The following is a 144,179-nucleotide window of genomic DNA, read 5'->3' on the forward strand; positions in this document are numbered from 1 at the left end:
TAGAAAGCTTGAAAATAGCAGAAATTTTGGTGCAAATGAAAGCAGAACATTTCGGTTTGTCGAGTTTTGGCTTTTTTTTTTTTTAATTGGGTTAGTGGCATTTTTTTTTTAAACGTAGCATGCTATGAAAACTGTATTTTTTGTGTGTTTTCCCATAGGCCTATGGGACTTGTAAAACAGCAAGAACCCCCTTGTTGGGACCAGTTCATAAACTGGAGGAACTCAGAGATCTCTCCATGGTCAGTCAGTGAATATTAGTCAGCCACACCTGTCATGGATTAGAAAGCAGCGAGGACGATTTGGGGTTGGGGTTGGACCAGCTATGAGAAGTAATGCTCCTGAGATCTGGCAGAGCAGGGCTTGGACCTGCTCTTCAAATACTGATTGGGCCTGTTGAAGCAAACACTCACTTCGTGAGTAGGGGATGGCCTACACACATATAGTTCCTGACCACTTCCAGCATGGCACTGTTTAGGGGGGATCTATGGATGGCACTGTTATGGGGAGGGGGATCTGTGGATGACACTGTCATGGGGTGGATCTGTGGATGACACATATAGCATAAGATGCTATATAGTGTCATCCATAGATCCCCCCCATAGCAGTGTCATCCACTGATCCCCCTCCCCATAGCAGTGTTATCCACATATTCCCCTCCCCATAACTATGCCATCCACAGATCCCCTCCCCATAACAGTGCCATTCACAGATCCCCCTCCTCATAACAGTGCCATCCACAGATCCCAGTTAGTTCCCTGGACTGGAGAAGATTGTCTTGAAGACAGGGAGGGCTGGGCATTCAGGGGTAGTCTTATACAGTGAGTATAGCCCAAAACCTTTATTTTAAATGGAAAAGTTGGGGGTCGGCTTATACGCCCGGTCGTCTTATACGCCTGAAAATATGGTACTTCCTTCTCCTCCTGACTTCCTCCCGACCTCCCCTGCCTTTTGCGTCCGCGCATTGCCGTTGTGATGTCACACGGAGGTGGAGTCATGGGCCGGCAACGCTAGGATGAGCCTTATCTTCTTCAAGTGCAGAATGGATCCTGCACACGGTCACCATAAATAAGTCGTGATTCCAGGCCCCGGCCACCAATGCACTGATCCCTGAGCTGGCTGTCTTCAAAAACTGTAAGTACTTAAATTACAGTAATTCATAAAAAACCATTACTTAGTTGTTCTATGGGGTAAGGGGGTTGGGACCCGTTGGGTGGTTAGAGGGAGAATTAGGGAGGGGTTAACCACTTCAACCCTGCTAGCTGAAACCCCCTTAATGACCAGGACACTTTTTACACTTCTGCACTACACTACTTTCACCGTTTATTGCTCGGTCATGCAACTTACCACCCAAATGAATTTTACTTCCTTTTCTTCTCACTAATAGAGCTTTCATTTGGTGGTATTTCATTGCTGCTGACATTTTAACTTTTTTTGTTATTAATCGAAATTTAAAAAAAATTTGCCAAAAAATAACAGTTGTAAAATTTTTCAAAAAAAACACGACATCCATATATACATTTTTCACTAAATTTATTGTTCTACATGTCTTTGATAAAAAAAAAATGTTTGGGTAAAAAAAAATGGTTTGGGTAAAAGTTATAGCATTTACAAACTATGGTACAAAAATGTGAATTTCCGCTTTTTGAAGCAGCTCTGACTTTCAGAGCACCTGTCATGTTTCCTGAGGTTCTACAATGCCCAGACAGTACAAACACCCCACAAATGACCCCATTTCGGAGAGTAGACACCCTAAGGTATTCACTGATGGGCATAGTGAGTTCATAGAACTTTTTATTTTTTGTCACAAGTTAGCGGAAAATGATGATTTTCTTTTTTCTTTTCTTACAAAGTCTCATATTCCACTAACTTGTGACAAAAAATAAAAACTTCCATGAACTCACTATGCCCATCACAAAATACCTTGGGATGTCTTCTTTCCAAAATGGGGTCACTTGTGGGGTAGTTATACTGCCCTGGCATTCTAGGGGCCCAGATGTGTGAGAAGAAGTTTGCAATCAAAATGTGTAAAAAATGACCTGTGAAATCCGAAAGGTGCACTTTGGAATGTGTGCCCCTTTGCCCACCAAGGCTGCAAAAAAGTGTCACACATCTGGTATCGCCGTACTCAGGAGAAGTTGGGGAATGTTTTTTGGGGTGTCTTTTTACATATACCCATGCTGGGTGAGAGAAATATCTTGGCAAAAGATAACTTTTCCAATTTTTTTAGACAAAGTTGGCATTTGACCAAGATATTTATCTCACCCAGCATGGGTATATGTAAAATGACACCCCAAAACACATTGCCCAACTTCTCCTGAGTACGGCGATACCAGATGTGTGACACTTTTCTGCAGCCTAGGTGGGCAAAGGGGCCCAAATTCCTTTTAGGAGGGCATTTTAGACATTTGGATCCCAGACTGCTTCTCACGCTTTCGGGCCCCTAAAATGCCAGGGCAGTATAAATACCCCACATGTGACCCCATTTTGGAAAGAAGACACCCCAAGGTATTCCGTGAGGGGCATGGCGAGTTCCTAGAATTTTTTTTTTTTTGGCACAAGTTAGCGGAAATTGATTTTTTTTGTATTTTCTCACAAAGTCTCCCGTTTCCGCTAACTTGGGACAAAAATTTCAATCTTTCATGGACTCAATATGCCCCTCACGGAATACCTTGGGGTGTCTTCTTTCCGAAATGGGGTCACATGTGGGGTATTTATACTGCCCTGGCATTTTAGGGGCCCTAAAGCGTGAGAAGAAGTCTGGAATATAAATGTCTAAAACATTTTACGCATTTGGATTCCGTGAGGGGTATGGTGAGTTCATGTGAGATTTTATTTTTTGACACAAGTTAATGGAATATGAGACTTAGTAAGAAAAAACAAAAACAAAAAAAAAACAATTTCCGCTAACTTGGGCCAAAAAAATGTCTGAATGAAGCCTTACAGGGGGTGATCAATGACAGGGGGGTGATCAGGGAGTCTATATGGGGTGATCAGCCCCCTGTCATTGATCACCCCCCTGTCATTGATCACCCCCCTGTAAGGCTCCATTCAGATATCTGTATGATTTTTACAGATCCACGGATACATGGATCGGATCCGTAAAACGCATACGGACGTCTGAATGGAGCCTTACAGGGGGGTGATCAATGACAGGGGGGTGATCAGGGAGTCTATATGGGTGATCACCCCCCTGTCATTGATCACCCCCCTGTAAGGCTCCATTCAGACGTCCGTATGATTTTTACGGATCCACGGATACATGGATCGGATCCGCAAAACGCATACGGACGTCTGAATGGAGCCTTACAGGGGGGTGATCAAATGGGAAAAGTTGTCTTTTGCCAAGATATTTCTCTCACCCAGCATGGGTATATGTAAAAAGACACCCCAAAATACATTCCCCAACTTCTCCTGAGTACGGCGATACCACATGTGTGACACTTTTTTGCCGCCTAGGTGGGCAAAGGGGCACACATTCCAAAGAGCACCTTTAGGATTTCACAGGTCATTTTTTACACATTTTGATTTCAAACTACTTTGGACACATTAGGGCCCCTAGAATGCCAGGGCAGTATAACTACCCCACAAGTGACCCCATTTTGGAAAGAAGACACCCCAAGGTATTTTGTGAGGGGCATGGCGAGTTCCTAGAATTTTTTTTTTTTTTTTGGCACAAGTTAGCGGAAATTGATTTTTTTTGTATTTTCTCACAAATACAAGTCTCCCTTTCCGCTAACTTGGGACAAAAATTTCAATCTTTCATGGACTCAATATGCCGCTCACGGAAAACCTTGGGGTGTCTTCTTTCCGAAATGGGGTCACATGTGGGGTATTTATACTGCCCTGGCATTTTAGGGGCCCTAAAGCGTGAGAAGAAGTCTGGAATATAAATGTCTAAAAAAATTTACGCATTTGGATTCCGTGAGGGGTATGGTGAGTTCACGTGAGATTTTATTTTTTGACACAAGTTAGTGGAATATGAGACTTAGTAAGAAAAAACAAAAACAAAAAAAAAAACAATTTCCGCTAACTTGGGCCCAAAAAATGTCTGAATGGAGCCTTACAGGGGGTGATCAATGACAGGGGGGTGATCAGGGAGTCTATATGGGGTGATCACCCCCCTGTCATTGATCACCCCCCTGTCATTGATCACCCCCCTGTAAGGCTCCATTCAGACGTCTGTATGATTTTTACGGATCTACGGATACATGGATCGGATCCGCAAAACGCATACGGACGTCTGAATGGAGCCTTACAGGGGGGTGATCAGGGAGTCTATATGGGTGATCACCCCCCTGTCATTGATCAATCCCCTGTAAGGCTCCATTCAGACGTCCGTATGTATTTTGCGGATCCGATCTATGTATCCGTGGATCCGTAAAAAATCATATGGACGTCTGAATGGAGCCTTACAGGGGGGTGATCAATGACAGGGGGGGGGATCAATGACAGGGGGGTGATCAGGAAGTCTATATGGGTGATCACCCCCTTGTCATTGATCACCCACCTGTAAGGCTCCATTCAGACGTCCGTATGTGTTTTGCGGATCTGATCCATGTATCCGTAAAAATCATACGGACGTCTGAATGGAGCCTTACAAGGGGGTGATCAATGACAGGGGGGTGATCAGGGAATCTATATGGGTGATCACCCCCCTGTCATTGATCACCCCCCTGTAAGGCTCCATTCAGACGTCCGTATGTGTTTTGCGGATCCGATCCATGTATCCGTGGAGCCCGTAAAATTCATACGGACGTCTGAATGGAGCCTTACAGGGGGGTGATCAATGACAGGGCGGTGATCAATGACAGGGAAGTGATCAGGAAGTCTATATGCGTGATCACCCCCTTGTCATTGATCACCCCCCTGTAATGCTCCATTTAGACGTCCGTATGTGTTTTGCGGATCCGATCAATGCATCCGTGGATCCGTAAAAATCATACCGACGTTTGAATGGAGCCTTACAGGGGGGTGATTAATGACAGGGGTGTGATCAATGACAGGGGGGTGATCAGGGAGTCTATATGGGGTGTTCATGGGTGATCAGGGGTTCATAAGGGGTTAATAAGTGACGGGGGGGGGGGGGTGTAGTGCAGTGTAGTGGTGTTTTGTGGTACTTTACTGAGCTGCCTGTGTCCTCTGGTGGTCGATCCAAACAAAAGGGACCACCAGAGGACCAGGTAGCAGATATATTAGACGCTGTTATCAAAACAGCGTCTTATATACCTGTTAGGGGTTAAAAAAAATCACATCTCCAGCCTGCCAGCGAACGATCGCCGCTGGCAGGCTGGAGATCCACTCGCTTACCTTCCGTTCCTGTGAACGCGTGCACCTGTGTGCGCGCGTTCACAGGAAATCACGGCTCTCGCGAGATGACGCATATATGCGTGACTCTGCGCAGAGCTGCCACCTCCGGACCGCAGATCTGCGTTAGGCGGTTCGGAGGTTGTTAATATTGTACTATCTCTAGCTGCACATTGTTTTTGAAAAAAATAAAAAGTAATCTGTAAAATACATTTGTGTTCGAAGTTGTGCTTTTTTAATTTTTAGAATAATGATACAGCCATTTTATTTAATGTATTTGTGCTAATTTCTGTGCTGTTGGAGGGGGGGGGGGTGAGGGGCAGTATTACACAATCTTTATATATTTTTTTATACATATACAGATTGTGTAATACTGCCCCTCACCCACCTCCAAGCAACACAGAAATTAGCACAAATGTATTTGACACACATACTTTGTATTTTACAGATTTTAATATATTTTTTATACATCTGCAAAATACAAAATATTTGTGTCAAACTAGGAATGTGCATAGTTTATTTTTTTTAAATAACTTTTAGATGATAGACATTTTATTTTATTTCATACATACATACATTTGTGATGATTCTTTTACAGAAAGGAAGATGTGAAGCTCTAACAGGAAAGGGTGGAGCCTAAAGAGGAACGTGTGGGGTTTACATATGAAGGGTTTGGCCTTGACAGGATAGGGTTGGTCAAATTTATATTAGGGGGGTGCCCGAGTTTAGTCTCGCCTAGGGCAGCACAAAACCAAGATACACCACTGGATGTAGCTGATCGCACTTGGGGTAAATTATGGCTTCATTATCATAGGGAGAAGAGGGTGGCAGCTTGCCCATGAGGCAGCGGTGGAGCCAGCAAGTCGCTAATGTAGCCAGGAGTCAGCAGGATGGCAGCAGTTCGAGATCAGGATCCAAAGGTGCCCAGGGTAGACCCCCTGCTTTGCAAGAGCCTACCTGCCTGACCTGAAAAGTAGTGGTTTAGGGGTTCATGGAAGCAGCGGCGGTAGCTCCGTATCATTCATCAAGAAATCGAATACTGGCTTTCTCTGCTACAACTCAAAATAGGAACCATGGTGACCGATGGCGCTGCGTCAAGAAGGCTGAGCCATGCACACTGCATGGCACACGTGTTCAATCTGGTTGTCAAGCAGTTCCTGAAGTCTTCCACCCATCTGCAAGACATCCTAAAAATGGCCACGAAACTTTGTATGCACTTCAGCCACTCGTACACCACAAAGCACACCCTCCTTGAGCTGCAGTGGCAGAACGGCATCCCCCAACAGAGGCTCATATGCGACGTTTCCACCCGTTAGAATTCCACCCTCCTTATGTTGGACCGACTATACGAACAGAGAAAGGCCATAAACTATTTCTTCATGATCCAAGCAGACAGGAGTACTCCCCTGTGTAACTTCGATGTAAGCCAGTGGCAACTCATGCGTGCCACTGCCGTTTGCTCAGGCCCTTTGAGGAGGCCACATTATTTGTCAATCACCAGGAAAACAGGATGAACATTGTCATTCTGGTAAATCTGGCTGGTCAGGGGACTGGAGACGTGGCGCCTAGATCTCATGGCAACATGAGCACTGTGGGGGCTGAACTGGAGGAGAAGGAGGAGGAAATTGGAGCACAAGCAATGTGGTTTTTCTACTCAGGTGACAGGAGAGGAGGAGCAGGAGCAGCCAGAGGAGCTACAAGGCAATGAGGAAGATGAGGCAGAGGACCCAGACACACCGTAGCAGTATGCAGTGGAGGTGGAGGCAGAGAGTCCCTCCATGTCGCTTGCACAAATTGCCCGATGCATGCTCACTTGCTTGCCTACTGGCAGCCGAAATGTCAGCATTCGGCAGAGGGATGACTTCTGGCTCTCCAACTTGTGGGACCCTCGCTACCGACCCAAAATGGGGGCCTTTTTTATACTTGCTGAGAGGGAGGATAAACTGAACTACTATAAAGACTATCTATGCCATCGTCCATCCTCTCGCAGGTCTGACCAGGGGGCCCTCTGCGCTCACATTCCTCTGCCATGGCTGCTGTGGCAGAGTGGGGGAATAGGAGCAGTTCCACCTCCATCAGCAGCAACTTGAGTCAAGAGTCGCTGATGAGCAGCTTTCTTTACCCACCTACTGAAGAAACTACTCACAAGCAGCAGCAGCAGCTCGACCTGGAGCAGGACCTGAACCAGCATGTGGTGGCACACTTGGAGATAACCCTGCCACCCCACATTGAAGAATCACTGGACTACTGGGCAGCCAAACTGAATTTGTGGCCGCAGCTGGCAAAGTTTGCCCTGGAAAAGCTGTCCTGCCAGGCCAGTAATGTGGCATCAGAGTGGGTGTTTAGTGCGGCGGGGGCTATAGTTAACCCAAGAAGAACTCGCCTATCCACCCAAAATGTGGAGAAACTGACCTTTGTCAAGATGAATCAAGCGTGGATCAGCCAGCATTTCCACACACCAATGCCTGATGCATCAGACTAGATCATCCATGGTGCCACACCAACACTTTGACAAAAGAGACTGGTTTCTTCTGGCTACCTGCCTCAGCTACTATTCTGATGTGGCCACACTTCTGATGCCAAGTGCTCCTTCTTTCACCCACCATCTTCAGCTGGTACTGTTATTGCCACCCACCTCCACACTCTGTCACCGGGTCACTCTGTGGTCTCCTGATGCTCCTGCCACCTCCACACTATATCAACTTGCCACTCTGTGGTCTCCTGATGCTGCTGCTACCTCCACACTATGTCCCCTTGCCAATCTGTGGTCTCCTGATGCTACTTCTACCTCAACACTATGTCACCTTGCCACTATGTGGCCTCCTGATGCTGCTGCTGCCACCTCCACACTCTGTCATTGTGCCACCCTGTGGCCTCCTCCTGTTGCTGCTGCCACCTCCACACTCTGTCATTGTGCCACCCTGTGGCCTCCTCCTGTTGCTGCTGCCACCTCCACACTGTCATTTTTCCACCCTGTGGCCTCCTCCTGATGCTGCTGCTGCCCCCACCTCCACACTGTCATTGTGCCACCTTGTGGCCTCCTCCTGATGCTGCTGCTGCCACCTCAACACTCTGTCATTGTGCCACTCTGTGGCCTCCTGATGCTGCTGCCACCTCCACACAGTCATTGTGCCACCCTGTGGCCTCTTCCTGATGCTGCCGCCACCTCCACACTGTCATTTTGCCACCCTGTGGCCTCCTCCTGATGCTGCTGCTGCCCCCACCTCCACACTGTCATTGTGCCACCTTGTGGCTTCCTCCTGATGCTGCTGCTGCCACCTCAACACTCTGTCATTGTGCCACTCTGTGGCCTCCTGATGCTGCTGCCACCTCCACACAGTCATTGTGCCACCCTGTGGCCTCTTCCTGATGCTGCCGCCACCTCCACACTATGTCATTGTGCCACTGTGTGGCCTCCTGATGCTGCTGCCACCACCACACTGTTATTGTGCCACCTTGTGGCCTCCTCCTGACGCTGCTGCCGCCACCTCCACGCTTTGTCATTGTGCCACTCTGTGGCCTCCTGATGCTGCTGCCACCTCCACACTGTCATTGTGCCACCCTGTGGCCTCCTAATGATGCTGCTGTGATTTTAAGAGCGACGCCTGTCATCTAGATGTCATACTGACTCACAGTATTGTTTCATTACCACAGCAGACTCCCTATGCGTGTTACTGCAAGGCACAGTGTTTTACACCACTATAAAGGCTCTCTGCAGCCAGGAAATAGCAGTTTTTTAACGCAATTCGCCACAAATAAACTTGGATCAAACCAAATCTTTTCGGAAATTCACTCATCTCTAGTCACTTCCTGTGATTTATGGGTTATCTCAAGTGACCATGCTGACCAATACTGGCCTTCCTGCTGCTACATTAGTTGTTAAGCCCAGGTGCCTGAGTGTCATGGTCCTTGTGTCCTGCAAAGGATGCTGATATCTCTGCTTGTGTTCCTGTTTACCTGACCCGCGCTTGTGTTTCTGGACACTGCTACTTGTTTGATCCCTGCCTGCTTGCCTCGACTCTCCTGTTTCCGATCCAAATTGCCTGACTTGTAGTTGCGCCGCTTGCCCTGACGCATTGCTTGTATTACTTCTCCTCTACACTGTCGCTCCTGGTTACAACTTGGCCTGCTGACTACACCCATCACACAATCCATCACAGGTGTAGAACTGTTTGGTGAATTAATTAATTCGTACGAATCAAATTGCTCGTCCATAGTTGCTATTGTTATGAAAACATGGTGCATTCAAATTTAGACCTCATTCCTCCCACCCATGATGGAAATTGGTTCATGCAATATGTTTTCTGGCATAGAAAAAGTCCCATTTTATGCCAAGATTTGTGACTTTCTGTTGTTTTAAGCTGCTCTTGCCATTTTTGAAGTGGGTTGGAATATGTGAATGGTTTTCTATCGTAATTAGTTCCACTCCAGGTTTATTACTGTAACGTTTAAAAAAAATTGTCCAAAGCTCACTTAAGTTAGGGGGTTGGCATAGAGTAGAATCTAGATAATAGTGTAAGGCTCAAATTTAAGAAGCAAAATGTGGAGTTTGATACGTCCAGGGGCGGACTGGAAACTAAAAGTGGCCCTGGAATTAAAAGGTAAAAGTGGCCCCATGTTGCAAGCGGGTCCAAATTGACAGAAGGTAGGGCAACATAATTAGGCATGGCCAGCAATACCATAGTGTTGAGCAATATGCCACCGCAGCTGAACCAAATACCACAGTGCAGCACAAAATTACCCCATAAGAGTCGACACTTTGTAGCCAAAATAATGTTTCAGAACAGAAGGTGGAAAGAGATTTTATTACGGTAAATCACATGGACATTGAGGACATTTATTTCTTTGTTTCTGTACATTATAACATTTATTGGTTGTTTGATGGGACTAATGGAATTTTTTGGAGACCTACTAGAAGGACATTAGAGTGGTCTCCTAATAAACTTATACTAACATCGGCAATTACTAAAGCAGAGGCTTAAAGGGAACCTGTCACCTCCAAAACACATATAAAACCAACATCATTACCTTACAGTAGCCCCCAGTGTGTTCATAATCATGTGTTTCATTCCTCCATCGGTTGCTGCATACTTTATAAAAACTCTGTTTGAAGCTTGAAGTCAAGAGGGCACCGGCCTCCTTGCTTCAAGTCAAGCTAAGCCCAACCCTTACTCCTGGTTACTGCGTGATCCCATCTCCGGCTCCCGCAGTCAGCTGGCTGCTATCGTCTCACTGCGCATGCGCCAGCCATTTCCATCATGCGCGCGTGCCTGAAGCCAGTGATCATGCTGACACTGCCGGTGCCAGTGTGCACGATGGAAATGGCCGGCGCATGCGCAGTGAGAAGATCGCAGCCTGCTGACTGCCGCAGCCGGAGACGGGATCGCGCGGTAACAAGTAGCGCACGGCAGGATGTCACTCAAAGTGAAGAGAGGACGGGTAATGGGCGGGCTTAGCTTGACTTGAAGCAAGGAAGCCGCTGCCCCCTTGACTTCAAGCTTCAAACAGAGTTTTTATAAAGTATGCAGCAACTGATGGAGGAATGAAACACATGATTATGAACACACTGGGGGCTACTGTAAGGTAATGATGTCGGTTTTATATGTTTTGGAGGTGACAGGTTCCATTAAACTTCTGGGCCCTGGTTATAATAAATCTCCCATCTACCATGTGCCATTTATAATACTGGTGCCATTTTTGGCAGAATGGCCTTTGGGCCCCCATACGAACTGAGGCCTGAGTGCAATTGCTTCCTCTGTAACCCCATAGCTACATTCTTGCACTTAACAGACCCCCCAGAATTTCCCAAAAACACAAGCCCTTCCTGTTTCTGGGCAGTTATAACCTAGTGGAGATGGAGGCCGAGGCTGCTAAAGGACCTGTGGTCTCTTGACCGGACACAGCAGGTATCACTTGATCTCTGCCTAGCGCCACTAATTGGCTGAACAGGATCATGTGGTACTGTCTATGGAGTTAAAGATGGAGTCCTAGAGATAAAAGGCACCAGGTCCTATCATATATAATAGTAGTGAATCCAGATAGAACAAAGCCTTTGTAATAAGCCGGTAAGCAAAATATTAACATCAGCCAGGATTTACCAGGATATACAGAGGTCTGGCAAAGTCCCGTTAAATGTGCATTGCAAAAGTTATGGCCCAAGAAGAGGTTTTCAGCCCTTGCCCCGTGTCAGCATTTCCTGTCCCTCTATAAAACATTATGAGAGTTCTGAAAATAGCCTCGCGAACACACTTAGCAGTGCAACAAGAGTGCAAGCGTGGCCATCGTTCCATTCGCCGCTATGGGACCGGAAGTCCAGAACTCTAATAGTGGTGAAAGGGAGGGTGGCTGCTCATGCGCAGATGCTCTCTGTTCACTTCTGGAGCCTCATTGTGGAGATAGGAGCTTGTCCCAGAGGTGGCGATATGCCATCATTGTCCCACAAAGGGCAATCCTACAGAACGGAGCCCTCGAAATGAAGAGAACGTTACGCATTACTATGGGAGTTCTGAAAATAGCCGAGCAAGCAATATTGGTTATTTTTGGAAGTCTCATAGCAGTGACTGGAGAGCAATGCCCTGCACAAGAGTGGCCATCATTCCATTCACCATTATGGGACCAGCGTTGGGCTTTTTTTCAGAACTCCCATAGCGGTGAACGGGGGGTCTCTCCCCATGCGCAGCTACTCTATGTTCACTTCTGGGGAATCGTTCTGGAGATAGTGTAGGTGCAGATCCTACCTCTGGTATCCATTTCTATATGTCATTGATGGCCTATCCTGGCGATCAATGCCCCACATAGGCCAACCCCTTTAATGTATTTATTTTGATTATCGCAAATAAATGTTTTATTTTTTGAAAAATTATACAGTTTACTACTTTGCAGTTTCCTGTCCTGTTCATGTGATGGGCACATAGGTGCCGGGCTCGGTACAGTTATCAGAGCTGTATCTTTTAATGTCTTTGAATGAGTTGTACAGCTGAGTGTGTGACGAACAGGACAAATTTTACGTTTAAATTCACTGGAATTAAGTGTCCAGTCAAGCGGGGGGGGGGGGGGGGGGATTTGGCATAGTATAAAAAATAAAAATACTCACCTCACTGATCCCACAGTACTACACTTGCCCAGTCCATGCTGGTCTTTCCTTCCTGTTCCCAGCACAACACGTAGGAAATGCCCGCATAGCCAATCAGTGGCTGAAGGGGGTCGCTGCTGAGCTCAGGGGTTGGCTCAGGGAGTGTCTCCTGGCATTTCCTTAGTGTGTTGTGCCAGGATCAGGAAGTAGAGACTAGTGGGGATCAGCAAGGTGAGTAATGCTCAAACTGTAAAAAAAATTTTTAAATGACTCCTGAATCCTTTGCCAAAAAATATCACAAAAAATTGTAGAATTGTAGAAGACAACAATTGTAAATGAAACAGGAGTTTTGGTACACATCTGCAGCTCTAAGAAATTATTTTCATGATAAAGAGAGCAGCTAGCAGCATGAGGGGCAGGCCTGGAAGTCGGGCTTCACTCCCCCCGGCTGCAGGGTCGACATCATTTCCCCCGCACTGTAGGGTTGACGACATTCCCCGTGGAGCAGGTATAAGACTTTCCTGGATATGAAAAGAATGGTTCCTCAAGTTTGCACCATCCTGGCGTACCGCAGCCGCCTACATAGTTAGTAAACGAATTTCCTCCTGTAAAAAAAAAAAAGTTAACATCAAATCACATTGAAGTCAAGTCAGGTACTTAAAGGGGTGTTCCATTTTGTATAGATAAAGCTTAACCTCTTAGTGACCAATGATCATAATGATCATGTACATAATTATTTGGTTAGGAATGTACGGAGCAGGTTCACAAGCTAAGCCCTCTACATTACATGATAGGTATCAGATGTCCCAGGCCAGGATCGGATATAACTACCATCCCAGCTGTTTAACTCCTAAGATTCCATGGTTAATAACGATCAGTTCCCTCAATCTTCCGATTTGGCTCCCCTAGGACTAATCTCCCCACACTCCCATGTAATTGCTCTGGCAGGGTGTAAGACAACGCCTGTAAGATTACAATTACGGTAATCACAATCCTTGAGCATGGCTGTGAGTAGTACAAGTGATCGAAAGACCGCAAGTTCAAGTCTCCTAAGTCACTTCTCCTTTTCACATATAAAAAAAATAAGATATAAGAAATTTATAAAAACATAAAGAGAATTGGTATCACCACAACATAAAATGTCTGAAATATTGCAGTGTTATTGCTTGTTATGTTATTTAGGAAATGTGATGGACAAGGTGAATCAACTCCAAACCGAATAAAAAATGGCCAAAAGGTCATATGTAAGCAAAACTGGTATCATAAAAACGACAGCTCGCCCTGAAAATAATGTTATTAGTGCCAGAATATGGGACACAAAGGAGGGTTTACATTTTTTAACCCCTTAAGGACCCCACCGTACATGTACGGCGCTGGTGGACGTGACTTAAAGACCAGCGCCGTACATGTACGGTGGGCTGATGGGGCAGTTGCAGGAGCTGCATCGCTGGCCACTGCTGCATACGCCGGCATTGGTGAAAACACCAATGCTGGAGTATTAACCCCTTGAAGGCCGCGGTCAAAGCGCATCTCCATCGGGTCCCCGCGCTGCACTGCCATTGGGGCTTGCCTTCTATAGAAGCCTGTGAGATCCATCCCCTTAGGCTGGGTCTCACAGGCAGGCTGTCAGTGTAAAGGCTGACAGGCAATGCATTACAATACAGGTTGTATTGTAATACATTGTAGAGGGGATCAGACCCCAGAAGTTCCAGAGTGGGACAAAAAAAAAAAGGAAAAAAAAAAAAAGTATTTTTCATAATACAAAAAATAAAGTTTCAAGTACAAAAAAGCCCCTTTCCCAAAATAAAACACGCAAAATGGTCAAAGAAAAAAAAAAAAAAAGAAAAACTGACTTTTGTGTATTGCAGCGTCCATAATGACCGGCTCTATATAAATATAACATGATCCAACCCTTCACCTAAATGCCGTAGAAAAAATATCGCAAAAAATGACCCTCTACATAAAACCATCGGGCAAAAAACTAAAAAAACTATGGCTCTCAGAATATGGAGACAGTAAAACATGCTTTGTCTTTGTTTCAAAAATGCCTTTATTGTGATGGGGGGGGCCTCTGGCTACTGGCACATGGGGCTCTGGCTACTGGCACATGATATGGGGGGCTTTGGCTACTGGCACATGATATGGGGGGCTCTGGCTACTGGCACATGATATGGGGGAGCTCTCTAAAAAAAAGTTGAGATGTTAGGTATCGCCGCATCCGTAACAGCCTGCTGTATAAAAATATAACATGAACTAACCAATCAGCTGAACACCGTAAAAAAATAAAAATAACAGTGTAAAAAAAGCCATTTTTTGTCACCTTACATTACAAAAAGTGTAATACTGTAGCAAGCAATCAAAAAGTCATACACACCTCAAAATAGTACCAATCAAACCATGGCTTTCAGAATATGGAGACACAAAAAAATTTTTTTTTTCAAAAATGCTTTATTATGTAAAACTGAAACAAACAACCAAAAAAGTAGTCATATTTTGCATCCGTAACAACCCTGATCTGACATGATCTAACCTGTCAGATAAACATTGTAAATAATAAAAAATAAAAACAGAGGCCGGCGCAGGCGGCGTGATGACATCATCGCGCCGCCTAAGCCGTACAGCGCGGGACACAGGCCGGAAGAGGCCTGCATCGCATCGCTGACATGGAGGTAAGTATAAGTGTTTTTTTATTTTTCATTTTTGTGTACAATACTGGCGGCTACTGATATGAGGGGGGGGCTCTGGCTACTGGCACATGATGGGGGGCCTCTGGCTACTGACACATCATGGGGGGGCTCTGGCTACTGGCACATGATAAGGGGGGCTCTGGCTACTGGCACATGATAAGGGGGGCTCTGGCTACTGGCACATGATATGGGGGGCTCTGGCTACTGGCACATGATATGGGGGGGGGCTCTCTAAAAAAAAGTAGAGATGTTAGGTATCGCCGCATCCGTAACAGCCTGCTGTATAAAAATATCACATGAACTAACCAATCAGCTGAACACTGTAAAAAAATAAAAATAACAGTGTAAAAAAGCCTTTTTTTGTCACCTTACATTACAAAAAGTGTAATACTGTAGAAAGCAATCAAAAAGTCATACACACCTCAAAATAGTACCAATCAAACCGTGGCTTTCAGAATATGGAGACACAAAAAAATTTTTTTTTTCAAAAGTGCTTTATTATGTAAAACTGAAACAAACAACCAAAAAAGTAGTCATATTTTGCATCCGTAACAACCCTGATCTGACATGATCTAACCTGTCAGATAAACATTGTAAATAATAAAAAATAAAAACAGAGGCCGGCGCAGGCGGCGTGATGACATCATCGCGCCGCCTAAGCCGTACAGCGCGGGACACAGGCCGGAAGAGGCCTGCATCGCATCGCTGACATGGAGGTAAGTATAAGTGTTTTTTTATTTTTCATTTTTGTGTACAATACTGGCGGCTACTGATATGAGGGGGGGGCTCTGGCTACTGGCACATGATGGGGGGCCTCTGGCTACTGACACATCATGGGGGGGCTCTGGCTACTGGCACATGATAAGGGGGGCTCTGGCTACTGGCACATGATAAGGGGGGCTCTGGCTACTGGCACATGATATGGGGGGCTCTGGCTACTGGCACATGATATGGGGGGGGGGCTCTCTAAAAAAAAGTAGAGATGTTAGGTATCGCCGCATCCGTAACAGCCTGCTGTATAAAAATATCACATGAACTAACCAATCAGCTGAACACTGTAAAAAAATAAAAATAACAGTGTAAAAAAGCCATTTTTTGTCACCTTACATTACAAAAAGTGTAATACTGTAGAAAGCAATCAAAAAGTCATACACACCTCAAAATAGTACCAATCAAACCGTGGCTTTCAGAATATAGAGACACTAAAAAATATTTTTTTTCAAAAATGCTTTATTATGTAAAACTGAAACAAACAACCAAAAAAGTAGTCATATTTGGCATCCGTAACAACCCTGATCTGACATGATCTAACCTGTCAGATAAACATTGTAAATAATAAAAAATAAAAACAGAGGCCGGCGCAGGCGGCGTGATGACATCATCGCGCCGCCTAAGCCGTACAGCGTGGGACACAGGCCGGAAGAGGCCTGCATCGCATCGCTGACATGGAGGTAAGTATAAGTGTTTTTTTATTTTTGTGTACAATACTGGCGGCTACTGATATGAGGGGGGGCTCTGGCTACTGGCAAATGATGGGGGGCCTCTGGCTACTGACACTTCATGGGGGGGCTCTGGCTACTGGCACATAATAAGGGGGGCTCTGGCTACTGGCACATGATATGAGGAGGGCTCTGGCTACTGACACATGATATGGGGGGGCTCTGGCTACTGGCACATGATATGGGGGGCTCTGGCTACTGGCACATGATGGGGGGCCTCTGGCTACTGGCACATGTTATGGGGGGGCTCTGGCTACTTGCACATGATGGGGGGCTCTGGCTACTGCCACATTATATGGGGGCCTCTGGCTACTGGCACATGATATAGGGGAGGCTCTAGCTAGTGACACATGATAGGTGGGCTCTGGGTACTGGCAAATGATGAGCGGGGCCTCTGGCTACTGGCACATGGGGCTCTGGCTACTGGAACATGATATAGGGGGGCTCTAGCTACTGGCACATGATATGGGGGGACTATGGCTGCTGTCACATGATATGGGGGGCTCTGGCTATTGGCACATGATATGGGGGGCTCTGGCTACTTGCACATGATGGGGGGCTCTGGCTACTTGCACATGATGGGGGGCTCTGGCTACTGCCACATGATAGGGGGGCCTCTGGCTACTGGCACATGATATAGGGGGGGGGGGCTCTAGCTAGTGGCACATGATAGGGGGGCTCTGGCTACTGGCAAATGATGGGGGGCCTCTGGCTACTGGCACATGGGGCTCTGGCTACTAGCACATGATATAGGGGGGCTCTGGCTACTGGCACATGATATGGGGGAGCTCTGGCTACTGCACATGATATGGGGGGGCTCTGGCTACTGTCACATGGGGCTCTGGCTACTGGCACATGATAAAGGGGGGCTCTGGCTACTGGCACATGATATGGGGGGGCTCTGGCTACTGGCACATTATATAGGGAGGGGCTCTGGTTACTGGCACATGATGGGGGGCCTCTGGATATTGGCACATGATATGGGGGGGCTCTGGCTACTTGCACATGATGGGGGGCTCTGGCTACTGCCACATGATAGAGGGGCCTCTGGCTACTGGCACATTATATAGGGGGGCTCTAGCTAGTGGCACATGATAAGGGGGCTCTGGCTACTGGCACATGATATAGGGGGCTCTGGCTACTGGCACATGATATGGGGGGCTCTGGCTACTGGCACATGATATGGGGGAGCTCTGGCTACTGCACATGATATGGGGGGTCTCTGGCTACTGGCACATGATATAGGGGGGGCTCTAGCTAGTGGCACATGATAGGGGGGCTCTGGCTACTGGCAAATGATATAAGGGTGCTCTGGCTACTAGCACATGATATGGGGGGATCTGGCTACTGGCACATGATATGGGGGGGCTTTGGCTACTGGCAAATGATGGGGGGGACTCTGGCTACTGGCACATGGGGCTCTGGCTACTGGCACATGATATGGGGGCTCTGGCTACTGGCACATGATATGGGGGGCTCTGGCAACTGGCAAATGAGATGGGGGGCTCTGGCTACTGGCACATGGGGCTCTGGCTACTGGCACATGATATAGGGGGCTCTGGCTACTGGCACATGATATAGGGGGGCTCTGACTACTGGCACATGATATAGGGGGGCTCTGGCTACTGGCACATGATATAGGGGGGCTCTGGCTACTGGCACATGATATAGGGAGGGGCTCTGGCTACTGGCACATGATGGGGGCCTCTGGCTATTGGCACATGATATGGGGGGGCTCTAGCTACTTGCACATGATGGGGGCTCTGGCTACTGCCACATGATAGGGGGGCCTCTGGCTACTGGCACATGATATAGGGGGGGCTCTAGCTAGTGGCACATGATAGGGGGGCTCTGGCTACTGGCAAATGATGGGGGGCCTATGGCTACTGGCATATGGGGCTCTGGCTACTGGCACATGATATAGGGGAGCTCTGGCTACTGGCACATGATATGGGGGGCTCTGGCTACTGGCAGATGATATGGGGGGGCTCTGGCTACTGGCACATGATATGGGGAGCTCTGGCTACTAGCACATGATATGGGGGTCTCTGGCTACTGGCACATGATGAGGGGGCCTCTGGCTACTGGCACATGATATGGGGGCTCTGGCTACTGGCACATAATATGGGGTGGTCTCTGGCTACTGGCACATGATATGGGGGCATCTATGGGGGCACAGTTTACTGGCACATTATTGGGGGACATTTATGGGGGTACTTATTACTGGCACATTATTGGGTGGCACTATCGGGGCACTTCTTACTGGCACATTATTGGTGGGCACTATAGGGGCATCTACTGTGGCCACAAAGAAGGGTATTTTATATGGGGGCTCTGTACAGTAGCATTTTATACTGTGACACATTATGATGGTACTATGGGGAAGAGGAGTACTATGGGGTCATCTACGGGGGGCACTAAGAAGGGGTATTTTATACTTACAAATTATGGGAGACACTGAGGGCATCTACTGGGGCACTATATATGGGGCATTTTATACTGGTACATTATGGGGGGCACTAGGAGGGAGGCGGGAGAGGAGCACTATGGGGGCATTTACTGGGGGCACTTGATAGGGGTATTTTATACTGGCACATTATGGGGACACTATGGGGACATTAGCTCACCTGGGGGCATTACAAGGGGGTATTTTTTGCACTGTTACATTATAAGGATAATTATTTCTACTGGGAGGGGCATTATGGTGGGCTTTATTGCTCCCCCAAGGTATGACCCCCTAGTAGCAGCACCAAGCACCAGCCTCTCCTTGCTCTGCTCTCCCTCTGCCCCTTCTCCAAATCCTTATTTATGGTCAGGGCTAGGACAACGTCGGCGCACGCAGAGAAACCTGCCCTGAACATAGTGGCTGAATTGTGCCGGGAGCCACGGGCGCGGGTACACCAGTGAAAAAAAGGGGGCATACCTGAAAGGGAGCTTTGAGAAAAAGGGCGGGAGGGAGGGGCGTGAGGCTCGGGCGCCTGGCTGAGCGGCAGGTAGGGGGATAAATAGCCAGACGCCCCTCCCACAAATGCAGGCTGCCAACAGCCTTACTATTTATGGTCAGGGCTAGGACAACGTCGGCGCACGCAGAGAAACCTGCCCTGAACATAGTGGCTGAATTGTGCCGGGAGCCACGGGCGCGGGTACACCAGTGAAAAAAAGGGGGCAAAAAGCATCAGTTAGGTACAACACTTTTGCAAACTACAAAGCCAGTGATCGAAAGGCACGAGATATCTCTACTCGGGGATTGGGTATATCCCTAGTGAAGCAGGAGGACCGTCACCGCCACATGGACCGGATGACATCAGCTGGCACCTGATGCCGAGAAGCAGCGGAGGCTGCCCCTAGCGACATGAGTGGCCCGAAATTACCTTGGGGTCATAGCCTAGACCCTGGGCGAGGGCACGGATGAAAGATATAAACTAAGGGGGGCTGAGAGGTTTGCCTGCGTGTGGCAGGAGCTGGCTATCTGGTGATGAACCTTGGATGAGGGCTAGCAGTTGATGCAGCACCTGAACCGGGCACCAATCGTTCAACGTGGGATAGAATTGACCTCGGAAGGGGGTCCCGTCTGAATGGTTTTGGTGGAAGGTAGCAGGGGAGTGTAATGGCCCTGGCACCATAACAGATGCTGCTTCAGAGGATGGTTATGGCGATTTGGACCCGCCAGAACCTCACCGGGCCGGAGGAATCCATAAAGGTGAGATACATGGCCGCTTTCAAAATCAGGACAATATCAAACAATTTACCGGACACAGGTTGCCTATGGCTCACGGACCCTTCCCCTCCTTTTGAATACCCTGAAGGGTGGCTTTAGAAAACGAAGACAGAACCTGGGCGATCCAGGAACGCTGACCACCTGGGCGATCCAGGAACGCTGACCACCTGGGCGATCCAGGAACGCTGACCACCTGGGCGATCCAGGAACGCTGACCACCTGGGCGATCCAGGAACGCTGACCACCTGGGCGATCCAGGAACGCTGACCACCTGGGCGATCCAGGGACGCTGACCACCTGGGCGATCCAGGGACGCTGACAACCTGGGCGATCCAGGGACGCTGACAACCTGGGCGATCCAGGGACGCTGACAACCTGGGCGATCCAGGGACGCTGACAACCTGGGCGATCCAGGGACGCTGACAACCTGGGCGATCCAGGGACGCTGACAACCTGGGCGATCCAGGGACGCTGACAACCCGGGCGATCCAGGGACCCTGACAACCTGGGCGATACAGGGACCCTGACAACCTGGGCGTTCCAGGGACATTGACAACCTGGGCGATCCAGGGACACAGACATTTAAACGAAGACAGAACCTGGGCGATCCAGGGACACAGACATTTAAACGAAGACAGAACCTGGGCGATCCAGGGACGCTGGCCACCTGGTCGATCCAGGGACGCTGACCACCTGGGCGATCCAGGGACGCTGACCACCTGGGCGATCCAGGGACGCTGACCACCTGGGCGATCCAGGGACGCTGACCACCTGGGCGATCCAGGGACGCTGACCACCTGGGCGATCCAGGGACGCTGACCACCTGGGCGATCCAGGGACGCTGACAACCTGGGCGATACAGGGACCCTGACAACCTGGGCGATCCAGGGACACTGACAACCTGAGTGATCCAAGGACCCTGACAACCTGGGTGATCCAGGAAAAACTGACAACCTGGGCGATCCAGAAAAAAACATTGACAACCTGGGAGATCCGGGAGGCACTGAGATCCCGGGAGGGCCAGGGGACCCCGGCCATACGTAAAGACCAGGAGAGAGAAGCAGATTTGAACCAGAAAACGAAAAACCAGTTTTCTGAGACCGTAAAGTGAAAACACGTAAATCGCTAATTCTGGTATTGTGAAGCAAGGCAGATAAACTTAAAATTAAACGTACAGAGCCCCAAATAATTTGGCAGGGGACCCAAAACTGCGCCCCCCCCTGAAAGCGGGAGGGCAACCTGCATCCCAAAACCAGAATTAATAGATATGCAAGATAGCATGGATATATGTGAAAACAACCTATGACACCATTTTTTAACATGATAGGCTCTCATGCTGAGCCGGCATGTGACCGGCAGTTCCCTGACTAGAACGCCGCTCCCCCAACCCTGCCGCCCGCACTCGTGCGAGCGCAACATGCTGGGGGGAGCGGCAATCAAGCGTGCACCAGCAGGGGGCAGGAAACCAGGTCGGGTGCGAGACGCAGCTAGAACGGAGCCAGCTGAGCCTCGATCACCCTGGCAGGCTGGCGTGCTGCGATCCGGATGTCGGCGGAGCGTGAGGGCAGGATACCGGAAGCGATTCGGGTCGGAAGAGGAGGAGATCGAAACCGCAAATGGTGCGTGAGGCTCGGGCGCCCCAGGAGACAGGAGCCGAGTGAGACAGAAAACAAAGCAACACTGTAATGCGCTGTGAAGCACATGAAGCACATGTGCTGACAGAGGGAGACGGCTGAAACCCACAGTGAGGGAACCTTGCAGCCGGTGAACCTAAAACCGCATGAGCATATGACCCTAGCAATCTGGCAGAGGGAATAACTGAAAAACTGTGCCCCCCCCCTAAATCAAACAAGACCCCCACTTGCATCGCAGCCACAGGGCAGAGTGCTTGTATGGCTCTGCTTATCCCCTTACCAGCCTGCTAAAAGTGAAGACCAGAAAGCCTGTCACCACGTCCCATGTTAAAAGAAATTGCATACTGACCCAGCATGTGACAGAGGCAGACAACTTAACTGTGATGCCGCTCCCCAGACCCCGCCGCCTGTACCTTAGGGTAGATGCGCGAGCGGTTTATGCTAGGGGAGAGCGGCGTCTGCACCCTATAGCACCGGGTGCCAGAATCCAGGCCGGGCGTGAGGCTCAGTAGAGCGGAGCCAGCTGAGCCCCGATTACCTGGTAGGCTGACGTGCGGCAATCCGGACACCCGTAGCGCGCGTGCGCAGAAAAAACAGGAAGCCAAAAACGACATGAAGAGGAAGGAGCGCGATACCGCCAAGTAATGCGTGAGGCTCGGGCGCCTGGCTGAGCGGCAGGTAGGGGGATAAATAGCCAGACGCCCCTCCCACAAATGCAGGCTGCCAACAGCCTTACTATTATGAAATATTTCTCAATAGGATAAAACACAACATCAGCTCCGCCGAGCCCCCGGCCAAAGTGTTGAAGTGGTGCCCAAGATCCCCAAGGGCCAAGCCAAGTAATTGTAAGTGTTCATGTGAAATATGTTAGTTATACACATATAGCCTACACTGTGCCCCACAATATACAGTTTCTTCTGTATGAAAGTCCACAAATTAAATCTCCAGAGTCAATACGGGACATTAAAGTCAGCAAGTGTCATGGGGGGGGGGCCCTTATTGTTTTTCGCCCCAGGGCCCAATTTCACCTAGAACTGGCCCTGCTTGGGTATTTCACTTAATCTCCTCCAATACTGAAAGTCTCTAGTTGGAACACACTCATCCATTATCATCCATGCAAGGTCTTTCAAATTATTGGACATAAAAGACATATTACACATTTTCCAGCAATCAAGGGATTTATTTGGAGGATAATTTGCCACCGTTTCTGCTTGCAGTTCATTGTCAAGAATAGCTCTTACTTATTACGGATATTGCTTTCATATTTCTCAAGTGGGTATAGTCTTATTATTTTTATAATATTATTACATATTGTTTTGTTGGCACTAATAACACTGGGGTTGTCAATGGTAACTGAATCCATTTCCTTTTCCGAAAGAGGTGACCAGCTGCGTATGTCAGAAAGAAAGACCACGTAGACTCCATATGTATCAATGTCTAACACAGAGAAAAAAACTGTCAATGCAGGAATCGTTTGAGGTTCAGTATTTCTTTACCTCCATATTTGTTTAACTTGTACATAACTTCCCTCTCTAATTTTTCATTCTTTGAACTCCAGATGAAACGAAAGCAGCTTCTCTGCAGTTGTTTTGCACAGTTCTCATCCGGTGGGAATACTTGTGACAGGTACAGCAATTGGTATTAGTAGTGCTTTTATTATTAGATTTTTCCCTTCAATTGTCAGTTGTCTTAGTCTCCAAAACTAAAATTTTTCCTGTATTTTCTTTTTTATACCAACCCAGCTTTTCCTCCCTTTATTTTCTATATCAAAGTATTTTTATCTCTTCTGACTGGATCCTAATATCGTGTAAGTGTCGTCTGACCAATCTCCAATCACAAAACAGTCCTTGTACTAATTAATTTGAAACCCAAAGCTTGACAAAAAAAAAATCTGTAACTTGGACGGCTCTTCTGAGTGATGGTGAATTAGTACAGGAATATTGATACATCATCCATATATGCGTTGGTTTTAACAGACAGACCACTACCTCCAGGGATTGGTACCCTTCTGATGACTTTGTCTCTTCTCAGTGATGCTAATAGTGGCTCCAGGATGCAGATAAACAGTATTGGCGACAGGGGGCACCTGGTTTCACTCCGGATTTAAGGTACACTTTTTCTGACATAAACCCATTAATAGATACTTGACTGTATGCCTCATTGTACAGTGCTGAAATCTGTTTCATCATATGTGTCGGGAAATTCATATGTTCTAAGACTTTCCACAAGAACTCATGAGATATACGGTCATATGCTTTAAGGAAGTCCAGTGATAAGATCGCCAGCTCTTCATTTCTTTCATTCTGATACCATATGCAGTCTTTAATAATATTGAGATTTTCACTTAAACTCCTTTCTGGAATTCCACGTGTTTGATCTTTGTGAATTACTTTCCCGATAACTTTATTCATTCTGTTAACCATGATTTTGGCTAAGATTTTATACTCAACATTTAGAAAAGTTATTGGTCTCCAGTTTTCTAGATTTTCTCTGTTTCCTTTTTTATACAGCAAAGTGACTATGCCTCTCCTCCAAGATTCAGGTAAGGTATCACAGAGTAGAGCTTCTTTAAACACTTGCAAAAAATCTACTTTCACGATAGTCCAGAAAATACTGTAGAACTCAATAGGTAGGCCATCCGAACCTGGTGCCTTGCCTTTGCCAAAACTCTTAATTGTTTCTTGTAGCTCCTCTATCGATAGCTGTCTTTTTGTCCGAATTTGCCTTCCAGGTCCTTTAAAGCATCCATTACAAAGGAATTTTTTATTTTTTTCTTATCAAACAGTCTTTGGTAGAACATTTGAGCCTCTTTAAGCATATCTTCTTTTCCAGTTTTGTCAGCTATTTTTGCAAACACACTTTTCTGTTTTGAAACTTTTTTATAGAAGAAGCGTGGACACTTTTCATTCTCCACTAATTGTTTGATTTTGCTGTTAAAATGATCTCTCTTCCCTTTATAATAAATTGCCTTTTTGATGTTTTCTTTTAGTTTTTTTGATTAATACAGATACTTCCACACCGGCTTCTCCCAACTTCAGGTAAGTCTGTAAATTTGTGTTTAAGACCTTAAAACATTGCTTCTTTTCCTTGACCTTTTTTATTCCACCTTTGAAGAAGAAATCTTAGATTTTTGTTTTCACGTACTCCCAACATTATAACATTGTTGAAAAAATTTTTTTTGTAGCTGACCCACTTTTAATAATTGTAAACAAAATTATCCTTTATTTTTTTGTCTTCCAGCGAGTCCACATTTAATCTTCATGTGCCTTTGCCTTTTTCGCCACCGGACACTTCTATTTGTGCTTGAATCATCTTATGATCAGAAAATATGTTTTCCTCCAAACACATATTTCTTGGCTTGAAGACTTTAGAAATAAAAAAAGAATCCAGCCTGGATTGTACAACAGAATTGCTCCATGTATACCCTGGGTCTTTGTCATTGATATTTGACCAGACATCTATTAGGATCAATAGCATAATTATATTATTCAACTGCTCTACTGTTTTATCAAACCGGTTCTATCTTTCTCTTTCAGTGCACAATTGAAGTCTCTGCCTATGATCATAGGTGTCTGACCTGTTAGGCTGAGTTCACACGAGCGTGTCCGGATTAGGTCCGGATGCGTCCCGGTGTATTGCGGCAAACCCACGCGAGTAGGTACGCAATTGAAGTCAGTTTTGACTGCAATTGCGTTCCGATGTTTAGTTTTTATCACGTGGGTGCAATGTGTTGTGCATGCGCGTGATAAAAAACCGACTGTGGTACCCAGACCCGAACTTCTTCACAGAAGTTCAGGTTTGGGTTCGATGCTGTGTATATGGTATTATTTTCCCTTATAACATGGTTATAAGGGAAAATAATAGCATTCTGAATATAGAATGCTTAGTAGGTGGTCAATTGAGGGTTAAAAAAATGGATCATGGATCATGTGATTGGACCATGTGATCTGACGTCACCACAGGTCATTTAGCCGTCAGCTCATCATTAAAGAAGTAAGAAGAGACCGGCAACTACGCGATCAAGAGGAGAAGGTGAGTTAATTTTATTTATTTTTTTTTACCCTCAATTGACCACCTACTAAGCATTCTGTATTCAGAATGCTATTATTTTCCCTTATAACCATGTTATAAGGTAAAATAATACAGTGAATAGACTGTCACCTAGCAACCATGCTTGAAAATCTCACTGCATCCGCACTTGATTTTCACTCAGCCCCATTCATTTCTATGGGGCCTGCGTTGCGTGATAAACGCACAGTATAGAGCATGCTGCGATTTTCACGCAACGCATAAGTGATGCGTGAAAATCACAGCTCATGTGCACAGCCCCATAGAAATGAATGGGTCCAGATTCAGTGCGGGTGCAATGCGTTCACCTCCCGCATTGCACCCGCGCGGAAATCTCGCCAGTGTGAACTCAGCCTTAAGAAAGGTTGCACATCCTCCAGCAATTCGGCTCTCTCGTGGATCTCAGGGGAGACGTATGCATTCAGTAACTTTTTCTTTGTTGTTATATTTTATGTTAGCCAGTAAGGCCCTTCCCGGAATTAGTTGCATGTATGACATAATTTGGGAAGTTGTTTTCTTTAAATAATATCCGGACCCCAGAGGCTTTATTGCTGTTGTCGCCGGACCACAGTGAGGGTCCTTGCGTTCAATCTCTTCTTAATTCTGTATAATTCTGAGAATATTATATGCCACATTCTTGTAAGAAAATAATGTCACTGTCAAATGTCTCTAAATATGAAAACAGGGCTGCTCTTCTAGTTGCTCCCTTAATGCTCCTGACATTAAGAGAGGAGACCTTTAATATTCCCGACATCATTTATTTATTTATTTAAAAGAAACCTGTCATCTGGAATTTGGCAAGGGTTGCAATACCCAGTCCCCATAGCTCTGTGTGCTTTTATTGTGTAAAAAAAAAATGTTTGTTACATATGCGAATTAACTTGAGATGAGTCCTGTCCTTGAGATGAGTCCAACGTGAAGGAGCCCAGCATCGCCCCGCATCCTCAGAATCTCCTCCTTGCTCCCTGATGTCACAAAGCTAGAGCGCTGTAATCTCGTGAAGCGTGAGCTAGCGCATGCGCAGTTCGTTCCCTGAGGCTGATGCCAGCACAGGGAACGAACACTATGCTTACACTGTGCATGCGCTAGCTCGCACATCGCAAGATTACGGTGCTCAAGCTTTGTGACGTCGGGGAGCAAGGAGGCGATTCGGAGGATGCGGGGTGGTGCTAGGCTCCTTCACGCTGGACTCATCTTAGGGACAGGACTCATCTAAGGTTAATTTGCATATCTATCAAATCGTTTTTTGGGGACTGGGTATTGCGGATGTGCTAGTGGTGATCTAGCTGGCCATGTCCTCAGCTATATTGCCAAACTCCAGTTGACAGCTTTAAGAAAAAACTGAAAGCAGCTTTGTCCAAGATCTCTTTGCATATTTTCTCTTTAGAGGTGACATTCTGATTCAGGTCATTTCATCACTGGATACACTTGATTACATAAATCCTATCGGAGTAGTAGGACTCTCAAACTGTTTAATCCGGGCTGGATTTAACCAAGAGAAACTAGGTTTCAGCCCACTATAAGATAGGGCCAGGGGCTATCCATAGTATTTAGTATATTGGGCAGACTAGATGGGCCAAATGGTTCTTATCTGCCGACACATTCTATGCTTCTATTGCTCTCATCCATACTTATGCAAAAAGGTCTTTTTACTCTAAGAATCTCTTCTTCCTGTTTGTCTACTTTCCTTTTTGTATCTTTTGCTTCCAGGTCCATGGCTTCTTCCCCCGCAGACTTCTCCTTCACCCCTGCTCCGGTGATAGGTTTCCCTCTTGCAGGGGCCGCTGTTCTAGGAGGAATCTTCCCAGGGTCTACCTCTTTCGGTCTTCTGGCATGTACCAGCTTCAGATACGATTGCAGGTAGGCTTGCGGTCACAGGTTCTTTCCTTCCAGGCTTCCCCGAAATAGGTTCACCCACAGCAGACACTCCCGAAACAGAATCAGCTGAAGTCCCCCTTTCATCCAGTTTCTTTGTTCCCTCCGACTTCCTTGCAGGACCCGCGGCAGCCTCCGCATACGATCTATTTGACCGCCTAGGGCACTCTTTGTAGGCATGACCTTCTGCTCTACATAGATTGCAAACAATCACATTTGGACAGTCCACACTGTTCTGGCCTGTTTTCTGACATCTTCCACTGAATATTTCCTCCTCTTTGCATTCTGTTTGTATATGTACGAAGCTTTTGCACTTTTAGCAATACTGTGGCATCCCTGAATAATATAGATATCCCCTATCTCTTCCAATGACAAATTTAGATGGGGGGCGACTCAATCCCGCAATCCCTCCTGGATCCTCATCTAAAGATCACATGAAATTGATATTTCCCTTTCCAGAAATCTGCCTCATTCATTAGCTTGCGACAAGGACTTCATGGTCAGACAATACATTGATAAGGCAACAAAAGGGTTAAACATGTGTATTACTAACGGTATTTCCCCCGTTGAATAAAGTAAAATGAATTGAAGTCCTTTTAGAATTTGGTCAGCATGATGGTCCAAAACTGATCAATTTGGCCCTAATGCATTCTGAATGGAAAAAGATCCGCACAGAATGCATCAGTTTGCCTCCGTTCCGTCTCCATTCCGCTTGCAGCGTTTTGTTGTCCGTCTGACATAACTGAGCCAAACGGATCTGTTCTGGCACACAATGTAAGTCAATGGGGACGGATCCGTTTTCTATGACACAATCTGGCACAGCAGAAAATCTGGCTATATTAAAGATAATACAAACGGATGCATGCGGTTGTATTATCTGAACAAATCCGTCTGTGCAGATCCATGATGGATCCGCACCAAACGTGAGTGTGAAAGTAGCCTAAGAAAGGAAAACATCTTGCCGTTAAATGACTAAAAAATTTAAAATTCATCATGCTGACCCAATTCTAAAAGGACTTAAATTCATTAGACTTTATTCAAAGTTGCAATTATCGTTAGTAATACGCATTTATAACCCTTTTGTTGCCTTGGGAGACATTGAATTTTTCTTATCAATGTATTGTCTGACCATGAAGTCTTGTCGCAAGCTAATGAATGAGGCAGATTTCTGGAAAGGGAAATATCAATTTCATGTGATCTTTAGAGAGGATCCAGGAGGGATTGCGGGATTGAGTCGCCCCCCATCTAAATTTGTCATTGGAAGAGATAGGGGATATCTATATTATCCAGGGATGCCACAGTATTGCCAAAAGTGCAAAAGCTTCGTACATATACAAACAGAATGCAAAGAGGTGATATTGTGTGTGGACTGTCCAAATGTGATTGTTTGCAATCTATGCAGAGCAGAAGGTCATGCCTACAAAGAGTGCCCTAAGCGGTCAAATAGATCATATGCGGAGGCTGCCGCGGGTCCTGCAACGAAGTCGGAGGGAACAAAGAAACTGGATGAAAGGGGGACTTCAGCTGATTCTGTTTCAGGAGTGTCTGCTGTGGTTGAACCTAATTCGGGGAAGCCTGGAGGGAAAGAACCTGTGACCGCAAGCCTACCTGCAATCGTATCTGAAGCTGGTACATCCAGAAGACCGAAAGAGGTAGACCCTGGGAAGATTCATCCTAGAACAGCGGCCCCTGCAAGAGGGAAACCTATCACCGGAGCAGGGGTGAAGGAGAAGTCTGCGGGGGAAGAAGCCATTGACCTGGAAGCAAAAGATACAAAAAGGAAAGTAGACAAACAGGAAGAAGAGATTCTTAGAGTAAAAAGACCTTCTCACATAAGTACGGATGAGAGCGATAGTGGGCTGAGACCTAGTGTCTGTTGGTCAAATCCAGCCCGGATTAAACAGTTCGAGAGTCCTACTACTCCGGTAGGATTTATGTCAAGTGTATCCAGTGATGAAATGACCTGAATCAGAATGTCACCTCTAAAGAGAAAATATGCAAAGAGCTCTTAGAGAGAGCAGCTTTTTCAGTTTTTTCTTAAATAAATAAATGATGTTGGGAATATTAAAGGTCTCTTCTCTAAATGTCAAAAGCATTAAGGGAGCAACTAGAAGAGCAGCCCTGTTTTCATATTTAGAGACATTTGACAGTGACATTATTTTCTTACAAGAATGTGACTAATAATGGACTTGAACCTAATAGATGTCTGGTCAAATATCAATGACATAGACCCAGGGTATACATGGAGCAATTCGGTTGTACAATCCAGGCTGGATTCTTTTTTTATTTCTAAAGTCTTCAAGCCAAGAAATATGTGTTTGGAGGAAAACATCTTTTCTGATCATAAGATGATTCAAGCACAAATAGAAGTGTCCGGTGGCGAAAAATGCAAAGGCACATGGAGATTAAATGTGGACTCGCTGGAAGACAAAAAAATAAAGGATGATTTTGTTTACAATTATAAAAAGTGAGTCAGGTACAAAAAAAATTTGCAACGTTAAAATGGTGGGAGTACGTAAAAACTTAAATCTAAGATTTCTTCTTTAAAGCTGGAATAAAAAAGGCTAAGAAAAAGAAGCAATGGTTTAAGGATTTAAAAACAAAATTACCGATTTACCTGAAGTTGGGAGAAGCCGGTGTGGATGTATCTGTATTAATAAAAAATAAAAAGCAAACATCAAAACATCAAAAAGGCAATTTATAATAAAGGGAAAGAGATCATTTTAACAGCAAAATCAAACAATTAGTGGAGAATGAAAAGTGTCCACGCTTCTTCTTTAAAAAAGTAATTAAACAGGAAAATGTGATCGCAAAAATAGCTGACAAAACTGGAAAAGAAGATATGCTTAAAGAGGCTCAAATGTTCTACCAAAGACTTTTCGATGAGAAAAAACTAATAAAATTCCTTTGTAATGGATGCTTTAAAGGCCCTGGAAGGCAAATTCGGACAAAAAGACCAAGAACACCTCAATATACAGCTATCGATAGAGGAGCTACAAGAAACAATTAAGAGTTTTGGCAAAGGCAAGGCACCAGGTTCAGATGGCCTACCTATTGAGTTCTACAGCATCTTCTGGAATATCGTGAAAGTAGATTTTTTGCAAGTGTGTAAAGAAGCTCTACTCTGTGATACCTTACCTGAGTCTTGGAGGAGAGGCATAGTCACTTTGCTGTATAAAAAAGGAGACAGAGAAAATCTAGAAAACTGGAGACCCATAACTTTGCTAAATGTTGAGTATAAAATCTTAGCCAAAACGATGGTTAACAGAATCAATAAAGTTATCGGGAAAGTAATTCACAAAGATCAAACATGTGGAATTCCAGAAAGGAGTTTAAGTGAAAATCTTAATATTATTAAAGACTGCATATGGTATCAGAATGAAAGAAAAGAAGAGCTGGCGATCTTATCACTGGACTTCCTTAAAGCATATGACCGTATATCTCATGAGTTCTTGTGGAAAGTCTTAGATCATATTTGTCGGGAAATTCATATGTTCTAACAGATTTCAGCACTGTACAATGAGGCATACAGTCAAGTATCTATTAATGGGTTTCTGTCAGAAAAAGTGTACCTTAAATCCGGAGTGAAACAGTGTTGCCCACTGTCGCCAATACTGTTTATCTGCGTCCTGGAGCCACTATTAGCATCACTGAGAAGAGACAAAGTCAGTGAGTGAAGGCCGCTCTCCTGATGCCGGCTTCCTCACTGTGACGTAGTCTGCGCAGGCGCAGTGAGGAATCCGGCACCAGGAGCGCATCATTCACTCACTGCGCCTACGCCGAAGACAGAAGTGAACGGTGCAGGCGCGAGAATTCGTCCGATGGCTGAGATGGAGGCAGGCATTCAAGTCGAGATGGGCGGGCTTGACGGACGAGTGGGGCGGCATACAGTGTGAGTAGACCGAGCCTATAGGTGCTGAAAAGACGCCCCCATAGCACCTAGAGGCTCATTTGCATATGAATAAAAGTTAGTTTTTTAATGAAATGGCTCCACACAAAGGTCTGAGAATTGCATGGTTATGGAGATCAGACACTAGCAGATCGCTAGTGTCTGAAAGCTAATTCGGTCAAAATGAGGTGATAGAAACCCTTTAAAGAAATACCGAACCTCAAACGGTTCCTGCATTGACAGTTTTTTTCTCTATGTTCTAAAGTGATTCATATGGAGTCTACGTGGTGTTATTTATGACATTGGCAGCTGGTCACCTGTTTAGGAAAAGGAAATGGATTCAGTTACCATTGACAACCCCAGTGTTATTAGTGCCACCAAAACAATATGCAATAATAGAGAAAATAATAAGACTATACTCAATTGAAAAATATGAAAGCAATATCCGTAATAATCCAAAGAAAGTAAGAGCTATTCTGGACAATGAACAGCAAGCGGAAACGGTGGCAAATTATCCTCCAAATAAATCCCTTGATTGCTGGAAAATGTGTAATATGTCTTATATGTCCAATAATTTGCAAAGAAAAAAAGGGGTCAGTCAGCACATCCCAAAGTGCAGGAGCACGTTGCTACGGCTGAGAACAACACTGTAACACAAAACATGCAATGCAACAGCTCTCTGCAAACCAAATAAAGTACAAAATTGCATCATAATTGCAAATGCTATACTAATAAGTTAGAGATGCTTGGCAAATCATTTTGTACAAAATTAATTGAGCCCGTCTGCCGCACATCAAGGCGATCTCTAGTTAGACGGGTTCCTAACACTAAATTCTTCCTGTTATGTGCCATGATGGCTACTATATAATTCAGCGAGTGTAGGTTCCACATGCATGCTAGGCCCGCTTTAATTCCTGTCATTTTTGGTGCCAAAATGGCCTCCATTATATCCAAGGAATGCAGGTACCAACATTCATGCCGGGCCCACTCCACACCACTCCTGGTGCCAAATGGCCACCAAAGACTGCAATGAGAGTCCACAAACTATCTCTCTCCTGGTGCCAAATGGCTTCCAGTGAGTGAGGGGGAGCAGGCCAAGCTATATACTAACACTAATTAAAATCAGCCTATGGGGCAGACGAGCTGGTCAGGAGTGCACGACTAAGGAGGCAGCCACACCTCCAGCACAAGCTGCAAAGAAAAAAGGGGGTCAGTCAGCACATCCCAAAGCGCAGGGGCACGTTGCTACGGCTGAGAACAATACTGTAAAACAAAACATGCAATGCAACAGCTCACTGCAAACCAAATAGTGGTACAAAAGTACAAAATTGCGTCACAGTTGCAAATGCTTTACTAATAAGTTAGAGATGCTTGGCAAATCATTTTGTACAAAATTATTTGAGCCCGTCTGCCGCACGTCAAGGCGATCTCTAGTTAGACGGGTTCCTAACAGTAAATTCTACCTGTTATGTGCCATGACGGCTACCATATAATTCAGCGAGTGTAGGTTCCACATGCATGCTAGGCCTGCTTTAATTTCTGTCATTTCTGGTGCCAAAATGATTTGCCAAGCATTTGCAATTATGATGCAATTTTGTACTTTATTTGGTTTGCAGAGAGCTGTTGCATTGAATGTTTTGTTTTACATGCCAATAATTTGAAAGACCTTGTATGGATGATAATGCATGAGTGTGTTCGAACTAGAGACTTTCAGTATCGGAGGAGATTAAGTGAAACTCCCAAGTGTCCCAGAAGGAACTGTTTAAGTGATGCATGTGTTTTGGAACTTTACTTTCGCTCAAAATGTATGGAGAAGAGTTGGGCTAATCCTGAAACATGCATGCGACCTTCATAGACTAGATCACGAACTAGTACTGTAGGGCTTAGAAAATACAGTAAGGCCAGAAAAAAAGAGAATAATGTGGATTATGCTTAATTGTGTTAAAAATGCAATCTGGAAGGTGCGCAACATCTTGCTCTTCAGAAGAGATCTTATTGAGGAAAAGGACTGCGGGAATCTGGCCTTGAGCGAAATGTACGTATATTATTTGCAGGACCGGAAGAAGATGGGAAGAACGGCTGCCACACTATGGAACATATATATGTGTGGAACAATTTAGTTTAGTTATAGTATAGAAAGTTTCCTTTTGATAAAATAGATTGTATTTTTGATATCGAATAGATAGGATATATATTTTGAGCCAAGTATGCTTATTGGTTTCTCTAATTTGCTGATTGTAATGTAAGTTTTTCTAGTTTTATAATAAAAAATGAAGGGAGCTGGTCTTGTATGTCTTATTATGCACCAGGCTGCCATAGTAAGGTATGCTGATTCTCCCTGCTAGCTATTGGTGAATAGCTTTGTGTTGTTGTCTGTTTGTTCTGTGTTATGGTCAGTGATTTATGATTATTAAAGAGGACCTTTCATGTTTGTTTTTTTATTCTAGATAAATACCTGTACCTATTCTTGCGGGGTACCCGCTGATGCTGCCACCTTGCTTGTTTTTTTAAATATCGCTCCGACGCCCCACTGTGCCCCCCTGTAGTTTCCCCGCTCAGTATCAGTGGCCTACTGCTAATACAGGCAGACCACGCTGTTGCTATGGGGACAGTGGCACAGGGGGGCCCGAAGCGCAAGGAAGGCCCCACCCCTCTGCACAAGACACAGTTTACTGGCTGAGGTATGAGGCGGCCCGTGGCCCACCCACTTGTTTTCTCCCAGCGGGCCCCCCCTCTCCCTCCCTGGCGATAATGGGATTGCGGTCCCTCCCCATGTCTGACCTCCATATGATCCAGGCTGCGGGCTCCCAGGCAGAGCGTCTGCTCTCTGCTGCATTTCACACTGGCCAATCAGCATTTAGCAGCGCAAAGATCCTGCTGCTGATTGGATAGAGCCGCATACCCAGCGTGGCAGTAGTTATCCTCTCTCTGCCCTCAGTGTGTGCTGCTCGCCATCTGCCTTGGGCCCTCAGCCCTCAAGTCATCACTCAGCTGGTGATAGTGAGTGAGCGCAGACCCCCCCCCTCCCCGGCCCAGACTGAAGGACCGCTCCGAACTGGGACAGAATAAACACACTTACTCAGGTAGTGTGCCACAGTAGAGCGTCAGCAGTAGAGGGCAGCAGCTGAGCAAACAGTGGGGTTTTGGGGGGGTAGGCTCATAGAGGACTCAGAATGACAGTGTGCTTTCCTCCTGCTCCCCCCCTCCAGGGGGAGGGGAGAAAGAACACTGTACTCCTGAGTCCTCTATTAGCCTACAGGGCACCCCCCCCCAGCACATCAGTCACCTTGCGGGGTGGGTGGGGGAGCTATGTGCACACTCAGCATCAGCAGCAATAAGGAGTTAAAGGGGTTATCCAACCAACCCCTATAATGCCCCCCAAAATGTCTGGGCACTATATGCGGTGCCTGAGCATTTTGGTGGGCATAATAGGGGTTAGATAGCCCCTTTAACCCTTAGGATACCGGAGGTTTTTTAGTATTTGCATTTTCTTTTTTCTTCCCTATCTTACTTCAGCCATAACTTTTTGTTTTGTACTTTAATATGGCATACAATGTAAAAAATTCCAAATGGGGTGGAGTTTTAAAAAAATGTTTCCACCGTTTTACGGGTTTTGTTCCTACGGCATTTCCTTTGCGGCAAAACTGACCCATGCCCTTTATTCTCTGGGTCAGTACGATTACAATGATACCCCATATGTATAGGTTTTTTATGCCCAAATAGTTTTTTAGTTACTGCAACAAAGTTGGTTAATAAAAAAAAAAAGATTTATCCCTAACGGTTTCAGTAGGTCATGTATACATTTCTTTATTGGCAAATGGGGGTGGGGTAGAGGAGGAGCCAGGACAGGAGGTGGGATGGCCAGGGGTGGGTAGTGGGCGGGGTCAGGGGGCCCAATTCAGATTCTTGCTATGGGGCCCATTGATTTCTATGCACGCCCCTGCTCAGTATGTTAATACTGAGCATCGGTTACAGGGAGGAGCAGATACCAGGGTTTCTCAATGGGCGTCTCCTTCTCCCTGGCTGTGCCGCAATCCAATCACAGAGGAGAGCGTCAAAGCCAGGGAGAAAAAAAAAGCTCACCTACTCCCCGGCTGTGGCGTTCTTCTCTGTGATTGGATCCCGGCACAGCCAGGGAGAAGGAGACGCCCATTGAGAAACCCTGGTGTCTGTTCCTCCCTGTAACCGATGCTCAGTATTAACATACTGAGCGGGAAAACTATACGGGGGCACAGCGGAGCGTAGGAGCAATAATAGGCAGGGTGGCAGCATCAGTACTCCTCAAGTAAAGGTATTTATCTAGAATAAATAAAAAACATGAAAGGTCCTCTTTAACCTTTTTGCTACGAGCATCATACATGTACAGTGCTAGAGTAATGTGTGGACATAGTGCCCCCCTGCTCGCACATGCAGTGGGTGCCATGGCCAGCAGGTCTCTGTTTCAGACAGCAGACACTCGGTAATTAAAGGCTTTAGATTCCATCTAAATGCACAAAAACTCGGAAGCTCGCGTTTCCGGGCTTCCTACTAATGCCCTGTGCGGCCAATGGGGGCATTGGTAGTTGCGCTGAACACTATCAGCCTCACTGACGAGGCTGTTATTGTTCATGCTGCAGTTTTCATTTTGGCCACCAGATGGCAGGCCAGGATAAGAAATGAGCAAATTTCAATCCAAACCCCATTTTAATAATCCCTGATAGTATGTGATGAAAAATTAAGAAACATAATTTATAGGCTCATATACAAGCTTCAAAATCATCACAAAAAAAGTTAAATAAATACCTAAACAACGACAAATATAAACATCATATGTATCACTGCGACCGAAAACGCCCATACTATTAAAATATTTTTTAAAAATTACAATGCGGAAAAGGGCGTAACGGAAAAATGGGTCAAAATGGCTGATTTGCCATTTTTTCATTGTTTTTCTTACCCGAAAAAAGTAATAAAATGTGATCAAAAAGTCATGCACACTCCAAAATGGTTTCAATAAAAACTACAGATTGTCCCGCAAAAATTAGCCCCTAAATAGGGCTGATCTTCAGTACCAAGCACACTACAGAGCTGGGGTTCATAAGCACCTGGGAGACTGCCCCACTAACCAGAGCTTCGGTGAGCGCTGCAACTTCTCAAAACAGCTGATCGGCTGGGGTGCAAGGCATCGGACCCCCCCTTCCCCGATGTGATATTGATATTATTATTATAGGTGATCAATATTATTTCCCAGATAACTAGTTTAGTACATTGTATACATTTTTGAATGGGTTCCATCTCTGGGTGTTTAATCCTGAAGACCTATCCACAGGAACCAGGATAGGTGATCAGTATGTGATCGTTGGGGGTCCGACGCCTGGCGCTACTGCCGATTACCTGTTTGAACAGGCTCCGGTGCACAGCACTGTGCTTTTCTTACCAGTTGTGCATTGTATTGCAGCTCAGTCCCCTTCATCTGACTGATAACTGAGACAACAGCGTCCTGTGAAGAGGTCGCGGTGCTTAGAGATTGCAGGGGTGTCGAGAGTCGGACCCTCAACGATCAGCACTTTATGATCATCATCATCATCAGTACTAAACACTTGGAAAACCCCTTTAAGTTAAAAAAAACACAACTTGTCCTACACGGCGGTGTACATGGAAAAATAACCAAGTTGTTAGTCTTTGAATGTGGAGAAAGAAAGAAAAACTAAATTCTTGCCCCCACAATTTTCTAATAGACTTTATGTTCCTCATCAGAATGTTTATGTGTATTATGATGTCCTTCAGCAGCTGAAGTGTGTATAATGAGGTTCTGCAGCAGCTGAGGTGTGCATTATGAGGTTCTGCAGCAGCTGAAGTGTGTATTATGAGGCACTGCAGCAGCTGAGGTGTGTATTATGAGGTGCTGCAGCAGGTGAGGTGTGTATTATGAGGTTCTGCAGCAGCTGAGGTGTGTATTATGATGTTCTGCAGCAGCTGAGGTGTGTATTATGAGGCGCTGCAGCAGCTGAGGTGTGTATTATGAGGTGCTGCAGCAGGTGAGGTGTGTATTATAAGGTGCTGCAGCAGCTGAGGTGTGTATTATGATGTTCTGCAGCAGCTGAGGTGTGTATTATGAGGTTCTGCAGCAGCTGAGGTGTGTATTATGATATTCTGCAGCAGCTGTGGTGTGTATTATGAGGTTCTGCAGCAGCTGAGGTCTGTATTATGAGGTGCTGCAGCAGCTGAGGTGTGTATTATGATATTCTGCAGCAGCTGTGGTGTGTATTATGAGGTTCTGCAGCAGCTGAGGTGTGTATTATGAGGTTCTGCAGCAGCTGAGGTGTGTATTATGAGGTGCTGCAGCAGCTGAGGTGTGTATTATGAGGTGCTGCAGCAGCTGAGGTGTGTATTATGAGGTGCTTCAGCAGCTGAGGTGTGTATTATGAGGTGCTTCAGCAGCTCAGGTGTGTATTATGATGTTCTGTAGCAGCTGAAGTGTGTATTATGAGGTTCTGCAGCAGCTGATGTGTGTATTATGAGGTTCTGCAGCAGCTGAGGTGTGTATTATGAGGTTCTGCAGCAGCTGAGGTGTGTATTATGAGGTTCTACAGTGGCTGAGGTGTGTATTATGAGGTTCTGCAGCAGCTGAGGTGTGTATTATGAGGTGCTGCAGCAGCTGAGGTGTGTATTATGAGGTGCTGCAGCAGCTGAGGTGTGTATTATGAGGTGCTGCAGCAGCTGAGGTGTGTATTATGATGTTCTGTAGCAGCTGAAGTGTGTATTATGAGGTTCTGCAGCAGCTGAGGTGTGTATTATGAGGTTCTGCAGCAGCTGAGGTGTGTATTATGAGGTTCTGCAGCAGCTGAGGTGTGTATTATGAGGTTCTACAGTGGCTGAGGTGTGTATTATGAGGTTCTGCAGCAGCTGAGGTGTGTATTATGAGGTGCTGCAGCAGCTGAGGTGTGTATTATGAGGTGCTGCAGCAGCTGAGGTGTGTATTATGAGGTGCTGCAGCAGCTGAGGTGTGTATTATGAGGTGCTGCAGCAGCTGAGGTGTGTATTATTTTGTAATAAGGTTTATGGAATTAGTTTTGTTTGATACAAAGTGCTGAGAATTTGTACCTTCTGTCATCACGTTGGTCATTAGGACACACTTGTTCTCGTTCCCGGTGCATTCCATGGTGGAGCTTGATTCACAAGACAATCTCCTCTCAGTGTCACAGGATTTACAGAAAACTCCATTTTTGTCAGTTTTTCCTGCTGGGACTTAAAGAAGAATATGGGGGTCATTTATAAAAACTGGTGTAAAGGAGAACTGTCTTAGTTGTCCATAGCAGCCAATCAGATTCCTCCTTTAATTTTGAAAAAGATCTCTGAAAAATGAAAGGTGGAATCTGATTGGCTGCTATGGGCAACTAAGCCAGTTTTCCTTTACACCAGTTTGATTAATCTCCCCCAATAAGATTTATAATTAAGTCATTAACTGTCCTGCACTTCATGCTGACGCGCCCTACCGATAAAATCAAGAAGCTCCTCATCACGTTAAGCGTTTCCCTAGTCCCAACCCTGCGGCCATTGTCCTCTGTTAACCCTCATTGGCTTAATTACCCCAAAATGGTAGAAAAGAACACCAAAAACCTGAAAAATCTAAAAAATGTAGACCGTGTATGACATTAGCGCCCTGTTATTATAGCACATTGCTGAGAACTGGAAACAAACCAGCAGAGTTTATGCAACGTTGTCCCCAAGAGGGGCAGTTCTGTGTTTTTGGGTTTTTTAATAGGAAGGGGACAGGGTTTAAAATGCTCAATTTGCTTTGTAAATATTGGTAAGTCCAGTGCATTCGGAAAGTCTTCAGACCCTTTCGCTTTTTGACATTTTGTTATGTTACAGCCTTATGATAAAATAATAGGTTTCCCCATTAACCCCTTAGTGACCAGCCTGTTTTGGGCTTTACTGTCGAAGCGTTTTTCTTCCTTTTTTCATCTTCGCCTTCCAAGAGCTATAACTTTATTTTTATTTTTCCGTCTATATAGCTGTATGAGGGCTTGTTTTTCGCGGGACAAGTTGTAGTTTTTATTGGTGCCATTTTGAGGTACAAATAACTTTCTGATTTTGTTTTTTAATTATTTTTTTGGAGGGAGATGGGAAAAACAGCAATAATGTCACTGAGTTTTTACCTTATAAACTTTACGTTGTTCATTTTTCAGTATAAATAACATAATATCTTTATGCTATGGGTTAGTAAGATTACAGCGATACCAAATACATACAGTTATTTTACGTTTTACTACTCTTGTGCAATAAAACCCCTTTTTTCGAAAGGAACAAAAATCTTTTTGCATTGCCGCTTCCCAAAAACCATAACCTTTCTATTTTTCTTCCTATGGAATTGTGTGAGGGCTTGATTTTTGCGGGACGACTTGTCGTTTTCATTGGTATCATTTTGGAGTAAATTATTTTTTTAATGGTTTGTTATTAAGTTTTTTTGGTAGCAACTAACAATTAATTATCAATTCTGTATTTATTTATTTTTTTTACAGCATTCACCGTAGGGGATAATTTACATTATATTTATGTAGTCCGGGTCGTTATGGACGCAACAATACCAAACATATGGGGGAGATTTTTTTAAAAAAAATCATTGAAAATTGTATTTTCAATGGAAAAAAAGCGTATTTTTTAATGGATTTTACCAGTGGGCTGCGTCTACACGTCGCAAACTTGTAATGTGATCATTTCGTCCCACCCCCAATATAACGATGCAGAAAAGGAGGTAAGATTTGGTTCACGGTGTAATTTGCGTTTAATTTCTCTGGTATAAAAATGGTGTTTCTTTCGTAAAATGATTTTGTTACAATGCAACCCATTTACAAAAATAAAATGGGTTTTAAAAAAAATTTGCAATTGCTGAGTAGCAGAATGCTATTGGGATGGTGTGCCAGTAATAAGTCTAAGTAGAAACTAGAGAAGGTTTTGAAGAAGAAATATCGGTCTCTCTGTTTTAAAAAAAAAAAGCAAAAACATTTTTTACAGGTCGCTGGTTTTGTAATGGAGAACTGCAGGGGCGGACAGGGAACTAACAGTGGTCCTGGAAAAAATACTAAAAGTTGCCCTGTTTTCTAGTCAGGTCCAAATTGATGGAAGGCAGGTAGGCGGTGCCAGCAGTACAATATTGTGGCACATTATACCACCCCAAAAGAGCCAAATACCACAGTCCATAAATCTTCCACCGTCTGGCCGTGAGGAGGATTCAGGGGGCCCCCTGGGCTTCAGCCCACCAGGATATTTCCCTGTAAGGTCTGTGGCCAATCTGCCTCTAGAGAACTGCTTGAATGAGGTTCTGCAGCTGTAATATTAAAGGGCTTCTGTCACTCCACTAAAGTGATTTTTTTTTTTTGGGCTAGTGAAATTAGTTATATTGCGATATATGACAATATAATTGTGTTACTTACTTTGATCCAGCAGTTTCTGCAAAAAACGAAGTTTTATAATATGTAAATTCGGTCTCTACCAGCAAGTAGGGTGGCTACTTGCTGGTAGCTGCTGCAGAAATCCGCCCCCTCGTCGTGTTGATTGACAGGGCCAGCCGGGATCTCCTCCTCCGGCCAGCCCTGTCGGCATTTCAAAAATCGCGCGCCTGTGTTGATTCGGCGCAGGCGCTCTGAGATGAGGAGGCTCGTCTCCTCAGCACTCCCTCAGTGCGCCTGCGCCGATGACGTCTTCTATTTCGGTGATGTCATCGGCGCAGGCGCACTGAGGGAGTGCTGAGGAGACGAGCCTCCTCATCTCAGAGCGCCTGCGCCGAATCAACACAGGCGCGCGATTTTTGAAATGCCGACAGGGCTGGCCGGAGGAGGAGATCCCGGCTGGCCCTGTCAATCAACACGACGAGGGGGCGGATTTCTGCAGCAGCTACCAGCAAGTAGCCACCCTACTTGCTGGTAGAGACCGAATTTACATATTATAAAACTTTGTTTTTTGCAGAAACTGCTGGATCAAAGTAAGTAACACAATTATATTGTCATAGATCGCAATATAACTAATTTCACTAGCCCAAAAAAAAAATATCACCTTAGTGGGGTGACAGAAGCCCTTTAAGTACTCAGCCTCAGCCTCTCACTCCCTCAAGCTTTCTCCGATCAAAGTCACTAGTATCCTACAGAGTTGTTGTTGTTTTTTTTAATTCTTTACCAAGACCCCCTCCCCCCTCCCCCCCCAGAGAAATTTGAACGTCTTTTTTTTTATTTTAGCACCAGGCCACAACATAACAAAATATGAAAAGAGTGAAACAATCTGAATGCTTTCTGAATGCATTGTACATTGGCAGGAGCCTTGAATGCTACTACTTCTCAATGACACCCACACTTGGAGGTTGGTTCATGGGACAATCCTACAAAAACAGGAACATTTGGGAGATATGATTATTTGCCCACCCATTCCTTTCAAAGGCAATAATATATAGCCATGGAGTGATGGAGGTGCATATACACTCAACAAAAATATAAACGCAACACTTTCGGTTTTGTTCCCATTTTGTATGAGCTGTACTCAAAGTTCTGAAGCATTTTCTACAGACACAAAAGACCCATTACTCTCAAATATTGTTTACAAATTTGTCTAAATCTGTGTTAGTGAGAACTTCTCATTTGCCGAGATAATCCATCCCACCTCACAGGTGTGGCATATCAAGGTGCTGATTATACAGCATGAATATTGCACAGGTGTGCCTTAGACTGCCTACAATAAAAGGCCACTCTGAAATGTGCACAGTTTTGCCCTACTGAGGTGGGGGGGGGGGGGGGGCAGAAAACCAGTCAGTATCTGGTGTGGTCACCATTTGTCTCACGCAGTGCAACACATCTCTCAGGTTGTTGTGGCCTGTGGGATGTTGGTCCACTCCTCTTCAATAGCTGTGCAAAGTTACAGAATATTGGCAGGAACTGGAACACGCTGTCGTATACGCCGATCCAGAGCATCCCGAAAATGCTCAATGGGTGACATGTCCGGCGAGTATGCTGGCCGTGCAAGAACTGGGATGTTTTCAGCTTCCAGGATTTGTGTACAGATCCTTGCTATATGGGGCTGTGCATTATCATGCTGCAACATGAGGTGATGGTCGTGGATGAATGCCACAACAATTGGCCTCCGGATCTCGTCACGGTATCTCTGTGCATTCAAAATGTCATCAATAAAATGCACCTGTGTTTATTGTCCATAACACACGCCTGCCCATACCATAACCCCACCGCCACCATGGGCCGCTCGATCCACAACGTTGACGTCAGGAAACCGCTCACCCACACACGCTGTCTGCCATCTGCCCTGAACAGTGAAAACCGGGACTCATCCGTGAACAGAACGCCAGACGCCATCGAATGTGAGCATTTGTCCACTCAAGTCGGTTACGACGACGAACTGCAGTCAGGTCCAGACCCCGATGAGGAGGACGAGCAGATGAGCTTCCCTGAGACGTTTCTGACAGTTTGTGCAGAAATTCTTTGGTTATGCATACCAATTGTTGCTGCAGCTGTCCGGGTGGCTGGTCCCAGACGATCATGGAGGTGAACATGCTGGATGTGGAGGCCCTGGGCTGGTGTGGTTACACGTGGTCTGCGGTTGTGAGGCCGGTTGTACGTACTTCCAAATTCTCTAAAACGCCTTTGGAAACGGCTTATAGTAGAGAAATGAACATTCATTGCACGGACAACAGCTCTGGTAGACATTCCTGCAGTCAGCATTCCAATTGCACGCTCCCTAAAACGTTGCGACATCTGTGGCATTGTGCTGTGTGATCAAATGGCACATTTCAGAGTGGCCTTTTATTGTGGGCAGTCTAAGGCTACTTTCACACTTGCGTTCGGGGCTCCGCTTGTGAGTTCCGTTTGAAGGCTCTCACAAGCGGCCCCGAGCGCATCCGTCCAGCCCCAATGCATTCTGAGTGGATGCGGATCCGCTCAGAATGCATCAGTATGGCTCCGTTTCGCCTCCGTTCCGCTCATCAAGCGGACACCCGAACGCAGCTTGCAGCGTTTTTGTGTCCGCCTGGCCGTGCGGAGCCAAACGGATCCGTCCTGAATTACAATGTAAGTCAATGGGGACGGATCCGTTTGAAGTTGACACAATATGGTGCAATTTCAAACTGATCCGTCCCCTATTGACTTTCAATGTAAAGTCTGGACGGATCCGTCTGACTACAAATTGGACTTAGACTTTTTTCAGAAATATAATGCAGACGGATCCGTTCTGAACTGATACCATCGTTTTCATTATAGGAGCGGATCCGTCTGTGCAAATACCAGACGGATTCGCTCCGAACGCAAGTGTGAAAGTAGCCTAAGGCACATCTGTGCAGTATTCATGCTGTCTAATCAGCCCCTTGATATGTCACACCTGAGAGGTGGGATGGATTATCTCGGCAAAGGAGAAGCGCTCACTAACACAGATCTAGACAGATTTGTGAACAATATTTGAGAGTAATGGGTCTTTTGTGTATGTAGAAAATGTTTCAGATCTTTGAGTTCAGCTAATGCAAAATCGGAGCAAAACCAAAAGTGTTGCGTTTATATTTTTGTTCAGTGTAGATATAAGGCTACTTTCACATCTGCGTTTTTTGCAGATCCGTCATGGATTAGCAAAAATGCTTCCGTCATAATAATACAACCGCTTGCATCCTTAATGAATGGATCCGGTTGTATTATCTCTAAAATAGTCATGACGGATCCAAAACTAAAACCATTGCAAGTCAATGGGAGATCGATCTGCTTTCTTTTGTGTCTGCGAAAACGGATCCGGCACCAGTGACTTTAATTGTGTGTCATGCCCCTTGCATCTGTCCGTGATGTGAACGCAACCAATTGGAATGGAATGCATTCTGAAGCATTCCGTTCCATTCAGTTCAGTTTTGTCCCCATTGATGATGAATGAGGACATAACTGAAGCGTTTTCCTCCGGTATTGAGATCCTATGAGGGCTCTTAATACCAGAAAGTGAAAACGCAGATGTGAAAGTGAGCCAAAACCAGTAGTAAGGCCTACTCCGAGATCAGGTGTAATGTAATCTGCACCCTTCCTGTGTTTTTGACCTGCACCTGGTTTTGGCTCACAATAACTGATGGAAATAACTGACGAAATAACTGAAGTGTGAACTCAACCTAATTGAAACTCCACCATGAGCCCTCTAAAATTAACCCATTTCAAGATTCAAAAAAGATTTCCTTTCAGGATTTCTCGATGTATTGTTCCTTTCAGAGGTACTTACATGTTGGCGATGGAGGAGAACAGTCACTGGTGAAGCAACAAGTACTACTGAGCTTCTTTTTACCGAAGGCTGTGGTCAGGCTGTCAGAGTAACCACACATTCTCCTTTGCCCACAATGCCGTCTGAACGTCACCATTTCTTTTCCATCTACAAATAGAAGAACATGTAACCTAGAAGAAAAAACACTTCAACCATGCTGCAGAGGTACAGAAATTGCAGAGGTGTAACCTGATGCCTCTGGGCCCCAATATGAAATCTTTACCAGATACCCCATCTTCTATGTAACATTTAAAGTAGTAGTGTAGCAAAAGAAGCTTATATGACTCTGCCCCGCCTATAGCCAAGCCCTTGAGGAGCTGCGAGGTTACTACCACCTCTATGCCAAGGTGCCTGAGACAGCCCGGTAGCTAGGTGCTACATAATATCTCACCAACACTATAATATGGCCATAAGGCTCTGATCAGATTGTGCTAGAGCCCTATATGTCTAAGTAAAAGGCTTGTCTTTAATGTTCAAGGTGTTGTCCAGCTTTTTGGAATTTTGAACTACAATTAGAAGTGTGTTGTAACTGCTTAGTCTCCGTACTGTAAAGTTTGGGACGGACAGGCCCAAACAGTATGTGCCGCTGCAGCCAAGGACTGGCCTTAGCTGTGCCCAAGCAGCACGTCACTGCTAGGTCACAAATTTCTTGGGGATACTTCCCCAACTGAGCCCATACAGAAGTTTACAGAATAAGAACTGGTAAACTTCTAGGTAGGCATAACACTCTCCTAGTGAAAGCTACAGAAAGTCCAAAAGGTTGGACAATTCCTTTAAGCCATACTAGGGTGTATACAGTACATTAGACTATATATTTGGTGGTTGACCACAGCCATTGGCCAAATTAGCCTATAACCCTGGATTTGAGCTGCTCTCTTGGCTACGATCCCTGTCTAAATTATTATTGCTGGAGGAACTTTGGTCAGGTCTCATATTTTCCTTGTAGCTGTATGAGAAACACAACACAATAAAATTGAAAGGGAAACCTTGTAAATTGAACCCTCAAGTGTGGGAGCTTATGTAAATTAGTATGCATGATAGAGGACATCCCAAGTGGAAGACCCCTTTAATACCTTCCCTATTCTAAATTAAGCTATTTGGCAGCTAGCAGTAGACTCGAGAATCGGTTCGGTTCAGGTTCACTGAATTTAAAAAAAGTTTGGTTCGGACCTGAAACAATTCAGGCCAAACCGAAGTTGCTCCGGTTGCCTTGAAAATTGGTATATAATAGGGCTGCACGATATATCGAAAAAATAATCAAGTCGCGATAATCGCCAAATGCGATATGGCGATTTGGCCGACACGAAAATGCTGCGATTATATATGAAGGGGCTCCGCGCACATAACTGGCTTTGTGTGTAAAGTATTTTACTACTGTGTGAAACAAGCTCTCTCCTATTGATAACAGGTCCGGCCTCTGTACTCACTGTCACTATGAGTGCACTGCAGCGAGCGGCAGCGAGCTGGCCGGCCGGCGCAGACTGACGTCACTTAGTAACGCTCCTGCTTCTTGAAGTGGGAGGAATGTTACTAAGTGACGTCAGTCACCGCCGGACGCCAGCTCGCTGCCGCTCGCTGCAGTGCATTCATAGTACTGTGACAGCGAGTACAGAGGCTGGCCATGTTATCAATAGGAGAGAGATTGTTTCACACAGTAGTAAAATACTTTACACACAAATCCAGTTATGTGCGCAGTTTAGGACACATAGGGCTGAGGGGGACCAGCATAAGATGCTATATGTGTATCTTATGCTGGCCCCCCTCATGGCCCTATGTGTCATATCACACATCCCCTATAACAGTGCCATCCACCGGTCCCCCATAAGTGTCCTCCACAGATCCCCCATAACACTGTCCTCCACAGATCCCCCACATAACAGCGTCCTCCACAGATCCCCCATAACAGTGTCCTTCACAGATCCCCATAACAGCGTCCTCCACAGATCCCCCATAACAGTATCCTCCACAGATCCCCATAACAGCGTCCTCCACAGATCCCTCATAACAGCGTCCTCCACAGATCCCCCATAACAGTGTCCTCCACAGATCCCCCATAACAGCGTCCTCCACAGATCCCTCATAACAGCGTCCTTCACAGATCCCTCATAACAGAGTCCTCCACAGATCCCCCATAACGGTGTCCTCCACAGATACCTCATAACAGCGTCCTTCACAGATCCCTCATAACAGCGTCCTTCACAGATCCCTCATAACGGCGTCCTCCACAGATCCCCCACATAACAGCGTCATCCACAGATCCCCCACATAACAGCGTCCTCCAAAGATCCCCCACAAAACAGCGTCCTCCACAGATCCCCCACATAACAGCGTAGTCTCTGCTGCTGGTGGTGGTGGTGGGTGACTCTACAGTGCAGCACAAATACTACCAGCTCCACAGTATGAAATTGTATCATCAACCCTCTCCTTAAGGCAAACGCTGACTGCTTCCACACAAGTTGTAAACAGGGAGACTCTCTTGCCTATTTGCCGTAGGGCTTGGTTGGGTTTTCTTGCCACTTCTAGGAACGGGCAGTGAAGACTGAGAGGACTCCACTGAGGCTGCAAGGTGGTGAAGCAGCAGGAACGCTGTGACAACTGGCTCCAAGGTACAGTGACTCCAAAGTCAATTCCACGCCATCCTGCTGCAACGGAGAGGAGGAGTGAGCCATCCAATCCACAATCTCATCCTCTTTCTCCTCATCGATAATGTTGCGCTCTTTCTGAAGTTAGCAGGGACAACTGTGGCCTACTACTTCTACTACTACTACTTCTGGCTGGATAGTTGGTGCTGCTACTACTCACATTCTAGCTCTGGGTCTTTTGTATGGAACCCTTCTGTAGTCCAGACATATTTGGGCCTCTCGGATAATATTGTGCAATACCCCATGTATTGGTGTAGTAACCACGTATAAGGCTACTTTCACACTGGCGTTTTGGCTTTCTGTTGTGAGATCCGTTCAGGGATCTCAGAAGCGGTCCAAAACGGATCCATTTTGCCCTAATGCATTCTGAATGGAAAAGGATCCGCTCAGAATGCATCAGTTTGCCTCCGTTCCATCTCCATTCCGCTTTGAAGGCGGACACCAAAACGCTGCTTGATTTATACAAATGTGCAGCACTCCATGTTTTTGTATCCTGCAGAGTCCAGTAAAAAATGCATACGTTAACGTATATGTTTTTTCTACCATGGAACTGTATGGTGAACGGAGGCCCCTGTACGGCATCAGTCTGAGGCATCTGTTAACACATACATTTTTGGTATGCATTAAATGTATGGCACAATAGGATGTGAACCCAGCCCTAGTGTCAGAATAAGCACCAGTACACAGCGGAGCAGCGTGGCAGAGAGGGGAGGCCGCCATGTACTGACAGAGCGCTACCTGGTACTTGTGGTCAGGGATGAAGACTGTGTTTCCCAAGGATCATTTTCTACTGGGAAATACAGGGCACAGTATAATACACTAGAATCTATATAATATAATGATATTAGCCCTACCCCCGAATAATAATACAATTAGGGGGTCATTTATTATATAGAAATACGTCTATATTAGAAGTATTTCTGACACAGATTGTGGCACAAAGGTCCTTAGCACCGCAATCTGTATCTTTTCCCGCTCATGCCAGGTCTAAAAAAAGTGGCGTGGGCAGGGAAGGGGATACAGTTATGGCCACCCAGATATTGGATACCACCACTATACAGTGATAAAACCACCATACAGTGACCGGATAAAAGGGTATAAGAGGACACAGTATAGGGAATGACTAGGGGCACTGTACAGGGTGTGGTAAGAGGGTACAATGCAGGGTATAAAGGGGCACAGTACGGGGTGAGGGGCACAGTACTTGGTGGGGGACACAGTACAGGGTGGGGGTCACAGTCACATGACCCTGTGACGTTAGAAGGTCCTTATGGTGAATGCGGTTCAGATGCCACCATAATGAGAGGCAGAGGAGTGGGACAGGGGCCCTGGATGGACAGGAGGGGTTGACACAGCAATAGGGTCGCCACCTTTCCCAACAAAAAATACCGGGCAATTTAAGCCACAACCAAAGGGGGTGCGGTTGTGGGCGCGTGGCTTAACACGGGTGTGAAGTCGCTGTCATACTGTGGCTCCCCAGAAATATTAAAGCCCCCTTCAGCGCCCCCAGTAATAGTAATGCACCCAGTAATAGCAATGCCCCATTAGTGTCCCCTCAGTAATAGCAATGCCCCCATTAGTGTGCCCCAGTAAGAGTAATGGCCCTATTAGTGCGCCCCAGAATGTATAGTGCCCCCCCAGTAAGAATAATGCCCCCAGTAAGAGTAATGCCCCTATTAGTGACCCCCAATTAGCGTAATGTTGCCCTCCTCCCCCGGGAACTGTCACTCGGGGCCAGCACACTGACTGTAGAGTGTTGTGTGAGAGTCCGGCAGCTTTCCTGGGCCCGGTAACGGAGACCGGGGGAGAGGGGAGGTGATAGGAAAGGAGCTCAGCAGAAGAGCCGGGGATGGGAGGAGTGCAGGCCTGCGGCTGGTCTCATTGTTATCCGGCCTTATCTGGAAGTGAGAGCGGCTCAGTCCCGGCGCGGCCGGGGGAGGGTTTGCTGCTCTCCTTCAGCAGCGTCTTCGTGCTCCTGTTCCTGACCACCCGCAGCTCCCAGATCTCCGGCTTCCAATCCATCCTGACCGGCGGCCTCGTCCTCTTCAGGTTCGAGCCGGCCCCGGAGTGTCGGCCGCTCACAGCTCACCGCCGCTCACTCACAGCCAGCAGTCTGGACCGTGAGCGAGCAAGTCAGACAGTCTGCACTGCAGTTTGAAATTAATCCTGTGCCCGGGTCTGAGAAAGGCTTGTACCCGGGGAACAGGATTACAAACCCGGACTGTCCGGGTCATTCCCGTACGGGTGGCAACCCTACACAGAAAGTAGGTGGAAGGGGGATTCATACAACAAGTAGTGGCAGTAGGTCTGTGCAGGGCAGCAATAGAAGATAGGAGGGTGGAACAGGAGCTCTGGATAAATGAGGAAGGAAAGGAGACAGCAGGGGCTCCATGAGGATGAGATAGGACAGGATATTGGGGGGGACAGGTGTCATGGAGGCAAACTGCTTAATGAAACAGTGAAACAAGTAAATAGAATGAAGCAGCATACAGCAGCAGATTGAAGAGTCGTCGTACCCCTCCTGTCCCACAGAGAAGAGACAGTCACAGTGCAGACTCACTGACAACCTGTGTTCACACTTCTGCTCCAGGCCTGCCGGTCTCTCTCCTCAGGCAGCATGTCCTGTGTAGAAGGGGCATGTCTGAGTCTCTGCAGCTGCCGGCCTCATGTGACTCAGAAGGCCCACCAAAGGGGTACTGCGTAAGTGAAATGACAGCAATGAGAGCTTCCATCTATATTGATGGAAGTGCTCATAGCAGCTCAGTGGGCCTCCCAGGAACATTGGGCCCCGGCACTTGCCCGGGTTTGCCGGGTTATGACGCCGGCCCTGTGCGCTACCCTGTGTAGTTGTGTAGTAATCATGTATATGCTGGTTTGAATATATTTAACAACCCCCAAAAAATTTACACCGTGTAAGGATAGAAATTAAGGGAAACGGATTTCAACCCACATTCGTTATCACTCAACGAAAATTTGGTGCAGTGCCCTGTGTATTGGTGAACTGATTAGCTATATGCTGGTTTCCAACCCTGCGGAAATACAATAAATGGAAACAGACGATTGAGGCCTGATGCGTAATATCACATTATCATTCACAGGCAAATTGGTGCACTATCCTGTGTATTGGTGTACTGATTACTTATGTTGGTTTAATTAAATTCAATACCCTCCCCCCCCAAAAAAATAAAAAAAATATCGGGAACTGTGTAGAGAACGGATTTAGCCCTAATATTATGTTATCAATTACTAATTTATAGGGCTTTTCAAACTTAAAACTAAAACAATTAAGTATGTGAGATTACTTGATCAGGTATTCTATATGCTATGCTAGACTGATGGTAGGACACATTGTACAGTTTTTGTACAGTTTTCGCTTCCTTTCATGTATTTTATTTTTTTATCCCACTCATTGTCATTGCTAGAGACTTCTCAACTTTTCCCACCCAACTGGACAACCCCTTTACTTTCATGGGCCGATATCAATATCGTTTTTTAAGCTGCTGAATATCATATCTTGCCAATTTATGTTTCATGGCTCACCTTTGGTGTCACTTTCTAAGGTTGTAACACAAACATCGTCTTCAGGAGGACAAGTGACTTTGTTTCCTTGGCAATATTTCTCACCTTCCACATTACATTCCACACACGTTAGAGAAGAGGCTGAAAGGTATAAATGAAGACAATTACCACAATAGAAATTCAGAGATCAAAGCTGGTTTAAATGTCCAAGACTTGGCGCTCTCAAACTGCAGCCCCTGAACTGGCAAGGGGGTTTGTGATCTACAAGTGAAGGTAATTGTGAAAGTAATTGGTAATGATTACACCCTGTCCTATATACCATCATGCATTAATATACTAGACTGAATACTGAAGTCCCCTATTAAATATGAACTCATTATCAAACATGATGAAAAAAAAGCAAAAATGTCTTATTTTTGTTCATTCCTCCCTTAAAAAAAATGAATAACAAGTCATCAACAAGTCCTATGAATCCCAAATGATCAATGAAAACTTAAAGTCATCCCTCAAAAAAAAAGTCCTCCGACAACATACAGTAAAAAGAAAAATGTTATGGGCCTTGGAAAGAGTGGCACAAAAAATAAACTGTGAGGGTCAATTACTAAACAGAAATACTCATAAATTTGGCATGGCTCTGGCGCAGATTGTAACGCAAAGGATCTGACTTCTCCCCTCTTACACCAGGTCTACAAAAGTGGGCATGTCGTGGGCGGGGAAAGGGGCGGGCCGGCAGGGTCGTTTCATTTACCATTTTCTAAGCTTGTTTTAGGCATAGAAAATGGTCTAAATGTAAGACAGCTAGGAAGCTGTCTTACATTTAGAAGCGGCGGTGGATACGCCAAAGCTATGAAGAGGCTGGCGCCTCTATATAACTCCGGCGCATCCACCTGTCATGAAACCATGAACCAGACGTACAACAAGAGATAAGTGGAAAATAAGAAGGCTTTATTGAAAATCAAGCCGTAAGCAAAAGTCCAAACGGAAGGCTAAACCGAAGCAGGGTCTTGCGTAGACAGAGGTCAGGAACCAGAAGGGTAGTCAGACGAAGCCAGGATCAGGAACCAACGGGGTAGTCAGACGAAGCCAGGATCAGGAACCAACGGGGTAGTCAGACGAGGCCAGGATCAGGAACCAGAAGCAGCAGCAGTCTTAGAAGCATGTGAACACAGGAGGACCAAGCAAGGAACTGAAGCCACAGACCTCCTATATATATGAGCTGGGCATCCAGCTCCTCCCAGTGGGAAGGAGAAGCCGCAGGGTGGGAGGCTACAAGAAACCCAGAAACCAAGATGGCCGCCAGCACATGTCAAACGAAGGAGAACAGTAAGAAGGTAAGACCATGACAGTACCTCCCCCTCAAGGGCCCCTCCTCCGCGGAGTAAGGAACGGTTTCTGAGGGAAGCGTGCGTGGAAGGCTCGGAGCAAAGCAGGAGCATGGACATCTGCGGAGGGAACCCAGGAACGCTCCTCTGGACCATAACCACGCCAATGGACCAAAAACTGCAACCGACCGCGGACCAGGCGTGAGTCCAGGATATTGCTCACCTCATATTCCTCACGATTGCCCACTTGGACCGGACGGGGCCGAGGAACCGAGGAAGTGAAACGATTACACACCAATGGCTTCAACAGGGAGACATGAAACACGTTGGAGATCCGCATGCCAGGAGGAAGCGCAAGGGCATAGGCTACCGGGTTTACCCTGCGAAGCACTCGGAAGGGACCAACAAAGCGAGGCGCCAGCTTGGGAGTGGGCACTCGAAGGTTGAGGTTGCGGGTGGACAACCATACACGGTCTCCGACCTGGTAGGAAGGAGCGGGCGCTCGTCTGCGATCAGCCTGGAGTCTCTGGCGCTGCGCAGAGACCTCAAGGGACCTCTGGATCTGTACCCAAGAAGCACGTAGGACGGAAAGGTGATCCTCCACAGCCGGAATATCCTGGGGAGAGAATACCTCCGGTAACACGGCAGGTTGGAACCCATAATTGGCCATGAAGGGAGACGTCCCAGAGGAAGAGTTCACTGCCGTGTTCCTGGCAAACTCAGCCCAAGGCAGGAGGTCAACCCAATTGTCTTGGTGATCGGAGACATAGCAACGAAGGAATTGCTCCAAGGCCTGATTGGATCGTTCTGCGGCCCCATTGGACTGAGGGTGGTAGGCCGAGGAGAAAGAGAGATGAATCCCCAACTGGGAGCAAAAGGCGCGCCAGAACCTGGACACAAACTGACTCCCCCGATCCGACACAATCTCCTTGGGCAAACCGTGCAACCGGAAGACCTCCCTGGCGAAAATCGTGGCCAACTCTTGTGCAGAGGGTAACTTCTTGAGAGGAACACAGTGGCACATTTTGGAAAACCGATCCACAATCATGAGAATGACCGTATGGCCTCGGGATGCAGGGAGGTCCACAATGAAATCCATCCCCAGGTGTGACCATGGGCGCTCCCCGGTGGCTATGGGTTGCAACAGGCCCAACGGAAGGTGCCGAGGGGACTTACTCTGGGCACAAACGGAGCATGCCGCTACATATGCGGCGATGTCGGAACGTAGAGAAGGCCACCAGAACAGACGTGAAACAGCCCAGGACAGCTGATTCTTTCCAGGATGCCCCGCGGCCTTGGAGTTATGGTAGGTTCGCAACAACCGAGTGCGCAACTCCTCAGGCACAAAACACCTGCCGTTGGGTCTCCCAGAGGGAGCACCAGATTGAGCCGCCAAAATCTGCTCACCCAGGGGAGAGGTCAGGCTGGTGCGAATGGCGGCCAGGATCTGATTCGGAGGTATGACCGAAGTCGGAATCGACTCCTCCCCGGACAGCTCGGAGTACTGCCGTGATAAGGCATCCGCTCTGATGTTCTTGGAACCGGGTAGGTAGGAGACCACGTAATTAAAACGTGACAAGAACAGAGCCCATCTGGCCTGACGTGGTGTCAATCTCTTGGCCTCAGAAAGGTAGGTCAGATTCTTGTGGTCCGTCAGGATGAGAACCGGAACCACCGAACCCTCGAGCAAGTGCCTCCATTCTTTAAGGGCCTGCACGATGGCCAATAACTCCCTGTCACCAATCTGATAGTTGCACTCCGCGGAAGACAGTTTCCGGGAGTAAAACCCACAAGGAAGCAGAGGACCCTCTGGTGTTCTACGCTGAGACAGGAGGGCGCCTACTCCCGTCTCAGACGCGTCCACCTCGAGGACAAAGGGCAACCCAGGGTTGGGATGCGACAGAATCGGAGCCGACACAAAGGCGGACTTTAGAGCCTCAAACGCTCGGATGGCCTCGAGCGGCCAGACCTGGAAATTACTGCCCTTCCTGGTCAGATCCGTGAGCGGCTTGGCTAGCATAGAAAAGTCCCTGATGAACTTCCGATAATAATTGGCGAAGCCCAAAAAGCGCTGCAGGGCACGGAGACCACTGGGCTGGGGCCACTGTAAGACAGCCGAAACCTTCTCAGGATCCATGGAGAACCCCTCAGCGGAAATGATGTAACCTAAGAAGGTTACCTGGGATCGGTGAAATTCGCATTTCTCAAGCTTACCGAACAGCCTGTTCTCTCGTAACCGTTGCAACACTCGTCTGACATCCATAATGTGGGCCTCCATGGATTCAGAATATACCAAGATGTCATCCAAATAGACCACCACACACTGCTGCAACAGGTCACGGAAAACATCGTTGATGAATTCCTGGAAGACTGCGGGCGCATTGCACAACCCAAAGGGCATAACCAAGGATTCATAATGACCGGTCCTGGTGTTAAACGCGGTCTTCCACTCATCGCCCGCCTTGATCCTTACCAGGTTATATGCCGCCCTCAGGTCGAGTTTGGTAAAGACCGTGGCCCCTTTGAGGCGATCGAACAGCTCGGAAATCAAGGGTATCGGGTAAGCGTTCTTGATCGTGATGCGATTGAGACCCCTGTAATCGATGCAAGGCCTCAACTCACCGCCCTTCTTTTTCACAAAGAAAAATCCAGCCCCTGCCGGGGACGAGGATTTGCGAATGTGTCCGCGTGAAAGCGCCTCCCTCACGTACTCCTCCATGGCCTCATTCTCCGCTACCGACAGTGGATAGACTTTGCCACGAGGAGGAACGGCACCAGATTGTAACTCTATGGCACAATCGTATGGGCGGTGCGGAGGTAGGGCAACCGCGCGCACCTTATCGAATACATCCCGGTACTCTTCGTATTCAGGAGGCAACAGAGAGTCCGAGGAAGTACACAGCAACTTGACAGGCCCATGGATGCAACTAGCCCCACACTGCGGTGACCACGAGAGGATCTCGGCCGATCTCCAATCGAAAGTCGGATTATGCTTCTGGAGCCAGGGGTACCCCAAGACCACCGAGTAGTGTGGAGACGAAATCACCTGGAAACAGACCGACTCTCTGTGAACGGCACCAATGGCTATCCCCACTGGAAGGGTCTCATGAGTCACGTGTGGCGGCAGAAGGGGTCTGCCGTCTATCGCCTCAAGAGCCAGTGGGGAACCTCGAGGCTGCAGAGGAATGGAATTGGCGGCAGCGAACACACTATCAATGAACAAACCACCAGCACCAGAGTCCACCAACGCCTGGGTCGTCACCGAGCCCCCGACCCAGGAGAGGACAACAGTGATCAGTGGTTTGTCAACACGGGAAACCGGGGACGAGGAGACTCCACCCAAGATCTGCCCCCGACAGGATCTCAGGTGCGAGCGTTTCCCGGACGGTTCGGACATGCCAACCGAAAATGCCCACCGAGACCACAGTACATGCATCGGCCCTCGCGTCTCCGGAGTACCCTCTCCCCCTCGGACAGGCGAGCAAACCCCAGCTGCATGGGTTCACCCCCAGACAAGTCATCCCCAGGAGGCGTGGGAGGAGAGGGAGGCACGGGTGGGACAGCAAACGTAGGCGCCAATCTGTTAGAAGACCTCCGCAGGCTCTCCTTAAAGGAAGGTCTCTCCCTGAGTCTGGTGTCAATCAAAATCAGGAAAGAAATAAGAGACTCGAGCTCCACTGGTAGGTCCTTAGCTGCAACCTCATCCTTCAAGGCATCCGAGAGACCATGAGAGAAAGCAGCGACCAGAGCCTCATTATTCCAGCCCACCTCTGCTGCCAGGGTACGAAACTCAATGGCGTATTCAGCTACGGATCGTGAACCCTGTCTGATGGACATAAGGAGCTTCGCAGCAGAGGCAGCACGAGCCGGCACATCGAATACCTTCCGAAGAGAAGCAACAAAACCGGAAAACTCGGCAACCACCGGATTGTTGTTCTCCCATAAAGGGCTGGCCCAGGCCAAGGCCTTGTCCGAGAGCAGCGAGATCAAGAAGCCCACCTTTGATCTCTCAGTAGGAAAGGCATGTGGCAGCAACTCGAAATAAATGCCCACCTGGTTAAGGAAACCTCGGCACTGAGTTGGCTCTCCCCCAAAGCGCTGTGGAAGGGGGGCAGAACCGGTCATACCCCGAGACACCGCAGGCGCAGCAACAGGTGTCGGGGTAGACTCTGGCGCAACAACCGGAGCGGCAGTAGGAGCGGGCCCAGGAGCGACAACCGACCCATCGGCAACGGAAGCGAAATGAGCCGTGCGTTCAAGCAGGGTTTGCAACGCCACAGCGAACCGACCCAACAGGTGATCCTGCTGATCAAGTCTGGCAACCAGCGTAGGTAGCGAGGATGGCCCTGTACCGTCAGAATTCATGGCTTGGTCCTAATGTCATGGAACCATGAACCAGACGTACAACAAGAGATAAGTGGAAAATAAGAAGGCTTTATTGAAAATCAAGCCGTAAGCAAAAGTCCAAACGGATGGCTAAACCGAAGCAGGGTCTTGCGTAGACAGAGGTCAGGAACCAGAAGGGTAGTCAGACGAAGCCTGGATCAGGAACCAGCAGGGTAGTCAGACGAAGCCAGGATCAGGAACCAACGGGGTAGTCAGACGAAGCCAGGATCAGGAACCAACGGGGTAGTCAGACGAGGCCAGGATCAGGAACCAGAAGCAGCAGCAGTCTTAGAAGCATGTGAACACAGGAGGACCAAGCAAGGAACTGAAGCCACAGACCTCCTATATATATGAGCTGGGCATCCAGCTCCTCCCAGTGGGAAGGAGAAGCCGCAGGGTGGGAGGCTACAAGAAACCCAGAAACCAAGATGGCCGCCAGCACATGTCAAACGAAGGAGAACAGTAAGAAGGTAAGACCATGACACCACCGCCAGGTATAGGTCTTAATAAATGACCCCCTGTATTACTAGAAATGTCTAAAGTTGAAAAAAACAAAAAAGCAAAAACTATAATTTGGTACCAGATGTAGCAGGGTTAACACACAAACTCAACTTAAATTTCTTAACTTATCGCGTTATCTTGAAACAAAAGCCATTGAAAAGCAATTGAAGGTGTTTACTTAACGCATTTAGTTTATATAACACATCTCATAAATCATGAGTGTTAACTCTACTACATCTGTAAGTCTGCAATTGTAATGATAGCAACGGAATGAGGCGTAGCCATAATGGAGTGCGGATTGACTTAGGGGGAAGACCACAGGATAGTAAAGGGTTAATGTCAGGAAGTATGGCTAGGGGTTGGTTTAAGGGAGGAAGGGGAGGTTTTAGTAGATTGGCGGGCAGTATATATTGTTAGAAGGAGGGGCTTCGGTCAGTGATAGTGTAGCGCAAGTGCGTTTCCCACCCTCCCACCCTGGCAGCTTTGTTTATTGGATTGCTGTTGGAAGGGGCTGATTGATATGGGATCCTGGGGAGCAATACAATGGTTAAGAGATCCGGGACATGTTGGAGCCTGCATCTCATGTGGTTTGTGAATGCCGAGGATGGGGCTCCTGTTTGGGCTAAAAGGCGTACAGGAGGAGATACTTGTATACTTCAAGGATTTGGTGCCCTTGGGTCGGTGAGTGCGGCCAAGGGTAAGCTTGAAGTATAAGGTGAGACGGTTAAGGAAGATACCGCTTGTTTGGGTTGCCCTCCAGGATCCTTGTTATGGTGCAGTGGGTCATAACGTTGAAGGTTGTGTTAAAGTGCCTGTTGTTATTATTATTATTATTATATGTGAATAATAAAGTTCGGCCGTCATGGTAATTTTCACCAAAGCAAGATGGTGTCGGTGTGGTTTTGAAGGATACAGGTTAGTGTGAGTAGCCGGAGGAAATTCTTCCATCCTATTAAGTCATGACCATCAGAATAATGTTAACATCATTTATACCACATGGTGAAGGCTGTAAATAAAAAGAAACCCTAACAGCATTTCTGTTCCAAAACAGCTCATCCCACAAAAACAAGCTCTCAAATGGTCTCACTGTCAATTGGTGGATCTACTCCATTTTTCAGCTTTTACGACTTGGGGACATTTTCTAGTGGGCTCACATTTCTTCTGCAGTGGCCACTAGAAGAAAAATATGGTATGACATGGTGCTCATTTAACTAATTTGCTGACAGTGCAATATAGCAGGCTTGCCTTCCAGGAGCTGATGGAGCACCTGTTTGGTCTCACATCTCCAGTGAGACTCCCCACCCATCAACAATGCTGCTTAAGCATTCTCCCACAGCCTTTTACCCTGGTGGCCAGGCCCTCCTTTGCTCGCCCAGTTTGCCCTGTCCTATTCAATTACTGCCCAAAGGTATTAGTAACATGAGGGGGCAGCAGCAGTACAAAAGATACACCCAACAGCTGGTCTTCTGTATAACTGCATTTTGTATAAACCGGTCAGCTCTATTAACCACTTCAGCCCCGCTAGCTGAAACCCCCTTCATGACCAGAGCACTTTTTACACTTCGGCACTACACTCCTTTCACCGTTTATCGCTCGGTCATGCAACTTACCACCCAAATGAATTTTACCTCCTTTTCTTCTCACTAATAGAGCTTTCATTTGGTGGTATTTTATTGCTGCTGACATTTTTACTTTTTTTGTTATTAATCAAAATGTAACGATTTTTTGCAAAAAAATGACATTTTTCACTTTCAGTTGTAAAATTTTGCAAAAAAAAACGACATCCATATATAAATTTTTCGCCAAATTTATTGTTCTACATGTCTTTGATTAAAAAAAAAATGTTTGGGCAAAAAAAAAAATGGTTTGGGTAAAAGTTATAGCGTTTACACACTATGGTACAAAAATGTGAATTTCCGCTTTTTGAAACAGCTCTGATTTTCTGAGCACCTGTCATGTTTCCTGAGGTTCTACAATGCCCAAACAGTAGAAAAAACCCCACAAATGACCCCATTTCGGAAAGTAGACACCCTAAGGTATTCGCTGATGGGCATAGTGAGTTCATAGAACTTTTTATTTTTTGTCACAAGTTAGCGGAAAATGATGATGATTTTTTTTTTTTTTCTTACAAAGTCTCATATTCCACTAACTTGCGACAAAAAATAAAAAATTCTAGGAACTCACCATGCCCCTCACAGAATACCTTGGGGTGTCTTCTTTCCAAAATGGGGTCACTTGTGGCGTAGTTATACTGCCCTGGCAATTTAGGGGCCCAAATGTGTGAGAAGAACTTTGCAATCAAAATGTGTAAAAAATGACCGGTGAAATCCGAAAGGTGCACTTTGGAATATGTGCCCCTTTGCCCACCTTTGCAGCAAAAAAGTGTCACACATCTGGTATCGCCGTACTCAGGAGAAGTTGGGGAATGTGTTTTGGGGTGTTATTTTACATATACCCATGCTGGGTGAGAGAAATATCTTGGCAAAAGACAACTTTTCCCATTTTTTTTTTATACAAAGTTGGCATTTGACCAAGATATTTTTCTCACCCAGCATGGGTATATGTAAAATGACACCCCAAAACACATTCCCCAACTTCTCCTGAGTACGGCGATACCAGATGTGTCACACTTTTTTGCTGCCAAGGTGGGCAAAGGGGCACATATTCCAAAGTGCACCTTTCGGATTTTGCAGGCCATTTTTTACACATTTTGATTGCAAGGTACTTCTCACACATTTGGGCCCCTAAATTGCCAGGGCAGTATAACTACGCCAGAAGTGACCCCATTTTGGAAAGAAGGCACCCCAAGGTATTCCGTGAGGGGCACTGCGAGTTCCTAGAATTTTTTTTTTTTGTCACAAGTTAGCGGAAAATTATGATTTTTTTTTTCTCTTTTTTCCTTACAAAGTCTCATATTCCACTAACTTGCGACAAAAAATAAAAAATTCTAGGAACTCGCCATGCCCCTCACGGAATACCTTGGGGTGTCTTCTTTCCAAAATGGGGTCACTTGTGGGGTAGTTATACTGCCCTGGCAATTTAGGGGCCCAAATGTGTGAGAAGTACTTTGCAATCAAAATGTGTAAAAAATGGCCTGCGAAATCCGAAAGGTGCACTTTGGAATATGTGCCCCTTTGCCCACCTTGGCAGCAAAGAAGTGTCACACATCTGGTATCGCCGTACTCAGGAGAAGTTGGGGAATGTGTTTTGGGGTGTCATTTTACATATACCCATGCTGGGTGAGAGAAATATCCTGGCAAAAGACAACTTTTCCAATTTTTTATACAAAGTTGGCATTTGATCAAGATGTTTATCTCACCCAGCATGGGTATATGTAAAATGACACCCCAAAACACATTCCCCAACTTCTCCTGAGTATGGCGATACCAGATGTGTGACACTTTTTTGCAGCCTAGATGCGCAAAGGTGCCCAAATTCCTTTTAGGAAGGCATTTTTAGACATTTGGATCCCAGACTTCTTCTCACGCTTTAGGGCCCCTAAAAAGCCAGGGCAGTATAAATACCCCACATGTGACCCCACTTTGGAAAGCAGACACCCCAAGGTATCCAATGAGAGGCCTGGCGAGTTCATAGAATTTTATTTATTTTTTTGGCATAAGTTAGCGGAAATTTTATTTTTATTTTTCTCACAAAGTCTCAATTTCCGCTAACTTAGGACAAAAATTTCAATCTTTCATGGACTCAATATGCCCCTCAGCAAATACCTTGGGGTGTCTTCTTTCCAAAATGGGGTCAGTTGTGGGGTGTTTGTACTGCCCTGGCATTTGAGGGTCTCCGCAATCATTACATGTATGGTCAGCATTAGGAGTTTCTGCTATTCTCCTTGTATTGAGCATACAGGTAATGAGATTTTTTTTTCCGTTCAGCCTCTGGGCTGAAAGAAAAAAATGAAAGGCACAGATTTCTTCATTCGCATCGATCAATGTGGATGAAAAAATCTCTGCCAAAAAAAAAAAATGGAGGGGAAAGGCGTCTGCCAGGACATAGGAGCTCCGCCCTACATCCATACCCACTTAGCTCGTATGCCCTGGCAAACCAGATTTCTCCATTCACATAAATCGATGTGGATGAATAAATCATTGCCGGGATTTTTTTTTTTTTATATATATACAAAGTGTTTGCCAAAGCATAGGAACGCCACCTCCTCCTCAGCTCGTATGCCTCGGCAAACGTATCTGTCACTGCAGAGGAGAAATCTCGTCTTGCAGCGCCGCATACACCGACTGGCGTGTAATCTGACAGCAGCGCAATGCTTCTGTCAGAATGCACATCAGTGCTGCAGCTAATCGATCGGTTGGTCCACCTGGAAGGTAAAAAAACGAAAAAAAATAAAAATGAAAAAACCAGGCCGCAGAGCAATAATTTTATTAACTTTGCAACAGAACATATAAACTTTAACTTTTTTAACTGAACATTAACCTTTTTGCTTACTGGTGTTTTTTTTTTTTTTTTTTTTTTTTTTACCTTTATAGAACAAACCTCTCCTTCCCCATGGGTCAATGTGCAAAGCGCAAATCGCCCAAAGATGTGGCGAAGTGCGTTATGCACTTTGTCCCATGTGAAAGGAGACGTTTGCAGCAGCAGTGAGTGAATGGGCCCTAATAGCCCTGTGTGCCTGTACTGTGAGATGCAATCCCTATGCTAAGTGTACCTGTGTGTGGTACTTCCGGAAACACTCTCCAAAGCATAGGGCAGGGTGGTCAGGACAGTCAGGACAGAAATAGCGGGTGTCACGCCTTATTCCACTCCTGCTACAGACACGACATCTTTTTCGGGGTGACGGTTGGGTTGAGGTACCAGGAACGACATTGGAGAAATGTCGCTCGTGTAGACGGCTAACTACACTGGTGGATGGGGCCACGGAACCTCCTGGGTACAGGAGGTTCTCGATGATCTCTTCCTGAAATTTGAGGAAGGATCCAGTTCTCCCAGCCTTACTGTAGAGAACAAAACTATTGTACAGAGCCAATTGAATTAAATATACAGACACCTTCTTATACCAGCGTCTGGTTCTGCGGGAAACTAAATACGGAGACAACATCTGGTCATTGAAGTCCACCCCTCCCATGTGTAGGTTATAGTCGTGGACTGAGAGGAGCTTTTCAATGACACGGGTTGCTCGCTCAATTTGTATTGTCGTGTCTGCGTGAATGGAGGAGAGCATGTAAACGTCACGCTTGTCTCTCCATTTCACCGCGAGCAGTTCTTCGTTACACAGTGCGGCCCTCTGCCCCCTTGCAATACGGGTGGTAACGAGCCGTTGGGGGAAGCCCGCGCGACTAGTTCGCGCGGTACCACAGGCGCCAATCCGTTCTAGAAACAAATGCCTAAAGAGGGCCACACTTGTGTAAAAATTGTCCACATAAAGATGGTACCCCTTGCCGAATAAGGGTGACACCAAGTCCCAAACTGTCTTCCCACTGCTCCCCAGGTAGTCAGGGCAACCGACCGGCTCCAGGGTCTGATCTTTTCCCTCATAGATCCGAAATTTGTGGGTATAGCCTGTGGCCCTTTCACAGAGCTTATACAATTTGACCCCATACCAGGCGCGCTTGCTTGGGATGTATTGTTTGAAGCCAAGGCGCCCGGTAAAATGTATCAGGGACTCGTCTAAGCAGATGTTTTGCTCTGGGGTATACAAATCTGCAAATTTCTGGTTGAAATGGTCTATGAGGGGCCGAATTTTGTGGAGCCGGTCAAAAGCAGGGTGGCCTCTGGGACGGGAGGCGGTGTTGTCACTAAAGTGCAGGAAACGCAGGATGGCCTCAAAACGTGCCCTGGACATAGCAGCAGAGAACATGGGCATGTGATGAATCGGGTTCGTGGACCAATATGACCGCAATTCATGCTTTTTTGTCAGGCCCATGTTGAGGAGGAGGCCCAGAAAAGTTTTAATTTCGGAAACTTGGACTGGTTTCCACCGGAAAGGCTGGGCATAAAAGCTTCCCGGGTTAGCGGTGATAAATTGTGTGGCATACCTGTTTGTTTCGGCCACAACTATTTGTAAGAGCTCCGCAGTCAAGAACAGCTCAAAAAATCCCAGGGCCGAACCGATCTGAGCTGTCTCAACCCGAACTCCAGACTGGGCAGTGAAAGGGAAAACTACAGGTGCGGCTGAAGTTGGGGACTGCCAATCAGGGTTTGCCAGCACCTCTGGGATTCTAGGGGCTCTACGGGCACGTCTTTGCGGTGGCTGCGACGGGTGGTGCGCCGGTAAGCCAGTCCGATGCTGATTATTATCAGAGGAAGCTGATGAGAATGTGGATTAGATGGCTCACTCCTCTTCTCAGTGACATCAGGGTGACGTGGAGGTCACCTCTGAGTCTGACACCATGCTTTCAAGCCAGAGGTCAGGGCATGGCTCTTTCTCCTCCTCCCTGCAGCCCCAGAGAAGTCTTTCACTTGAATAATCTCTGTGTTTACTGCCCCTCCTAGTGGAGTGACTTCTTTTCTAATAAAGATAACACCCTTTGTGTTATAAAAGATATTGAAGGTAATATTCCTGATGATGAGTTGTATGAGAACAGTCAGCATTTGGTAAGTCAAGAGAAAGAGTTTCAGGCAGAAGTGGAGGACGTGATGACTGAAATGCGTAGATACAATGGTGGTGGTGGTAGTGTCACTTGTAGAGGTGGTGATAGGAACATATGTAGCCTTGGTGGTAGCAAATACAGAGGTGACATAACATATCACGGTCTGAGAAAGTGCTGAGGATGATGACGATGATGACTAGTGATGACGTTGCTGCCATTCCTCTCTCTCCTTTCATATGTGTAAACTGAAGTGTTGTCGTTCTGTCTTAAAACTGATGAGAGAAGCCAGACGGCAGATCAGTTGGTAATATGCATCAAATTTACCACTGAGTGTCTCCCCGCCATGTGCATCTGGGCAGCTTAGTCACTGACAATGGCAGGAACATCATGGCTGTGCTGCATTTGGAATATCTAACACATATTCTCTGCATGGTGCACGCTTTAAATTTGGTGGCATAACTCTTTTTAAAAACATATTGGGGCTTGCAGAAGTTGCTGGCCATGTCCAGGACAGTGCCTCCGCATTTCAGACATATTTATGTGGCTACAAATGTCCTCCTGGACTTGCAGCTATAGAAAAACAGTCTGCCTTTATGCCGCTTGATCCGCAAAGTTACAACTCACTCGAATTCCCCCTTGCAGTGCCCTCTCTCCTTCTGTACCAATCTCGTCTTGTTCATGCTTAGTGCAATTGTCTGTATTATGTGTGTGCACCCGTTTTTGTATGTACAGCGCTATGAAATGAATGGCGCTTTAATAATAAATGAATAAATAAATAAGTAAATAAATAAGCAGGAGCATCTGTACGAGGCACAGCTAGGGGATGAGGCTGAAACTCATTAAGTGACTTTTGGGGCCTCTGTGTGGAGGCCACAGAGGTCATGACTAGCCCTAGCATCCAGCAAGTCAGGGGTCATGTCTGGGTCACATATTCCAGTCAAAAGATAGTTTTGATTTCACACTCCTTATTGGTGAGCCCCCCTTTGGAAGGAGGGGTTAGATTCTACCTTCAGTGTTTTTTCTTCAGCACAACATGCATTGCAGCTTGAGCCTTTCAAGGTGACAAGAACTATGAAGACATGGCACATGACACCCTCGGCACTCCCTGCATCATCCCCAGCACCTTTGTCACCAACAAGGCGCTCCCGTGCTCCTCAACGCCTGAGCTTCAGCCCAGTACATAGGGCTCAGAGTTCAACAGGCAAGAAGCCTGCTAGAAGAGATAAATGGCCAAGCACTTCTCCTCCTCTCTTCCACATCAGGTCTACCCCCCCCTCCACTAGTCCCCAAGGGATGGTGAGAGTTTTTGACTAGTTGCAGACATTCTTCACACTTATAGAGCCTGCTCCTCACAGCAGACATCCTCCATCACAGGTCCCTCCTAACTCCCCTCCTGTGCCCAGCGTTCACATGTGCAGGGTTGCACGCCAGCCAGTCCACAGCTGCATCCAGATGCTTCCCCACCTCCTGCACCATGTGCCCTCGTGCACAGTCCTGTCCTCATTAACCGAAGCACTGCCAGCAATAGACCTGGCAGCAGCAGCCTCTTCTATTGAAGTCCTGCCCCAAGGGACAGAAGTGGGGCTGACAGATGTCGCACATGTCACCAGTCCACTCTGTATGCTGATCCCCATGTTAGCCCATCACATGTGCATCTCAGCACTGTTAACAGTATGTCCCCTGAGTCTGTGAGCCTTGAGGCGACACCTTCAAATCCACCATCCATCCACCTGTATCATCAGCAAGAGGATCAACCACAGATGGCTCCTGCTGTCGCACCTCTGCTCCCCACCGCTCCCCTAGACATCAACCTCTTCTTTACTCACCCGTGTCCAGCCTCCGCATCAACACTCATTTGCTCACCATTCCGCTTAAAGGGAACCTGTCACCGGGATTTTGGGTATAGAGCTGAGGACATGGGTTGCTAGATGGCCGCTAGCACATCCGCAATATCCAGTCCCCATAGCTCTGTGTGCTTTTATTGTGTAAAAAAATCCTTTGATACATATGCAAAGCAACCTGAGATGAGTCCTGTCCCTGAGATGAGTCCAGCGTGAAGGAGCCCAGCATCGCCCCGCATCCTCAGAATCTCCTCCTTGCTCCCCGACGTCAGAAATCTAGAGCACCGTAACCTTGCAATGCGTGAGCTAGCGCATGAGCAGTTCGTTCCCTGAGGCTGATGCCAGCACAAGGAAGGAACACTATGATGACACTGCGCATGCGCTAGCTCACGCATTGCGATATTACGGCGCTCTACATTTCTGACGTCGGGGAGCAAGGAGGAGATTCGGAGGATGCGGGGCGGTGCTGGGCTCCTTCACGCTGGACTCATCTCAGGGACAGGACTCATCTCAGGTTAATTTGCATATGTATCAAATCAGTTTTTTTACACAATAAAAGCACACAGAGCTATGGGGACTGGGTATTGCGGATGTGCTAGCGGCCATCTAGCAGTCCATGTCCTCAGCTCTATACCCCAAATCCCAGTGACAGGTTCCATTTAACAGCGGCTATCAGCTCATTTGCCGGAACCTTCCCCAGAATCTTGCTGCCATGGCGAGGAACATCACAGACATCCAGACTGCAGTTCAGCAGGTATTCCTCCAGCAGGTTATGGTCCAGACTACAGAGCGTCCACTAGGTGACTGCAACTGGGACTCGGCGTGGAGGGGACTGCTACCAATAGTACACCGAACATTAGACACGTTCTCACACACATAATTCATAACTACCACCCCTTCTGGTAATTCCAACTCTTCATTTGCTACCCAGGTGCAAGAGCAGTTGGCAGACAGAGAGAGCCAGTCTTCCACTACTTTGGGGAGCCCCTGCTAATTCGGTGTCACCCCTGAGCTGGCACCTGACTGACAAAGTAAAACATAAAAATCTGGGCCCAACAGTATGTAGATGTTTCTTCCTTAGTCCCGCCGGATAGAGAATCTGTGGATAAAGCATTTAAACATTCAGGTGACTCAGAGGTAGACACACCGCGCCGACCGATCTTTTGCTGACAATGTGAATTTAGCCAAAGATCACCCAGAGGTGGTCGCTAAAAAAACCTTGCAATTGGAAATTGACCAGGGCAGAATGGCGGGAACTTTTTGGGATCCCCCCTTCCATAACCTCAGAGTACCCCAATTGGTCATTGTCCTGAAAAAAGAACTAAAAAGGTTCTGTCTTATACACCACTTATCTTTCCCAAAAGTGACATCAGTTAATGATGGCATAGATAAAGATGAGTCAACAGTTCATTACGCTTCCTTCACTACGGCGCTACTCCTATTAAGGCAAGGTAGTCAAGGAGCATTGATGGCAAAATCGGTCATTGAAGCGGCTTTCCATCTCGTGCTGGTTCACCATGAATGCTTTCACCTCCTAGGTTGCTTTTTCTAGGGACACTACTTCTATGATATGAGCCTACCAATGGGGTGATCCATATCCTCTTGCTACTTTTTTATATTTAGCTCTTTCTTACAGTGGGTGGTATCTGAGGAGTCAGGATGCCCATATTTACATCATTATTTAGATGATTTTCATTTCATAGGCCCAGCAGGTACGGATGTAACGTTGCATTTGTAAAACACCTTCCTTCGCATGCTCAGTAATTTCGGGGTCCCCATTGCTGATGAAAAAACAGAGGGTCCACTATCTGTCCTACATTTTTAGGCATCAAAATTTACTGCAGATAGGATGGTATTCCGTTACCCCAGCAAAAATTGGCCAACTTAAAAGGCCTCCTGTCCCAAGTCCTGTCTTCCAAAAAGGCTACCCTTAGACGGGTTCAGCCTCAACTAGGACATCTCACATTTGCCAGCAGGGTGCTTCTCATGGGCAGAGCATTTTGCTGCTGGCTGTCTCTCGCTACTAAGGGAGTAAGACAGCCGCACCATTTTATAAGGATTAAAAAATCTATCAAGCAGGACTTTTCAGTTTGGCACTCCTTTCTGTCAGAATTTAATGGTGCCTCTTGCTGGCAGGAGCCTGAGATTCTAAACACCCAGTAAGAACTCTTTACAGATGCAGCGGGCATCACAGGCATGGGGGGCTATTTTTAGGGTAAATGGTTTGCTACAGCATGGCCACAGTCATGGAAAGGGTTGCTCCATAATCTGACATGTCTGGAGCTCTACCCAATAGTTGCAGCGGTCGAGGTTTGTGGAGAGGAGATGAGAAATAGACGCATAGTATTCTGGACAGATAATATTAGCGTGGTATACGTCCTGAATAGGTCTATCTCATCCTCTCTCCCGGTCCTCGCCCTACTGCGCCATTTTATCCTTCGTTGCCTAAAGCTAAAAATTGGTTTAAGGCACAACATGTTCCTGGGGTACGCAATGATTTAGCAGACTCTCCGTCCCGCTTCCAGATGACCAAGTTTTGCAGTCTGGCTCCACAAACGGAGCAGTCAGTAACTGCAGTGCCACCCTGCTTATGGGACATCGTTTCAGAGAATCGTTGAACCTGGTTAAGCAATCCATAGCTCTACCTTCTGATCCTATTACAGCACCTTGCTCCAATGGGTCGATGTCACAAGCAAGGGATGGGGGATACGGGATCATCATAGCAGAGTCTTCGCCACTCTACCTCTATTGGAGGCCATGTGGTCCCAAGGATCCTCTAGCGTGGCAGCCGCTAAGACTCTATCTGCACTAGCTTACCAGTATCAGTTATTGGAATGGGAGGGAGTGCATTTCCATTTCCTGGTTAAGAAAATTCCCCCTGCAATTTTGAAACAGCTACTACTGGCTCTTCCAGGTGTGTGTCCTGATTCTTTCAAAACACTCCTTTTCCGTTCAGTATTTATCTTTTATTTTTTGGCGCTTTTCGCATTAGCAAATTAATATCACAACAGAACGACTTACAAGGTGGTCTACAAAAAGATGATGTCCTTCTATTTCCAGATTCCATTCTTGCTTGGCTGCCAAAATCCAAAACAGATCAGCAGGGAAATGACCGTATTGTCCTGTTGTACAATGTGCACTCAACTCTTTTGTTATATCGATTCCGCCACATTCTATCAGCCTGTTGTAGTCGGGCAGGGCTGTCAAAATGCCTTTTCACTACACATTCTTTTCGGATAGGAGCTGCCACCACGGCTTTTCTATACACTTTGTCTGAAGTAGAGCTAAAAAAAATATATATAGGTGGTGGGAAACCTAACCGATACAAATCCTATGTTCATCCTAATCTTTTGTAATTTCAGTAACACATTCTTTCGTGTATTGGCCAGTAAGCGAGCAGCTGTGAGTCCTTCTGACCACTATTTAGGATTTTCTCTGTCGTAGGTACAGTTCAGATAGAGGGTCACCAGGGGTCCTCATTGGTCCCAGATTTACTTAGAAGTAGCTCACCTATGGAATCTCTGCCATTATCCCTTCATTCTCATTATACATGCCTGGGGAATGACCTCGGCTCTCAAAAGAATGTCCAAATAATACACACTCAAAAAATAAGATTTAGCCAGATGTTGTGCCCTAGTCAATGGCGTTTCACTGGTATGGTCAGAAATAGTTTCCAGATCTTCCTGGTCTGTGACTAATAACTATTCCACCATTGAGAGGTGCTGTAAAAAACGAATTATGACAGTCTCAGCGTTTGTCCGCCGCATAGGCATTTTTTTCCATTAGACATAGGGAGATTGAGAGTGGTGCTAATTCCCTAAAAAGACAGGATGGTGTCCATTTAAATCCAATAGGCCTAGATATATGGAATATGGATTTTCAGAATGGGATTGACTGGGTTCTAGCCTCGTGGGGCTGTCTCTCAGGTTAGGTTTAACCTTCAAGACGTTGGTGGGGTTGTGAGGCCAGAACTTGTAGAGTTTAGGGAGTTAATACTGAAACGTGGTACCCCACGGGTTCATCTCTCGGTTGGAGACTCTTGGAAGTTGGGTTATAATATTGTGTTATGTGTTGTTATTGTTCAATAAAGCTGTGGCCAGTTTAAATCCCACATGGCGTATCCGCTTGTTTTTTCAGTTGCGCCACAGCTTTAGTAAAACCTAGTAAGTTTAATAAGTATTGCGTGTGCTATTGCCTATATGTGATGCACCCAATTTGGCGGTCATGGCAGGCACACTGATGATGATGATCATAATGACAGCAGAGTGGGATGGAGACTAAAACAATTGGATTCTCAGCAATCATGCTACATGCTTCATTGCTTACATGCTTCACCAAGAACATACTGCAGACATCTACCCAAGTAGCAGTGTCCAAAAGTCGATGTGTCAGTGTGTACTGCTGCGATTTGGTGATTTATCAATGCCTCCAGTGATAGTTTTTTTACCAGAAAATCTTTACAGTTACACACAGTGATAAAGTAAAGTTTAGAGATGTTTGATTATATAAATTAGCATGTCTGTGTTCTGTCCGAGGAGCTCTGATGTTGCTATGCTGTGTATGTTTCCTTTGTGAAGGAGAATTTAAGTACTTAAAGTTTTCTAATGAATGCAACATGTTGGTAATGATATCCTTTGAATAGGGTTAAAGAAAATCCACATGGTAAAAGATGGGGTCATTGTTACAGTTGGTATTGCGTGCACATTATTTTTCATTGTTGCAAAACTAAAGGTTTTATGGGTTTTATTTCATAGCTCTACTTAAAAGACTTCAAGAAAGCCTGGATGTTTTTGTTAATTTACTTTTCCCCAAATGTTTAACTTGGTGGGGACTGGGACTTATCTGTTTTTCACGAGTGAAGAAAGACATAAGGCAGCATACAATTTTGTTTCTGTGCTGGAAACGTTTCCGTTAAATTTAGAGAATGTTTTTAAGGGAAAAATGATGACGCATATATATATATATTTTTTTTAGTTTTTATTGGAGCTGCAGTGCATATTTGTTACACCTTGTATGCTAAGACATCTAGTTGAAACTGATCAGAAAGGAGAAGTTACTTTGAGTCTGCAGAGGATTTTCAGCATTTTGATAAGAGGTTGGGTTACCAGACTATTTGAAGGTCCATGATTGTTTAGTCATACAAACTGTGGAGCAAGTACATTTAGATTCAATTGATAACTTTATCAAATATAGTTTTTTCTTCTTCTTATAGACGGTTTAGATGTTTCCAGATATCACCAGCTCAGAGCACACAAGACAGGATATGCTGTCAGTACCTAAACTGATGTTGTCAAGTAAGCACCACTTCCTCCAGCAATATCAGTGCACATTATGGAGGTTTTGTTGGATCCATGTGAAACCCATTTGGAATGCTGAGTGTGTGTGAGAGTTGTTCAATACCCTGATGCTACCCTGAGGAAAGAGGCAGCAGGTTGGTAGATTAAGCTGCTCGAACTGCAGACCTCTTGACGTTACCTGAAGCCAACTTAAGGTTTATGTGATTCAACCAGCCCAGAGCCAGAAGACCTCCAAAGTAAAAGCAATGAGTGAAGACAAGCTCTGGAGGGTAGGTAAAATGGTGCCTTTTCAAGGGCACTCTGCCCATGGGTTGATCAATGAGTCTAGAGAAAATGTCATTGCTTCTGCCCCTAGAGGATCACCTCTTGACACGCCCCGCTAAAGTTGATAGACAGGACCAGGCATCGTTGGTCTCCTCCAGCCCTGTAAATCCCGCGCCTGCGCAGTCCCGTTTAGTATTCAGCTCGCCTGCTGTTGGCTGTCTTCACTTCCGGGGAGCACTGTGATGTATTCGGCACAGGCGCAGTCAGCGTCCTTCACTCATTGCGCCTGTGCCGAATGCTAAACGGGACAGAGCAGCCGCAGGATTTACAGGGCTGGAGGAGACCAACAATGCCTGGCCCTGTCAATCAATAGCAAATTTTTATAGCCAATTACAAATTTTTGTCGCGAATATCGCCACTTTGAGAATTTGTGAATATTTAGAATATAGTGCTATGTATTCGTTGTATTGACTATTCTGCATTTTTTTTCCATCTGAACACATGATTCCTCTCTGCTTCTTGCTTGTGGACCAATGAGAAGGAAGCAATGTCAAGTCCACAACAATACTTAGTGCACCAATCAGTAATCTGTAGTCAGACCTGCTAAAATGTGAAGTTGCACGTAGTGCGATTAAAATATTCTAATCACTGCCGATTAGCGCAATCGCGAATATATTGGAGAAATATATCCAGGGACTCTTCTTTTTTTTTTTTCAGTATTCCGAGTGATGTCTGTATGTGCACAGTTATTTTTCCATACCATTATGCTTCTGATCGGTTGCTTTAATAACTACTTGACAGATTAAAATTGATGGCTAATGGGGGGTGGTTAGACCCACAGTGTACAACTAATAAAATTGGCTCTACGGGTATTGCCCGGCAGAGAATCCTTTAACCAGCAAAGTGTCTTGGTCTTTGATTCTTAGGTCGACCACATGGCCCTGGCACATGAGGAAAACTTATTAACCAATTTGAATCCCACAGACAAGCGAGGTGTAGTCCCATAGTTTGGGACTTGTCCTACATTGCAGTGACAGTTACTATCAAGTGATGACTACTGGATAGTCATGCTTGTAGACCCTGCCTATAAAACCAAAATAGGGGAGTGTTTTCCTGTTTCTGAATGTAAGACGAAGCTCGTATATTACCAGGATACGGCCTGTACTCAGCCTGCTGCAGCTGTCGTTGAGCAGGTGCCTGCCGGCTGCCTGTGCGGCTATTCATTGCAATAACAAGTTGGCTGTTTGTGTAGACACTGGAGACATCTAAAAAAGGAATATATTTTGGAACATTTTTTTTTTTTTTTAAACATAAAAAAACAGACAGCACAGTGTTATTACACAGGCTGTCTGTTACTCTCACTCTGACATTACTAATGCTGAGTTGGTGTTAAAGAGCTTAGGCAGTGTGCTAGGTCTCCTAAAAGAGTCCAGCTGTATGTAAAGATTTATATTCAATGTTCAATGGAAAAATAATACGCAAAGAGGTATCTCCCAAGGAAACAGAACCATCTCACTAGCGCCACCTTGTGGAAGCAGCTCCCATTAAGCCTTGGGACACGATAATTAAAAATAGCCAAACCAATTATGCATCCATAGATGTTTTGGGGTGTTATCTCTCATCAGTGCTGAGTAGGATTCTGGCGGGCTGAGTTTGATGCCTTGGATGCAGCTTAGACAATGTGCTAGGTCTCCATAACATGAACAGCTGTCTATGGAGACTTATAGGCAATGCTCCACGGGTCCTCTTTCCTTAGGAGATACCATCTCGCTACCAATACTTGATTAAAAAAGGACCACTATGTCCGGCTAATAAAAATCAATTAACCAAATTTGGAGTGCTGTCTAAATTGTTGAATATTTACATGATCCCAGAGGTGGAGCCAGGAACATACCGAGACGTGCACCCGAACCAGTCAGTAAAAGATAGAGTGCAGTGATCATCACGAGATTCTAATACTTTGTGGAAGTGGCTCCCAGTGCCTATGAGTCAAAATACAACTTTTTAACAAGTATGACAAGGGAAAAAGGGATGGTTCTCTGTCCTTAAGGGGTTTGACAGGGGTTGGATACAGTCCTAGGAGACCCCAGTGTGTCATACATGACTTTTCAGTGGGATACTTTTGATTCAGTCAAATTTATTCAGACCACAAATGAATCTGATGTTCGCTATTTTCAAATTAGACGTGAAACAAATTTTGGGAAATTCATTCATGACCAATGTATTTGTATTTGTGTGTGTATTGTTTTTTAAGCACTTGGTTTGGTGCTTCTAGGGGGAAATTTAGTCCAATACATAAAAAAATAAATAGAAAACATAGAGCGCACATCCAATGCTCTGCATTTGCAGTACCCCAGAATAAGGGAGTATCTGGAAATTGTTTCTTTATGTGTTGTAATGTTATGTTCTGTAGAGCTCTGCCTCCAACGCCACCAGATGTAAGGTATGTAGCTGTCCTATAAGTCACTTAAACAGGCCTTCAGACATGTCCTGGAAAAATAAATAAGCCAGCAGCCAGTTAAGTCAGTACTATTTGCTCTGCACTGATGAGGGGCAATGACTCCGAAACAGCTGTCTGCAGATGAGGTGCTGGCTTATTTAATATCTGAGTCATGTCTCAGGGCTTATGTAAAGGGTTGAACATTGACTTATATGATAGCTACCTTACATCTGGTGACATTGGAGGGAGAGCATGCTAAGAGGTCATTTGCATCCCTTTCTTCCCAGAATTCCAGATGAGCCTGTGTGTCCTATGAGTCTCCTCATGCCGCTCAGGGTGCTCTCTCTGTAAAAAGAGATAGTATTCCCCAAGTTAAGCTATGTTTGCACCCATCATGGCTATGTATGGATGGAACAGCCAAAGTTAACAATCCTGGCTTAACCCTTGTAGGTGGGATGCTAACAAGGAGTCTAGTTTTAGCAGTGAAGGCGAGAAGAAGCAAAGTCCTTGTGCTCCACTCCTTAGTACGAGACCTCACTCTACAGAGGCTCACAGATCTCTGCATCATCTTCAGAAAGAGATAGAAAGACAAAGTGGAGAAAGTAAGGTAACCTGCTACTTCAACCATTCAGACTTTGCTGCTGTGAGGGATACTGTTAAGACACCTTTCACACCTGGATCTGGCCAGTCATATCATAAAAAGCCCTATATGCCTCAGTAGACATTACAGCTACCATTATAAAAGTAGTATTGCCCACCATAAATTTAGCAGGAAGAGACTTGGGAAAGAGAGGGAAGAGGGCCAGAACTCCCATCCCTACCTAAATCCATGCATCGCTATCAGGGAGGAATTGCACTATGTATAGTTGAAGCAGTGTTTTGCTATCATTGGTAGTGTTGATCACGAATATTCAAATTGCGAATTTTTATCGCGAATATCGGCACTTCGAGAATTTGCGAATATTTAGAATATAGTGATATATATTCGTAATTTAGAATATTTGAATTTATTTTTTTCATCAGTACACATGATCCCTCCCTGCTTCTAGCTTGTGGGCCAATGAGAAGTCTGCAATATCTTGATTGAGTGTTGATTGCGATTTTTCGTAATGCGAATTTTCGTCGCAAATTTTTCAATTGCCGATTTCCGCAATTAAGAAAATAATGACTGAAGATAATGAATTCTCGAATTTGCAAAAATATGGCGAATATTCGCAAAATATCACAAATTTGAATATTGCCCCTATTTTTTATTTCAGTAAAGAGAGATGTTTATTCTACTATGTCTGGCCTGGTTACCGACTCCTACACCATGTGTTGGCCATTTCACTCTACACACCCTACTGTACTTTGCTCCCATACAAGGACCTAACATCAAGGGCATCCCGACTACTATCAGGCAGGAGACCCAATGTCAGGGTGTGCCCGAGGGAACAAAGGGTGAAGCCTTCTTTCACTGCACCAGGCCTAGGGAGCATACTTACACGACACATATTTACACACATACATACACATTACACGTACATACGTACGTACACCACACACAGAAGTACACACACTAAACACACTGTAACGACATGTACTAATGGATTGCTCTGCACTGTAAATAGGGTCCTGGCAGTGGCGGAGAAAGCATTCCTTACTAAAATTACTTTCCAGGGTTTCTAAATTCATTCCACTCTCCACTTAACATGAACAAGGGGGAGCAGCTCTAAGAGTTAACTAGTAAGAAACTCTGCAGAACCGAGAGCATCCTAATGTGTCAGATTTTCCTAAACTTTCTGCCAACACATAGACAAAAATGGAACGGAGATCTTTCTTTTTTTCTTAGGTAGCAGAACTTTATAGCTGCAAGGATCCAAGAACAGTTACATTTCAGAAATGTGCCTAAAACTAGCATAGAAGTTAATGAAATCGGGGGTCTTTAGAATAAATACAGATCATTTTTGTTGTTGTTAGTATTTTATGACGTAAAGTAAAACATATTGCTTTGTTTTTTTCCATATAGCTTTTCTTCAAAGCTGTTAATTAGAAACAAACTTTTCCTCAAAAGCAACTTCATCGCTACAGCATGTGCAGGAAGCTAAAAGCAAATGGATTCATATGAAATCGGTAATAAAATGTAATTTATATTTAGATTGCACATTTAATTTTTACTACCATGTTTCTTTTTTAAATTAGGTATAAACTAATATAAAAATTTCAAACGGTAACTTGTATAAAGAAGAACTTACTTGTAGCTACCAGGCTGGACAGGATGAGGGAAAGCAGGAGCACAGTGTTGTCCATGATTCCAGAAGGATTATATGAGAACAACTGCAAGACCTACAGCAGAAGACTGTTTTTTTTTTTTTTTTTTCTAAAGCCAGGGCGTTGGTTTTCCAAAATGACTCTGTGCATGCGTGTAAGTCTTCTTACAATCAAAAGAGGAAATCAAAGAAATACAAGTAGTTTAATGTTTTTCATGCACAGAGATAACTAGATCCTTTTCCAGGTCAGTGTTATTCAGTGTTTTACCATTTAGTATGTACGGGTGACTTGCATTATTACTTCCCATGTGCATAACTTTACATTTGTCAGTGTTAAATCTCATCTTCTACTTCTCTTCCAAAGCCTCCAATCTATCCAAATCACTCTGTAGCAGTATACTGTCCTCTGTAGTATATATATATATATATATTATTTTTTTTTCTTTCTATATATATATATATATATATATATATATATATATATATATGTATTGTGGCGATGTGAACTATAAAATGCATGGGAAAGTCCCGGAAGGGGGGTATATCTCTCCCAAGTTCCTCAACTGGCTGAGGTGGGTGAAATCCAGAATGACGCTGGCTTCACTAAATATAGTTGGTGGAGCAATTTTCTTTATTTATTCAGGGCTGGATTTTACTTGGATTGGGATGGTAGGTTTTGGTAGTGGAACCTCCCTATCCACCCCCTACTCCGGGGCAGGTTTTTCCCTAGCAGGAAGGTGATCGCAGGTGAGACCTGCTGTAATTAGCATAAAGCACCTCCCAGGGTGTCAGTCTGAGAAGGGAGAAGTGTCTGTGAACCTAGAGCAGAGGCTCTGTGTGTGGTCTCAGTCAGGACGACTGAGGGGCCACAAGGCTATGCGAAGCCTGATCTCTTCCCTGTGTGGACTGACGCTTGATGAGTGGAACCTGCTAAGGCTTGAAGCCTGAGACCCTGACCCTAAGCGGTGCTTAGAGGTGAGTCAGGGAAACCTATGTGTTTAGGTAGAGCCCAGATGGGCGAGGTGTTTTATTTTGGCTTTGTATGTTTTTCTTTATGCCGTGTGCCACAATAAAGCACAGTTGGGCCCCTAAATCCTGGTGTCCGTGAAGAAGTGTGCGGTTGTGACCCCAGTGAAAGAGAGCTACCCCTTACAGTGTATATATATATATATATATATATATATATATTTACTGTATATATTTATATATATATATATATATATGTATATATTGTGGGGTTTCGCTCTGGTAGATAGGGTGAGCAGTACAGAGGCAAAATACAAGTTCTTAACTCAAACTTCAGTGTTTATTCACACTTGCAGCAGTTGCACAAAACAACACGTCACTTTGAAGTCTTTGGTGTTAATTCACCCACAAATGGAAAGTTCAATTTGCACAGAACAACATTTCACTTTGCAGTCTTTGGCGTTAATTAACACTCATTGGAAAGTTCATATTGCACAAGACAACTTGTTGGCGGTTCTGCCCCCAGTATTCCACAGGAGGCTTTAGGGGGCCTGTAACCCCTTCCCATGGGTCTCAGCCCTCTAGTCTGGCACAAAACCTCAGATCCCAACACAGAAACTCAGCTGCTGAGTCCAGCTGCCTATTTAAGGACAGCCAGGTGCTGCCAAAACTTAAACTCTGGTCCGGTATTTGACCGCACCTGGCTGGAAGCCAGCCCAGCCGCACATGTTGGGAGGAAAATACCTGCCTTCCCAGACAAAACCCCTCGCTGTGTCACTCTATATATATATATATATATATATATATACTGTCCTCTGTAGTATATATACAGTATACTGTCCTCTTAATTGTAAATGACTTTACACAGTTTAGTGTCATCTGCAAAAAATTATATTTTACTGTGCAAGCCTTCTACAAGATCATTAATAAATATATTGAAGAGAATAGGGCCCAATACTGACCCCTGAGGTACCCCACTAGTGACAGTGACCCAATCTGAGTGTGTACCTCTAATAACCACCCTCTGTTTTCTATCACTGAGCCAGTTACTTACCCACATAAAGACATTTTCCCCCAGTCCGAGTATCCTAATTTTATATACTAACCTTTTATGTGGTACAGTGTCAAATGCTTTGGATAAGTCGAGATAAATTGATTGAGTCTAGAACTTACCTCCTCATAGAAACTGATTAAATTAGTTTGACATGACCGATCCCTCATGAAGCCATGCTGATATGGCGTTATTCACTTATTTTCATTGAGGTACTCCGAGATAGCATCTCTTAGAAAACCTTCAAACAGTTTACCCATGACAGATGTTAAACTTACAGGCCAATAGTTTCCAGGCTCAATTTTTGAACCTTTTTAGCATATTGACACCACATTTGCTATGCGCTAATCCTGTAGAACACTCCCTGTCAGTATAGAGTCCTTAAATATCAGAAATAAGGGCAGCACCACCCCTGCACACATATGTAGAACAGAAGGCGGGCCAGTCCTTGAGCCTGTCGGCATCTGCCAAAGTGCACTGCAGCGCCGACTTGTGGAGCTATAACTACGGTCAAGGACAATATATGTTCTTTATGGCCCACTGAGCAAATATGGTTCCTGCCAGCCACACCAGCAACTTGGCCAGATGATGCCGCCTCCGCCTCCACGTTTTCACGCCATTGGTCCTGCGACAATCTTCGCCTCTGCCTCCTCATCCTCCACCATGTCCTCAGCCTTCACGGCAGGGACAATTCACAGTGCTCCTCCAGCATACCACATGTGCACCTAGTTTGCCCTGGTGAACAGAGTCAGACAGAGGAGGTACTGCTCCATGTCCTGCATCAAAGAATCGAATCCTGGCTTTCTCCTCGACAACCATGGTGACCGATAACAGAAAGAACATGGTGTTGCCCCTGCGTCAAGCAGGGCTGAGCCATGCGCCCTGCATTGCACACGTGTTCAATCTGGTTGTAAAGCAGTACCTAAAGTCTTCCCCCCATCTGCAAGACATCCTGAAAATGACCAGGAAACTTTGCATGCACTTCAGCGACTCGTACACCGCAAAGCACAGCCTTTTTGAGCTGCAGCGGCAGAACGGTGTCCCCCAATTATAGGCTGATATGCAACGTTTTCACCTGTTTGAATTCCACCTTCCATATGTTGGACTGATTATATGAACAGAGAAAGGCCATAAACCATTTCTTGATGATACAGGCGGACAGAGGTACTCCCCTATATAACTTCCACTTATGCGTGACACCTGCCGTTTGCTCAGGCCCTTTGAGGAGGCCACTGTATTTGTCAGTCGCCAGGAATATGGGATGAACAACGTTATTCCACTGATTCATATCCTGGAGCACATGCTTCTAAATCTGGCTGGCTAGGGGACAGGAGACGGGGCGACTACATCTCACGGCCACATGAGCCCTGTGGGGACTGAACTAGAGGAGGAAGAGGACATTCGAGTACAAGCAATGCGTAGAGAAATAGGTGTTTTTTCTACACAGGAGAGGAGGAGCAGGAGCCCCCGGAGGAGCTACAGGGTGATGAGAAATACAAGGCATATGACCCAAACACACTGTGGCAGTATGCAGTGGAGATGGAGGCAGGAAGTCCCTCCCAGTCACTTGCACAAATGGCCGCCCAATGCATGCTCAGTTGCTTGCGTAGTGACAGCCGAATTGTTACCATTTGGCAGATGAATGACTACTGGCTCTCCACCATGTTACACCTTCGCTATCTGTCCAAAATGGGGGCCTTGTTTTACACCCACTGAGATGGAGGACAAACTGAACTACTATAGAGACATCCTATGTAGTCAGTTGGCCGCTGCTTATGTGTGCCATCGCCCATGCTCACGCAGGTCTGACCGGGTGGGCCATCTGCTCTCATGCTCCACTGCCATGGCTGCTGGAGGGGGCTGGGGGGGCAGGGGCAGGAGCAGGGGCAGGAGCAGGAGCAGGGGCAGGAGCAGGAGCAGGAGCAGGAGCAGTACCAGTACCAGCTCCATCAGCAGCAACTTATGCCCAGAGTCGCTAATGAGCAGTTTTCTTCACCTGCCTAGTGAAGAAACTACTCACTAGCAGCAGCAGGTAGACATCCTGAACCAGCAGGTTGTGGCATACTTGGAGTACACCCTCCCACACCACATCAAAGATTCCCTGGACTACTGGGCAGCCAAACTCAATTTGTGGCCGCAATCGGCTGAGTTTGCCCTGGACAAGCTTTCCTGCCCGGCCAACAGTGTGGCATCAGAGTGGGTGTTTAGTGCTGCGGGGGCCATAGTTACCTCAAGGAAAACTCGCCTGTCCACCCAAAATGTGGAGAAACTGACCTTTATGAAGATGAATCAGGCGTTGATCAGCCAGGATTTCATAGAAATAGAGGGGACAGCACTACTCACAAATCTTCACCAAAATGAATCCCAATAGTGGCGGTGCTAGTGGTGTTGAGCCCAAGCCCGACAGGCCCCTGACGAACTGAAGAGTAGATAGATAACCACAGCACTCACTGTCTTCAAAAAATGTGGCGTTTTATTCATCAACTGTGTGATGTTTCAACTACACAGAGTTTTTCTCAAGTGCTGCGGTTATGTATCTACTCTTCAGCCAGGATTTCCACACACCAGTGCCTGATGCATCAAACTAGATCATCCATGGTGCCACACTTAAACTTTGTCAAAAGAGACCTGTTTCTTCTGGCTACCTGCTTCAGCTACTATTCTGATGCTGCCACCCGCCTGCTGCCAAAAACCTGCTGTCAGGTGCTCCTACTGCCATCTTTAGCTGGTACTAGTATTGCCCCCCCACCTCACTGTGTCACTGTGCCACTCTGTGGTCTCCTCATGCTGCTGCCAACTCACTACTATGTCACTGGGCTTCTCTGTTGTCTCCTTATGCTGCTGCCACCTCACCACTCTGTGGTCTCCCCATGCTGCTGCCAACTCACCACTCTGTCACTGTGCCACTCTGTGGTCCCCTCATGCTGCTGCCACCTCACAAATATGTCACTGGGCTACTCTGTGGTCTCCTCATGCTGCTTCCACCTCACCGCTCTGTCACTGGGCCACTCTGTGGTCTCCTCATGCTGCTGCCACCTTACCACTCTGTGGTTTCCTCATGCTGCTGCCAGATCACCATTATGTCAGTGGGCCACTCTGTGGTCTCCTCTTGCTGCTGCCAGCTCACCACTATGTTACTGGGCCACTCTGTGGTCACCTCATGCTGCTGCCACCTCACCACTCTGTGGTCTACTCATGCTGCTGCCACCTCACCATTCTGTGGTCCCCTCATGCTTCTGCAACCTCACCACTCTGTCACTGGGCCACTCTGTGGTCTCCTCATGCTGCTGCCACCTCACCACTCTGTAGTCTCCTCATGCTGCTGCCAGCTCACAACTATGTCACTTGGCCACTCCGTGGTCTCCTCATGCTGCTGCCAGCTCACCACTATGTCACTGGGCCACTCTGTGGTCTCCTCATGCTGATGCCACCTCACCAATATGTCACTGGGCCACTCTGTGGTCTCCTCATGCTGCTGCCACCTCACCACTCTGTGGTCTATTCATGCTGCTGCCAGCTCACCACTATGTCACTGGGCCACTCTGTGGTCTCCTCATGCTGCTGCCACCTCACCAATCTGTGATCTCCCCATGCTGCAGCCACCTCAACACTGTGTCAGTCTGCTGCTACATCACCACTCCATGACTGGACCACTATTTTGTCTTTTTGGCCTTGATGACATCACCATTTATTTGACCCTTCTACTGATCTGTCAAGGAAGGAAAAATGAGACACACAACGGATCCTGTCTATGTAGCAGCTGTAAGGCCTGTATGACCTGGTCCCTATTTTGCATCAGAATTGGCTTATGATTTGGTAGCCAAAAGCAGGAGTGGGTACAAAACACAGAAGACATGCAAATACTCTATTCCGTTGTCTCTGTTTCGGATCCACTCCTGTTTATTTTTATTTTTTTTGCTTCAGCAATACTGATGGATTACTGACTAACTGCTGACCGAGTGAAGGCAGATGCTCAACAGACTAGATCTGTTTTTTAAGGGGTTATTGTTCTGACAGATCAGAGGAAGGGCAAAATAATCAGTGACGTCAACACAAACGTACTGCTGACACCCTCTCCACTCTGTCGGGGGGCTCTACTTGTATAAGCGTTTAATAGAACAGGTTCTGTAGACATCTATGTGGAATCAGCTGACGATGGTGTAAAAGGAATGCACTCTTTCACGCTGTAGTAGTATCTTGGGTCTCTGCATGATTCTTTATACCTGGCACTAAAATTGACTTGTAAGGCTGAGTTCACACTTGAGTATTTTGGCCCCATGAAGTGTGCAGTGATTCTAAGAGTGACGCCTGTCATCTGTGTGTCATACTGACTCACAGTATTGTTTCACTACCGCAGCAGACTCCCTATGCCTGTTACTGCAAGGCACAGTGTTCTACACCACTATGCAGTCTCTCTGCAGCCAGGAAATAGCAGTTTTTTTTAATGAAATTTGGAATCAAATCTTTTTGGAAAATTCGGCAAACCGACCTAATCAAATTTTTGAGAAATTCGCTCATCTCTCATATATGGTCAATAGGGTCCGTAAAGATGACAGATTATTTATATTTTCAAAGAAAGTCATGAGATGTTGAATCAAACTCGCGCACCTTGCCCAGTGCCATCCAGCAAGTTGTTCTACGATGCCTTTGTTTGGTTGCCTGCAATTTTAGGTTGTCATTTTCTTTAAGTGCATGGATATTTCCTTATGCTTTTGAACCTCTCTATAGCACATCTCAATGGCTATTTAACCACTAGTTCAATGTCTTTGTCTTTACTGAAGTAGTCTTACAAGTTTTTGAGAATTTGGAACGTGCCTGGTGTAAACCATTTCTTCTACATTATTAGATCCATTACGGTTAGGTGACGACTATACTTCCTATAAATGTTTGCATATGGATGTTTTTGCACAGTCCTGATCAAAAGTTTAAGACCACTTGAAAAATGGCAAAAAATCATATTTAGCATGGCTGGATCTTAACAAGGTTCCAAGTAGAGCTTCAACATGCAACAAGAAGAAATGGGAGTGAGACAAAACATTTGTTGAGCATTCAATTTAATGAAAACAACGAATAAACTGAAACAGGCTGTTTTTCAGCTGATTAAAAGTTTAGGACCACATGCCTTTAAAAGGCCAAATCTGTGCAAAGATGTGGATTCATTGTCATTTTCTGTCAGGTAGTCACACGTTGTGATGGCAAAGGCAAAAAAACTCTCCCTTTTTGAACGTGGTCGAGTTCTTGAACTGCATAAGCAGGGTCTCTCGCAGCGCGCCATCGCTGCTGAGGTGGGACGCAGTAAGACAGTAATTTTGAATTTATTAAATTCTTAAATGATCCTGAGGGTTATGGAACAAAAAAGTCAAGTGGAAGACCCCAAAAAATTTAATCAGCACTGAGCCGGAGGATCCAATTGGCTGTCCGTCAAGACACTGGACGATCCTCAACCCAACTTAAGGCCCTTACTGGTGCTGACTGCAGCCCCATAACCATCAGACGGCATCTGAGACTGAAGGGCTTAAAAAAAAAAAAGCGTCTTCAAAGGCCTCGTCTCCTTGAACGCCACTGAACTGCTCGTTTGGACTTTGCAAGAGAGCACCAAACATGGGACATTCAAAGGTGGAAGAAAGTTTTATTTTCTGATGAGAAAAAATTTAACCTTGATGGTCCTGATGGTCTCCAACGTTACTGGCATGACAAGCAGATCCCACCTGAGATGTTTTCTACGCACCACAGTGGAGGGGGTGCCATAATGGTCTGGGGTGCTTTTTCCTTCAGTGGAACAATGGAGCTTTAGGAAGTGCAGGGGCGTCAAACGGCCGCTGGCTATGTCCAGATGTTGCAGAGAGCATTCCTCATGACTGAGGGCCCTCGTTTGTGTGGTAACGACTGGGATTTTCAACAGGACAACGCTAAAGTACACAATGCCCGCAGGACAAGAGACTTCTTCCAGGAGAATAACATCACTCTTTTGGCCCATCCTGCATGTTCCCCTGATCTAAATCCAATTGAGAACCTTTGGGGATGGATGGCAAGGGAAGTTTACAAAAAGGAACAACAGTTCCAGACAGTAGATGGCCTTTGTGCGGCCGTCTTCACCACTTGGAGAAATGTTCCCACTCACCTCATGGAAACACTTGCATCAAGCATGCCGAAACAAATTTTTGAAGTGATAAACAATAACGGGAGAGCTACTCATTACTGAGTTCATGTTTGGAAGTTGGATTTCTGTTTTGGGGGGGTTTCGTTTTTTTGGAGGTGTGGTCCTAAACTTTTGATCAGCTGAAAAACAGCCTGTTTCAGTTTATTTGTTGTTTTCATTAAATTGATAACTCAAAAAATGTTTTGTCTCACTCCCATTTCTTCTTGTTGCATGTTGAAGCTCTACTTGGAGCCTTGTTAAGATCCAGCCATGCTAAATATGATTTTTTTTGCCATTTTTCAAGTGGTCTTAAACTTTTGATCAGGACTGTATGTCATTATAAAGCAGTTTAATTACAGGTTCACCATCTCCACTTTTTTGCAAAATGTCCTAGGCAAAGATGAGCAAATAAATTTAAAGAAATCAGATTCATTACGAATTTCACAAAAAATCGTCTGCCAAACATATCTGAAACTTTTTTTATTTGTTTTGGATGAATTGGCAGGGAATATAGGAAGGAGGAGGAAGATGAAGGATTACATGACACTGGGATAATGTGTATGTATGTGTGTGTGTGTGTGTGGGGGGGGGGGGGGGGGGCGGGCTTGCCCTGAATGACTCAGAGGCTGACAGCGGGCATCTCCCTTTTGTAGAATCTGCCAGTGTGCCATGACATCATGCAACTGGCCATTTGCGCAAGTGAGTTGGAGGGCCTCCCCGCCTCCATCTCCACTGCATACCTCCACGGTCTGTCAGGGATATCTGAGTTGTCTCCGTCGTTGCCCTCCAGCTCCTCATGCTCCCCCTGTTCCTTTCATGTTGTATGGGGAGATAAACCACCTAGTTGTGTATAAAATTCCTGGGTGTTTATGTTCTCCTCCTCTACCAATTCATCCTCCTCAGGGCTCAGGTGGCTGTCAAATGGAGGTGCTACCTCTTCTGTTCCCTCGCCATTATGATTTGTCAGCATCCTGTCCAGGACCTGAAGGAGTGGAATGACATAATTCATCCTGGGGAGTAGACATGTCTTCTACAACAAGAAATTGTTGACGCCTTCTTCTGCTTGTACAGGCGGTGTAAAATATGGAGTGTGGAGTTCCAACGGGTGGAAACGTAGCATATCAGGCGATGTTGGGGAAGAGCATTTTGCCTTTGCAACTCAAGGAGGGCTTGTTTTGCACGATAAGAGTGGCTGAAGTGCATGCACACTTTCCTGGACATTTTAACAGCTCTTACATTTCAGTGGAAGATTTAAGAAACCGGTTAACAACAAGATAAAGACTTGGGGCATGCAGGGCGCATGGGTCAGCCCTTCCTGATGCAGCATAGACAAAATTTTCTTCCCATTAACAGTAACCATGCTTCTTATTTCCAGTTGATAAGGAGACAGCCAGTGTTCGATTATTGATGACGCCAAGCGGTTCCACCCCGGGCTGGCTCCATTTACCCAGGCTGACCAGGGGAAGAACTGTATGATAATGCCTAGCTTTGCATAGGTGATATGCTGGAGGACCACTGTGAACTGTGCCTAGAGTGGAGGATGAGAACAAGGTGCAGGATTAGGAGGCAAAGGAGGACATTGGCGCCGAAATCCCAGCATTACAATGCGGAGGCAGCGTTGTCATCATCTGGCCAAGTTGCTGCTGTGCCTTCGCCTGAACCAGATTTACCTAGTGGGCCGTGGATGACATGCACTCCATACGTCAGTGCTGGCGTGAACTGTACCATACACCGAGAGGCCCACCTTCTGCTCAACGTACTTGTGCAGAAGCTGGTACAGCATTTTTGGAAAAATAATGATGGCTTGGCACTCTCCACCATGAGTGGGCACAACCCATAAGTTCTCTGAAAGGTGCAGAGTCAACTACATGGAAAGAGAAGGACTGTAGTACCAGCAACTTGGCCAGGGGCATGTTCAGCACGGTTTTCCCACGCCACTTTATGATGACGCTGGGCCATCGTGCCAACAGTAACACCCTGGCTGCGCCTCACCTACTGCCTACACATTCTGCTATCGTCCCTCATTGACTTGGTGAAAAGTCCCCACACTGGCGAGTATGGCATTCTCCCTTCATTCATGCGTGATGCCTGCCTGCCACCGTTTTTTATGAACCCGTGCACTGCTAGTGTGTTCCTCACATGTAGTCTCCCCAGTAGCGGAAGGTGTACCACTCCCACATTTGGCTGAAGATCTCCCACTGCTTCCACCATGCTGTTTCATAGGCACGCTTTCACCCTGTTGTCTCATGGGCACACTGCCACCCAAACCCCCTGATGACGATGATCCCCCTCTTCATCCGGCTCCCTTGTGTGATCCACTACATCATCTACATCTGTTTGGTTATAACTTGTGTCACCAACACCTGTCTCTTGCACACATCCCTGACCTCTCGCAACATGTGATTCCACCCGAATATTATCATTGGTAGTTTTACGCCTAGAGGAGTCCATAGTGGAACTCTCCTGAAAGTCTGTGCTGGCTTGTAACTGCTGACTGTCCTCACAAAGCTCATCCTTGCTTGCTGGCAGAAGGAGCCGGAAAAGCAAGAGGCAGGTTCAGGGCCATGCCAACTAAGTGTGGTGTCAGAGGAACCCACTGATTCCTGGCTGTGTGTATCTGTTGTCACTTGAGATGATCTTGAACAGCGAGTCAACCATTCCAGTACAGCTGGATTGTTGTTCAAAACAAGACCGCTGGAAAAATAGTGCCAGCTACTGATCCCACTTCTTCTGCTGCCACTTGTGCTGGCTACATTTTTGCCACTGTCTGCTCCTTTGGAGGGCCCAGGCAACTGTCTTTTGGCCATAGTGTACAGTAACTATGTCAGTAAAGTAACGGATTAACTAAGAATGTGACAGCAGTTGAACAAGATAAATGCAGACTGCCCTTTAATACTGAAGCATAGTAATTCTATGTATAAACTAACAAATTTACTGGGAATGTGGCAACAGTTCAACACGATGCACAGGCCAATTACACTCAACCTGCACTGTCCCCGCACTCTCCCTATCTAATATGCTTCTATTAACAGTTTTTAGTAACACTGTCCCTAGCGCATAAGCTCTTGTCACGTCTCTCCCTAAGCTCAGATCACAGTGAAATGGTGGAGACCATGCGGGATGAGGGTTTCATAGGGCTGTGACATCACAGGGGATGGCTATCTGTGAATTGGCTGGCTGCATGGCATTATGGGTCATATCATGGTCCCCAGGCTTCTTACTTTCATTACCACGAAGCGTGAGGAAATTCTGATTTGTGTAGATTCAAATTAATTCTAAACTTCAGATCGAATTCCACTTCAGATGCTTCAATTCGCTCAGCATTTGTAAGGACTATAATGTTGTGTGTTGGTCAGGACCTGGGAACCAGATCGGAGTGCTGGTGAGGAAGCAACATCAAAGGAGAAGGGTACTGGCCTTAGCACAATAAAGAAAGAAAGCAACATTAAGCCAAAACCTGCTGAAAGGGCCAAACCTGCTTCTCTTGTGGTCAGCTCGGGAACTGGTAATGCCATTGATACTGTGGGGGCAGGCTCAAAACGTGCCAGACTTAGGCCAAGCTCTAGTTCTGTGAAAATATCTCCTTTTAGAGTGTTTTTTCTCAACAAGGCCCACACACAAAACCACAGGCATTTGCAAGATCTGCAGGATTAAAATAAGCTGTGGGCATTCAAATGCAAACATAGGTGCCAGGGCTCTATTGCAACACATGCGGCATCACCAGATCCTGTGGGAAAATAGAAATTGCCAGCATTCTGAATCAGAACAAGTCTGTCCTCCTTCTCCTGGCCTTCTTTGTGGCAGCTAGCCTGCATCCCCAAGCAGAACAGTGTCCTTGTAATCAACAGCTGCTTCTTCTACTACTCAGACTCCTCCTTCTCCTTGTCCTCTGCTTCATCATGAGATATCCATAACAGAGTGTGTGGCCACGAGAAAAATATTTTCGACCAGCAGTTAGCTCGACCAAGTTACTGGCAGTGCAGTTGCTGCTGTACCACTTAGTTGTGGTCAATGTGGTAAATTTCCGGGCTTTTACTCAAATTTTATTCTGTTTTATAGTATTACCACTTGTGGCCAGTTATCCTTAAAAATTGTCTCATTTTTAAAATGTTGTGCAGTTCTGCACATATATGGCGGTGTCACCAGATGCAGTGGGAGGATAGAATTGGCCACCAATTGGATGAAGTCTGTCCTCCTTTTTTGAGTCTTCTTTGTGGCAGCCAGGCGGCATCCACAAACAGTATAGTGTCCTTGTCATTGTCCTTAGTTACTGGTTCTCCCAGACTATTCTTCCTGCTCCACTTTGTTATCAGTTATTAATAATGTAATTAGTGTTGGTCGAGCACCATAGTGCTTGGGGTTCGGGCTGAACACATCGGGATGTTCAGGTGCTCGACCGAGCACCCGAGTATAATGGAAGTTAATGGGAGAACCCGAGCATTAAACCAGGTACCCCCTGCTCAGAAGAGGGGAGGGTGCCTGGTTCATAGGAAAATGTCAGAAATTGATGGAAACACCACCTAAATGGTTCTAGTACAACATGGGGAGGATGTCTGGATGCATTTTGGACTTAGAGGTTGCTGCAGGGAACAATGTCAGAATAGTATGGCACTTTTACAGACTGACAATAATACGCACACAACCAAAGAAAAAAAATCGATTTTAGAGGAAAAATTGATAGGAAACATTCTTTCCTGTATATTTACTTGTATATAAAGTGCAAGTTCAGTCAAATATTTAGTTGATTTTCGGAACTTGGGCCATGATCAAGAAGGACAGCGAGTGGAATCTGTATTGCGCCGCTAGGGATGAAATTCGTGGACCGGCCTAAGACGAACCACAGTGAAAGCATTTGCCAAGAATGTTTTCATTAATCATCAACGAAAGTCGGAGGTTCGAAGACGATCCGACAGGCGATCCGGTGGCGTTATTCCCATGACCCGCCGAGCAGCTTCCGGGAAACCAAAGTCTTTGGGTTCCGGGGGGGAGTATGGTTGCAAAGCTGAATTTTAAACTCATTGACGGAAGGGCACCACCAGGAGTGGAGCCTGCAGCTTAATTTGACTCAACACGGCAAACCTCACCTGGCCCAGACACGGAAAGGATTGACAGATTCATAGCTCTTTCTCGATTCTGTGGGTGGTGGTGCATGGCCCTTCTGAGTTGGTGGAGCGATTTGTTTGGTTAATTCCGATAACCAACGAGACTCCTCTGTGCTAATTAGTTACGTGACCCCCGGCGGTGAGGATTGTCTTGACCAGACTCTTATGGGAGAGTGCTTGCTGCTTAGCTGACCATCGAAAAAATTATGGTTGAGGGCTTGCAGGTGAGATGACCAGCGAAAACATTATGGGCAAGGGCCTGCTGCTGCTTTGTTGACTCTAGATAGCCTGACTGCACGTTCCCGTGACGTCGATGATCCATTTGGATGTCTGCCCTATCGACTTTTGATGTTATTTTATGCTCCTAACATGGTGACCACAGGGGAATCAGTGTTCGATTCTGGAGAGGGAGCCAGAGAAACGGCTACCACATCCACGGAAGGTAAGCGGGGGGCTTACAAATTACCCACTTCCGACTTGGGGAGGTAGTGACGATAAATAACAATACAGGACTCTTAAGAGGCCTTGTTATTGGTATGAGTATTACAAAATTACAGGGAATGTTACTGGTATGTAGGATGAGGAAACGTTATACAGGAGAGGTACCACAGGTAATGTCACTGTTCGCAGTGTCTATGCAAAAAGTACACTGTATGTCACAGATATGCGAGGGCCAGCGAAAACATTATGGACGAGGGCCTGCTGCCACTTTGTTGGCTCTAGATAACTTCTGCCTGATTGCACATCCCCGTGACGTCGACGATCCATTTCGATGTCAGCCCTATAAAATGTGGAGCAATTTTTCCACAGGGACCTTCTGGTATAGCACCGTTTTGCTTGTCCTCTGCACCAGAGGACTTGGAGATAAGTTCTCTTGGTAGCGGGGGTCGAAAAGGGTGAACAACCAGTAATGCGTGTTGTCTAAAATGTGTATACCGTGCAGGTCACGGGAAAGGCAGCCTAATATGAAGTCAGCCATATGTTTCAGAGTACCAACAGGCAAGACTTTGCTGTCATCATCAGGAGGTGAGCTGACCTTGTAATTGATTGTAGGTGAGGGCCGCCTGCCGCGCTGACCATTTTAAAAATTGTGTGGATGAGAGCCTGCTGCCAAGCTGACCATTTTAAAAATTTTGTGGACGAGAGCCACAGCTCAGTCTGGTCCCTTATCCCCTGCCACAGCTCTGCGGTGGTGTGCTGTTTGTCACCTAGGCAAATAAGTTTTAGCACGGCCTGTTGCCGCTTCTTCTCTGCAGTGCTACACTGCATCCAGCTTCTGACCGATGGCTGACTGGTGCTGCAAGATGATAATTAAGAGGTGGAAGTGTAGGGGGAGGTGGAGGAGGAGAAGGGGGGGTGGCAGCCAGTAACGTAGGTGGCGGCGGAAATCCTGATGGAAGTAGGGCACGAAATCCTTGGTGTCGATAGCACCAGTGCCATCCCAGGGTACGACTCGCTCCTGGCCTCCACAATGTTCACCCAGTGTGCCATAAGGGAAATGTAGCGTCCCTGGCCAAAAGCGCTTGTAATGTCGCTGCTACCACCGGCTAATAAAAAATTGCACTGAATGAATGTTGCTGATATTTCGGATACGCTAACGTTATACAAGAGATGTAGCGCAGCTAATATCACTGTCCGCAGCGGACACCATCTATAGAAAAAGGACACTGGATGTCAGATATTAGGTGCACACACTTTAAACAGGAGATGTGGCGCGGATAATTAACCTTTCCTCAGTTAACCTTTCCTCAGTGGACACCGTCTATTGAAAAATTTAATTTTATGTCCCCGAATTTTTTTTGAAGCGCACACGTTAGGCTAATTTCACACTAGCGTTCGATCGGATCCGTTCAGAACGGATCCGATCATAATAATGCAGACGGAGGCTCCGTTCAGAACGGATCCGTCTGCATTATTTTGGCATATAAAAGCTAAGTGTGAAAATAGCCTCGGACGGATCCGTCCAGACTTTCAATGTAAAGTCAATGGGGGACGGATCCGCCTGAAGATTGAGCCATATTGTGGCATCTTCAAACGGATCCGTCCCCATTGACTTACATTGTAAGTCTGGACGGATCCGCACGCCTCCGCACGGCCAGGCGGACACCCGAACGCTGCAAGCAGCGTTCGGGTGTCCGCCTGTCCGTGCGGAGGCGAGCGGAGCGGAGGCTGAACGCCGCCAGACTGATGCAGTCTGAGCGGATCCGCTCCATTCAGACTGCATCAGGGCTGGACGGCTGCGTTCGGGTCCGCTCGTGAGCCCCTTCAAACGGAGCTCACGAGCGGACCGACAAACGCTAGTGTGAAAGTAGCCTTACACAGCAGTCGTGGGCCTGATCAGGTCACTGTCAGAAGCGGACACCGTCTACGGAAAAAGTGCACTAAATGTCACTGATATTTTAGGGATGCACACATTTTAAACAGGAGATGTGGCGCTGCTAATTTAATTGTCCGCAGTGGACACCGTCTGCGGAAAAAGTGCACTGGATGTCACTGATATTTTAGGGATGCGCACAATTTACACAGGAGATGTGGCGCAAATAATTTGACTGTCCGCAGCGGACTATTACACAGTATTTTGCGCAGGATGCACTAAAAATATATATTGCTGTTGTCACACACAATAGTCCTTACATTTTAATTCAATTACACTCCCTACACTCTCTGTCCCTTCCAATGCTCAGCTCTCCCTGACTATGAATGAGCTATATAGCACCTGATGATGCGTTCTGGACAGCCAATCACTGTAATACCAGTAGCCAACATGGCTACTGGCATCACAGTGAGGGCAGTACTTACCTGCATGTTTATTGGCTGCTTAGCAGCTACGAAACGTGCGGGGAGGAGACTCAAGCACATGCGGTACTCAGCCGAGTACCGCCATGTGACGAGCATAGCTATGCTCGAGCCGAACCGGTATTCGGCCGAGCATGCTCGCTCAACACTAAATGTAATGTTTGACCAGAAAACAGCTCTGTTGGGGTCATTTATCAAACTGGTGTAAAGTAGAACTGGCTTAGTTGCCTACAGCAACCACAGATTCCTCCTTTCATTTTTGACAGCTCCTTTAGAAAATGAAAGGTGCAATCTGGTTTGTTGCTATGGGCTACTTTACACCAGTTTGATAAATGACCCCCTGTGTGTTTAGCAATCCAGTTGTAAGTGTCGCTGCAATTTAGGACAAGTCCTAAACTATGGGACTACACCCCGCTTGGGGCAGACTATGGAGCACATTTATTAACACTGGCGATTTAAACATCAGTCTTAATAAAGGCCCACAGCTGGCGGTGGTTCTGCCGAAATTATGAAGAGGTGCAGGCCTCTTCTTTATAACTTTGGCGCATCCAGCGCCAGTTTTAAATTTAAGACAGCTTCCGAGCGGTCTTACATTATGACCTTTTTCCGAGCCTAAAACAGGTATAGAAAATGGTGAATGAGACGGGCCTACCAGCCCTTCCCCTTCCATGCCACACCACTCCCACAATTTTAGACCTGGAGTGAGCTCGGTGAGATGCGTCTAATTTAGCAGTATTTCAGAAAAGTAAATGACTCCCTATATTTCTTAATTCAACTTAAAAATTCATGCTCTTCATAGTTATATTAGCCCAAGAGAAGTGAGAATACTTGACAATTAAGTACAATTAGCACAATTCATGTTTGTTAACAGCTTAATTTCTTTCATAAAAGCATGCTGAACTGCCTCTTGGCCAAGCTGCTGGTGGTGGTGCAGTTGTTGCTGTACCACTTAGTTGTGGCAATTTTGATGCAATTCCACTGCTTCACCAAAGCTGAATTATTTTCAAAAATGTAATTCTTCTGTATTCCCTCAGCCTCAGTTTTTGTCATATCCCATCCATCTGACTTTTGGCCAGGTGTCCATAGTAGGGCACTTCTGCACCTTCAACAAAATGTAATTATTTTCAAAAATGTAATTCTTCTTATGCCATCAGTTGTACTTTTTGCCAGACTGTAAAATTGTCATTGTTATTATCAAAACGTGGAGCAGTTCTGCACCTTCACCAAAATGTAATTTGTTGTGTGATAGTTGTACTTCTGCCCCGCTGCCCTTTTTTTTGTGTAATAAAAAAATGGTTTAAAAATGTCTAGTTTTCTAAATATGGCCTTTCCCCGTCACATACTGTATTCCCTGACCCCATGGACTTTTGGGGAGGCAGATTGGAACAGTGGCTAGGACTGGCCCAGTTTGCCCTCACTATGCTGTCTTGTCCAGTCTCCAGTATCATCTCGGAGAGGGTTTTCAGCATGGCAGGTGGCGTCGTCTCACACAAATAGACAAAGGTGTCCTCCGCCATTATATGAAACATCACTTTTGGCAATATGAATCAGCCATGGACCCATGAGGATTTTCCCACACCTCTAGCTGAGGCCCATTAACCCCTTAGTGACCGGCCTATTTTGTCCCTTACTGACCAAGAGTTTTTCTTCCTCTTTCATCATCGCATTCCAAGAGCTATAAATTTTTTATGTTTCTGTCTATATAGCTTTATGAGGGCATGTTTTTATGCGTTACAAATTGTAGTTTTTAATGGTGCCATTTTGGGGTACACATAACTTTCTGATTAAATTTTATTAACTCTTTCTGGGAGGGAAAAACAGCAATACCGCCACTGAGTTTTTATGTTTTATAACTGTAGACAGGCACACTTCATTTGCAGGAATCCAGAGAGACCTTATCCTTGTCATTCAAATATTTCATTTATTAATTCATCATATTCATATGTATAAAATATAAAAAATATAAAAGAAGGGAAAAAATAAAAAAATAAAAAATATACACAGATAATATATAAAAAACAAGTTGTGTAAAATATTGAGAACAAGATAGAAGAGTAGTAGGGCACACCAATATTTGTTTTCACACGGATACTTAATTTAACAATATTTATTAATCATGATATACAATATTAAGTAAATGAACAAGTTATTATTTATTAATGTTTAGTAATATATTATTAATTATTATTATTATTTATTAATGTTTAGTAATGTATTTAATATCTTATTAATTCCATTAATTTTTAGAGTGTATTTTAACTTGTTCATTTTCTTAATATTGTATATCATGATTAATAAATATTGTTAAATTAAGTATCCGTGTGGAAACAAATATTGGTGTGCCCTACTACTCTTCTATCTTGTTCTCAATATTTCTAGAGGATTGGGTGAATCCTCTTTGTTGGAGCACCCATACCACTCTTGATTAATAGGTGAGCCCTCTCTATTCTATATAAGTTGTGTAAAATATATGAATTTCAATTCATAAATTATATTATACAGAGAAAGGCTACTTATTTTCCTTCACTTCCCTCTGTACAGTTAGGTCCATATATATTTGGACACGGACAAAAATTTTGTTTTTATTGCCTGTTTTTCTAAAACATATTCAAGTTTTAGTTATATAATGGACATGACCTATAAAAGTCCAGACTTTTAGCTTTCATTTGAGGGTATCCACATTAAAATTGGATGAAGGGTTTCAGCTCCTTTACCTGTGGCACCCTGTTTTTAAAGGGACCAAAAGTAATTGGACAATCGACTCGAAGGCTGGATGGGCAGGTGTGGGCAATTCCTTCATTATTTCATTCTCAATTAAGCACATAAAAGGCCTGGAGTTGATTTGAGGTGTGGTGCTTGCATTTTGAAGATTTTGCTGAGAAGTAAACATGCGGTCAAAGGAGCTCTCCATGCAGGTGAAACAAGCCATCCTTCATCTGCGAAAACAGAAAAAACCCATCCGAGAAATTGCTACACTATTAGGAGTGGCAAAATCTACAGTTTGGTACATCCTGAGAAAGAAAGCTCTGGTGACCTCAACAATGCAAAAAGACCTGGACGCCCACGGAAGACAACAGTGGTGGATGATCACAGAATAATTACCATGGTGAAGAGAAGCCCCTTCATAACAGCCGACCAAGTAGACAACACTCTCCGGGATATAGGCATATCAATATCCAAATCTACCATAAAGAGAAGACTGCATGAAAGGAAATACAGAGGGTTCACTGCACAGTGCAAGCCACTCATCAGCCTCCAGAATAAGAAGGCTAGATTGGACTTTGCTAAAAAAAAAACAAAAAACATCTTAAAAAACCAGCAGCCTTCTCGAAGAACATTATTTGGATAGATGAAACCAAGATCAACCTCTACCAGAATGATGGAAAGAAAAAAGTATGGCGAAGGCATGGTACAGCTCATGATCCAAAGCATACCGCATCATCTGTAGAACACGGCGAATGCAGTGTGATGCTTGGGCATGCATAGCTGCCAGTGGCCCCGGGGCCCTCGTGTTTATTGATGATGTGACACAGGACAGAAGCAGCCGGATGAATTCTGGGGTTTTCATAGACATACTGTGCGCTCAAATTCAGCCAAACTGATTGGTCAGAGTTTGATAATACAGACAGACAATGACCCAAAACATGAAGCCAAAGCAACCCAGGAGTTTATTAAAGCAAAGAAGTGGAATATTCCTAAACGCCCAAGTCAGTCACCGGATCTGAACCCAATAGAGCATCTCACTTGTTAAAGACTAAACTTCAGACAGAAAGGCCACAAACAAACAGCAAATGAAAACCGCTGCAGTAAAGGCCGAGCATTAAACACAGTGTCTGGTGATGTCCATGAGTTCAAGACTTCAGGCAGTCATTGCCAACAAAGGGTTTTCAACCAAGTATTAGAAATTAACATTTTATTTTCAATTATTTAATTTGTCCAATTACTTTTGAGCCCCTGCAATGAAGGGATTGAGTGTAAAAAATGCTTTAGTTCCTCACATTTTTATGCAATCCTTTTGTTCAACCCACTGAATTAAAGCTGAAAGTCTGAACTTCAACTGCATCGGAATTGTTTTGTTCAAAATCCATTGTGGTAATGTACAGGACAAGAATTAGAAAAATGTTGTCTCTGTCCAAATATATATGGACCTAACTGTATGTCAAATTGTTGAAGGGTATAACTGAAGGACATAAGTAGAAGCAACCTTGAGTATTTGTGTTCTTGTGATGGGCGTATTTTTCATCAATTACCCATATACATTCATGTATCAACCTTGTGTCTTTATATTTTGCTCCCATAGATTCAGCTCCTGCATCAATTCCTGATTAAGCAAACCGTTCTCTTAGTTGGTTTGTAACAGTTTGTGTCGATCTGTTTACAATATCATATTGCAATAGTGACGCTCAGTAGTTTTTACTCACTGTTAGCCGATCAGTGGGCTCCATATGATGATAAGTAGTATGAAGGTGCTCAGAAAGGTAGCGTTACCTTCAGATATACACAAATGCAGGGGTGAGGCAGTGGGCAGCAAGGTGGTACTACCCTCAAGGTGGTAAGCCGCCGTTCACTTATGTAAGTAAGTAATCCGCCTGTGTGGAAGCCTCTGCGTTTCACGTTACACGGTGGTAAGGTGATTGGCGGTGAGATGACGGTCCACTCAGAAGTGGCAGCTGCCGTGAAGAAACAGCCTTTGCACAAGCTGCGGCGAGAATCAGCGTTCCACGTGTTAGTGGAATCTCGATCAGCATGTGTATTGGGATATACTGGGTTCCCAGGATAGTTCTCTCATATGAATCTAGTTTCGTCCTTAGATCCAGTGGGTTCTTTGTGGTGGGTTCTGGTTTCCATGTATCTTTTTGTACCAAACGCATTTCGGAGTTCTATGGACTCCTTCCTCAGTGGCCATGAATACATTGGGACCCTTCCCACTTTTATACCCACTCTTCCAGTTCCCACCAAATGATATATAATTGATATAAAATCCCTGTATTTAGAAGGAGATTTCAAGGAATAGTCTTTCTCCAATCCCGTTCCCAGCCTCAGTAGTTTATCTAGATGGTATTTCTTCAGTTTTACTTCCAAAAAAAGCATTGCGATTTCAGCGCGTTTTTTCTGACAGCCCCCTGATCGGCTAACAGTGAGTAAAAATGACTGAGCGCCATTATTGCAATATGATAATGTAAACAGATCGACACAAACTGTTACAACTCAACTAAGGCTACTTTCACACTTGCGGCAGAGTGATCTGGCGGGCAGTTCCGTCGCCGGAAAACGTATGCTAACTGATGGCATTTGTAAGACTGATTAGGATCCTGAGCCATCTTACAAATGCTCATCCGGAAACACGGATCCGGCATTTTTTTTTCACCTTTTTTTCGGTCTGCGCAGGAAGGACGGATCCGGCATTCCGGTATTTTGAATGCCGGATCCGCCACTAATACATTCCTTTGGATGCCAGATCCGGCACTCAGGCAAGTGTTCCGTTTTTTTGGGCCGGAGATAAAAACGTAGCATGCTGCGGTATTATCTCTGTCCTGATCAGTCAAAAAGACAGAACTGAAGACATCCTGATGCGTCCTGAACGGATTACTCTCCATTCAGAATGCATGGGGATAAAACTGATCAGTTCTTTTCCGGTATAGAGCCCCTAGGACGGAACTCTTTTTCGGAAAAGAAAAACGCTAGTGTGAAAGTACCCTAAGAGAACGGTTTGCTTAATCAGGAATTGATACAGGAGCTGAATATATCGGAGCAAAATATAAAGACACGAGGTTGGTACATGAATGTATATGAGTAATAATTGATGAAAAATACTCCCATCACAAGAACACAAATACTCCAGGTCCTTCAGTTATTCCCTTCAACAATTTGGCATACAGAGGGAAGTGAAGAGAAATAAGTAGCCTCTCTCTGTAGAAAATAATTTATGAATTGCAATTAATATATTTTACACAACGACTTGTTTTTTATATATTATCTGTGCATTTTTTATATATATTTTATGCATATGATTAATTAATAAATGAAATATTTGAGTGGCATGCATAAGTATTCCTCCAAATGAAGTGTGCCTGTCTACTGTTATAAATCTATTTGATATTATGTGAACGGGGTGAACCTTACAGTCAGAGCACCTTATACATAGTGGAGAAGGGAGGTGAGCCACCAGGTTGAAATATCATATCATGAGTTTTTATGTTATAAACTTTACGTCGTTCATTTTTCGGTATAAATAACATAATATCTTTATTCTTTCAGTCAGTACGATTACAGCGATACCAAATACAAATAGTTTTTTTTCTGTTTACGAATTTTGTTCAATAAAACCCTTTTTTTTTTAAAGAATAAAATCTTTTTGTGCATCGCCCCTTCCCAAGAGCCATAACTTTTTTATTTTTCTATCTGTGGTGATGTTTGAGGGCTTGATTTTTGCAGGATGACTTATAGTTTTCATTAGTATCATTTTGGAGTAAATGACGCTTTTTGATCACTTGTTAGGGTGGGTTCACACTAGTGTTAGGGATTCCCTTATGGCTTTCCGTTATAACATGGTTATAACGGAAAATAACGGAATGCCCAGACAGAATACAAAACGGAAGCCTTTAAAAGGCATTCCGTTTGCTTTCCGTCCTAATAGAAGTCTATGGGAAAGCAAAACGGATCCGTCTGGTTCCCGTTATGCAAGATGGAAAATAAAGTCCTGTCGACAGGACTTTGTTTTCCGTCTTGCATAACGGGACCCAGACGGATCCGTTTTGATTCCCATAGACCATTATTAGGACGGAGAGCAAACGGAATGCCTTTTAAAGGCTTCCCTTTTGCATCCTGTCATAATACAAGTCCGTCCTTCCGTCTTATGGATTCCGTTATTTTCTGTTATAACCATGTTATAAGGGAAAGCCATAACGGATTCCCTAACGCTAGTTTGAACCGACCCTCCAGTGGCGTAGCTATAGGGGTCGCAGCGGTCGCAATTGCGACCGGGCCCCTAAGTCAGGGGGGCCCACGGGGCCCCCGCCTCAAGCCAGGAGAACGAGGCCCGCAGGCGCAGCTGATAACTGTGTGACAGATTCACAGGACAGGGGGCGGAGCGGAGGCTGAGAGCCAGCCCTGCGTGACGCGCACTGTGCAGGGCAGGGCCAGGCAACGTGAGGAGGGGGAGCGGCTTCAGCCTTCAGTTGCGGTCGGAAGAGGAAGCTGCTGTGTGCAGCGCGCGGCAAGTGAGTGACTCACTGACTGTAGAGTCAGTGAGTGACTGTCGCTGAGTGAGTCCGGGCCCCCCTGACCCGCCTACGGTCTAATTCTCCAGGTTTGCCATTCAGGGGATTGGGAAAGCTGGGTGCAGGCAGTTAAAGTGGTCATACTGGGACAATTATTTCTAAATGCTTTAAATCTTGGCGAATATCAGCGCCACCTCTTGCCATCATGTTCCACCTCAGGTTCAGGAATTTTCAGGTACGGCTGATCTGACGTATCACGTAGGGAACATATGCTACTTTTGAGCTGGCCTGTGGCCCTAATGCCTGTAGGGCCCCTATGCAGTTACAGCTATGGTATGTCTGCCCCGGAGCACTAATGTCACTTCATTAAAGCCTTGTCAGTTTGCTACACAATGGGTCAGAATTATCAAGGTGCTGCCATATGTAAGGGGCCCTTCAGGTAAATGACCTTACATCTGTCATTCAGCTTGGATGGGCCCCTTTGTGTGGCCCCTTATTCTTCAGCAGCTGGTTTGCGTAATCTGATTTCTCTCTGGGTGCCCTGATCTATTAGCAGACAAACTCAATTATATAGGGAGCAATTACAAAGTCACCCCAGTGCCTCCTAACCTTTCCCATCAGATGTGAGAGCAGCCGCGATCGATCAGCCAGGATTAATGTGCACAGTGGGAGGCCCCCCCTTAGGCAATTGACAAACTGCCCCCCCCCCCCCCCTCATTCTTAGGCAAGTGACAAACTCAGCTCTGCTACATCTACAATGAGCAACTACAGCAAATGTAATGCCAAACTTCAGTTCCTCTATGTGATGCCTTGGATAGCTTCCACTGGACCCACACAGCCTGTGGGTCCAGTGGAAGCTATCCAAGGCATCACATAGAGGAACTGCAGTTTGGCATTACATTTGTTGTAGTTGGTCATTGTAGATGTAGCAGAGCTGAGTTTGTCACTTGCCTAAGAATGAGGGGGAGGGGGGCACCCACTGTGCACATTAATCCTGGCTGATCGATCGCTGCTGCTCTAACATCTGATGAGAGATTTCTTAGGGACGGGCTGGTGGATGAGGGCAGCCACCCGGTCCTGCCTATGGATCACCCAGTTTCCACTTAGCTATGCCCAGGCCCCATGCCAGGGGGTCCCTGATGTATTAACTGACCAATAACATGGAGATCCCAGTGCCAGCTGCCTTGCTGGTGGACGATAGGCATGGGGCTCTTATCTGAGGTCTGATTGGGGGTCATTCATATTGGGGTCTGAGCTGAGGTGTGATCTGAGGTCTGATTAACATTGAGGGTCTGATTGGTGGTCTGACCTGAGGTGTAATGATTTTTTTTTTTTTCGGAGCAGCTTGTAGAAAAAAGGCCTCACAGTCTCCCACACTCCTTCTGCCATGCCACTCAGCACCCCTGAGGCCATGCCACTCAGCACCCCTGAGGCCATGCCACTCAGCACCCCTGAGTCTTCAGAACTGTAAGTAAATTAGATATAAGGGAAGCATATAATATGAAAGAGACGAATTATGTCTGAACAGACATATAGCGCAAATTCCAGTTTTTGTTTAGGTTGCACTGAATTTTATTATATATATTTTTTTTGGGGGGGGGGGGGGGGTCGGGGTGGCAGTGGATCTTGGGTTCCCACACTTTTTTTCCCAGGACTTGACCCCTGGAGTGGTCCCGCAGTCTGGGCGGCAGTTCTGACTAGTCCTACTTTAATACACAGACATTTTGATTCATACATTTCCTACACTGGCACAAATGCGTTGCCAGTGACCAACTGTCTATGCTCAGTCCTACACGTAACCGTCGCAAGTGCATGAGGGCTGTGGATGTGGCGGCGAGGTCCGAGAGGTAATGTGGGGGTGGGAGATCCGGGAGGGGGGGCCCATAATTTTTTTTTGCTATGGGGCCCAGTCATTTCTAGCTACGCCCCTGCGACCCTCATTAAGTTTTTTTAGTGGCAACTAAGTATAAACTAGCAATTCTGTCATTTAAAATGTATTTTTATTTTTTTACAGCGTTCACCGTAGGGTATAATTTACATTTAGCACGGTGGCTCAGTGGTTAGCACTGGTACCTTGCCGCTGGGGTCCTAGGTTTGATTCCAACCAATGACAACATCTGGATGGAGTTTGTATGTCCTCACTGTTTTTGGGTGGGTTTCCTCCGAGTTCTCCGGTTTCCTCCCACACTCCATAGACATACTGATAGGGGACTTAGATTGTGAGCCCCATTGGGGACAGCTTGAGGCTAATGTCTGTAAAGTGCTGCGGACCCACACCTATCTTTAGAACGGAGCCCGTAAAGTGATGGAGGATGCATGCCACCCTCTATTCATTCCTATGGGAGCACTGAAAATGCTGGCTTGGCTATTTCTGTCACCCCCTAGAAGTGAATGGAGCGGTGGGGTTACCGTACTTGTGAAGTTTGCTTCCCATTCATTTCAATGGGACTGCCGAGTAAGCCGCTTGGTTATTTTCAGCAATCCCATAGCAATGAATGGAGGATGGCGGTGCACCGTTCTAAAGATAAGTGCAGAAGGGATCTGCCCCCATTAATTTTTGAACTCTTGGTCCCAGCAAGCCAATATTTTTTCCCATAACACAGTGTGTGTTTAAACACCATCTACATCCATCACCCATGTGTTAACCCGCTGTATGTCAGTGTCACTCTCCTAGGAGGCCTCGTAGTGTCATATACCAATTTTGAGGCCAATTGGAGCAGATTTTATTCATGTAGAATCACGAATCAATTTTTTTTTTAATTTGACGAATCGGACACGAAAGGAATTTCACTTTTTTCCCAGGCTTATCCAGATAGTTCCTTATCTTTACCGGTCTCTCTTGTGAGCTTCCATAATACACTACACAGTAGATTTTATTAGCTTTGGATATGTATGAAGAATAATTTATATAAATATTAGTAATCAGTAAAGCGAAGCATTTGTAAAATTACACTTTTTTGCACTGTTTTTCTTGGTACAGAAAGCTATTTTACAGGTGGACATCACATGGCTGTTGTAAACTTGGAGAACATAGTGGCAGTAAGGACCAGCAATAATAAACTGTTGTGGACGCTGTCACTGTCATCCGAGCATGTGAAACTGGTTCTCAGCTGGATGGTCTGCATGGCCTTTGATGTTATGTTTTCTGTGCGGTATTCACACATGTCTTTAGTGGCGCAGCCTCGTATGGCGGCCACATGGTTGTAACTCCCTGTAGAGAAAACAGAAAAAAATGACATCTTACATATATTTTCTGGCCCTTCTCTAACCCAATGAGCACAAATAAGAAGGGTACATGTTGTTGCCCCTTATGTAAAAGACTTATGGTATTATCATGTTATGGTTATGTTATCCATTGTAATGCTTTGTATACTCCCAGCATAGTGCTGTACGGTAGTAACGGAGTTGACTAACTCTGATACAGCACTTTGCAGGAGGCTGCTAGGTGGTGGTTGGCTCCACAACTAGCTCTAGAGTTTCCAACAGATTCTGAGGGGAGAGCTCAGAGGGGAAGGAAGCTGTGCCATGTGCCCCTTCTTCTCAGGCCCATGGAAGTTACTATTAGATCTCTGTAAGATCTAGAGCAAGAAAGAGAGATTAAGGAGAACTTGGAATCTGCATGGCCGAGATAAAATAATGGATCAGTAAGGTAACTGCCGTTGAGGGCAATAAAGACTTTACTGCCATGGAGGGATTACAGTTAAGACACCCTACACATGACCCGCCTAGTCATTTCATTCAGCCTAAACGCTGCTGTGTATAATTGCAAAAGTACTAAGAGAGACTTTGGCAAGCTAGAGAGGAAAGAGTGCCCATCCTTGCCTAAATCCATACACTGCTATCTGGGAGAGAATTTCACTATGTTTAGTTAGAATTGTGACCGTTGTAATTGGATGTACTACAACTTCCATTTTGCACTACAGTAAAGAGAGACATTTTTCGTCTAACTCTGGCCCGGTTTGCTGCCTCCTACATCATATCTTGCGCCGTGCACTTGTAGTGCCCTGGAGCAGGGATACTTTGAAGTCTGGACATTTGTGGACATTTGCCCCTGTTCCCCCTATGCAAAGGGTTAATTTGCACTGACTTATACTATTTAATACTGTGTAATTGCATATGTTTGCTGTGATATATACCCTGTACATTTGCACTGTGTTTGCACAGCACTGTGGAAAGGGTTAATGAACACTGAGAGACTTTTGTGACTTTCTAGCTAATAATAAGAAGCTGGCAATTTTTTCCATTAGCATTTTTGCGGATCTGTCATGGATCTGCAAAAAACGCTTCCGTTACAATAATACAACCGCATGCATCCGTCATGAACAGATCTGGTTGTATTATGTCTATAGCCATGACAGATCCGTATGGAACACCATTGAAAGTCAATGGAGGATGAATCCATTTTCCATTGTGTCAGAGAAAACGGATCCATCCCCATTGACTTACACTGTGTGTCCGGAAAGATCCGTCTTGATCATTTCAGCGTTTTTCTGTCCACGAAGGGGATGCAACCAAATGGAACATTTTCTTCCGCTATTGAGATCCTATGACAGATCTCAAAAAGCGGAATTGAAAACGCTAATGTGAAAGTAGTCTAATGTTTAAAGAAGAGCATGTTTTGAAGGGAAAAATTCAGACTTGTTTACCACCAAAACCAGACAGACTGACCTTGTGGATATCTGGTTTAGCTCTGTGTTTATGTCTAAAACTTGTTTTCGTCTGGAAAAACTGCTGTGTCATTTTCATTGAGTATCACTGAAGCTCTAATTTAAGTCTATGAAATACGGGAGTTGTAACATTGTAACTGTTTGGGCTGTGTTTCTTTACTCCGCCCCTCCTAATATAAGGTTCTAGTTTAGCCAGAATCTGTATATAATGAGAGCAGTCATAGCCCCTAGTGTTCTGCAGTTTGGGATCAGTGCTTAGAAGATGAGACTCTGCCAGACTATTGAATGACCAGAAGAAGAGGCTGAGACGGGAATATTCTCCCGCAGACCCTGGATCACCAGCCTTAGACCAGGGTACCAGACTTCAGAGAGAGAGAGAGAGAGAGTCACGTTCGGGTGTGGGAGGGAATAAGGCCTGGAAACTAGGGAAAGGAGATGGACACCTCCTAGTAAAACCCTAATAAAAGTCCTGGCTAACTAACAGTATGAACAGACCCCAGAGGTAGGAGAGTTCATACACAGAAATACCTAATATCCTAACTCACCCTAAAGGACCCTGGAACTAATGTCAGGACTGAGACAACCTGTTCCTCCAAAAAGAAGGATGAATAGGAGTCTCCCTCAGGCCTTAATACAAATGACAGAGAAATGCAACACACAAAATAACCCAAACAAAATACAAAAGGAAAGAAAACACTTAACTTCAAGTGGCTATTAGAGTTGAGCGAACACCTAGATGTTCACGTTCGTGAAAACTCAGATCCGACAGTATATTCTAACACAGAGGCGTTCCCATGGTGATGGGGACGCTTCAAGTTAGAATATACTGAGAACTGTGTACATAACTTCCCCCTGCTGCCTGGCAGCACCCGATCTCTTACAGGGGGCTGTGATCTGCACAATTAACCCTTTAGGTGCACCACCTGAGAGGTTAATTGTGCGGATCATTGCCCCCTGTAAGAGATCAGGTGCTGCCGGGCAGCAGGGGCCAGACCCCCCTCCCTCCACAGTATTAAAATCACTGGTGGCCAGTGCGGTTCCCCCTCCCTCCCCAGTATTAAAATCATTGGTGGCCAGTGCAACCCCCCCACCCCCCTATTAAAATCATTGGTGGTTAGTGCGGCCCCCCCTATTAAAATCATTGGTGTCCAGTGCAGCCTCCCCGCCTCACCCTCCCTCACCCCTAATTAAAATCATTGGTGGCAGTGGCCACAGGTTACCACCCCCCCCCATCATTGGTGGCAGCGGAGCGGCAGTTCCAATCGGAGTCCCAGTTTAATCGCTGGTAAGTGACAGGTCTGTGCCATAAGCAATGCGCCGCATAGACCTTTCACTTACCAGTAGGAGGAGCGCCGGCCAGCCACAGACAGCGCATGTAAGTATAATGCTGCTAAAAGTGCTAAGTAACCATGGCAGTCAGGACTGCAGTAGCGTCCAGGCTGCCATGGTAACCGATCGGAGCCCCAGCAATTAAACTGGGACCCTGATCGGAACTGCCGCTCCGCTGCCACCAATGATGGGGGGGTTGTTAACCAATGATTTTAAATAGGGGGGGGGGGAGAGGAGGCCGCACTGGAGACCAATGATTTTAATAGGGGGTGGGTGGGCCATACTAGCCACCAATGATTTTAATAGGGGGTTGGGGGCCGCACTAGCCACCAATAATTTTAATAGGGAGGGGGGGCGCACTGGCCATCAATGATTTTAATACTGGGGAGGGAGGGGGGGCCGCACTGGCCATCAATGAGGGGTTAATTGTGCGGATCACAGCCCCCTGTAAGAGATCAGGTGCTGCCAGGCAGCAGGGGGAAGTTATGTACACAGTTCTCAGTATATTCTAACTCGAAGCATCACCATCACTATGGGAACGCCTCTGTGTTAGAATATACTGTCGGATCTGAGTTTTCACGCTCTAACGCAAATCTGATGGTATATTCTAACATAGAGGCATTCCCATGGTGATGGGGACGCTTCAAGTTAAAATATACCATCGGATTGGAGAAAACTCCAATCTGATGGTATATTAATATTACCCGAACACTGAATCCGAACTCGAACTTTTACTGAAATGTTCGGGTGCCGAATACCGTAAAGTTCGGTACAAACCCAAACTTTATAGTTCGGGTTCGCTCAACCCTAGTGGCTATGGCTGCACCAGGTACTCAGCCGAGATCCACACACCAGCTATCCAGAACTCAAACTGAGGCTATAAACCGCATAGCAGAGTGGGAGAAACAATAATGAATAGAGAAGATTAATTGACCATTATAGCCACACCTGGGGAAAGAAGGTGTGGCAAGCACCAGAAACTACACAGACGTCATTTGATCTAAACAGAAAACATGTCAGATCAAACCACGTGTTGCCAGTCTCACTGATCTCCTGTCACCTGTCGTGAATGTCCGTGAGAGAGAGACAGGTCTTTCCTCAGCATCAAACCCTTCTTCTGCCAGGGAGGAGACTGGAGAAGCGAGCCCTATGCCTTGCCTGTACTGTTTTGCACTTGAGTTTCTCCAGTAAAGGAGAACATGTAATACCCTAGAGTTGTGTTACTACACGCCTCTACCCCCTTACTATCTCCTAAGAGCCTTTATACTGTCATCAGATATAATTTACATTATTTCTTCCACAAATGTGCATAAATCCATGTTAAATGTAATTATTCATGTCATTTGCCTGGTAACCAGTAGGTCGAAGCAATACATTGGCAAGTCACCGTTTAGTATATCTAAGCTGGAATGGAGAGCTTAGCTCCCCCTCTGTGGAGAGGTGGTCTGGACCCACGTCCTGCAGCATTGGTGGAGAAGGAAGTTAGAATCAGTGTAGCCTCCCCCCTGCTAGGGAAAGGCTATCTGATAGTGTCCAGGAGAACCCCTGCATAGGGAAGACTGCAAGGACCTAGTCTCAGCTGAGACTTGGCCATATACCCAGTCTGAGCACCTTCAGCTCAGCTGGATGAAGAAATTCAGACACTACAGACAACTTCCAGAGTTCCAGGGAGAAAGCATCCGCTGAGAAACCATCTGAGAGATAAGTCCAGAGTCCTAGGAGAAGCCAATACCTTCTCAGCTAGTCTGTCCCCACAAAGCAGAAGCTACCAGATAAGTGCAGAAGTTAACCCTGCCATAGTTACAGAGCTACCAAGCAGACGTTTTATCCTGCAATCTCCACATTTAAAGCAGAGGTACTCATTCCTGCCAATCATTGCCAAAACCTGCTGGGACCAAGAGACCAAAGCTGTATACTGTTTGGATGAAAGTTATGTCAAGTGAAGAAATGTTTGAACTTCATCTAAAGTTCTGGACATAATATATTCTGCCAAGTTCCTCTATTGCTCCTATTATCACTACACTCAAATTTATTGCAAGTGAGCCAGGGGTCCAGCCGTAACCAGGTAGGAGACACCGTGACACAACTATCACTACCCTACAGAGACATTATAGGCCATTACACCACTCTGGCATTCCTAATCTGCTATAACACATTCCTAATGCGCTATAACACCTTGGAAGAGCCCTGGGATAATACCCTGCCCCCGCTGCAATTGGCGTCACGACAAATACAGAACATTAACAACCCATATCCTGGCCATTGCAGACAGTGGTTACTGCAGACCCTGACTCTCCAGATTTAACTCCCATTGGGGTGCACCACACCTCAACATCCCTTCCAGAGATCAGCAAAATGTAGTGACACCTCAATGGTGTCCGGGGGACTCAGCGTAGCATTGGGGGCACCCCAAACCCGGCCACTGCACACTCTACATGCCCTGGTTTGCATCCATCCAAACACCTAAAATCAAGGGCACCCCAGCTGCCATTAGGCAGGAGCCCTAAAATCAGTGTGTGCCATGAGAAAAAAAAAAGGGTGACCTATCCTTAGGCTGCACTGGCCGTAGGGTGCTAGGGTGAGAGGACAGCCACTGTGATAGACTGTGTGATCATCAGAACCACTACCACTCCCATCCTCCACTCTTCCTCCTCATGGGCTTGGTACATATCTGTTGCAACCCATACCTACTAGGTGCAACATGCAGAAAGTTGGGGGCAGCCTTCTGAGTACTCTGGAACTGCAAAGCCTGCATTAGACAGGCTGATTTTTCATTCACGCTCATCTTGCAGTATAATACTTTCACCAATTGACATATGAATGTTGCTCATTCATCATGCAACACAAATCTTTTGACATGTTAAAAAAATGTTGTTTGGAGGCAGCAGATCGTGCGGTCAAATCACGATCTGCCGCTGGCCAACCACTATACTGCATGGGGACGAGTGATGGCATAGCTTGCTGCATGTAATAGCAGCGGTCTCCTCTGCTAGTGAGTAGTGTCGATTGCCATCCAGATATCCCTTTATCCCTAACCACAGAAACTCCAAGCCACTGAACAAGGTACCTATTGCTCATATATGGATAGTGGTTACACAGCATTTAATTTCCTATAAACTGGATCATGAACCTCTTAATGTAAAATTCACTAAATAACATTACCTGTGATGTCAGCTTCACTCCCTCCTCTGATGATGTCTCGTACACAGGTGCACAAAACATCACTGTGCTGGCCACACCCCCTGCACTGCCGTCTGCTGCTGCCTGCCCTGTGTCTCCCTCCCACTGGATTAATTAGGAAAGAGTAACCCCTTCAGCAGCACAGACTCAGGGCTGGAGGCTTTGCAGAACAGCTGCCGGCAGTGAAGAGAAAAATGCTGGGCACAGGAGCTGACAGACTGGAGGACTTCTGCAGAGCATTGCACAAGAACAGGTAGGAGGAGAATCCTGTGTGTATCAGCAGTGTCATTTTACAGCTGAGACTTGTAGTCCTACACAAACCACATGCTGATGAGTATCCCAGCAGTGAGACATGTCACTCAGGGCAGACTTTTATTCACTCCCTTTGCAGAGCAGGGGGAGCGGCAGTCTTTTTGACACCCACAAATATTCATGAGGAAAACCTCAGAGATTGTTGTTACTGCAGGTAAATAAAGGGTCAGAAGAGAACTAGGGAAATGAGGAAATAGATTATTAGCTTATGTATATATTGCTGATTATCAGGTTTACAGGGCTCTATATTATTTTTTGTCTACATAACTCGGACAACCCCTTTAAGACTGATCTGCAACCATCAAGTTTACTGTGCCAATCTGTATGTTACAACTGTCAAGTTTTCTATGTCTTGTAAAGAAATAAAGTCAGGTGTTCTTCACTGTGTTCCTGTGCACCTCAAGCACACAAGTCTATAAGCAAATCTATAGAGTAAATATTTGCCTTGATAATCCATGACCATTTCCCACAATTTCTACCCACATCATGGTTATAAGGTCACAACGCCTTTAGGTCTTAAGTAGCTATTATTATCGTTACCTGAGGAAGCCGATATCTGCCGCGAAATACATTTCATCTCCTCCCCGCTGCAATTCACAAAGGTGTTACAGTCGCAAGCTTTAGCGTTTTCAGCAAAGCAGGATTTACATCTAATTCCATTGCTTTTAAGTTTTTCATCTTTGGTGCCAGGTTTTTCTGGTGGAACTTAAAAGTAAGAAAAGAAAAAAGAAAATTAGATAAAGATGAAGCGCTGCAGTTTTCACGTCGCCCACTAGATGTCAGCAAAACAGTTCCTACTTCAAAGAAGCTTCTTGTTTTACAGCCTACAATAACATGCATTGTGATCTCCTCATTAAACTAATGATTTTACTGTATAGTCCTGTTGTTTTTGTTACACGTGCTTGTTAAGCACGTCCTAGACAACTTTTTAAATGTTTTCCCTATAGCACAAAATCTTGCATGAATTATTGCATACTGCCTGTGATCTTTCCCTCCAAATGTGAACATCTACGATGCTCAGTGTTTGCAGTAATGATGGCGCTGTGGAGCCCAGGCCTCGGTCATAAACCTAGAAATTCTATAGATTTTGCATCAGATCAGCCATTTAATCTATTTATCGATACCAATTAATCTTCAACCTACTGGTGGGTTCAGGAGGCGTGCAAGCGTCCGTGTTGCAGCAGGCTACATTGATCTTCAGAATCCCTTTGTCGAACCGCACAGTCATCGGCTTATCGTGTGAACAGTTACCGCACAGTCTCATGAACAGAGACCTATCTCGTGCACCTGTGAAAACATTAACGTAACATCAATGAAAAAGTGTCATCTAAAAGGAAAGAAACCACAAACGTTGGTTTCCACTGTATAGTACAGGGATCCGAAAAAAGGGAGGGTGGTGGACCCGTTTATTACCCCAGTCGCAACGTTTCAGCCCAGCTCAATGGGGCCTATAATGTGTCAATAATACATAATAAGTCTACAAAGTGATAATATCATGATTCAGAATACATCAATAGCCACTAGTGTAAAGATTCATATGACAACAATAAAAAATTCATAAATAAATTCATCCTTTAGTCTATAAAATAACATATGATCTAAAGTGCCTGAGCATAATCGTGTCGTTACACCTGCGAAAAAGTGCTTAGTGCAATATACAATCAACAGCATCAGCTGTGATCAATGTAATACCTATAAACACACCACATAGCGTGAGCAATCGCGTCCCCAGTGTTTGTGATTGCACATGACGGGAGCCGCGCCAATCGCCATCCATTCTCAGCAATACCCACGCTACTGCGCCAGTCACGTGAGCGCTTCACAGAGCGTCCACGTGTGCGTTCCAAAGAGACACAGGATCTTTCCCGACATGCGCAGTCCACACCGGAGATATCAAACAAATCAAATCAAATAAGGGACAACCTCCTGATTATACAATATATCTATTTGTATCAAATAATACATTTTATAAGATAGAATAAAAGTACTACTCATATATTCAGACACAGGAGCTTGATATAACAGTTATAAAGCCCCAGAGATATTCTCTGTATGTCTAAGGGCCATGTATATAGTAAGATCATGGGGGCTATGAGGTAGTCAAATAGAGAGAGGCGTGCCGACCACTGTCAATGGCCCCACACCACTCCCAAAAGTATAAATATTAAGGGATGAGGTGGGGCTGGCATGACTCCACCCACTCCTGTTATGGTCCCACGTTCAAGGGCACATTTATGTGTCCTCTAACCCAAGACCAAAGTATTAATCCCAAAATATACTCCCGATTTACTGAATAGATACTTCAGGGCATTTTTATTAAAAAGCATACCCAGTGACAAAGCCCCACATGTATAAGAAAACTTCCTGCATCTGGAGGAGGAAGAGCATAAATTGTAGTTGTATTCCCCAGGAGGCCATATCCCTAGACAGGAGATGTAGGGAGTCTTTATAACACCAACAGGATGCAGCAGAGTAAAGATGATCCCAAGGTCCGACGCCTACAGGAACAGACGAGGAGGCAGGAGACAACATAAGTGGAGGAAACTCCAAGGTACAGCCTTCCCTGAAGAACAGGACTTTGCGCAAGAAACCACCACATCAGTCTCAACATCAGTCTCGTTTTTTTTTTTTTATATTCGCTATATTGCTATATATTCTTGTTTTAGAATATTACGAATATTCTGAAAAACGAATATAGCTCTATATTAGCTATATTGGTCTATATATTCATTTTTTTGAATATTCAGCATTTTTTTTCCATCTGAAGTCATGATTCCCCCCTGCTTATGTAACTTAAGCAGGGAGGAATCATGACTTCAGATGAAAAAAAAATGCTGAATATTCTGAAAAACGAATATATAGCACTATATTTTATAGTGCAATATATTCGTTTTTGACCCGCGGCTGTATTGATTGCGTAATATTCGTATATTATGCAATCATTACCTTGCTGATTTTCCGAGTCAAATTTTTGGGGAATATAACGAATATTCCAATTCGCGAACATTTGACGAATATTCTACAAAATATTTGTGAAATATCGCCAATTCGAATATGACCCCTGCCACTCATCACTATTGCTCACGCTATGAGCCACCAACGCTGCAGCAGGTGTGTTTATAGGTATTACATTGATCACAGCTGATGCTGTTGATTTTATATTGCACTAAGCACTTTTTCGCAGGTGTAACGACACAATTATGCTCAGGCACTTTAGATCATATGTTATTTTATAACACTAAAGGATGAATTTATTTATGATTTTTTTTATTGCTGTCACATGAATCGTTACACTAGTGGCTATTGATGTATTCTGAATCATGATATTATCACTTTGTAGACTTATTATGTATTATTGACACTTAATTATGTATTATTGGAGATTAATCATGTAATTATGTGTTTTGATCACTATGTTGGTATATAAACCCCTGTGTGATATCATATGTTTGCTTGACAAAGGCCCCATTGAGCTGGGCTGAAACGTACTGACTGTGATAATAAACGGGTCCACCACCCTCACCTTTTTTTGGGTGCTGCCTCAATTTTTGCTCTTTGGATGTATCTGTGGCTTCGTTCCTGCGTTCCTGGTATCTAGGCGGAATTGCACCTAGCTTAACCTTAGAAGAGTATCAAGGATTTGGGAGAAATATTGCAGTATTCAATGTCTTCTCTGCAATTCCTAATTTATTCCCCAAGAATGCAACATTTTGACTACAATATGTCTTTTTCAGTCACCCTGCTTGAAAAGACACTTAATTTTGAATCTATCTATATATCTATCTATCTAATATTTATTGTCATCAAAAAAAGTCCACCCTCTTTGATTTCTATGGGTTTAATCGGGACATAATAAAAAAAAATAATAACATCTAGGGGGAGATATATCAAGACGAGTACTTTCTGCATCAGCCTTAATATTCCCTGCACTGCCGGAGGATGCGTCTAATTTATAAAGAGACAAAGACCTCGTCATAAATTAGGTGCATCCCCTGGCAGTCGGTGCGTGTAAATCGAAATCTACAGCAGCTCTAAGCCGCCATAGATTTCTTGATTCATTTACACCAGTTTTCTAAAATTCCATAAATTTGTCATAGCAGATGGCCACGCCTCCTTCTCACCCTTGTCACTTTTTTCAAAAGTCTGATGTAAAAAATTTAGACTTTTTAACATCACTTTTCTTGCTTAAAATCAGGCAAATTCAGCCTCAGAGGAAACTCAAAACACGACATATTCCACTATTTCATTATTTATTCAACATTAGAGATGAGCGAATTTTTTTAAATATGTTACGGGTCCGATTCCAGTGAATTGGTTAAAAGAAAATTATTTAAATTCTACCCTAATTCAAAAGTGCTCCAACTGGCCTAAAAATTGGTACATGACACTCTTATCGTTCTCTCTTTTTACATTCTATATTTTTTTTTTGAAGTTTTGCATTTTCTCTCCCCCCTCCCTAAAATCTTGAACGCAATTACAGCAATAGTAAATCATGTCAGAGTGACCATGACATACATAGCTATGGGTAAACACGTTTGATGGTGTTAACATACAGCGTGTTTAAAAACACAGCGCACTGGCACATGTCTCATGCTTTTTCATATTCCAAAGCTTCCAAAAAGTGTCCAGGAGAGGGTGTGTGAACACACATGGTGTTATGGGATGAGGGCAGCATGGTGGCTCAGTGGTTAGCCCTATTGCCTTGCAGTGCTGGGGTCCTAGGTTCGTATCCGACCAATGACAATATCTGCAGGGAGTTTGTATGTTCTCCCTTTTTTTGCATAGATGTTCTCCGGTTTCCTCCCACACTGCAAAGATATACTGATAGGGAGCTTAGATTGTGAGCTCCACCGGGGGCAGTTAGTGATGAAGAATGATGTCTGTAAAGTGCTGTGGAATATATCAGCATTGTATAAGTGCATAAAATAGAGAATACATAAAATTAAAAAAAACTGTTGCTTGTTCTGAACAATCATCCAAAAATTCCCCCCTTTTTTGGGAGAACCAGTACAGTGTGGATGTGGAAGAGGTAAGCTGTGTAGGGGTAATAGCAGCAGCAATAGTACTGGCAGCAGTATGATCATTTGTCATTAGGCACAATATATTGTCCTAAACAGAGACACTATTGGGGTCATTTATTAAACTGGTGTAAAGTAGAACTGGCTTAGTTGCCCATAGCAACCAATCAGATTCCACCTCCCATTGAAAAGCTCCTTTGGAAAATGAAACATGGAATCTGATTGGTTGCTATGGGCTACAGTTCTACTTTACACCAGTTTGATAAATGACCCCACATATGTATTATCAGCTTGTCCATTGATGTGACAGGAGGGGATACAGTGAGTTTTGGGTCTAACAAGGACAATTTTAGGGACTTGAAAGATATACTGTATTTAGTTAGATTTAATTAATTGATAGAAAAATGAAGTTTAGCACTACGGTCAGGACATGGTCATTTAGTGTACTATTTGTGTTACAAGACTTGAGCTATGCACATACAAACAGACTGTGCTGCACTGCAAATCAGCGTTTAAAGCTACAGTGCTCATTTTCCACTGTACATAAGCCAGGTAGCAGACCAATTAATTTAAAAAAACTTAAATCTGTTGCCTGATTATGTTTTAAGTGTCATACTTGCACTGGACTCTAGTCAACTGAATATTTTTTCAATAAAATTGTTGGAAAGTTTCATCATTCAATAATTAGCATACCAAACTTGTGACTTCTCATTGTTTAAATAGGCGTTAAAATAAAATGTGTAGTAAAAACAGATGGTGTTGCGGTTCACCAGGCGGTCATTATGCAGCAAACTTTGCTCGTTCGCGATTCGCCGAACATGCAAACATATGGCGATGTCAGCCGACACCAAATTCTTTTGCATTGCGCCGAACTTTGACCCATGACACATCCATCAGGTGGGACAGGACAGCCAATTGAGACATTTCAGAACAGGGACACACACCCTACCTTATAAATAAACCTGATCTGGCTGCCATTTTACATTTAGTCTTTTGCCAGTGTAGGGAGAGGTTGCTGTGTGAGGGGACACCAAATGCTAGCTACCACAAAAGTCCTTTTAAGGACTGGTATAGGTGTGCTATCGATAGGTGTGACTTACTGAGGGGTGTGATATACTTATAATATACTTTCTAACATAGAAAGTATATTATAGTGCATTTGTATTGTGCGGCAGTTGTGTGCGGTTCTGCTGAGATACTGCAGCTATACAGAGAGACAAACGCTATTGGAACTAATTGCAACTGGTGTGATATACCTGTTGCCCACCAAAAAAACAGATTAAGGGGTTTAACCCCTTAAGGACTTAGGGCGTACCGGTACGCCCTATTTCCCGAATCCTTAAGGACTCAGGGCGTACCAGTACGTCCTAAGTTTAAATCGCAATTGCGGCGCCCCGGGGGTTAATCCGAACAGGATGCCGGCTGAAATCATTCAGCCGGCATCCTGTCACAACGCCAGGGGGGGGTCATGTGACCCCCCCGTATCGGCGATCGCCGCGAACCGCAGGTCAATTCAGACCTGCGGTTTGCTGCGCTTTCTGTAGTTTCTGATCCCCGCGGTCCCTGACCGCGGGGATCAGAAACTTTAGTGTGCCTAAAATATCGATTTTGCACCCCCCTTTGCACCTCTGCATGATTTTATGCCGGCGGGTTGGGGAGGGGGGGGTTGTGGGCGGTGGGGGCGGTGCGGGAGGCGGGCGGTGCGGCAGGCGGGATCGCGATCCTCTTGAAAATTCATTGGTGTTCAGTGGTTATACCAGAGTGTCAGCACATTGCTGACACTCTGGTATAAACGGCTGACATCTGTGCAGATGTCAGCCGTTTAACCCTTTCCATACCGCGGTCCGTACGGACCGCTGTATGGAAAAGGTTAACTGTCAGGGAGCTCCCTCCCTCTCCCATCGCGGGGCTGCTGTGCCTTTGCAGCCCCCAGACAGGATGGGGTGACAGAGGTAGGGAGCCCCCCTCCTTACCCTTCCCGGTCTACAAAGTTGTGGCCACAACTGAGCAGATGGGGAAGGTTCCCATGGCAACAGGACGCCTTATCAGGCATCCTGCTGTCCATGGTGCTGAACAGATCTGTGCTAAAGGCATAGATCTGTTCAGACAAAGTGTAAGTTAAATACAGTACAAAACACTATATAGTGTACTGTACTGTATTATACAGACATCAGACCCACTGGATCTTCAAGAACCAAGTGGGTCTGTGTCAAAAAAATGGAAAAAAAAGTGAAAAAAGTTAAGATAAAAAAACACATTTATCACTGAATAAAAAAAAAAAAAAAAAATACACTACACATATTAGGTATCGCCGCGTCCGTAACGACCTGATCTATAAAATGGTCATGTTACTTTCCCCGCACAGGTGAACGCCATAAAAATAAAAAATAAAACTATGAGAAAATTGAAATTTTGCCCACCTTACTTCCCAAAAAAGGTAATATAAGTGTATCAAAAAAGTTGCATGTACGCCAAAATAGTACCAATCAAACCGTCATCTCATCCCGCAAAAATCATACCCTACCCAAGATAATCGCCCAAAAACTGAAAAAACTATGGCTCTTAGACTATGGAAACACTAAAACATGATTTCTTTTTGTTTCAAAAATGAAATCATTGTGTAAAACTTACATAAATAAAAATAAAGTATACATATTAGGTATCGCCGCGTCCGTATCGACCGGCTCTATAAAATATCACATGACCTAACCCCTCAGGTGACCACCGTAAAAAAAATAAAAAACGGTGTAAAAAAAGCCATTTTTGTCATCTTACGTCACAAAAAGTGTAATAGCAAGCGATCAAAAAGTCATATGCACCCCAAAATAGTGCCAATCAAACCGTCATCTCATCCCGCAAAAAATGAGACCCTACTTAAGATAATCGCCCAAAAACTGAAAAAACTATGGCTCTTAGACTATGGAGACACTAAAACATTTTTGGGGTTTTAAAAATGAAGTCATTGTATAAAACTTACATAAATAAAAAAAATTGTATACATATTAGGTATCACCGCGTCCGTGACAACCTGCTCTATAAAATTACCACATGATCTAACCTGTCAGATGAATGTTGTAAATAACAAAAAAAAACGTGCCAAAAAAGCTATTTCTTGTTACCTTGCCGCACAAAAAGTGTAATATAGAGCAACCAAAAATCATATGTACCCTAAACTAGTACCAACAAAACTGCCACCCTATCCCGTAGTTTCTAAAATGGGGTCACTTTTTTGGAGTTTCTACTCTAGGGGTGCATCAGGGGGGCTTCAAATGGGACATGGTGTCAAAAAAAACCAGTCCAGCAAAATCTGCCTTCCAAAAACCGTATGGCATTCCTTTCCTTCTGCGCCCTGCCGTGTGCCCGTACAGCAGTTTACGACCACATATGGGGTGTTTCTGTAAACTACAGAATCAGGGCCATAAATAATGAGTTTTGTTTGGCTGTTAACCCTTGCTTTGTAACTGGAAAAAAAATATTAAAATGGAAAATCTGCCAAAAAAGTGAAATTTTGAAATTGTATCTCTATTTTCCATTAAATCTTGTGCAACACCTAAAGGGTTAACAAAGTTTGTAAAATCAGTTTTGAATACCTTGAGGGGTGTAGTTTCTTAGATGGGGTCACTTTTATGGAGTTTCTACTCTAGGGGTGCATCAGGGGGCTTCAAATGGGACATGGTGTCAAAAAACCAGTCCAGCAAAATCTGGCTTCCAAAAACCATACGGCGCACCTTTCCCTCTACGCCCTACTGTGTGCCCGTACAGTAGTTTACGGCCACATATGGGGTGTTTCTGTAAACGGCAGAGTCAGGGCAATAAAGATACAGTCTTGTTTGGCTGTTAACCCTTGCTTTGTTAGTGGAAAAAAATGGGTTAAAATGGAAAATTAGGCAAAAAAATGAAATTCTCAAATTTCATCCCCATTTGCCAATAACTCTTGTGCAACACCTAAAGGGTTAACGAAGTTTGTAAAATCAGTTTTGAATACCTTGAGGGGTGTAGTTTATAGAATGGGGTCATTTTTGGGCGGTTTCTATTATGTAAGCCTCGCAAAGTGACTTCAGACCTGTAGTGGTCCCTAAAAATTGGGTTTTTGTAAATTTCTGAAAAATTTCAAGATTTGCTTCTAAACTTCTAAGCCTTGTAACATCCCCAAAAAATAAAATATCATTCCCAAAATAATTCAAACATGAAGTAGACATATGGGGAATGTAAAGTCATCACAATTTTTGGGGGTATTACTATGTATTACAGAAGTAGAGAAACTGAAACTTTGAAATTTGCTAATTTTTCCAAATTTTTGGTAAATTAGGTATTTTTTATGCAAAAAAATAATTTTTTGGACTTCATTTTACCAGTGTCATGAAGTACAATATGTGACGAAAAAACAATCTCAGAATGGCCTGGATAAGTCAAAGTGTTTTAAAGTTATAAGCACTTAAAGTGACACTGGTCAGATTTGCAAAAAATGGCCAAGTCCTTAAGGGGGAATAGGGCTGAGTCCTTAAGGGGTTAATATACCTGCTTCCAGCAAATAATCATTAAGGGGTTCTATACACCTGCTTCCAAAAATACTGCTCTTCTATAGGGACTTTGTCACAGGGTCATTTTGAAAATGACAGGCAGATGAAGAGGCAGGCCATTCCGCAGGGGTGATAGGGGTCGGGCAGGAGCACCAGGCCGGAGCCTAAGTGGGAAGTTGGAGAAGGTGCGTGCGATTACATCAAAAGACGTATCAGATTTGGTTGCGTGGCTCACTCAGCCTTCTGCTTCTGCACCCTCCTCAACCTCTGTATCAGCATCCTCCTCACTCTCTGCTGAGTGCACCCACAAAGACACCACTACCACCACCACATGGGTGCCCACAATAGAGGAAGAGGAGGGGAGTTCAGAGGGAGAGAAGGAGCAGCAGATAGGGAGGAGAAGGAGGAGAAGCAGGCAGAACTCGCAGTGTACAGGAGGAAAAAGCAGACTGCAAATGTATCTGGAGCGAGCCATTCACCATGCACGGTCACATCTGGCGCACAGGACGCCGGCACATGGCTCCGCAGTGTGGGCTTTTTTTAACGTGTCAGCTGCTGACAATAGTGCTGCCATCTGCAGCCTGTGCTGTCAACGAATAAGTCGTGGTAAGCCCAACACTCACCTAGGGACGACCACGTTAGGAAGGCACCTGGCCTCCCATCACCGAGCCCAATGGGAGCAACACGGTCAGAACCCACAAAGCCAAACTCCCGGCGCTCCACGTCCTGCCTTTTCTCCTTCTCCTCTCTCCTCCCATTTTTCCTCCACTCCACCTTCCACCGTGCCTTTGTCGCGTTCATCTGGCAAAAGGCAGGCTTCCGTGGTTGATGACGCCGGCTAACCCTCTTGCCCAACTGCTGACCTCCGGCTTGTCGAAACTACTAGCCCGCCAACTACTGCCATATAAACTGATGCACTTGGAGGGCTTTAGAAAATTTGTGGCCATTGGCACACCACAATGGAAGGTCCCCAGAAGGGCATCCCAGAGCTATATGGCCATGTTCAGCGGCAAGTGAATGTATCTCTGGAACACAGTGTCAGTGCCAAGATACATCTGACCTCAGGTACCTGGTCTAGCAAACACGGGCAGGGAAAGTACATAACTTTTACTGCCCACTGGGTGAACCTTCTGATGGCTGTCAAGCATGCAACCCATGGCACCTGTGTGGATTTGGTGTTACTGCCACAGATTGCATGCAGGCCTGCCTCTTCTTCTCCTCCTTCTACTCCATCCTCCGTCTCCTCCTCAGCTGACTCCTCCTTTTCCACTGCTACCGCCTCTTCCGCTGTGCCCCCCCCCCCAGCTCCCCAGAACCTATTCGACGTCCCAGGCAGTGGCGTAGGGATCGCCATAGCAACCATAGCAGTGGCTATGGGGCCCTACGCCACTGGGGGCCCGCCCGTCCGGACCGCATCATTTTTTTTTTTTTATAATCACAGCACTCACAGGCAGCCAGGGCCGACCGCCCGCCCAGTGTAGTGGGCGGGGCGCGGGCGGTCCAACATGAGGTAGGCCGGCGGATGCGGTGGAGGGGGCCGGAACGGGGGCGTAGCGGAGGCGGAGCCCGCAGACCGCAGTGCAGGAAAAGAATGAATTTCCCCGCCCCCTCCACCGCCTGAGTCCGCCTCCTGAGTCCGCCTCCTGAGTCCTCCCACCCAGTCCCTCTAGTTAGTAGGAGGCGGACTCAGGCGGTGGAGGGGGCGGGGCCGGGGCGGGGCCAGGCCGGGGGGGGGGGGGGTTGGGGGTGGTTGTTACCTGTCCTGCTGTGTGGAGGAGGGACTGGGAGTGGGACGAGGGAGACTGGTCCCGCCTAAAACCTACTACTGCTGTCACTGGATGGCACAGAGGGGTGATGGCACCTACTTCTCCAGGCTGCCTGTGAGGACCAGACATCAGCTGTCTACAGGAAAGGTAAGTGTCTGTCTGTAGAAATAGTGTCTGTCTGTAGAAATAGGTGTATAACTACTTGAAAGTTCATGTGTATGTAATGTGTGTGTGTGTGTATATATATATATATATATATATATATACACAGTATATATGTCCATATATGTGGTGAGTGCGTATGTGAGTCTGTCCATGTATGTGGTGAGTGCCTGTATGAGTGCGTCCATGTATGTAGTGAGTGCCTGTATGAGTGCGTCCATGTATGTAGTGAGTGCCTGTATTAGAGCGTCCATGTATGTAGTGAGTGTATGAGTGCCTCCATGTATATGGTGAGTGCCTGTATACGTGCGTCCATGTATGTGGTGAGTGCCTGTATGAGTGCGTCCATGTATGTGGTGAATGCGTGTATGAGTGCGTCCATGTATATGGTGAGTGCCTGTATACGTGCGTCCATGTATGTGGTGAGTGCCTGTATGAGTGCGTCCATGTATGTGGTGAGTGTATGAGTGCCTCCATGTATATGGTGAGTGCCTGTATGAGTGCGTCCATGTATGTGGTGAATGCGTGTATGAGTGCGTCCATGTATGTAGTGAGTGTATGAGTGCCTCCATGTATATGGTGAGTGCCTGTATACGTGCGTCCATGTACAGTCATGTGAAAAAATTAGGACACCCTTTGAAAGCATGTGGTTTTTTGTAACATTTTTAATAAAAGGTTATTTCATCTCCGTTTCAACAATACAGAGAGATTAAAGTAATCCGACTAAACAAAGAAAACTGAAGAAAAGTCTTTTCAAGATCTTCTGTAAATGTCATTCTACAAAAATGCCTATTCTAACTGAGGAAAAAGATAGGACACCCTTGCCCCTAATAGCGAGTGTTACCTCCTTTGGCTGAAATAACTGCAGTGAGACGGTTCTTGTAGCCATCTACCAGTCTTCGACATCGGTCTGAGGAAATTTTACCCCACTCCTCAATGCAGAACTTTTTCAGCTGTGAGATGTTTGAGGGGTTTCTTGCACGTACAGCCCTTTTCAAGTCACCCCACAGCATCTCAATGGGATTCAAATCTGGACTTTGACTTGGCCATTCCAGGACTCTCCATATCTTCTTTTTCAGCCAATCTTTGGTTGATTTACTAGTATGTTTTGGGTCATTGTCATGTTGCATGGTCCAGTTCCGCTTCAGCTTTAATTTTCTAACTGATGGTCTCACATGTTCTTCAAGCACCTTCTGATACACAGTAGAATTCATCGTGGATTCTATGATGGTGAGCTGACCAGGTCCTGCTGCAGCAAAGCAGCCCCAAACCATGACACTTCCACCTCCATGCTTCACAGTTGGTATGAGGTTCTTTTCTTGGAATGCTGTGTTTGGTTTACGCCAAACATGTCCTCTGCTGTTGTGTCCAAATAATTCAATTTTGGACTCATCTGTCCAAAGAACATTATTCCAGAAGTCCTGGTCTTTGTCAACTTTATCTCTGGCAAATGTCAGTCTGGCCTCGATGTTTCTCTTGGAAAGCAAAGGTTTCCTCCTTGCACACCTCCCATGCAAGTTAAACTTGTACAGTCTCTTTCTGATTGTAGAGGCATGTACTTCTACATCAACAGTAGCCAGAGCCTGCTGTAGTTCTCGAGATGACACTTTAGGGTTTTTGGAGACCTCTTTTAGCATCTTGCGGTCTGCTCTTGGGGTGAACTTGCTGGGGCGACCAGTCCTGGGCATGTTGGCAGTTGTTTTGAAAGCCCTCCACTTGTAGACTATCTTCCGGACAGTGGAATGGCTGATTTCAAAATCTTTTGAGATCTTTTTAAATCCCTTCCCAGACTCATAGGCTGCTACAATCTTTTTTCTGAAGTCCTCTGACAGCTCTTTTGCTCTCACCATGGTGCTCACTCTCACTTCAACAGTCAGGAGCACACCAAACTAAATGTCTGAGGTTTAAATAGGGCAAGCCTCATTCAACATGCAGAGTAACGATCTACTAATTATGTGCACCTGGTGTGATATACCTGTGTGAGATCTGAGCCAATTTAAGAGGGAATACATGTGAGGGTGTCCTATCTTTTTCCTCAGTTAGAATAGGCATTTTTGTAGAATGACATTTACAGAAGATCTGGAAAAGACTTTTCTTCAGTTTTCTTTGTTTAGTTGGATTACTTTAATCTCTCTGTATTGTTGAAACGGAGATGAAATAACCTTTTATTAAAAATGTTACAAAAAACCACATGCTTTCAAAGGGTGTCCTAATTTTTTCACATGACTGTATGTAGTGAGTGTATGAGTGCGTCCATGTATGTAGTGAGTGCCTGTATGAGTGCGTCCATGTATGTAGTGAGTGCCTGTATTAGAGCGTCCATGTATGTGGTGAGTGTATGAGTGCCTCCATGTATATGGTGAGTGCCTGTATACGTGCGTCCATGTATGTGGTGAGTGCCTGTATGAGTGCGTCCATGTATGTGGTGAATGCGTGTATGAGTGCGTCCATGTATATGGTGAGTGCCTGTATACGTGCGTCCATGTATGTGGTGAGTGCCTGTATGAGTGCGTCCATGTATGTGGTGAGTGTATGAGTGCCTCCATGTATATGGTGAGTGCCTGTATGAGTGCGTCCATGTATGTGGTGAATGCGTGTATGAGTGCGTCCATGTATATGGTGAGTGCCTGTATGAGTGCATCCATGTATATGGTGAGTGCCTGTATGAGTGCGTCCATGTATATGGTGAGTGCCTGTATGAGTGCGTCCATGTATATGGTGAGTGCCTGTATGAGTGCGTCCATGTATATGGTGAGTACGTGTATGAGTGCGTCCATGTATGTGGTGAATGCGTGTATGAGTGCGTCCATGTATGTGGTGAGTGCCTGTATGAGTGCGTCCATGTATGTTGTGAGTGCCTTTATGAGTGCGTCCATGTATGTGGTGAATGCGTGTATGAGTGCGTCCATGTATGTGGTGAATGCGTGTAGGAGTGCGTCCATGTATATGGTGAGTGCCTGTATGAGTGCGTCCATGTATATGGTGAGTGCCTGTATGAGTGCGTCCATGTATATGGTGAGTGCCTGTATGAGTGCGTCCATGTATGTAGTGAGTGCCTGTATTAGAGCGTCCATGTATGTGGTGAGTGTATGAGTGCCTCCATGTATATGGTGAGTGCCTGTATACGTGCGTCCATGTATGTGGTGAGTGCCTGTATGAGTGCGTCCATGTATGTGGTGAATGCGTGTATGAGTGCGTCCATGTATATGGTGAGTGCCTGTATACGTGCGTCCATGTATGTGGTGAGTGCCTGTATGAGTGCGTCCATGTATGTGGTGAGTGTATGAGTGCCTCCATGTATATGGTGAGTGCCTGTATGAGTGCGTCCATGTATGTGGTGAATGCGTGTATGAGTGCGTCCATGTATATGGTGAGTGCCTGTATGAGTGCATCCATGTATATGGTGAGTGCCTGTATGAGTGCGTCCATGTATATGGTGAGTGCCTGTATGAGTGCGTCCATGTATATGGTGAGTGCCTGTATGAGTGCGTCCATGTATATGGTGAGTACGTGTATGAGTGCGTCCATGTATGTGGTGAATGCGTGTATGAGTGCGTCCATGTATGTGGTGAGTGCCTGTATGAGTGCGTCCATGTATGTTGTGAGTGCCTTTATGAGTGCGTCCATGTATGTGGTGAATGCGTGTATGAGTGCGTCCATGTATGTGGTGAATGCGTGTAGGAGTGCGTCCATGTATATGGTGAGTGCCTGTATGAGTGCGTCCATGTATATGGTGAGTGCCTGTATGAGTGCGTCCATGTATATGGTGAGTGCCTGTATGAGTGCGTCCATGTATATGGTGAGTACGTGTATGAGTGCGTCCATGTATGTGGTGAATGCGTGTATGAGTGCGTCCATGTATGTGGTGAGTGTATTAGTGCGTCCATGTATGTGGTGAATGCGTGTAGGAGTGCGTCCATGTATATGGTGAGTGCCTGTATGAGTGCGTCCATGTATGTGGTGAGTGCGTCCATGTATGTGGTGAGTGCGTCCATGTATATGGTGAGTGCCTGTATGAGTGCGTCCATGTATATAGTGAGTGCCTGTATGAGTGCGTCCATGTATGTAGTGAGTGCCTGTATTAGAGCGTCCATGTATGTAGTGAGTGTATGAGTGCCTCCATGTATATGGTGAGTGCCTGTATACGTGCGTCCATGTATGTGGTGAGTGCCTGTATGAGTGCGTCCATGTATGTGGTGAATGCGTGTATGAGTGCGTCCATGTATATGGTGAGTGCCTGTATACGTGCGTCCATGTATGTGGTGAGTGCCTGTATGAGTGCGTCCATGTATGTGGTGAGTGTATGAGTGCCTCCATGTATATGGTGAGTGCCTGTATGAGTGCGTCCATGTATGTGGTGAATGCGTGTATGAGTGCGTCCATGTATGTAGTGAGTGTATGAGTGCCTCCATGTATATGGTGAGTGCCTGTATACGTGCGTCCATGTATGTAGTGAGTGTATGAGTGCGTCCATGTATGTAGTGAGTGCCTGTATGAGTGCGTCCATGTATGTAGTGAGTGCCTGTATTAGAGCGTCCATGTATGTGGTGAGTGTATGAGTGCCTCCATGTATATGGTGAGTGCCTGTATACGTGCGTCCATGTATGTGGTGAGTGCCTGTATGAGTGCGTCCATGTATGTGGTGAATGCGTGTATGAGTGCGTCCATGTATATGGTGAGTGCCTGTATACGTGCGTCCATGTATGTGGTGAGTGCCTGTATGAGTGCGTCCATGTATGTGGTGAGTGTATGAGTGCCTCCATGTATATGGTGAGTGCCTGTATGAGTGCGTCCATGTATGTGGTGAATGCGTGTATGAGTGCGTCCATGTATATGGTGAGTGCCTGTATGAGTGCATCCATGTATATGGTGAGTGCCTGTATGAGTGCGTCCATGTATATGGTGAGTGCCTGTATGAGTGCGTCCATGTATATGGTGAGTACGTGTATGAGTGCGTCCATGTATGTGGTGAATGCGTGTATGAGTGCGTCCATGTATGTGGTGAGTGCCTGTATGAGTGCGTCCATGTATGTTGTGAGTGCCTTTATGAGTGCGTCCATGTATGTGGTGAATGCGTGTATGAGTGCGTCCATGTATGTGGTGAATGCGTGTAGGAGTGCGTCCATGTATATGGTGAGTGCCTGTATGAGTGCGTCCATGTATATGGTGAGTGCCTGTATGAGTGCGTCCATGTATATGGTGAGTGCCTGTATGAGTGCGTCCATGTATGTAGTGAGTGCCTGTATTAGAGCGTCCATGTATGTGGTGAGTGTATGAGTGCCTCCATGTATATGGTGAGTGCCTGTATACGTGCGTCCATGTATGTGGTGAGTGCCTGTATGAGTGCGTCCATGTATGTGGTGAATGCGTGTATGAGTGCGTCCATGTATATGGTGAGTGCCTGTATACGTGCGTCCATGTATGTGGTGAGTGCCTGTATGAGTGCGTCCATGTATGTGGTGAGTGTATGAGTGCCTCCATGTATATGGTGAGTGCCTGTATGAGTGCGTCCATGTATGTGGTGAATGCGTGTATGAGTGCGTCCATGTATATGGTGAGTGCCTGTATGAGTGCATCCATGTATATGGTGAGTGCCTGTATGAGTGCGTCCATGTATATGGTGAGTGCCTGTATGAGTGCGTCCATGTATATGGTGAGTGCCTGTATGAGTGCGTCCATGTATATGGTGAGTACGTGTATGAGTGCGTCCATGTATGTGGTGAATGCGTGTATGAGTGCGTCCATGTATGTGGTGAGTGCCTGTATGAGTGCGTCCATGTATGTTGTGAGTGCCTTTATGAGTGCGTCCATGTATGTGGTGAATGCGTGTATGAGTGCGTCCATGTATGTGGTGAATGCGTGTAGGAGTGCGTCCATGTATATGGTGAGTGCCTGTATGAGTGCGTCCATGTATATGGTGAGTGCCTGTATGAGTGCGTCCATGTATATGGTGAGTGCCTGTATGAGTGCGTCCATGTATATGGTGAGTACGTGTATGAGTGCGTCCATGTATGTGGTGAATGCGTGTATGAGTGCGTCCATGTATGTGGTGAGTGTATTAGTGCGTCCATGTATGTGGTGAATGCGTGTAGGAGTGCGTCCATGTATATGGTGAGTGCCTGTATGAGTGCGTCCATGTATGTGGTGAGTGCGTCCATGTATGTGGTGAGTGCGTCCATGTATATGGTGAGTGCCTGTATGAGTGCATCCATGTATGTGGTGAATGCGTGTAGGAGTGCGTCCATGTATATGGTGAGTGCCTGTATGAGTGCGTCCATGTATATGGTGAGTGCCTGTATGAGTGCATCCATGTATGTAGTGAGTGCCTGTATTAGAGCGTCCATGTATGTAGTGAGTGTATGAGTGCCTCCATGTATATGGTGAGTGCCTGTATACGTGCGTCCATGTATGTGGTGAGTGCCTGTATGAGTGCGTCCATGTATGTGGTGAATGCGTGTATGAGTGTGTCCATGTATATGGTGAGTGCCTGTATACGTGCGTCCATGTATGTGGTGAGTGCCTGTATGAGTGCGTCCATGTATGTGGTGAGTGTATGAGTGCCTCCATGTATATGGTGAGTGCCTGTATGAGTGCGTCCATGTATGTGGTGAATGCGTGTATGAGTGCGTCCATGTATGTAGTGAGTGTATGAGTGCCTCCATGTATATGGTGAGTGCCTGTATACGTGCGTCCATGTATGTGGTGAGTGCCTGTATGAGTGCGTCCATGTATGTGGTGAATGCGTGTATGAGTGCGTCCATGTATATGGTGAGTGCCTGTATACGTGCGTCCATGTATGTGGTGAGTGCCTGTATGAGTGCGTCCATGTATGTGGTGAGTGTATGAGTGCCTCCATGTATATGGTGAGTGCCTGTATGAGTGCGTCCATGTATGTGGTGAATGCGTGTATGAGTGCGTCCATGTATATGGTGAGTGCCTGTATGAGTGCATCCATGTATATGGTGAGTGCCTGTATGAGTGCGTCCATGTATATGGTGAGTGCCTGTATGAGTGCGTCCATGTATATGGTGAGTGCCTGTATGAGTGCGTCCATGTATATGGTGAGTACGTGTATGAGTGCGTCCATGTATGTGGTGAGTGCCTGTATGAGTGCGTCCATGTATGTTGTGAGTGCCTTTATGAGTGCGTCCATGTATGTGGTGAATGCGTGTATGAGTGCGTCCATGTATGTGGTGAATGCGTGTAGGAGTGCGTCCATGTATATGGTGAGTGCCTGTATGAGTGCGTCCATGTATATGGTGAGTGCCTGTATGAGTGCGTCCATGTATATGGTGAGTGCCTGTATGAGTGCGTCCATGTATATGGTGAGTACGTGTATGAGTGCGTCCATGTATGTGGTGAATGCGTGTATGAGTGCGTCCATGTATGTGGTGAGTGTATTAGTGCGTCCATGTATGTGGTGAATGCGTGTAGGAGTGCGTCCATGTATATGGTGAGTGCCTGTATGAGTGCGTCCATGTATGTGGTGAGTGCGTCCATGTATATGGTGAGTGCCTGTATGAGTGCGTCCATGTATGTGGTGAATGCGTGTATGAGTGCGTCCATGTATATGGTGAGTGCCTGTATGAGTGCGTCCATGTATATGGTGAGTGCCTGTATGAGTGCATCCATGTATGTAGTGAGTGCCTGTATTAGAGCGTCCATGTATGTAGTGAGTGTATAAGTGCCTCCATGTATATGGTGAGTGCCTGTATACGTGCGTCCATGTATGTGGTGAGTGCCTGTATGAGTGCGTCCATGTATGTGGTGAATGCGTGTATGAGTGTGTCCATGTATATGGTGAGTGCCTGTATACGTGCGTCCATGTATGTGGTGAGTGCCTGTATGAGTGCGTCCATGTATGTGGTGAGTGTATGAGTGCCTCCATGTATATGGTGAGTGCCTGTATGAGTGCGTCCATGTATGTGGTGAATGCGTGTATGAGTGCGTCCATGTATGTAGTGAGTGTATGAGTGCCTCCATGTATATAGTGAGTGCCTGTATACGTGCGTCCATGTATGTGGTGAGTGCCTGTATGAGTGCGTCCATGTATGTGGTGAATGCGTGTATGAGTGCGTCCATGTATATGGTGAGTGCCTGTATACGTGCGTCCATGTATGTGGTGAGTGCCTGTATGAGTGCGTCCATGTATATGGTGAGTGCCTGTATACGTGCGTCCATGTATGTGGTGAGTGCCTGTATGAGTGCGTCCATGTATGTGGTGAGTGTATGAGTGCCTCCATGTATATGGTGAGTGCCTGTATGAGTGCGTCCATGTATGTGGTGAATGCGTGTATGAGTGCGTCCATGTATATGGTGAGTGCCTGTATGAGTGCATCCATGTATATGGTGAGTGCCTGTATGAGTGCGTCCATGTATATGGTGAGTGCCTGTATGAGTGCGTCCATGTATATGGTGAGTGCCTGTATGAGTGCGTCCATGTATATGGTGAGTACGTGTATGAGTGCGTCCATGTATGTGGTGAGTGCCTGTATGAGTGCGTCCATGTATGTTGTGAGTGCCTTTATGAGTGCGTCCATGTATGTGGTGAATGCGTGTATGAGTGCGTCCATGTATGTGGTGAATGCGTGTAGGAGTGCGTCCATGTATATGGTGAGTGCCTGTATGAGTGCGTCCATGTATATGGTGAGTGCCTGTATGAGTGCGTCCATGTATATGGTGAGTGCCTGTATGAGTGCGTCCAAGTATATGGTGAGTACGTGTATGAGTGCGTCCATGTATGTGGTGAATGCGTGTATGAGTGCGTCCATGTATGTGGTGAGTGTATTAGTGCGTCCATGTATGTGGTGAATGCGTGTAGGAGTGCGTCCATGTATATGGTGAGTGCCTGTATGAGTGCGTCCATGTATGTGGTGAGTGCGTCCATGTATATGGTGAGTGCCTGTATGAGTGCGTCCATGTATGTGGTGAATGCGTGTATGAGTGCGTCCATGTATATGGTGAGTGCCTGTATGAGTGCGTCTATGTATATGGTGAGTGCCTGTATGAGTGCATCCATGTATGTAGTGAGTGCCTGTATTAGAGCGTCCATGTATGTAGTGAGTGTATGAGTGCCTCCATGTATATGGTGAGTGCCTGTATACGTGCGTCCATGTATGTGGTGAGTGCCTGTATGAGTGCGTCCATGTATGTGGTGAATGCGTGTATGAGTGTGTCCATGTATATGGTGAGTGCCTGTATACGTGCGTCCATGTATGTGGTGAGTGCCTGTATGAGTGCGTCCATGTATGTGGTGAGTGTATGAGTGCCTCCATGGATATGGTGAGTGCCTGTATGAGTGCGTCCATGTATGTGGTGAATGCGTGTATGAGTGCGTCCATGTATGTAGTGAGTGTATGAGTGCCTCCATGTATATGGTGAGTGCCTGTATACGTGCGTCCATGTATGTGGTGAGTGCCTGTATGAGTGCGTCCATGTATGTGGTGAATGCGTGTATGAGTGCGTCCATGTATATGGTGAGTGCCTGTATACGTGCGTCCATGTATGTGGTGAGTGCCTGTATGAGTGCGTCCATGTATGTGGTGAGTGTATGAGTGCCTCCATGTATATGGTGAGTGCCTGTATGAGTGCGTCCATGTATGTGGTGAATGCGTGTATGAGTGCGTCCATGTATATGGTGAGTGCCTGTATGAGTGCATCCATGTATATGGTGAGTGCCTGTATGAGTGCGTCCATGTATATGGTGAGTGCCTGTATGAGTGCGTCCATGTATATGGTGAGTGCCTGTATGAGTGCGTCCATGTATATGGTGAGTACGTGTATGAGTGCGTCCATGTATGTGGTGAGTGCCTGTATGAGTGCGTCCATGTATGTTGTGAGTGCCTTTATGAGTGCGTCCATGTATGTGGTGAATGCGTGTATGAGTGCGTCCATGTATGTGGTGAATGCGTGTAGGAGTGCGTCCATGTATATGGTGAGTGCCTGTATGAGTGCGTCCATGTATATGGTGAGTGCCTGTATGAGTGCGTCCATGTATATGGTGAGTGCCTGTATGAGTGCGTCCATGTATATGGTGAGTACGTGTATGAGTGCGTCCATGTATGTGGTGAATGCGTGTATGAGTGCGTCCATGTATGTGGTGAGTGTATTAGTGCGTCCATGTATGTGGTGAATGCGTGTAGGAGTGCGTCCATGTATATGGTGAGTGCCTGTATGAGTGCGTCCATGTATGTGGTGAGTGCGTCCATGTATATGGTGAGTGCCTGTATGAGTGCGTCCATGTATGTGGTGAATGCGTGTAGGAGTGCGTCCATGTATATGGTGAGTGCCTGTATGAGTGCATCCATGTATGTGGTGAGTACGTGTATGAGTGCGTCCATGTATATGGTGAGTGCCTGTATGAGTGCGTCCATGTATATGGTGAGTGCCTGTATGAGTGCGTCCATGTATGTGGTGAGTGCCTGTATGAGTGCGTCCATGTATGTTGTGAGTGCCTTTATGAGTGCGTCCATGTATGTGGTGAATGCGTGTATGAGTGCGTCCATGTATATGGTGAGTGCCTGTATGAGTGCGTCCATGTATGTGGTGAGTACGTGTATGAGTGCGTCCATGTATATGGTGAGTGCCTGTATGAGTGCGTCCATGTATATGGTGAGTGCCTGTATGAGTGCGTCCATGTATGTGGTGAGTGTCTGTATGAGTGCGTCCATGTATGTTGTGAGTGCCTTTATGAGTGCGTCCATGTATGTGGTGAATGCGTGTATGAGTGCGTCCATGTATGTTGTGAGTGCCTTTATGAGTGCGTCCATGTATGTGGTGAATGCGTGTATGACTGCGTCCATGTATATGGTGAGTGCCTGTATGAGTGCGTCCATGTATGTGGAGAGTACGTGTATGAGTGCGTCCATGTATATGGTGAGTACGTGTATGAGTGCGTCCATGTATGTGGTGAGTGCGTCCATGTATGTGGCGAGTGTGTGTATGAGTGCGTCCATTAAGTTTGGGAGGGGCCCAGTACAAAAATTTGCTGTGGGGCCCAGTCAGTTCTAGCTACGCCCCTGGTGCCAGGTGAGACGTTTCCATGCTGTGCTGCGGCTGTTGTGCCTGAAAGCCAAGAGCCACACCACTCCTGCACTCCTTTTAGCTCAATTTGACAGTTGGTAAAATGGTGTGTGACAACGGTGCCAATCTGCTGAGCTCGCTAAAACAGGGCAAAATGACACATGTGCCGTGCATAGCACACGTCCTGAACTTAGTCGTGCAGCGTTTCGTTGCCAAATACCCCCGGGGTCCAGGACATCTTGCGTCAGGACAGGAAAATCTCTTACACGGCCATAGCTCGCCTTGCTGACGTTCAGCGGTGACACCACTTGCCCTTCAGATGTCTGATTTGTGACTGCCCGACGCGCTGGAACTCCACCTTGTATATGCTTGATAGGCTGCTCCAGCAGCAACGTGCCATTAACGACTACCTGTACGAACTCTGCAGCAAGACAGGTTCTGGGGAGCTTGTTTTTTTTTACCGCACCAGTGGCTGCTCATGCGCAATGCATGCAGACTTCTGCGGCCATTTGATGAGATCACCAAACTGGTCAGTAGCAGCCGGGGCGCCATCAGTGACATCGTACTATATGCTTTCATTCTGGAGCGTGCATTGCGTTGTGTCATTGATCAAGCCGTCAAGGAGCAGGAAGATTAGGAAGTCGCAATGCTGAATGAATTCCCAGGGGGGGCTACACCATCTGAGACAAATCAGCAGGAGTCTGAAGAGGAGTCAGAGGAGGATGGTGGCTGGGGGAGGATGAGGAGGAGCAAGAAAAGCAGGCTTTAACCTTTTCTGGGAAACCTGGTGTAGCCCGTGGATGGGGGGAGGAGACCAAGGATGACATTCTCCTGGACGATGAGCATGAGCCAGGGCGCTCCACAGCTTCCAATTTAGTGCAAATGGGGGCCTTCATGTTTGAAGAGGGACCCCCGTATAAAAAGCATAAAGAGCATGGACCAGTACTGAGTGGTAACGTACTTAGACCCCCGCTACAAACACAAAATGGCAGACATGTTACGAGCATCAGAGAGGGCTGTCAGAATGCAGCATTTCCAGGCCTTGCTTCGAGAGATGCTGCATTCTGCTGTTGCATGCGCTGGCAGAGGAATTTAGACCCACAGAGAAACAGTTGCAGGTACCAATCCCACCGTGCATGCAAGAAGAGGGCGGTTTGAAGATGTGTTGGTCATTTCGGATATAAGATTATTCTTGCAGCCAACCCATTGACAGCCGCCCTCTGGATCCAGCCTCAGGGAACGCTTAGACCGACAGGTGTCCGACTACATCGGGTTAAATCTCTGAGAAGCAAGGAACCCCTTGACTACTGGGTGTGCAGGCCTGACCTGTGGCCAGAGCTGGCACAATTTGCCATGGAACTCTTGGCTTGTCCCTCGTCGAGTGTCCTGTCCGAAAGGACGTTCAGCGCAGCAGGGAGAATCGTGACCGATAAGAGCACTCGCCTAGCTAACGACAGTGTGGACTACCCCTTTCTAAAAATAAATGATGCATGGCTCTCGGAGGAATTCAACACCTGTGACGACCACGTTTAATTGAATTTCAACTATTACCAATGGCTTTTTTTCAAGAGGGGGGATTTCGTTAGCCATATTTTTAATCCATTTTTATATTTTTAGTTCTTTTAAACATATGTATTTGACATGTATTTGTACTGGCCTGCAGTAAAATTGATATCCACTGACCATTTAATATACCTCCAGCCACATAATCACTTGATGTCAGGTGAATGCCTAATGTTTGGGGCCTGTACTCCACTGGTCTGCAGTAAAATTGATATCCAATGACCATCTAATATACCTCCAGCCACATAATGAGTTAATATTTTCTGTACGGTGACTGCATAATTTTTGGGGCCTGTAATCTAACTGGCCAACAGTAAAATTGTTATATGGTAACCGCCTAATGTACCTCCAGCCTTGTTATCCACCTGCCATCTAATGTACCTCCAGCCACATAATCACTTGTTCTTTTATGTCAGGTGAATGCCTCATTTTTGGGGCCTTGTACTAAAATACTATTTTTCTATGCTCCAGCAGGGCACCTTTTTGAGAGTTTCTCTTTAAAACACATAAAAATGGCCCCTGATTAAAATAAATATTTTTTGTGGGAATTTTTGCCATTGATCCCCCTCTGGTATGTCACTGTCCATGTTTTTGGGCTATTTGTGCACTTCTAGTAAGTATTTGGTGACTGCAAATATGACCTGAAGGTTTTTCATGTTCACCTGCCATTAAAGTGAACTTGCAGTTCGCCAACATTTGATCGCGTCCATGCGATTGCTTTCACGAATCGTCCCGGCCGATGTTTGTCCATCACTAGTAGTAAACCATCTGTAAAGGAACTGTGCCACTGCATCTGGAAGTGAGAATGTGCATGGCTGTAGTGATTGAACCACAGCTTCTTTGCTTCCTTCAAGCACCATATTATTATTGAGGAGGAAGATGATAGCAGAGTGGACTAGTTGGCTTATACATCATTTCAGCAACAGTAAGACGATGTTGAAATCCCTTCTGAGTCTGACACTCTGCCAGGGATCACAGCATTCTTCCTGCTCTTCTTCCTCGCAGCCCCAGAGAAGAACTTCATTTACATTATCTGTGTCTTCACTTCCCCCTCCTAGTTGAGCATCTACTTTTTATGCCCACTCTAGTGTTGGCAGGCGCCCACACACCATCAACTGTGGTAGACCAATGTTACTGCATTCACATCTGATATAAACTCTCTTCTGAGGTAGTGCTCGCATGAATCACAAACACAGAAATGCATTGAGAGATAGTAGCCAGCATCAGTACTCAGCACCTGGTTCACCTGACCAATCCAGCCTGGGTGTATGCATCGCAGGCTGGGGACGACAACCTAGGCACTAGAGAGACCGGGGCTGTGTGCTACGGATCCTGCTTGTGGAATCAAGACCTGGCATACATGATAGAGGCTATAATGTGAGCACCAGCCTTATGAATGCAGCCCTCCTCTTTATAAGTAGTGTACCAGTTCAGTGGGTGATGACATAGAAAAATATAGTGGTCAGCAAAACTGATCACTTGTGTCATTGGTCCAGTGCATAGGACAAGTCTGCTTTACCGGCAAATAAATTATCAGCCTGCACACACGACCATTGATCGCTACTCAGAGTATATTCTGGGTCTGGAGTAAACAAATGAGCCTCATTTACTTAACACCCAGCTCTATACCCAATACTGGCTGTTCTCGAATTACCCACTACTAAGGGTACATGTACTGGATACTGGTCCGATCTGGGTACCCCCTGTCTGAACATCATTACTTGGGACCATCAGCACACATTAGTACAGTTCCCTGTTAAGCAGGGTTGCCTGATTTTCCTTTGTGAATTGAGGTGACTGATCCTTTGATTGTTATTTTTGCACAATCACTTTGTGTTACCTTTAGTTACTTTAATAAAAGTTACGTTTTAGCTCTACTCATTCCAGTGACCCATATACTTTTTTCCTAAGAAGAGACAAACCTCCATGTGCTATGAAAGATATTTAATATAGTCTTCCTGTTGAGGAGTTGTGTGCCTGCGCCCAAGACCGTTGCTGTGTACAATATCTATAGGCTAAAAATAAGTTGTGAACATTCACACACAAATATAGGAAGTATGGTTCTTCATCAGCACACTAGGAAGCATTATCTGCTTACATAGAAGAATCAAATTAGCCAGCAATTGGAACAAGACTGTCCTTCTTCTGCCAATTATCATTGTAGCAGCTAGGATGCATCCACAAGCAGTACAGTTTTGTCCTCAACATCATCAGCTCCTGCTTTACTCACTCAGACTCCTCCTTGCCCTACATCACCAGCCATCCATAATGGAATGTATGGTCAGGGGACTACTCTACTTCCCAGCAATCTGCTTGGTGCCAACTGAACTCCCTCCTGTCAAGATTCTGGCAGTGCAGTCGCTGCTCTACCACTTAGTCAATTTCACAGCCTTTAGGGAGCTAATGGCCCAAGCTCAGCCTCACTGGGAGATACATTGCATCCATTATTTCTCACAAAAAGTCATCTTTGTCTTGTACTGTAAAGTGGTGGAGAACGTCGGTCACTCCTTGCAATTATTGCTGTGCAGCAAGTTGCACGCCATCATGGACACCTGAATCAGCTATTACTGACAGGGACAGTACATGACTTTAACCTCTCACTGGGTCAATGTTTTGCGTAGCAGCAGCATTGTAACACCGCAGCAACAAGGCCAAGTCTCCATGACATCTCCACGTTTGTGTCTGGTTCACACACCAAGTGCGTAGCCACCTCCAGCTCAATTTCCTACTCAGTTGCAGGCCTACTTAATGGACAATAACAGAGTTATTATACCCTGAAGTGGTATGACCATTTCTGCACTCCGCTACTCTCTCTAATGGTCTAACATTTATGCCATATGTGTATTTATTTCCAGGTCCTCTGTCATCGTGCATCAATAATAATTGTTATGAAGCTATTTTGTACGTGAATATGCCTGGTTCACCAGCAGGTGGCGGTGTGTATATGGCAGAGCTATTTTTTAGATAGAATGAAACTTACCATTCCATTCTCCCCCTTTTGGACAGAAGTGGGCCAGTACTGCTTTCTATAAGAAGGAAGGAAATTGCAGTTCTAGTTTATTCCGTTTTACTTATAGTTGAGCTAAGAAGACATAAAACATGTAGCAGTCTCTCCGAAGGGAAGTAACTCCCTGACTCATTATAGATTTACAGACAGAGTATCACGAGGGGGTCAGCAGCCAAAAGCACCTCACTCCAGAGATACCAGAACAGTCCTGAAGTTCAGCTTCTAGAATAGAGCAGAGTACTGAAGTTTGCCTGACAGTTTATGCCAAAGCCTGCTGGAACCAGGAGAAAGCCTGAATATTGTCAGGATGCAAGTTGATGCAAGTAAAGCTGTTGATCTTTATAAGAGTCTGGACTCGACTTATTCCCCACCATTACTCTCCCCTTTATTGTTTCGGAGCCTAACCCTGGGGATCGGCTTTATCCAGGTATGAGCACCGTGACACACTCAAAGACTATTAAGGGCCGCACCACGCCACTCTGCATTTCTATAGACCTAGGACATGATATGCCATGGGGGTGGCACATCACAGAGTGTTGCTTCCACTACCCTCCCTCCTATCATATATTTAAAATGAGGAATTGCCATGCCGTGTTAGACTTGATCGGCCTAGAAGAGAGTTACCACACAAAGGCTCAGTTGCAAATGTGTATCAAGCAGCAAAGTTCAAAAGATAAATATGTCTCCTCACCAACTACAACTGGGCAACACGGTCTGCGATAATAGCCGGAACATTGTGTAAGTGCTGCATTTGGGGGAGATAACACATGATCCCTGCATGGGGTACATGGTAAAAAAAAGCCCTTCTGGACTTGCAGCGACAAAAAGTTCTGCTTTTGCACTGCTTGATCTGTGACATTTCAATAGAATGGAATATTCTGGACCATCTTTATGAGCAGAATAAAGCGGTGAATATTTACATCGTCCACCAGACCACCTCAGCTGGGAGCATGTGTTTAGACGTAAGGCAATGGCAGCTCACCAGGGTTGTGTGTCACTTGCTTGGGCCCTGCCGTGCATCCCTTCTTTCCTTAGGGCACATCTTGTATCGGGGCTTCTGTCTGGTGGTAGTTGGGGTACCCTTGATGGAGTAGGTTTGAATGGGTGCAAGGCAGGAGTGCAGATGCAGGGGCCAGCGAATGATGGAGACAATAACAAGGCCTGTTCATTGCAATAAATATGGCTTCTCTTTACTAACTTTAATGATGGGTGCAGCAGAAAAAGTCACAGTTCCAATCCTTTCTCAATAGCAGTGTAGAAGCAACAGTCATGGGACTTGCATTATTCCCTGTCCCTCTCTTTCCAAAAAACTCTTTATAGTCTCTCAGCAGAACCACGGGCATGCAATGAGGTCATTATTAATTTCTTCTGCAGTTCCCGGACTGAGGGTTAGGAGATATGGATTGCCAAGCCAAAGTATGGCGGATGCATCAGCAGTATTCCCCTCCACAGAAGCAAAGCCTTTCCGCCATAAACGTGTACAATTCCTTGCTGTTTGAGTTCAATGCACGGCATTTGAGTTCTGGACCTTCCAAGATGTCTGGTCTCCTTCCCTTTCGGTGTACTCTGATAGTAAAGATTTTAAAGCTTTTCTGGCAGCTGTAGGGTCAGATATGGGTTCTCTGAGCTTGGACCTAGCTTCTGCAGGAACTGTCCACATAGACCTCTTGCCTTTAGCTTTCCATAGACTAGACTCTCACTCTCACTGACCATGGGGGCAGACCTAGTCCATCACCTGGTAATCTAAACAGTCTGCCTAACATTAACTGTTAGGTTGCTAATACAGTGCTGTTGAGTTCACATGAAACACGACAAATTACAACATTTAACTCAAGTATATTGCATTAACTGTTCGGTATTAGTTAAACCTTTGCAGTAGTCCTGCTGGGGTACTGCATGATGACAACACTGGCCATTGCAGTGCAGAGCGAAGCCTGAAAGAACTGGGCCCTTGATGAGCATGGCAAGATGCCAGCTTAGTTGTTTACATTCTGAAGCGGGCAAAATTCTTCTGCACAAGGGTCCAATAAAATCACATGATTTTGACACGCAATTCGATAGAATCGGACCCGACATGAATTTCAAGAAATTCGCTCACCACTGTTATTTTTGTTAATTTTTATTGTCTTTCTTTTTTTTTTTTGTAAACCTAATGAAATCCTCCAGGTTATTATAATTAGCCTCTCAGATCCTGATGTCCTTACCTTCAGGAAGTCATCGCTCGTTCATTAGCACAAACCTCGGTAATGTGCGTTCTTTCTTATTTTAATGCTTCCTGCTCCTTACTAATGATTTCCAGATCATCAACCACTGAGGTTGTAGAGACTTTACCCATAGAAATGCCAGGTGCATGTATTACTGTGCGTGTAGTAAGGGCACGTCATGGCAGAAGCTCAGTGGAGGGGGGCACCCTCTTACTCAAAAAGAAGGAAAAATGCAATGATTCACGTTTTTAGGGTATATTGCATCCACTTAGTTCATCCACTTAAGGCCTCTTGTGTCTCTGGCCGTATTGCGGCCCGCATACGGCGGGTCCGCAATACATGGGACACCGGCCATGTGCATTCCGCATGACAGATGCGGACCCATTCACTTCAATGGGTCCCTAAATCCGGAGATGCGGTGCGGAACAGAACGAAACCACGGAACAGAAGCACTACGAAGTTCTTCTGTGGTGTTCCGTTCCGTGCTTCCGTTCCGCAAAAAGATAGAACTTGTCCTATCTTTTTGCAGAACGGACGGATTGCGAAACCCATTCAAGTGAATATGGTCGCGATCCGCATTCTTCGCGCCCACGGACTGCAGCACGGGCACAGAGCCCTTACGTTTGTCTGCAAGAAGCCTAAGGGTAGAGTTCTTGTCCCAGGACAATGACTGCAATCTATATCTAGAAATATCCGTGCTCACAAAGATGACTTAGGAATAATAGTTGTAATGCAAAGGCATACCCAGGAGAAACCAAGGTGGAGGTCCCGGCCGGTAAGCATGGAGCTCCTTCTGCTTTCTCGCACTCACATAAAAATTTACATTCCTATACAACTCCTCGATTTGGGCGCTGAATGCAGCTGGTAGAGATGAGCGAAGTATTCCAAAATTTGATTTGGTTGCTTCGTCGAATTTTACAAAAAAAATGCACTTTGTGCATTCACGTCACCATTTAGCTTTCCATTCTTCTGATCCATCCGAGAGAAACAAAAAACAGGATCCAGTAAAAAACATTGATCCTGTTGCATCAGTTGTCATCCGTTTGAGCCATTTCCATCTGAGATCCGTTTTTTTTAGACGGAAACAAAAGTCCTACATGCAGTACTTTTGTTTCCGTCTAAAAAAACGGATCTTAGATGGAAATGGCTCAAACGGACGACAACTGATGCAACAGGATCAGTTTTTTTTTATTGGATCCTGTAAAAAAACGGATCCTGTGTAATCCTATGCATAACTGATGCAACAGGATCCGTTTTTATACAGGATCCAGTTTTTTTATACTCTCTCTCTTCTTCTGACGGATCAGAAGAACGGAAAGCTAAACGGTGATGTGAATGCACCTTACTTGGTCAAGAAGCACATTTTTTTGTAAGTAGTGGGTGCAATGACAGGGAACGGCGATTGTGCTGCTCCCCGTCATTGTATCCCTCAGATGCCACGAGAGTTAAATAAATAAAAAATCTTTAAAAAAATCATACTTACCTCATCCATTTTCTCGCGACTGGCCAGCCACCACCATCTTGATTAAAGATCTTTTTTTTTTTTTTTTACACTATTTCAGGTAACATCGATTCACTACCATGAAGCACGAGGAAATTTAGCTTTGCGGCAAATCTAATTTATCATGAATTTGGATCGAAGTCCACTTCGTGGATTTCGGTTTGCTCAACACTAGCAGCAGGAACTGCAGAAGCCAATAAACACTGCTTCCTTCCTGCTTGGTACCGCCTACATCCCGTTGTACCTTCCATGTAGGCGCTGAATGCAGCAGGAGGTCCTGGCCAAAGGTGGTTGAAGCAGGAACATCTGAGCAAAGGTGCAGCTAAAGCTAGTTTCACACTAGTGCCAAGGAACTCCGGCAGGCTGTTCCGGCAAAGGGAAGGGCTTTAGTGTCCAACTCCAAATCTTTACTTTTTCAGTGTTAGATAGAGAGCAGATAGGGGATGGGAACCAAGAAGCCATTATGGCCGTATTAAGAAGAGACCCCACACACAACAGGACCAAGGACCCTCACATCCCGCTGGCTGTTGACAGGGAAGTACATTATGTTATAGAGGGCAGCAAATTCCATGAGCCTGGTGGGAGAAGGCCACAGGGCTGGATTTGAGGGTCTGTCATATTGAAATCAGGGACATTTCCATGCCATTTGCTGCTCAATGATGGGGGGTTGCAGTAAATTGATTCAAAAGTTTGGGGCTCACACTTTGGGAAATGACAGCAGATTGCAGGAGTGGGGGGGTTAGACAGGCTGGACAGGGTCTCTTGGTGACTTACCTATTTTTGTTACTTCATGAATTGAGATACATTTGTCAGTGGCCAATGGACATTCCGTTAGTTCTCCTTCGCAGTTCTTCGCATTTTCTGCCGCACACACTAGACATGACAAACGCGAATCTGAAACAGAAGATTCATAAAGCTGAGAAACCCCCCGAAAAAGAGCAAAATCATGTGCTATGTCTACAAAGGAATAGTCAAAATGAGACTCCTTCATCCTGCAAATTGATTTTCTTACCGAAAGAAAGCAGTATTTGGGCAGTTAGTACCATTTTAGCTTACACAGTGATAAATGTGCCACCTTTTTTTTACCAGGAAATGGGCTCAGAGCAGATGTGGCTTCCCTTTCCACTGCTTCTTTTTGGCGGCTCATATGAAAAGCATTATCCACCAGGGGGCGACAAAGAGAGGACAGGAACAAGTTCCTCCAAGAGAATAAGAAATCTATGCGCATGATGGGAGGAGAACATAGGCCAGATATAATATCATTGATTGCTTCCTCTAATTAGAGTCTGATAGAAAATTATCTAAGGTTATGATCTCCCCAGTGCATTGTCCCATCAAAACCAACCAAATGTTAACTGTCATATTTGAAAGGGTTGTGCAGGATTAGAAAAACATAGCTTCTTTCTGCCAGAAACAGCCCCACACCTGTCTGCAGGTTGTTTGTGGTATGACAGCTCAGTCCCATTCACAACTCTTGAACCAGTATGGAGCTGTTTCTGGAAGATAGAAGCCACGGTTCTCTAATCATGATCAACCCCAAAATTTCTTAGTTTTTTTTGTCTTTTCCGTCAGACCAGGAGCTGACGGACTCCTTATCTCTCCTCTCTGACCTCCTCAACACTCAGTTACTGATAAGAATGGGGCTTAAATAAGTGTTTATGACCTCTTAGTAGTTTGGAGATAAGGTTTGTCAGATGACCAGCTCTGGTTGCGCATGTGCTGTCTCCCATCTCTCTTCCCGCTCACCGCTGCTGTCGATGGCAAAGGAATAGAGAAGGGAGACAGCACATGCACACTGCGCATGCCGTCTCCTCATACAGCTGATCAGCAAGGGAGTCTGACCCCTGCCGATCTGATATTGATGACCTATTATGAGGATAGGTCATCAATATAGGAGAGCCCGGAGAACCCCTTTAAAGGTGGGCATTTGCAGCCAAGTAAAAGTGGTCCCTGGATAATTCAGACTTGTCTTTTTGATGGCCCTAATTAGTTAAGAGATCTTAATAAAAGGAAGTGGGGCCATTGTCTTATGGTATAACATAGATTTCTGATTCTCGATTGGCCCTTGGGAGGGCAGTTAATCATTGTAATGACGTCGCCAGACCAGTAATCATCTCTCCGACTGTAAGTCTAAAAGGGGTTGTCTGGCTAAGACAACCTCTGTCCATATGGCAAGTCATAGAAGGAGTTCCCCTGCTTGTAGTATGAATGGCTGCCATGCAATACTATATTTCCCCTTTAGTGGCCGCTGAAGAGCTAATGCTGGGATCCTGACCCATGTCGATCAGCAGATTGCCATGACCACTACAAAATAAAAGGAGCTATCTCAGTTGAGACAACTGCTTTAAATAAGGGGGATCTGTTATTATTATAAATACGTCTCATTTTCTAAAATTTTAGCAAAGATTGTGATTATTCGCTATGCCTTTTAATATAATATTTCTCAGTACAGTATAAAATTAGCTTTGAAGATAAAGTGAAGCCTAATATAGCATCGTAGCCATGTTGAAAGTCATCGCCTTTGAGTGCTGGAAAAATGTTCTGTCTGTCATATCATTAGCACCTACTTGTGGAAGGCGTCACAAGATAGATAGACAAGGATGGTCCATACAGGGTATCTACAAATATACTGCAAGTAGAAGATGTTATTGGTAGACTTTATGAATCCAGACCCTCACTGATACTTAAAACAAAGGGACTGGAGTTCTCTCTGTAAACTACAAAGACTCTGTTAATACCACTAAAAGATATCCGCCAATGGAAATCTACAGCAGGTTGAAAAGGGAAGCATGCTTTATTCAGTGAGGTCTTAATATTGAGTGTTGAGAGGGTCGAGAAATTTACAAGCAAAGGGCTTGTCTAGGATTAGAAAATATGGCTGCTTTCTTCCTAAAACAGTATCACCCTGTAGAAAACGTAGGCCATCTCAGTTGATAAAGTAGGGTTCACCAGACCATAGGGAGGATCATGACTAATATGATGTGAACCATGTGTAGAGAACACATACAGTGGCGGAAATAATTATTTGACCCCTCACTGATTTTGTAAGTTTGTCCAATGACAAAGAAATGAAAAGTCTCAGAACAGTATCATTTCAATGGTAGGTTTATTGTAACAGTGGCAGATAGCACATCAAAAGGAAAATCGAAAAAATAACTTTAAATAAAAGATAGCAACTGATTTGCATTTCATTGAGTGAAATAAGTATTTGAACCCTCTAACAAAAAAAGACTTAATACTTGGTGGAAAAACCCTTGTTTGCAAGCACAGAGGTCAAACGTTTCTTGTAATTGATGACCAAGTTTGCGCACATTTTAGGAGGAATGTTGGTCCACTCCTCTTTGCAGATCATCTCTAAATCCCTAAGGTTTCGAGGCTGTCTCTGTGCAACTCTGAGCTTGAGCTCCCTCCATAGGTTTTCGATTGGATTAAGGTCCGGAGACTGACTAGGCCACTCCATGACCTTAATGTGCTTCTTCTTGAGCCACTCCTTTGTTGCCTTTGCTGTATGTTTTGGGTCATTGTCGTGCTGGAACACCCATCCACGACCCATTTTCAGTTTCCTGGCAGAGGGAAGGAGGTTGTCGCTCAGGATTTCACGATACATGGCTCCGTCCATTTTCCCGTTTATGCGAATAAGTTGTCCTGTGCCCTTAGCAGAAAAACACCCCCAAAGCAAAATGTTTCCACCCCCATGCTTGACGGTGTGGACGGTGTTTTGGGGGTCATAGGCAGCATTTTTCTTCCTCCAAACACAGCGAGTTGAGTTAATGCCAAAGAGCTCTATTTTGGTCTCATCAGACCACAGCACCTTCTCCCAGTCACTCTCTGAATCATTCAGGTGTTCATTGGCAAACTTCAGACGGGCCTGCACATGTGCCTTCCTGAGCAGGGGGACCTTGCGAGCCCTGCAGGATTTTAATCCATTGCGGTGTAATGTGTTTCCAATGGTTTTCTTGGTGACTGTGGTCCCTGCTAATTTGAGGTCATTAACTAACTCCTCCCGTGTAGTTCTAGGATGCTTTTTCACCTTTCTCAGAACCATTGACACCCCACGAGGTGAGATCTTGCGTGGAGCCCCAGAGCGAGGTCGATTGATGGTCATTTTGTGCTCCTTCCATTTTCGAACAATCGCACCAACAGTTGTCACCTTCTCTCCCAGCTTCTTGCTAATGGTTTTGTAGCCCATTCCAGCCTTGTGCAGGTCTACAATTTTGTCTCTGACATCCTTGGACAGCTCTTTGGTCTTTCCCATGTTGGAGAGTTTGGAGTCTGCTTGATTGATTGATTCTGTGGACAGGTGTCTTTTATACAGGTGACTAGTTAAGACAGGTGTCCTTAATGAGGGTGACTAATTGAGTAGAAGTGTCTAACCACTCTGTGGGAGCCAGAACTCTTAATGGTTGGTAGGGGTTCAAATACTTATTTCACTCAATGAAATGCAAATCAGTTGCTATCTTTTATTTAAAGTTATTTTTTCGATTTTCCTTTTGATGTGCTATCTGCCACTGTTACAATAAACCTACCATTGAAATGATACTGTTCTGAGACTTTTAATTTCTTTGTCATTGGACAAACTTACAAAATCAGTGAGGGGTCAAATAATTATTTCCGCCACTGTATGATTGGCTGG

The 144,179-nt window shown here is 45.5% G+C and overlaps 2 protein-coding genes across 2 annotated transcripts in view; both read right to left on the reverse strand.

Annotated features, from left to right (window-relative positions):
• Window positions 1-11,946: 11,946 nt before the first annotated feature.
• Window positions 11,947-76,123, reverse strand: LOC122926975 (phospholipase A2 inhibitor and Ly6/PLAUR domain-containing protein-like). The gene is made up of 5 exons (XM_044278508.1): window positions 76,007-76,123; window positions 51,189-51,308; window positions 44,968-45,114; window positions 38,830-38,973; window positions 11,947-12,981 (listed from the first exon to the last, which is right to left on the reverse strand). Exons 1-5 carry the CDS (start codon window positions 76,059-76,061, stop codon window positions 12,839-12,841), a joined length of 609 nt encoding a protein of 202 aa, XP_044134443.1. The 5' UTR covers window positions 76,062-76,123; the 3' UTR covers window positions 11,947-12,838.
• A 25,007-nt stretch (window positions 76,124-101,130) lies between these two features.
• The window catches only part of LOC122926976 (phospholipase A2 inhibitor and Ly6/PLAUR domain-containing protein-like), a 46,767-nt gene continuing 3,718 nt past the window's right edge, over window positions 101,131-144,179 (reverse strand). Inside the window, exons 2-5 of the mRNA XM_044278509.1 lie at window positions 140,321-140,440; window positions 109,927-110,070; window positions 109,324-109,488; window positions 101,131-102,506 (exon numbers count right to left, since the gene is read on the reverse strand). Of these exons, the coding sequence (XP_044134444.1) occupies window positions 102,298-102,506; window positions 109,324-109,488; window positions 109,927-110,070; window positions 140,321-140,440 (638 nt within the window). The 3' untranslated portion in view covers window positions 101,131-102,297. The remainder of the gene's footprint in view (window positions 102,507-109,323; window positions 109,489-109,926; window positions 110,071-140,320; window positions 140,441-144,179) is intronic.

This window comes from Bufo gargarizans, chromosome 2 (assembly GCF_014858855.1).
Source record: "Bufo gargarizans isolate SCDJY-AF-19 chromosome 2, ASM1485885v1, whole genome shotgun sequence".
Classification (NCBI taxonomy): domain Eukaryota; kingdom Metazoa; phylum Chordata; class Amphibia; order Anura; family Bufonidae; genus Bufo; species Bufo gargarizans.

Coding starts and splice junctions, on each gene's coding strand:
- LOC122926975 (XM_044278508.1), bottom strand. CDS start 76,061: ATGGACAACACTGTGCTCCTGCTTTCCCTCATCCTGTCCAGCCTGGTA. Junction 51,309..76,006: donor GTCCAGCCTGGTAGCTACAA/GTAAGTTCTTCT, acceptor TATACCTTTCAG/CCTCTTCTCTAACGTGTGTG. Junction 38,974..44,967: donor TTCTCCTCCATCGCCAACAT/GTAAGTACCTCT, acceptor TTCTTCTTTAAG/TCCCAGCAGGAAAAACTGAC.